Here is a 101,870-nt window from a genome sequence, read left to right on the forward strand (position 1 = left end):
TCTGCCTTAGCCTTCCCTTCCTGCTTACGTAGAATCGAAAGGCCAGCAGGGGCGAAAGCTGGTGAACCCTTCTGGTCTTACCAAGTCTTTTCTGAGCATGCATCCTTCCCTGGCTATGCACTCGACTTCCTAGATTCCTCAGCATATGTGGGAATTTTTCAAAGTCCCTTTTCTCAAAGTTCCTCACTCCCTGGCTCTAGGCATGCCAATTGTCTGTCTCCGCTGTTACTTGTCTGCCCCGTGCTGTAGTGGCCTGTTCATCGGGCGTTCAGGGTTTTCCGGGAGCATCTCCATGTCGTTGTAGCCATTTGTCCACCCTGAGAGAGTTCTGGGTTAGGACAAAGGCAGGCAGGCAGGCCTCTTGCGTCAGCCCTTCGGGCAACCACTAGGCAAGTCACAGCGGACCAGGAGCATCCCTTCAGACTAAGGCCTGCTCTCCTCCGGGACCGCGTGCCCACTAGGAATGCGGGACCGCTGCTGTGCTGGGGCCGGATAGGAGAAGTTTAAATGCCAGGACCTTCTCCCAGCCTGGTTCAGTGACCTTTCTCATGGCTAACTGTTTGCTTAGTTTCTGGAAACCTCAGACTACCTTCCAGAGTTTTGAGACAGTTGATTCTGACAGTTTTCACCAGGATTTTCAGTGTTTCTGTGAAGAGATCATCCCTGGAGGTCCCTACTCTACCATTTCGGTTGGGCTAATATATAAAGGGTGCTTACAGATTACTCGGAAAATAAGAGTAATTTTCCGGGGGGTCACGGGGGTTTTCAGAGAGCTCAAAGAGCGCTCCTCGCTAGTCTCTCGGTTATTCCAATACATCGTTTTCACCACTTTCTTGGGAAAATGGTGACTTTGTATTGTCATTCATAAAGACGTTGAAATGAGAGTGATAATTTCATTTGAGTTGGGAACTACGGCCTTCACATAAACATGAAGGAATGACGCAGAAGTCGGAAGCGAAAAGCCAAGAAAAGAGCAGCAATGTGTAATGGCGCAAGGTTTCAAGTGCGGAATGAGAAACAGTTGTGAAAACATGTTAACTAGAAAGTCAAGATTTAGCTGGCTGACTACTCATACAAGGAAAGATGTAGTATCTTAAATTTAAAATAATTTCAGGAACAAGACCATAAAGTGTTTAAATAATTAAATGTGGTTCTTGTTTTTTGGACCCATGCAAATAAAGAAGAATAAAAATAAGGTGAGAGAGAATCCATATAATCAATAGAAGCCCAGTTAGAGTGTAAAAGGTTGAATGATTTAAAAAGATATGTATGTAAAGTCAACTGATCTTCCTGTATTAACAATAACAACTTAGAAAATGGTATAACCAGGGACTGATAGAGTAAACAAATAGGACACAAAATAGTAAATGATCACCAATAAACTGCAATAACTTGTAGAACTCAAGTGAAGAACGTGATCAAACACAACCAAGGGAGACTTGCCCAAGGAGGAGCTGTAGCTCAACACGGAATAGGCGTCGTCACATGTCCCCAAATTAGATTGCAATCACGATGAAACTGACTCCAAAGGGACTCTTTCTAGGACATAATAAATTGCTTATAGAGGAAATATATACTGCATTTTAATTAAGTTACAGGAGTAATGCAATGAATCCCAAGAGAATTCCTTCTGGAAATTAGCACACGTGTTGTAAATGCTCTCTAGGCAATGAACACATTAAGTTATGAGTGCAGCTATGCACACTGGCCATCTTCCCCACAAACGGTTCGCTCATTCGTGCGTCAGCGTTCCATCGAGGGTCCTCTGAGCACAAGAATGCGTATGATACAGAAAAAAAAATGATGGGCAACAGACATATCAACAGTGCTTGTACTAGTGGGATTTCCACTCTGTTTCTACAGGGAGAGGATATGGAGAGAGGGAAAGGAATTGGCTTCAAAAAATAACACCTACAATAAAGTATGCTAAGTGCTGTGGGGGATGATACTAGTGCTATGAATTGCACGATGGAGAGGCACTAATGTCATGGGGCAAAGGGAAAACTGGGAGGGGACTGTTCTGGTTGAATTGTGTCCACAGACCACCTACAACCAGCTTGAGAGATAACAGTGGAGATAATAGATAATGTGTGGCAGATAATAGATAATTAGTGGGAGATAATAGATAACAGTGGAGATAATAGATAACAACTTCATTTTACTGTTAGGACCCTGAGGCAGGAGGTTAAAAGTACTATGTTACCCATAAATACAAACCCGCCCTGGCCAGAAATCTCAAAGCATTTCCTATTGGTCCCTAATCTCTCTTCTAAAAGCTCTGAGTAAGTGGATTGAGAGACACCATGACACAAACTGAAAAAAAGTGAAGAAGAATGCCCCCACTTTAAGGTGGAAAGCTCTCAAAGAGCCAGCAGAAAAAGCTAGTTGCTGAACAATATGTAAAACAGCATATAGTAAGACAATAAAAACAAACCCCAAATAATATGTGTCTTGCGTGGGGATACTTGTACGTAAATGTATAAAATATATGTATACATATAAGTATATGCGTTGTTTTTGTGTGTATATAGTTGTATGTATGATATATAAGTATATGCAGTACATATCCACATACCTATGTGTATATGAATATATGTATGCATATGTATTATATATGCATATACATTACTTAGGCACATATGCGTCCCCACAGGAAATACATGTGACATGCAGCTTTTGTTTTTATTGTCTTACCGTATGCTATTTTACATATTCACCTGCAACTTGTTTACACATATATTTGTGTGTTAATATAAAAGTCAGGACACTCAACAGATAAACTGCTCATTTCTGGGCAGGGGAGACTGAATGTAATGGTGTAGCACGCCCCCAACTCGGCCACCCCGCCGCCCTAGGACCGCCCAAGGACCGCCCTATCAGAGTGCCCGCGCGTGGGGTACGTCCTCGCCTGACCAGTTCATGCTTCCCTCCCGGAAGGGGCGGGGCCTACCGCAGAGGCCGCCCCCTAGAGCGGTGCGCAGAAGGCAGGGGCGGGATTTCCGCTTTCCGATGAGCTACTTCCGGGTTTAAGGACGGTCACTGCGGGAACTTAGGCAGCTCTGGGCTGTGGATGGGCTGAGCTGTGACCCAAGCGCGGCCAGAGATGCTGGGTGGCAGCTCCGGGGCCCCGGAGCGCAAGGCAGAGAGCGACCAGGCGGGGACTCTGGCGGCACCACCTGCCTTCGACTTCCCTGCCGAGGGCTCGGACCTCACTCAGGCTTGATGGCGAGGAGCCGGGTTGGGTATCAGGGCCGAGGGAACTGCTTGTGCACCCAGAACAGGGCGTTGGAGAATGTGTGTCCAGCTCACCTTAGTTAACCGTTGAAAAGAAAAGTCACGACCGTCAGAAAAATCTTCTCGCCTTAAAGCAGGAGAATAAGGGATGTTAGAGGAAGACATTCCCAGCAGGCTCTGAGTTATTCGGATTTGGAAGATGACGCTTAGCGCACGGCAGCTAGAGTCAAGTCTCCCAGGAGCCAAAACCAAATAAATGATCAGAGCTAACCAAAGACAGTGACGGCGTTGGGTAACAGTTACAAAGAGCGGGCCGTGAATAAGTCAATTCATCTAATCCTCACTGCAGCCTTGTAAGGTTAGGTGGTGGTAGAATCTTCTTTACAAATGAAGAACCGAGGCACTGATGAAATATTTTTTGTTTAAAATCACAGCTAGCAGTGGTAGGATTCAGTGTAAACACTAAGCTTGATACAGGTGTATTTTGTTGAGTTGTTTGTAATAGTGACATATACTGCAGACACCTAATTCCCCTTAGGTTAGGGGAACGGCTAAATTAACTGTGGAATACCCAGTTATGGAGTACTGTTGTTAACACGAAGATCGGGAGTTCCCCAGGATGGATATATTTTGGGGTGGAGAACGAAATGGAAGTTGCAGGACAACATAGTCATTCTTTGAAAACCCACCCCCTCAGAACAATGCTGGTTTTTTTTTTTTTTAAGATTTATTTAGTTTTAGATAGAAGGGAAGGGAGAGAGAAAGAGAGGGAGAGAAGCATCGATCTGCGAGAGATACATCGATCAGCTGCCTCTCGCACACCCTCAACTGGGGACCTGGCTTGCATCCCAGGCGTGTTCCCTGACTGGGAATGGAACTGGCGACCTTTCAGTTCACAGGCCGGCACTCAATCCACTGAGCCACACCAGCCAGGGTGAAACAATGCTGCTTTATTGTACAAATTTGTCTAAATGAATAGAAAAAGAACTGGAATAATATACACTAAACTGACAATGGTGACAATGGTGAGTAGGGGTGGGTTGGGGGACATAGGGAGTTAAGGTGAAACAGAACTTTTATCTGAGGGTTTTTTTTTAGTGTGGTCAGAAATATATATATATTCTTTAATAAAATGTGTGTATTTATATATTCTTGATAGAAGCATTGCTTTTAAAAGTTAACAAAAATTACATTTTTATCCTTTGAGCACTGACTCTGATATAAATGGCATTTGAATGATATGAGAAATAAAATCCAGCATTAAGGGGTAAAGAAGATTTGAGAGTTTTGAGACTATGAACATAAAAGTAAAGCTTTCTCACCCTGGTTGGTGTGGCTCAGTGGACTGAGTGTGGGCTAGCCAACCCAAGGGTTGCTGGTTGGGTTCCCAATCTGGGCACACGGTTGGGTTGCCAGCCAAGCCCCCAGTAGGGGGCGTGTGAGGGGCAACCACACATTGATACTTCTCTCCCCCTCCCTTCCCCTCTGTGTAAAAATAAATAAATTTAAAAAAATTGTTAAACCAAAAAGTTTCTACCGTCTCTTGCATCTCTGGGGTTGAGGCCCCAGAATTGAAAGTGATTTAAGTCCAAGGATTGAAATGGGAGTGGTCCACTCTCACTGGCAGTAGCCCCATGAAATTGCCGTTTAAACTGTGTCGGCTGACCCGAGGAATATCAAGAAACAATGTGAAAAAGAAAACAGCTTGGGATTGAGACTCCTTAGTTTTCACCTTATTCGGGAGAGTAAAGAGGAAAGCAGAAATAGGTATGCTCACCTGAGAAGTTCCTTTAGATCTGGGACTTCCCTCGTATGGTTGGCGAGACCCGCCTCGCGAGGGTTCTAATCCTGATGACAGCACAACTGTTGCTCGGTAGCCGGTCAGGTCAACAGAATTTTCACCAGGCATCCGCTTAGGCCATTACTGACCCTGTAGGATGCTGAAATCTAGTCTAGCATATGCATTTACTTATTGCTGTGTAACAACTTACCCCCAAACAAGCATTGGTTTCCTGACACAGTCCCTGAGAGTCAGGAATCTGAGGGTGGCACAGCTTGGTGGTGTCTGGCTCTGTCTTGAGGTTGCAAGCAGACAGCTGTCCTGGGCTGCACTCATTTAGGGCCCTACTGGGGACGCAGAGTCCGCTCCAGACACTTCCCTGTCGTGGGCAGCACTCAGTTTCTCATCACACGGGCCTTGCAGTGAGGCTGCTCGCAAGAGCAAGATGAAAGCCAGTGTCTTTTACACTAACCTTGGCAGTCTCCTATCATCAGTTCTCCATGTGCTGACGATCATACAAACTAACCTCAGTACAATGAGAGACGAAACTCAAGGGTGCAGAGACCAGGGAGCAGAGACTATTGGGGATCATCTTGGGGGCTAGCAACCATGGTGTGGGACCATTTCCCAAGCTCTGTCTCATTGATAATTACTAAATATCTACAGGGTGGCTGGAGCTCTAGTCCTCTAGTTGAAATAAAGGAGTAAGAGACAAACTGGAGAAGACTGAAAATTCCAGGGCCACAGCTGTAGTTTCCTTCACATCAGATGGATACATACTCAGGGACAGTGATAAAATGTATACAACCACAGTTTTACACAATATACTGAACTATTTTATTAGTTACCTTATATAATCTTAAACTTCTGTTTATTAATCCATTCAACTGAGACAGTATCTTATTTTTAAATATTTAAAAACATTTACTGGGATGACATTGGTTAATAAAATTAAACAGGTGAGACAGTACCTTTTAAGTTCCCATTAAATTGATGATAAATTTCTTCCTGTTCCAATTTTATTTCTTCCAAACATGTATGGATATACCATTAATTTATCTACTAAGATGTATAGCATTTACCTTCTGTTGGGTAACCGTAATTAAATACTCATGTAACATGATGATTAACAGAGGTAGCTGGTGAGGGCATCCTCTGGTGTTACTTATCTCTTCCCCCTAATTGAGAGAACTGACTTTGAAGTCCATGTGGGTATTGACGTGTAGGCTTCACATTAGGGGGCTTGGTGACAGGGGAGGTAGAGGAGGGCCTGGGTAGGCACCTGTGCACACACAGACGTGCGAATACACACAGAGATGTACACAGACACACACACATCTACACTGCGAGAAAGAAATCCTACCCTGGGATCCCAACTCTTCACTTTGAGAGCCCTTGCCCTTTGCCATGGGAAAATTTCCATCTCTCTGCTTCACTGTGAGGGAAAAGCTGTAAATTTGTTAGGAAGATTGAATGAGTTACTGTTCCTGAAAGTACTTAGAACAGAGTGAGGGAGTGGGGCTGACTCAGTGCTTAGTAAACATTAGCTATTATTATTATAAAGCCTTCTGCAACTGTTGGTTTTTTAAAATTACAAGTGATAATTACTTCCCATTTGTATATTTGGCAGTCTAATTTATCTAGCAGTTATACAGTCAGAAATACATATTTTCTCAAGTAATTAAAATTCCACTTATTGCAACTGTTGTTTTCAGGGCCCATGACTAGACGTGTGAATCTGGTTGATTCATTCTAACTGTTCTATAATATTTGTTTGCATATATAATACATTTATTTATTTCCCTATTGATGGATATTAGGCCATTTCTGAATTTGTTATTACAGTGTTCCAAGAAATACCCTTATACACATACATACACGTGGGCACATGTAGGGGTGCCAAAGGGGGCATCGAGAGGGGTTAATCACCGAATGTTGGCTACGGCCCATTCAGCCTTACTCAGCATCACTGAGTAGCTATTTAGAATTTATGATAGTCCCTATTTCTCTGTGTTCCTACCAGAACTTGGAACAGAAATGTTTAATTTTGCAAATATGATAGTTTAAAATATTTCATCGCTTAATTTGCATTTCCCTGTAACTAGTGAAATTTGTGCATCTTTTCTTATGTTTATTGGCTATTGGGCGTTCCTTCTTGGTTAACCGTATATTTAATATATACATGTTTACATGCCGTATTATGCTTTTATATTTTTAATTAATTTGTAGGCTGCTTAGATATATTCTGGATATAAAACAAATGTTGACTCGCATTTTAGGCTTGAACAAGTGGATGGACTGTGTGCTATTTAAATGGAGGAAGAGGCATAGTGGAAAACAAGTTTTAGGAGGACCATCAAGAGTTCACTTTAAGGCAAATTGGAGACGCTTTTGCGTAGCCCCGGAGAACAAGTCTGTGCCGCAGAGATACATCCGGGAGGGGTCAGCTTGTAGGTGGCATGGAAGGTGATAGCGATGCATGTGCTTATCTCCTGAGAGGACTTGGGGTGACATGACGAGAGCCCTACAGAATTACAGGTTTGGAGAAGGAGGACCCGGAAAGGGATGCTGAGATGGAGGACAAGTAAAGTAGAGGAAAACTAGAATTGTGTGATATTGTGGAAGCCAAGAGAGAAACCTGCTCCTTATTTTTCCTTCAGTTTTTGTAATGACTGTGTAAGATTTCATTGTCTGCATGTGCCTAACGATTCTTTTATTTAGAATTTGGCTTATTTTGGTGCTTTCCTATTATACACTTTGATGAACATTCTTATAGATTCATCTTTTTTCCCCCACTGATTATTTCCTTTGTATATACTCCTATATGTAGGTCGAAGAGTATACCTATTTAAAAGGTCTCACTATAAGTTGCATGTGACTTCTGGAAAGATTGCCTTCTTTAAAAAAAGATTTTATTTATTTATTTTTAGAGAGAGAGAGAGAGAAAGGGAGAGAAACATCAATGTGTGGTTGCCTCTTGTGTGCCCCTCACTGGGGACCTGGCCCACAACCCAGGCATGTGCCCTGACTTGGTAATGCAATCAGGGATCCTTTGTTTTGAAAGCTTGCACCCAATCCACTGAGCAACACCAGCCAGGGCAAGATTGCCTTCTCTTATGTTCCAACCAGAATGAGTTTGCTTTTTTCCTCCATTCTCATGGTTGTGGGAAAGTGTGAGAACATTTTTAATGGTTGCCAAGTATGCTATTGTATGGTTGTTCATAATGTATTTTGCTAATTACATTGATTTCTTTTTTCTAGTATTACAACTAGTGTTGTAGTTGATAGCTTTTTTTAGCTTACTCTTAACCTGTTCCCTAGAATAATTCCCACAAAGTGGAAATGATAAATCATAAATCATAAGTGTTTGTATTATTAAAGCTGTGGAAACATATAAATAAATCACCCTCCAGAAAGTCTGTGCTCTTCCTATCAGCAGGGCATGAAAAAGGACATCCCTAATCTTTGGTTATTATCTGATGGACTGCAACTTCCAGAATGACTTTATATGAAAACTATGCACGAATAAAATTCTTTAATAATGTTTGCACGTTGCACGTCAGATTTTGAAGCCCCAAATCTGAAACGCTTGTATTCCATTATCTCATCTGTGATCCAAGAATTATTTCCACCAGCATCTCCGGAGGACAAAGAGGGAGGAGTTTTGAAGCTAAGGGCTTCAAAAATTAATCCAGTGTGGCCGTTAGATCACTTGGGAAAGGCTGTCTGTTTCAAGTTTGAAATCATTTCATCTGAAAGGTCTGTTTCAAAACCAACGGAATTTTTATTTTGGCACCTAGTTGGCATTTCCCGTTTTGTGTGTGTGTGTGTGTGTTTTTTTGGGGGGGGACGAATTTACGTTTCGTGTGGCTTAACGGTTGACCAACATAGGTTCAATTTTTGTGGATCTGGGTCCCGTAGATGCTTTTGATTTTTTTTTCAAACAAATGACAAATAGTCACTGTTTTGTCTGTAAAAAGTAAACATTTGGGTTAGCATCTCTGCAGACACCGATTCCTATAGCGGTTTCCGAGTTTTTGCGTGAGATGCGAGCGCTCTGATTCATCTGCGGGTACTCATGTCTCGAGGACACCGAGGTGGGGCGCCCAGGAGTGCAGGCCGGGGCTCACCCTGGCGCGGCTGGGTACCTAGCCCGGTCGCCCGAGGACAGGACCACTAGGACGCCTGCGCCTGGAGGCACTGCTCGCAGGACTGGTCCCTCCTTCCCCCAGGAAGGGGCGGAGCCCACGCCAGGCCCCTCCCCCAAAGCTGTGCGCTGGCTGCCCTGGCGGGTCTTCCGCTCTGAGAGGGCTACTTCCGGATTCGTTGGCGATCGCTGTGGAAGAGGATTCCGGAGCCGCTGGGCTGGTGGGCGTCCCGGGCTGCGGCCCGCGCTGGGCCCGCGATGCTCGGGGGCCGCTCGGAAGAACGGGATCGCGAGGCTGAGGACGACGGAGCGGGGGCTTTGCCGGCGCCGCCTGCAATCGACTTCCCGACGGAGGGCTCGGAGCCCAAGTATGATGGTGAGGGACCCAGAATGCCACGGCGGCCCTCCCCGTGCCCCGTCCACTCGCTTTCCGGGCTCGCTCCCGGACCTGGGCAGCGGCTGGATCCGGGCTTCGGAGGGGCCCCCGCAGGACAGCGCCGCGGGGTGGGGCGGCGAGCGGGCGGTCGGGTAATGGAAACATTTACTGAAACGAGGGTCTGCGACCCGCTCGTTGGTTCATATTTCTGTGCTTGGTTTCCTCTGCGGACTCGGCGTCCTCGGGCCTCTCTAGCTCCCAGGCCCTGGGCGGTTTTGCCGGGCGGTGAGCAGGGGCTTTGTCAACTCCTGGGACGGGACTTGGCGCGGGACAGTTTGGGCTGAGTTTTGATTTGTTGCTTCTGTTGCCGTGTTTCCCCGATAGGGTAGCTAAAAGACTTCTTATAGCGAGGCCGTATGGAAATCCTTCTCTTCGGTTAAAAAAAAAAAAAGTGTCCGAGTTTTCTCGAGACTTTTTGCTTCCTGGGACATAGCCTGCCAAAGTCTTCAACAACTTAAAACAAAAGGGACTTCAAACATTGACTCTACCCAGTCCAAAGTAGCCAATGAAAGTATTTGAACGAAAGGGCAATAAGCTCTTTAATTGCAACCAGTTGTTTTGGCAGTTTTAAAAATTAAGGTATGCCATCAAGAATGAATACATTGATTTAAAAAAAAAAGCACGAATACCTTGATTTAGGGAGGTTTTCACTCCACGGTCGTTCAACTGTGATGACTGTACAGAATGCACATTCAGCTGAAGCATCAAACAGCTGTGAAGACGTTAAAATCGATTTCAAGTTGCAAACCGAGTTGGAAAGGTTTTACTTTCGTCTTTGATTTTCATCCTCAGTACCACCTGTAATTTTTGATGCCAAAGAGAGACAAAAAACAGACTGTTAACCGGACAGTTGTAAGATAACTACTTTTAAGCAGCCAGACTGATTTCTGTAAGGCGCTTTATTAGAGCAGTTCCATAACACAGGGCCACGTCATAGGAAAAGCCCCAGCTGTAAACATGCAGGTTTGCCTTTTCTGCAGGATTGTGATAAGGTTTTCTGCAAATTGAAGATTATTCCTGAAGGGCGTGATCTTAGATTAGCTTCTCTTAAAAATTTTCTCCTCCTAGGTTACCAATGATACTGTTTTGTTTACATATTGCTTCTCTCCCAGAGAGACCCGGAGTGTTGAATGGGAACAGTCAGATCTGTGAAACACGTAGCTCAGTTTGTAATATAGTAGATATCAGACCAGAGTAGTTAAGTGGTTTCTCAAAGGTCTTTTGTGTGATGTGAGAAAGTCGCACTACCAGTTGTTTTAAATGGTAGAGGCAGAAAATTCAAAGCCTAGGTGTGCTCTAAAACCTGTCCTGCAGTTTGTGGCACGGTGGTTCTCCAGAGCCGGCGTCAGCCTCGGATCAAAGTGACTGTTGTTGCTTTTTTCCCCTTGAAGTAGAATGAGGGCCAACAGGAAGCCCATTGTTGGACTCATTGATTTTTCTTCTTTCACTTAACACAAGTTTCCCAGCATTTTTATTTCAGGTTAATCTTCCAGGTTCCTCTTTCATTGATTACTATTATTGTTTTTTAAAGGATTTTATTCATTTATTTTTAGACAGAGGGGAAGGGTTGGAGAGAGAGAGAGAGGGAGAGAAACATCAATGTGTGGTTGCCTCTTGAGTGCCCCCTACTGGGGACTTGGCCTGCAACCCAGGCATGTGCCCTGACTGGGAATCAAACCAGCGACCCTTTGATTCGCAGGCCTGCACTCAGCCCACTGAGCCACACCAGCCAGGGCTAGATATTATTTCTTGTTCTTTTCTAAGGGGATGTGACCTCACCTTTCCCTTTAGCCACTTTCCTCTGGTCTCTTGACCAGAACTGTTAAGGGGGAAGCTTTCAGCTTCAGCCTTTATTTCCTTTCAGTTTTACTCTTTCTTGCATTAGTAGTTTATTCACTGGTGTTTTTAACATTGTCATTTTCTTGCTATATTAGGTTCATTTGGCTCCACTGACCAGCCATTCTCTTTTGTTATTATTATGATGATTAAAAAGTAGAATTTTCTCATTATAGAACATAGAAAAGTATGAGTATAAATAAGCAGAAAACCCTCCTAACCATAATCTCACCACTGTTAAGAATTCAGTATATTATTTAAAAAAAAATTCACATTACAGAATCTGTTGAAAATACAGAAAAGCCTGAAGAAGAAATTTAAAAAGAAAATTTAAAAACCATGACCTCATCACCCAGAGATTAATGTTCAGATTTTGGCGTAGCCAGAGGTGACTTAGATGAATTTTGTGTTTAACACTATTTGTCAGAGAAAGGTTTCATGCCTGAGTTAAAGATTTCTATCTGATTTTGTCCAAATAAGAGAAATTTAAGAGAAATCGTTCACAAAAATTTAAAGGAGTAAGGAGGAAAAAGGGAAGGAAAAGTCACCTGTTCTGGCATCCCAGGGAAGAGCTCACTGCTAACCATTTTGTGTATTCATTTGCTAGTGATTGACAGCTGCTGGATGCCAGGTGCTCAGGAGCAAGCAGGCTGCCTGTGAAACAGCACGTCCGCTGTAATTCATTCCTTTCATAAATTCTGTTCGCAGATCATCGAAAACATCAGGAATTTTGTCTGTCTAGTTCTTTCCATTCTTTTTATGTGTGTAGATTTATAGAGCTATAAAATGCATGTATTTTAACATTGTGATGTTTTTATTTGTTTATTTATTTATACATATTTTATTTATTTACTTTTAGAGAGGGGAAGGGAGGGAGAAACAGGGAGAGGAACGTCAGTGTGTGGTTGCTCTCGCGTGCCCCCTGCTGGGGACCTGGCCTGGAACCCAGGTTTGTGCCCTGATTGGGAATCAAACCAGTGACCCTTTGGTTCGCAGGCCCGTGCCCAGTCTGCTGAGCCACACCAGCCAGGGTGTGATCTGTTTTTTAAATGAGACATTATATTAACATTCTTTGGTCATAAATTAACCTTTAAAATATTATTTTAACATCATCACATTCTGTGCTATCATTTATTTAGTCTTTGCTCTATTGTTGGAAAATAGGTTTGTCTTTTTTTCTTTTACCATTAGAAATAGTAATGGATTTGACATCTGTATACATACATTTTTGTTAATGTCTGATTTTTTTTCATCAGAATAGATCCACAGAGTAGAATCTGTTGAGTAAAAGAAGTACATTATTTTTAAAAAAATGGTTTTGATTCATTTTGCTAAAATGATGACCATAAAGATCGTGTTGGTTTGTATGAAATTATCTGTTTCTCCTCAAATTCATTAGTATTACTGTTTTATAGCCTATTTCTTTTACCTGATAATGCTTTATTTGTGATATAATCTTTCTAGACACCATTGTTTTTAACAGCTGCATAGTATTCTGTTATATGTATATAACATACCTAACAATTGTAAATATTCTAAAGTGTTATGCCGAACATCGTGTGTGTGTGTGTGTGTGTGTGTGTGTGTGTGTGTGTGTGTGGTCTGTCCAGAAAGAAGTATCCAGCTATGTAATATGAAAAAGAGACATTTATTAAAGGAGATATAGGATATGAGAAACACTGTACACAGAACAGTGACACCTCAGTCCCCTTTAAATTAGGCACCTTGGGACCTTACACAGTTCTCCTAACCACCATCATCTATTCCATCAAATCTCATTGACAGTCTGAAATCTCTTCCCTTTCAAAGGTGATTTTAGTTTTGGGAAAAGCCAGAAGTCACATGGCATCAAATCTTGGCTGTAGTGGGGCCGAATCACCTGGGTGATTTGATGTTTCGCCAAAAAACTCTGCACGAGACATGGTGCATGAGTGGGTGTGTTGTGATGAAGCTGCCGATCCCCAGTTGTCCAGAGCTGCGGCCTTCTGAATCATTCCAGTAGTTTCCGGGGAGGAATGTTCAAGCTTACTGCAAAATTTGATACAGATCCATTGCTCTGCTTGTTCAGTTGTTTTGAATGTGACGGCCACACAGTACACGCGCTTACTCAGCAGTGTCTGCCGCCCCCACTGACGAGTACGGTGAAGTCATTGTTCACGCATGTGCATTCCAGTCCACTCTCCTCAGCTGTCCGGTTCCATCCATGTCACACCACCCGTTCTCGTTATATTAACAATGGCTGGACTTTTTCTGGACAGACCTCATACATATCTGATGTGCTTTGTGGAGTTATTTCCTTGCTGTGTTTTTCCAGACATAGAAGCGCTTGGTCAGGGTTTTGCACATTTACGTTTTGGGATGTTTTGCCAAAGGTTGTAAACACATTTACCCCTTTGGGTTTGAAAATGTCTACTTTTTTTTTGGTCTGCTTTTTTATGCCCAGAACAATACCAGGTACCCCGACTTTTAATAGGTGCCACTCTGATAGCAGAGCCTGTACTGACATTATTTTAATATGTATGTCATTAGTTACTAGTTACGTTGAAGCTCTTTGAGTTTTTAATTTTGCTTCATTTTTAGTAGCTTGTAAGGACTCTGAAATTTTATTAACCTTTTCTTCTTCTTGTCCTGTGGAGTGGGTACATGTACTGTGCCTGAATTTGTGATTTATGTTTTAACTTTAAGATGCCTTCACACAGAGGTTTGTACATGGCCACATTTTTCATTCTTTTTTGTTCTGACACTCGCGTATTTACTGAAGGTGAACAGCACACCTGCGTATGTGCAGGCCTGTTTTTGGCCACCTACATATGGGTAAGAGAAGAAATTTGTGACTGAAATCTGGATTTGAAAACTCGGGCTGTCCCAGGGCCTCTGGTAGTTCACAGGGGAGGGTGGAGTAGCGTATTTGAAACGGGAACAAGTTTAGCAGGCGTGGGGCATGGCCCCTGTTTCTGCAGGGCATTTCCTGCTGAGTGGGGTCAACAGCTCTGGAGAGTTTCAAGTGTCTCATCTTTCCTCTAACAAGCCCTCGTGCCCGTTTCCGCTCTGGACCAACACCTCCCTGCTTCCGCTCCTAGCGTTTCAAATCCTGGCCAGTCCGTTTCTTGCCTCCATGTTTCCGTCACTCGGCCTCCGTCAGCAGCTCCCCCTAACTCCGTGTTGGCTGTTGCACGCCCCCTCCCAGGCCACCTGCTCACAGTTCCCAGACAGCTTCCTTCATTGTGTTTTTGGCCTGTTTGATAATGTATTAAATAAGCAGTAAGTGAGAGTTTACTCGTCGGTCTGGTTGGTCTTGCGTAGTGGAAAGAGGACAGGGGACCTGGGGGTCCGTCCGGTCAGCCTGCTTACAAGTTCCTTGCCCTCTCTGCAAGATCAGTGTCCGCGTCTTTGGCATGGGAATGGCAGCGCTTACCTTTGCCTGCCTGTATCGTGAAGGCTGAGTGAGCTGGTGCGTCTGAAACACCTGTGCATAGCGTAGCGTGTGCTCGGAGTAACGCTGTCGCCCTTCTTCCCTTCCCTTCTCCTCTGCCACACTTCTGTCTGTGTGCTTGGGTCTCGGCACTCTTCTCAACAGAAGGAGGCTGTGCTACCCACGCTTGTTTGCTTGAACACTCATTCACTCATTCATTCATTCATTTCTACCTTTGTGCCCATCGTTACTACCAAACCTTTCTCCCTGCCCCCAATGGCATCTTTCTGCTAGTCTTCCAACTTCCAGAATTCAAGTCAAAACTCAACCCCAGAAAGTCTGTCTTGATTTACCCCACTCAACTTAACTACTGTTTTGTTTTTTCTTGCCTTTAATTTATTTTGTAAAGATTTTATTTATTTATTTTTACAGAGAGGGGAAGGGCAGGAGAAAGAGAGGGAGAGAAACAGCAGTGTGTGGTTGCTTGTCACGTGCCCCGTGCTGGGGACCTGGCCGGCAACCCAGACATGTGCCCTGACTGGGAATCAAACTTGTGACTCTTTGGTTCACAGTCTGGTGCTCAGTCCACTGAGCCACCCCATCCAGTGCTCTTGCCTTTAATCTAAATAATGTGTTTCATTAATTAGAATGTACTGTTTTGTCATTCTGAGATATGTTGATTATTTATGACGATTACTTCCTTTTCTGATTTTTAGAATCTGATGTTCCAGCAGAGCTCCAGGTGTTGAAAGGACCCCAGCAGCAGCAGCCGACCTTCCCTTTTGCAGTTGCCAACCAGCTCCTGCTCGTTTCTCTGCTGGAGCACCTGAGCCACGTGCATGAGCCAAACCCGCATCGTTCAAGACAGGTGTTTCAATGTCAGTAAGAGTGCACGCATCTTTTTGTTTTAAAAAGATTCATTTATTTTTAGAGAAATGGAAGGGAGGAAGAGAAGGAGAGAAACATCAGTCTGTGGTTGCCTCTCTTGCGCCCCTTGCTGGGTACCTGGCTTACAACCCAGGCATGTACTCTGACTGGGAATTGAACCTGTGACCCTTTGGTTTGCAGACCAGTGCTCAATCCACTGAGCTACACCAGCCAGGGCAGAATAAATTCATTTTGCTAACTAAAACTTGTAATAGTACTATGTTGTTTAATGCTGTGGGCCTGAGAAGCATTGGGTATCTAAAAATTTGAAATAAGCATTAATAGATTAATTTTCTAAAGTCATTTATTTTATTTTGCTTTGAGTAATTCCTAATGAATATAATTACTGGGGGCCCTAAAGATTAATAATCATACAATTGTGAATATTTAAATAAATAAAAGATAGTCCTTTTGTATCTATAACCTGATATCTCATATAATTGATGAAGATCTCTTATGGTTTAGTCAATGAGCAGGGAAATGAAAAGCATAGACACTCATTCTGAACCTGTTCTTTTTAAATTTAATTAATTAATTAATTAATTTTAATGACAAGAGAAAGTTACTGAGGTGGCAGAGAGGAGCCAGCCGGGCTGCGCAGGCTCAGGGGACGAGTGGCACAGGCAGGAGAAGGGCCCTTCACCTTCAGCCGGTGGGGAGACGGACAAAGGTGACGTGCCCAGGGCACGGGCCCGGCGCTCCTGAGGGGCGGTGCGCTGACCCGGTTCTTGACCGCAGCGCTGGAACGGCAGTGTTTTGCGTTGTTGAGTAGGAAACTATTTTCCTCTACACACAAATGTGTGTTTTTCTTTTCTCCTGCACCAACCAGTTCTCTGACACCAGCTAGGTGTCCTACAGTTCAATTCAAGTTCAAGGCTGTCCGCGTGGAGTTAGTGTCAGACACCATAGGTTAAGGGCTCAGCCCCACAGCCTGCCCTTGTTTCAGATGCCAGTTGCAAGTAGTGGGTCCTCGGGTCCCTCAGGTTACTCATACTTGTGTCCAACCAGGATGTAAATTGGGGTGCCCACTATCCCCCCTGCCCTCAGCTTGGATAAGTTGCTGTAATGGCGGTAGCACTCAGGGAGACACTTACTTACGCTGACAGGTTTGTTATGCACTGAAGGGGATGCGAACGGATAAGGTGAGCAGCCAGTGGAAGAGGCACATGGCGTGAGGTCCGGGAGGGTCCCGAGTGCAGGAGCTTCTGTCCCCGTGGAGTTGGGTGCACGACTCTCCTGGCATGTGTTCGTGTTTACCAAGAAGCTCTGAACCCTTTGTTTTAGGGATCTTTCTGAGGTTCCGTCATGTTGGCACAATCAGTTATGAATTCCCTCTTCAGGGTGTGGGGGCTGGAACTGAACGTTCTAAGCTTCTGATCATGGCTTGGTCTTTGTGGTGACCAGCCCCCACCTCGAAGCTCTCCGGGGGACCCACTGACCTCCTCAGCGTGCAGAAAGACACTCACCACTCTGGGGAGTGCAGGGGTCTTGGTCTTAGGAGCTGTTGTGTCAGAACCTGGTCCAAGACCAAATATCACAAGAAAAGTTGCTGCTCCCAGCACCCCGAACACTCGGGAATTACAGCAGTGTTAGGAGGTGTGTGCCAGGAAGCAGAGACAAAGACCCAATAGGTTATAATTCTACCGCAGTTGTTGAAAATGTTTATTTTAACCCTGCCCTAATTACTTGTATGGGGAACGCAAGCACAGGAGTGAGCAGATTTGTTCAGTGTGTGGACTGTGGCTCAGCTCACTCACCAAGACCAGTGCGGCCTCTTGAATAGCTCCAGACAGGGATTCTAAGGATCTTTCTTACCAAAAAAGTCTTTTCAAGTCTTGTTTGGTGCTGGGAATTCTCAGACTCATAGATACCTTTGAGTGATCTTAGACTGTCATCTGTTTCTACTCCTGCCTTTATTCATACTCATCTCAGTGTCCGTCTGCAAAATGCAGTATGTTTGCATGTCAGAAGACTACTGTGATCCCATTTTTCTTGCCTTGGTGAACGATGGACCTTAGAACTTTCCTGCCCAGCCAGGAAAGGTAAACAAATGACTGTCCAGCGTCAGAGGAGTAGTCACAGGTGTGCTGCTGACCAGGGGTTGTCCACTCGTTCTTCAGTTGTACGGAAACAGCCCCCAAGTGGTGATGCGTGTACAAGCGTGGCTTGTCCTTACAGACGCCGTTACTCCTCCCTGGGCTCTGCGTACTCTCTAAAATCGCCATTTTATTGGTGCCTGATCGTTTTTCCGTGTTCTTTTCCTAGTGCTTTGTCAGACCTTCATCAAAATGGGGCTGCTGTCTTCTTTCACCTGCAGCGACGAGTTCAGCTCGCTGAGACTCCATCACAACAGGGCCATCACTCATCTGATGAGGTCCGCTAGAGAGAGGGTGCGGCAGGTGAGCGCCGGGACGGGCACGCCGTGTGCGGCACAGACGCGCAGCGCTTCGCCTCGAGGGGACGTGCTTTAAAGCGTTGGGGAACCCTGATTGTGAGACGGGTCTATGGGAATGCTGACTTGAACGTGTTTATTTAACAAGTGTCTGTGAGTGACTGCTGTGTGTCGGGCGCTCTGGTACCCGCAGTGAACAAAACAGAACACCTGCCGGCACGGCGCTTCCGCTGTGAAGAGGGGGCGGTCAACCGTGGGAAAGTACAAATAAATGGGGGGCTAGGTGGTGATAGGGGTGAAGGGGAAACCTAAAGCAGGGAGGGGACTTGGCAAATGTGTGACTGTTCCATAGCGGGCAGGGAGGGCCTCGCGGCGACTCAGAGCCAGGAGCTGAGGTCGGAGCAGGAGCCGTGCGGAGCCCGGGAGGGAAAGGACCTCCCCAGGGAGCAGCGTGCAGGCGTGTGGGGAGCCGACAGGCACCTTGTGGCTGGGGGAACGTCGGGGTTGGGGGGCCAGAGGGCAGCGACAGGGACGATGGAGTCGGCTCCCGAGACCCTTGTAGTTGGTTTGCACTCATAAAAACAGGCAGCATTGCAGGGTTTTGAGCACAGGAGTGACATCACCCAACTTAACGTTTTATGGGGTCAACCAGCTCTGTGCTGAGGATAGACCGAGGGGGCCGAGGGCAGAAGCGGGGGTCAGGTGCGATCACACAGGCTGGAAGAGGTGGCGGCGGCGTGGAACGGGTGGTAGCGGTGGCGGTGTGAGATGCGGTCGGTTTCTGTGTGTGTTTTGGAGGTAAAATCAGCAGTACTTGCCGAGGGAGCTCCTTGGTACGCTCTCCGCTTCGTCAGCAGACAGCAAGGACACAGCATTTTCAGTGGTCATCTTCTAGTTAGGGGAGAATAGTTTCAATTGTAAGCTTTTAGGTAACGTTGAAAAGGCCATTTGAGTCCTTTTAATTTTTTTAGTATTGTGTACGCATTTGGGACTGTCAATATGGCATTGAATTTTGATAGATTCCTTATTTCATGAAATTTTCGAAATGCTTTAAAAAAATTTTTTTTTTTATTTTAGGATCCCTGTGATGATAATTCTCATATCCACAAGATCAGGTATGTACTGAATACGTTTATGATTATTTAAAGATTAAACTATCCAAAAGAAGTCAGGATTAAGATTTAATCCTAAATTAATCAGAAATTAGTCTTGGGTTAAAAAATATTATGGTTGATATAGTTTATGAAAATTAAAAACTTGGTTCTCAGCAATTAATTACTGCTCCCAGATTTGCTCTACTTCTCAATTGTCCTTCTTTTTATTTTTATAATTTTATTTATTTTTAGAGAGATGGGAAGAGAGGGAGAGAAACACCGATGTGTGAGACTGGTTGCCTCTCACACGCCCCCAGATGGGGACCAGGCCTGCGCAACCCGGGTGTGTGGCCTGACTGGGAATTAAGCTGGCGACCCTTTGGTTCTTAGGCCGGCACTCAGTCCATTGAGCCACACCAGCTGGGGTGCATTTCCCTTCTTTTCAAGAAAATAATAATTTTTTTTGTTTTTTGCTTTTAAAAAATTTTCCTCCTTTTTGATCCCCTGTTGCCCTCATTCACTGTGGACCCCATGAGCCCCACCCGTAATTCAGAGCAATGATACCCGGTCTCTGTCGGGAAGATCATGGAATTCTGGCCGTATTTTGGAAATCCTAGTTTAAAGCCTGTAACTTGTCTGGATCATTCAGAAATTGAAGTAACTTTATTACTGAGCGCTGCTAATCAACTTCTGCCTTGTTGTCATCGAATACTAATTACTGGTAAAATACTTAAAATTAGATTAGTGATCCTTTGCTATCTTTTTAAAAATGTTTTACTTATTTTTAGGCAGAGGGAGAGAAGGGAGAGAGAGGGAGAGAAACGTCAATGTGTGGTTGTCTCTCGTGCACCCCCTCCTGGGGACCTGGCCCTCAACCCAGGCATGTGTGCTGACTGGGAATCGAACCTGCAACCCTTTGGTTCACAGGCTGGCACTCAGTCCACTGAGCCACACCAGCCAGGCCCTCCTTATTATTGTTATCACCCTGTAGATTTGCTTAGCAAATGTTTTCTTCATAGACAATGAAAAATTTCATTTTAGCCCATCCTTTCCAAACTACCATAATTTAGTGTTAACCGAGGCGGGCAGGTTCGTTAGTAGTCGTACAGTGAACGTGAACTGCCCTGGAACATCCTGACGCCCTCACGCTTCAGTGTTGACTGCTGGCTTGCATTTAACTTCCAGGTCCAGGGAAGTGGCCTTCGAAGCACAGACTTCACGGTACTTGAATGAGTTTGAAGAGCTCGCCATCTTGGGAAAAGGCGGATATGGAAGAGTGTACAAGGTTGTTCGCCACATATTTTTTTTGACCTACTGCCTTAAATAAATGCATTTTGAGAAGTTGTTTTCATTATTTAAAGCACGCAAGGGAAAATCCCTATGGAAATTCCAAAGGAAAAAGTGTATTTACTTTTCATTAAGATTTGTCATTTATGGGGAAGTGGGCAGGGTTTCATTTTTCCCCAGTCATGTTGGTGGTTTCTGTGGGTTCTGCAAACTTGAAGTTTTTGTTCTGTAGTTAATTTTTATTTAAAATATATTGCCAAAGAGAATTGTGCTGCTGTGTTTTGGGCTTCCCAGAGCCCTTTGGCCCGTATTCTCGTCCTCTGGACTCAGAGCTTCCAGGGGCTGGTCTCGCAGTGCCGTCTGGAAGCTCCTGTCCCAGTCGAGCCCCTGACTTCCCCGAGTGCAGTGGAGACAACATGTGTCTTTAGCTGAATTCTCTGTCTCCGGCTAGTTTGGGTTGTCTAAGTTCAGCCTAAATAAGAACTCACGTTATTCAGTTGAAATGTAATGGTACTATATACTTTTTCTTTTCCTCTACTTTTTAGGTCAGGAATAAATTAGATGGACAGTACTATGCAATTAAAAAAATCCTGATTAAGAGTGCAACTAAGACAGATTGCATGAAGGTAAGATTTTCAAAATTTATTTACTTTGAATAGTCGAGTGTTTAAGTTTTTTTTGAAGGAGCTTTGTGTACGTGAGAGAGAGAGAGAGAGAGTGACTCTGTGTGTGTGTGTGTGTGTGTGTGTGTGTATTTGGCAAATACTAGGTGGGGTGGATTGCCAGCTTACTAAGAATGGGTTGCAATAACATAAACATCTAAGCTAAATTTTTATTTGACTTAACTTTATTTTTTTTTAAGATTTTGTTTATTTATTTTTAGAGAGGGAAGGGAAGGAGAAACAGAGAGAGAGAAACATCAATGTGCAGTTGCTGGGGGTCATGGCCTGCAACCCAGGCATGTGACCTGACTGGGAATCAAACCTGCAACACTTTGGTTCCCAGCCCGCGCTCAATCCACTGAGCTACGCCAGCCAGGGCTTGACTTAACTTTTTATAGGCATTTCAGATGGACCACATTTCGAGGGTTGTTGCTGGGGAAACTAATTTTTAACTAAATTATTCATGTACAGTACAGCTTGTTATGAGAAAACGTGAGCTCAGTTCAGGCCCAGTCTTCTCCCCGACGGGCTGTGTGGTCCTGAGCAAGTGACCTTGTCTTCCAGGCCACTCCTGTCTCCTGCCCTTGAAATAGTGGTGGTGACCGTGTGGTTTCATTTGCCTTGTGGACTGGACTGACTTATAGGGGAATGATTGTGAATGAAGCGTGCAGAGTGCACAGTGCTATACGTACATGTGCCTTTACTGGCTGTCACAGAGTTTAGGCTGCTTACACACAGGGCTTCCGCTGCCTGCTCCGGAACAAGTGGCGTTTGATGCCACGAGCATTTACAGACGGCCAGCGCACGTCCCATCTGAGTGTGATCCTCCCCCAGGTGCTGCGGGAAGTGAAGGTGCTGGCGGGCCTGCAGCACCCGAACATTGTGGGCTACCACACTGCTTGGATAGAACATGTTCACGTGGCCCAGAAGCAAGGTGAGCCCTTTCGGGTTAGACAGGGTCGAAGGTCGGCAAAGCTCAGCCCGTGGGCGAGGTCTGGCCTGCCCCTGTTTTTGTGCATCCCGTAAGCTGAGAATTTTTTTCTTTTTTTATGTTTTGAAAAATAATAAAAGGCACCAAACAGAGAATATTTTGTGAGCATTGTATGAGATTCCGCATTTTATCATCAGTCAGTATAGTTCATTAGAACACAGGCTCATTCTTCGGTACTGTCAGCGTCTGCTTTGGCGTTGCAACAGCAGAGCTGGGTAGCTGTGGCAGAGCCTCTGAGGGCTGGGAAGGCCTGGAGTGTTCGGGATCAGGTCCTGCACAGAGTTTGCGGGCCCCTCCTGTAGTGGGACGGCTTTTTCATGGTTCCTCAAGTGCACCAGTAACTTGAATAAGGTTGAGTTGTACTTTGTAAAAGGTCATGACATTTTTTAAAATATTTTATTTATTAATTTCTAGAGAGTGGGGAAGGGAGGGGAAGAGAGTGAGAGAAACATCAGTGTGTGGTTGCCTCCTGTGTACCCCCAACTGGGGACCTGGCCCACAACCCAGGCATGTGACCCAACTGGGAGTTGAACCAGTGACCTCTTGGTTTACAGGCCAGCACTTAATCTACTGAGCCACACCAGCCAGGGCAGGTCATGACATTTTTAGACAGGTGGTTTCACTTGGTGTTATTTGTATATTTTTCTGCCTTTGACTATAAATTAGACAATCGGGCTGTTTGAAGATTTGCTTTTGTTTTTGTTCAGCAGATAGAATTTCTATCCAGTTGCCATCTCTGAAGGTGATCTCTGCGCAGGAGGATGACAGGTGTGTGGACGGGTGTGGTCTTCATACAGGTTAGGTGTCACCTGTCACCTGCACCGGGTTGCCTTTGTGTTTTGCTGTTAGGAGCTCAGGGGTGTTTTAGACTTGTCTTTTTGCTTATGTTCTTTACAAAATGTTAAATTACTTTCTCCCCTTGGATATTTCCTGTCAGTATTTTAAATAAATGTGGCTGCTAGAGAGATTTGATACCTTTTTCCCCCCAGAGGTTTTATAGTAAGACTCATACAGATGTGAAGGAACAGTTGAGTTACTCTTGATCTTTTTTTTACATTCATTATCATCTTTACTGTATTTTTTTCCTCCAGAGATCAATACGATGTTACAAATGATGAAAGTAACAGCTCATCCATCATCTTCACCGAAGGCGACTCAGGAAAAGAAAAATCCTTAGGAGAATGTGGCTCTGAAAATCAGAATAACAAACTGGTGAACTACACCACCAATGTGGTCACAAGGGACCCCAGTGAGTTCGACTCGTCCATTGAGTTCCGAGAAAATGGCTTGGCTCAGCTGTCTTCTGGATCCATTGCTGAGAACCAGCTGCCACTTATGCTTAGCTCAAACGTAGGAGGGAACTTCACCTCCACTGAGGAGTCTTCCGAAGAAAACCTGAACTTGGTGGAACAGGCAGAGGTAGGTTACTTTCCCTGGACCTGCCGGTTCCATGTTTACCGCAGTAACTGTGCAGAGGACTGGGGTTAGATGCGGCCTCCGCGGCACCCAGCAGACTTCCTGCCTGGCGCTCCGCCCTCCCTCCCTCTGCGCCAGCCCGTCCGCCCCGCGTCCGGCCTCTTCTGTCCCTGTCCCCCTGTGTTTGGTCTTCCCTCCCTCACTTGTTTTCTCCTCCTCTTCCGGGTCATTCCCTTCTCTAGATATTCTCACACACGTGTACTTCCGAGTGGGGAGCATCATGCGCACTCTGTTTCTGTTGTACGTTAGCGTCATGCTGTAAACGTGTATTTATGCGGAAAGGTTTCCTGCGCTTTGGAACATGGCTGTAGGAGACAGTCCGGGTAGGACTGCCAGGTCAGCTTCCAGGAGACCGTTGTTGAGGGTCGCACTGGTGTGCTGGTGAGACTCGCACGTGCTCTCCCCAGTGTTGAGTATCAGTGTCAGGAAAACCTGAAGATTAGCAGGGTCTGCATGTCGATGGTCACACTGGATTACAAAACTGCACACGCAGAATTAACTCCTGTCGTCCAGAACTCGTGGCTGTGTGCACGTGGTCTTTCTGAAATGCGAAACTTGGAACAGGTTCCCCTGAATACAGAGGAGCTGGGTTTGGGGGACTCTGAGTCGGAATAGCTTTATGTCTCGGGGATGAGCTTGGAAACTTCTCCTGACGCCCAAATCGGTGGGCAGCCGAGGGCCTCCTTTCCGCGCACCTTCTCCTCGGACGTCATGCACAGTGTGAAGCCAGCCGAAGTGTGCGTGTGCCTCGGGCATGGACAGAGTGGCGGATTCCCGCGCAGCCGCTCTTCGACTCCTGACCTTAGCCGTCGGGACTGTTCAGGTAGTGAGCAGGTCGGTTCCAGTGCCTCCGAGTCTCATCCGAGGACTCTCTGCCTTTGGGCGTCTGCCTAGCTCCAGCCGGCCTGCCCCTGCCCGCTTGGACTGTGACGCACAGTCCTAGGCATTGGTTTCCTTCTCCATCTCCTTCCCTAGGCCTTGGGCCTCTTGGGCAGGCCTGTGCCTGTCACCTCCGCCCTCACCACTTAGGCCAGTGCTTGGCCTAGAGTAGGTGCGTTTTGACCCAAGGAATCAGGTAGCAGTGCGGAGATGGGAGCCAACCTTGTGTCGCCCCCTAGGTGCAGTACCACCTGATGCTGCACATCCAGATGCAGCTGTGCGAGCTCTCGCTGTGGGACTGGATAGTGCAGAGGAACACGCGGGCCCGGGAGTGTGTGGACGAGGCTGCGTGTGAGTACCAGTGGGTCTGCCAGGGCGGGCCTGCGAGTCCGGGCGGGAGGGCCTGCTGCCTTCCTCCTCCAGGTGCTTTAGATAGGGGGAAGTCACTGTCTTTGAGCCAAAGAAATAATTATGCTTATTTCAACATTTTTCAAGGATGCATAAGTATTTGGAAGTTAATTTTATCTGTGATAGATACATAGTTAGTTGATATTTAAGCAGTAATGCACTAGAATTTGAGTATTTGATTTTGGGTGGAAAAGGTCTTTCAAATACAATCTAAAAAAAATTTTTTTAAGGAAAACATTTAAACACTTGTTTCATTTTTTTAACCTGAAAATGTGGCAGTCTTGCAAAAAGAGAAACCCTTATAGGAAGTCATGTGGTCAAACGTTTGTCTCCTTTGAGGTCCAGATTTCGCCCCCGCCCCTGCAGTTGTACGTCCTCTAGAAATGCTGTCAGGCAATATTTTCAAAACATCACAGCAGCGATTCCCAACTTGGGCGGCACTTTGGAATCCCTTGGGGAGCTTCTAGAAAGATGTTGTCAATAGAAAAGAACTTTGCAGTGGAGAAGGCCGGCGTCGGCAGTGGTGGCTCGTGCCGGTGCTCGCGCCCTCGGTAGGCTGCGACGAGAGGGCGCTGTGTCTCCGGTCTTGCTGTCCGGAGCCCACAGTCCCAGTCTAATCACGAGAAAAGCCTCAGGCACATCCCAGCCGGGCACCTTCTACAGAACGCCTGGCCAGCACTTCTCGAACCGCCCGGGCCATCAAATGCAGGAAAGGCGTGGCACGCCGCCACAGACCAGGGCAGCCTCGGGGGACGTGCCAGCTGGATGTAGTGTTAGCGTGGTGTCCTGGCTAGAACCCCGGCACGGACACGGGACGTGGGGTGGAACCTGGAAGCCCGGGCAAACGGTGGACTCGTGTCCATGTTGGTACATTAGTTGTGGCAGATGAACTGTACGGAAAAGCCCGCCCTGCACTTCCACCCAGGTGGGGGGTTGGTCGCTTCAGTGTGAGGGTGTCATAGCAGGGGTTCTTGCAATGGAACCAGTGCTTTTACACACGTGCGTGCACACACACACACACACAGAGGCCCTGAGTTGTATGCCAGGGGGTGTGAAGGAGAGCGAGTAGGTGTGAACTGTTGATCGCACAGTGGGCTCGTTCAGGGTGGAGAAGGGGCACGCAGGGTTCCTGAGCTTGGGCGTCAGCACAGGCTGATGACTCAGAGTGACTAAATACAGAAGGGCTAGTGAGCTCTTTCTCTGTTCCTAAACTCACTTGGCTGGAAAACGTCCGGATTTTTTCTCCATCGATTTTTATCTGCGTTAGTCCTGCAACCCTCTCCGCGCTCGGGACTCGCATCCTCCGCTGTCGTGTCACCGGATGAAGGCACTCCTCTCCTTCCGTCCCGTACGCCCCATGTGTGGGTCGTTTTTGGAAAATGAGTTCCAAATCTTGTACACGATGAAGCTCATCCCTTGGGCTAACAAAATTTATCTTTCTTCTTACTCCATGATGGGTGATAGGGTCTTCAGTCCATGATGGGCCACGATAACAGATTATTAGCATGAAACCCCAGGGTGGCAACGGTTGAAGGGGACTTGAACATGATTTAATCTAGCCGCCAGGTGTCTGGGAATTGTGTACTAAGTAATTGCTACAGGGGCTCCGAGAGACATGGGAGGTCTTTCTGCTGACAGAGTCCATGAAGGTTGGGAGCTTTACTAGCTGAGGAGCCCTCCCTGGTACTTCGTAGGTTTGAACCGTTTTTGGAGTATGGACTTTGTGGAAACTCTGAATGTTGTGTAGGTGTCAAATGTCAATGGAGTTAACATTTAAATGTTAGTGAGTAAAAAAAAATTAGAAATGAAACTTTTCTTTGTTTTAACTTCAGGTCCTTATGTTATGGCCAGTGTCGCAACCAAGATTTTCCAAGAGCTGGTGGAAGGCGTGTTTTACATACACAACATGGGGATTGTGCACAGAGACCTGAAGGTAGGTGGACCGGAGACGTCCCCGAGAGCTTCTGGTCGGGGGGACGCTGTGTCGGTTCGTTGAACTGAATGGGACCGGGTACCCTAGTTCATCTGTTAGGAGGGTGTCGTTATGTTCATGTAGATCGTGGTTTTACAGGTTCAGACTGTGAGAACTGTAGACTGAATTCAAAATCAGTGAACTTAGGGCACTTGCATATTCTCACTGGTTTTCGGGTGGTGAATGCGCTCTGAGTGCATTTGTGATTGACGGCGCCGGCTGTGCTCAATGCCGACAGGGATATTGATCTGTTGTTTCAGACTTGGAGGTGAAAATCTGTTTCTGTGATTGTCTGTCTCAGAGGAAATTTAAAATGGGAAATTTTGTTCAGCCGTTTTCAAAATCTATGATTTCTGACTTTTATCTGCAAAACACTATTAGGAGAGAAGGTATATTTGCTTCTTTGGCTGACAGTCTTCAATTACCTTGCTTCCTGTGGGGGCAAAAGTTAAATCATGGAAAACGCGTTTAAAAGAATATTTAGGAACAGAAAGTTAACATGCGAGTCTTTTTATTGTTTGAAGGGATGCGAGAGTCCGTAGTTTGTCCGTGTGGGGTGGACAGGGCTGCGGGTCAAGTGTCTGTGGGCCCGGGGCTCGCCAGAGGGCGGGGTTGGAGGGACTGGAGCCCGAGGCGTGGGCGCCGCGAGGTCTTACTTCGAGAGGCAGGCCAGGTCGTAGCCCGCGTACACGGCCCTGCACACCTCCCCCGGGAGAAGGCGCTCCACGTGGTGTTTGTGCCTCTCCCCGTAAAGGTTTCTGACGTTTCTTCTGCAGATGTCCTCGAGGGGCAGGGGTTTCCGAGACAGCTCCACTAGGGATTCCCTCAAGGAGCGGAATTCTGGGAGCATGATTCCCGCAGGTAGAAGTCCCTGGTTATTGGTCAGCCTCAGAGGGTAAGAGCGGTAAAGCAGCTTGGCGAGAAGCGCCTTGTCTCTCACGTTGGAGCGGCGCTGGAGGTACACGTGTATGGGGGACTCCCCGTTTCCCGTCAGGATGTTAACGTCGGCTCCGAATTCCAGCAGGAGGCTGATGACGGCCTCGCTGCCTGCAAAGCATGCCTCGTGGACCGCTGTCTGGCCGCTGCGGTCCTGGGCGTTGACTTCGGCCCCGTGCCTCAGCAGAAGACGGATGCAGCTCAGCCCCGCGGCCAGCACGCGGCCCGCTTTGCTGCACGCAGCGCACACCGCCAGCTTCAGGGCCGTGTTCCCCGTGGAAGGGACAGCGCAGTTGACGTTTGCTCCACAGGCGATGAGCGTTTCCGCCATCTCCTCATTCAGTAAACCTGCGGCCATGTGAAGCGGCGTCCTGCTGTACTCATCCGGGACGTTGACCTGGGCACCGTTTCGGGCTAAGATGGCGAGACCTGGATGGGCCCCATACCTTACGGCCAGGTGGAGGGGTGAATACTTGTGTCTGTCGTCCACCCGAGCGTTCACGCGCGCACCGTGCTCACACAGGATGCGGAGACACGTCACGGCGTCCTTCTGGATGTCCACCAGGAGCCTGTGGATCCCGTTCCCCGGCTCCGTCCGCACGGTGGAGGCGACCGGCCAGTGCAGCAGCATCAGGTGGAGGGTGGTGAGGCCTCGGGCGTCCCTGGAATGGGTAGTGAGTGCTGGTTACACTAGAGTCACGTGGGAATGGCTCTACGTGGAGAATTAGTGCCTAAGAAGGCGGCGTTTACTGGAAGTCATCCCCCTTAATTAGCTCAAGGAGGTGTTTGGATTCTGCAGGGCCGTTGAATTTCTCAGGGTGCCACGCCGCAGCACGTTCTCGGTGGGGGGTGGGCGTCAGGGTGGTGCGCGTCAGCGTGCGAACGGGCCGGCTTCCTCGGGCAGGGCAGCTCGTTTTCACGTCGCTGCTCCTGCGGGGTTGCGGCCTCTTCAGTGCCGTGTCCAAGTCGTTTTTGCCCCCCTCTCCCCCTCACCCGGAGCCGAGCGAGTCAGCAGCCATTCAGTGTGATTACAGGGACTTGCGTGCACTCTGGCGTCACCGTAGAAGTGCGCCGCAGAGGGCCACCGCTGCCCTGGGCTCAGTGGCTCTGCCCCTGCCCTGCACCTGACGCACTCCCCGCACGTGTGGGTGACAGGGTGCATCTGGAGCCCCACATCACTCTGCGGTTGGTGAGGCCCGCCCGTCTTCGCTCCCTGCGTCCACCCGGGAGGAATGCGTGTTTTACGACTCAGCCCTCATCCACTCCTGTCCTGGAATCTCTCAGGATTGCCCCCAAAGTCCCTTTGTTTGGCAGAGGAAAGGGGAAGGACTGTGGTGAACATCTGACTGCTCACTGAAGTGAGAAAGTGGCCTTCAGTTCACGTGTGTCTGCTCAGTGTGAGCCCTGGGCGAGGGCTCCGGGGGAACAGCCGGCAGCAGCCCGGGCAGGCCGCGCGGTCCGGTGCGGAGGAAGACTGGAACCGCGTCTGAACAGCTCGGTACACGTGCAGGCGGGCGGAGGTCTCACAGGCTGACCCAGGGGCGGCCCGGCCCGCAGCTGACGAGCAGGAGGGGGCGTGCGAGGAGCCCCAGAGGAGCAGGGGTTAGTGCGTGGTGGCCGTCTGGCCTGGGGAGACAGGCCTGCCGGGTGGGGGCGGGTGGTGCTCGGGGAGAGAACGTGCGAGGATTTGGGGTTTGCCTTTCAGTGTTGTGGAGGAAGAAGCTGTGCTGTTTTCCACCCTGTAACTCTCCCATTCGTCCAGGCGGTATATATTCGGCACCTAGGAAGTGTCAGGCATTGGCTTTAGGTGGTGAAGTGTGTTTGGTGAACAAGAGAAACTTCTCTTTCATGATGCGTACCTTCCGGAGGAGGCGATGAAGAAAGTTGCTGCCTGTTTACATGTTGTTTTTCACGCCTAACAGGCATTTAAACTCCCTGACGGCCGTGAGCAGGACTTAATGTGTCTTCCACAACACCATGCTGGGCACCTAGTCCTCAGGGCGCTTTAAGTGGCCAACTGATTTGTGCCCTTGTGTTTTTTCCTGCCTTTTCAGAGTATCTCATCTAATCAGTAAAGAATCGGCCCATTCAAAACATGGTAATTTCTAGTTCACAGCCCCTGAAGAGTGGATGAGTCCAGACATGACCGGGAAAACCAACATCTAAACCACGTGTATCCTCATTTAGAAATGGTCACCTGTCGCGTTACCTCACTTCCGGGTCAGCGCCGTGCTCCAACAGACAGTGCAGACTCTGTGCCTTGCGGTGCTCCGCCGCCAGATGGATGGGGACGGTGGGCTGCATCTGCTCCAGGGGGGAAAGCCACAGTGCATTATGGGTAGCCTCCTGTTGTGATGGTTAGCAGTGATCGTGGGATCAGCTTCCCATCCCAAAGGAAATAAGTGCTCTAGGTGTCTTGCTTTGCCATTTTCCTGGTATGCACATTGAAATTTTCCTTTTCTTTTTTTTTGAATATATACATTTTAAAGATTTTATATATTTTATATATTTATTTTTGGATAGAGGGGAAGGGAGGGAGACAGGGAGGGAGAGAAACGTCACTGTGTGGTCGCCTCTCACACACCCCACACCGGGAGACCTGGCTGCAACCCAGGCTTGTGCCCCAGCTGGGAACTGAACCAGTGACCCTTTGGTTCACAGGCTGGCACTCAATCCACTGAGCCACACCAGCCAGGGCAGAACATTTTCCTTTTCTTTGCCTGTTTTAAATGACCCAAAGCCAGTGAATTTCATATTATAAAGTTTGTATGTTAAATAAAGGCACATTTACTAAGACAACACACATAACTTAATTAAAGCTTTGAACGTTGACCCTTGTAAAGAGCTCATAGTGTAAAGTTAATGGCAGTTGCCGTTAAGCCACATAGTCCTTAAATTACCCCACAGGGTGACGGACAAGTGTTGTGTGTTTTAAGGTCGTGCCAAAGTCACGGTATCGGTAATAAAAGCTACACTTTCAGGGTTTCAGAGATAACGCAACAAATGTCCTGTGATTGGCAGAGCTGTTTATGCTGGTTCTGAAAAACCAGATGTAAGTGTGGCTTTCCAGCATGGCCTCGGGATAAGAGGGCGGGGTAAAGGAGAGCGTCACGTTTGGGAAAAAATGTGTAAAGGTACTAGTGATTGTGTAAAAGTTTATAAAGTGAAAAACTACATGTAAAAACAGGAAAAGAGGACTCCATCACACAGACATAATCCCCACTGGTGTGTCTGTGAGGATGACCACGTTCCTCCGGCCACACGACTCTGGTCTTCTCACCCATCACCGTGAGAACTGGAAGGTCCAGCCTCGGGCGTGGGAGGGCAGCCCGGAGGCGGACTCGAGTTCCCAGGAACTCGGCGGTGTTCCTTCCGAAGCATCACGAGCCTTTTTTCTAAAAGCGACAGAGCAGCCAAGAGGGTACCTGGGGCCGAGGTGCTCCGGAGCTGGAGGAGCTGGCCAGAATGGTCAAGGGCCGATCGACGGGGTGGCTGTGTAGGAGTGCCCGGATGGCCGAGCAGTCTTCTGTCAGTATGGCTTCGTAGAGCCGGGTGTGGAGCGCCGCTCCGGGCGACCCCTCGTCCAGCAGCCTGGCCCCGTCGGCGGCCAGCTCCCTGCTGCTTTTCTTACCAGCGTTTCCCATGAGAATCGAGAAGCACTTCGGGGCGAGACTTACGAGGTCAGGGAAGACTTGTTACAGAATTGGTCAGCTTCCGTGTCTTTACGATTCCTTCAGTTCTGTTCTAGAACCGTTCTAGAATTGTTGGGAACCCTATCCGTGAACTCAGCTCATTTTCATATCAGAGCCAAACTCTTTCAGACTTTGTTCCTGTATCACATGGTGCCGAGGAGACGCACAGTGACAGGGTGTCCAGCCATTTGGCGTCTCTGGGCCACACTGGAAGGAGAGTTGTCTTGGGCCACACATTAAATATACAAACACTAATGAAAACTGATGAGCAAAAAAAAAAAAGGTTTTTAGCAAATTTACGACTTTGCGTCAGGCCACATCCATAGCCGTCCTGGGCGGTTCCCCTGGTAGTATTTTCCACTTAATGACAACACATCCAAACTATCACCCTACGTGTAAGATTCTTCCTACTTTCTCTTTCCATTCAGCTATAAAAAACTAGCAAAGCAGAAACAGAAATTTATACATTAAAACAAGTTAAAATTCCTACATTTAAAACAAGAAGACACAGCTTTTCCCCTGACTGTGTAGAAGTCCTGCTGCCCCAGGACAGGCGCCGTGCTTCCCGGATACAGGGTCAGCTTCACGGGGGGGACGTTTGGGGCCTGGGGTGGCTGCTGAACTGGAGGTGCTCAGCGTTCACCTGCGTAGCATGGCCTAGTCACACCCAACCCTCGTTAACAGAATCATCCGGGAGCTTTAACTGTTTTCATTAAGAAAACGGACGTCTTTGACTGCTGGTGAGGACAGCAGTTGTTAGAAGCTTCCTGGTGACGCGGGTGTCCGGTTAGGGTTGGGGCTCACCTGTGTGCAGGCAGGCTCCGCATCAGTGGTCCTCAAACTCGGAAGGACAGCCTGGGTCCGCCCCCGGGATTTCGATCTGTCTGGTTTGGGGAATGGCGTGGGGAAGCTTTAAGGTTTCCTTAAAGCTCCCCGGATGCTCGAGCGTGTGGCCGAGTTTGAGAGCCACTGCTCCGAGTTTTCATTTTCGAGGGGCCGCTTGGTCCTGAGTTGAACACCCTTCCACATCCATGTACGTTTGCTGTTTGATTTTGGTGCACCGAGGAGTTGACTTGTTCTTTTGTTTACAGCCCAGGAACATCTTTCTGCACGGCCCCCATCAGCAGGTGAAAATAGGGGACTTCGGCCTGGCCTGCGCAGACATCATACGGAACACGGACTGGGCCGCCGGGAGTGGGGAGAGTGAGTTTGCAGAGGCTGACCCCCTCCCCCCATTAAAAGAAAAGATGTCAGGGTGATTTTGGGGTGGGGGAGAGGGGGTGGGTGGATGTGAGGAAGGTATGGGGGGGTAGATGGTAATGGAAAAAATACAGTCAAATAAGATGTCAGTATGTAAAGATAATTACGAAGATTTAGTAGCAAAGAGGAGTTCAAAAGGAGTACCCGTCATTCCCTGGGGAGCTGCTGTGCTGTACTCAGCGTCGGTGTTTTTTGATGTGTCGACGCTCGGTGTGTAATGTGCGGCTCTTCTGATTGCAGGGGCGCCGGCACACACTTCCAGAGTGGGGACCTGCCTGTACGCGTCCCCCGAGCAGTTGGAAGGGTCCGAGTACGATGCCCAGGTATGTTTCCCGCCCCTCGCCGCCTCCCCGGGCTTGCCTCTGCCGTCGTTGGGGACGAAGAGGGCAGTGCGTGCGGCGGGGGCCCCTGTCGCGGGTGGCAGTTCTGCGGCCCACCTGTCACATCAGACGGCCAGGACAGGAAGGAGGCCTCGCTTTGCAATTGAACCTGACCGAGTTGCTTTTTAAGCTCTTACTATTTCTAAGCCCGTGGGTGTGACGACAAAATGGTTTCGAAAGGAGTTTTTCCCCTTTAGAATTTCACCGTCACCTCAAGAAGCTAGAACTCGTGAAGCCTCTTTTCAGCCTTTCATTCTTCTGTTTTCAGACCTAAACAAACGGAATAATGCTGCCAGGCAGGCTGTCACTCAAGTCCCTTTGAAGTAGGCACCAAAATGTTTTAGATGGCATGGTCCCTGGAAGGAGTGTTAAGTAAAATCCCTTTCTCAACATAAAAGCCTAGTAATTTTCTTCCTTTTGATGAATCATTCAACGTTTTCAGGACTGGGAGAGTTGCCAGAAAGAAACATAGGTGCTTCTAAAATCCTGTCTAGTCTGGATCTTCCTAAAAAAAGCCCGTTTTCAGGAAAAGCATCACAGATTTTATGCAGTTTGTTAAAGTTGACCGAGACTGCTTCCCTGTGAGTGAAGCAGAGGTGACACTGGAGGTGGCCCTGGGACCCGTGCGTCCCCAAGGCTGGCGTGCAGGCGCGTGAGCTCACACCTGCCTCCACTGCGCCAGGCGGGGTGTAGGGGGTCAGGTGTGTGGTAGAGACTGCTGTGGGGGTGGCATCACCCCTTCCCCTCACCAGGCCGTCCATCCTTTGTGCTGGGAGCCCCTTTTTGGAACGACAGGAGTGGGGTTTGTGACAGTGCCTGCCACCTCGCTCTCAGAGCAGTGCGCGTGGCTGGCAGAGAACGTGGTGAGCGGGGAGCCGGTCCGCTGTGTCCCTTCCTCGCAGTGTCCTTTCCCAGACATGCTCCCGCGCTTGGGGGGGTGCACCCTGCCGTGGAACCGCGTGCCTGCCTTGTGCTCTGTCACTGACCCACTCTCCCCGCTTTTCCAGTCCGACATGTACAGCCTGGGCGTGATCCTCCTGGAGCTCTTCCAGCCGTTCGGGACGGAGATGGAGCGGGCGCGGGTCCTGACCGGTGTGAGGGCTGGGCAGCTACCTGAGTCCCTCAGCAAGAGGTGTCCCGTGCAGGCCAAGTACATCCGGCAGCTGACCAGGAGGAACGCGCCCCAGAGGCCGTCGGCGCTGCAGCTGCTGCAGAGCGAACTTTTCCAGGATTCTGGAAGTGTACGTACAGTCTTTTTTCACTGTGTGAAGCTTAGAGCTCGTTTAAGCTGTGAACCCTGCTTTGTGAGGAGGGCAGAGAACACGTGACGCCGCTCTCAGAGGTCCCAGCGGCACCCTGTTCGCCGTCCACGTGTGCGAGACGGCCGCTGCCTGCTCTAAAGGTGCGGCTGCAGCTTCCTTTCTGGCCTCATCTTGCTAACTGGTGTGCGAGCTTTCATCGATGATCATAACAAGCCTCCCAGTGAAAAGGGACACGGAGCAAAGCGTAGAGGGCCCAGGCGTTCTCAGGGCAGGGGGCGGGCGAGCCGGCCTCAGGCCCTCAGCGGGCGCCTGGGACTCTGGGGGCCCGCCCCGGGTGGGCTGTGGCCCCGGGCAGCCCGTTCCCTCCCTCACGGACTGGCAGTGTGAGCCGTTCTGTTTCTCGAGAAACTGAGTTAAAAGCTCCATTCAAAGGAATGTTCACAGATCCTTGGCCTGCTCAGTGTGGTCCTCAGACCAGCAACAGCAGCATTATCTGGGTGCTCCACCCCAGACCCCTGGGTCGGAGTCTGCATTTACCAAGACCCTGAGTGGCTCACTCCCCTGGTGCTGGAGCTGCATTGCACCAGGGCAGCGGTTCTTAAACTGCCGTCTCTGGACCAGCAGCAGTGTCCTTGGAACCTGACAGGCTTCTACGGCCTTCTCCCCTCCCCTGACAAACCGGGGTGGGGTGGGGGAGGGGCAGTCATCTGTGCTTGAACAGACCCTTGAAGTGATTCTTTAGTGGGTGCCACTGGCAGGGATTCTTTAGTTGGTTTGTCTTCTATCTAAGGCTTACTAATTTGTGAGCGAAAGAGTGAATTCTACTAGCTTGAACAAGTAGGTGGAATAGTCCTGATTCTTTGAAGAAGGTAGATGTGGTTGTTAAATGATCTCCTCAGATGGAAGGGCGTTTCTAACTCCCAATTAGGGTAGCTAGTAGAGACCCGTTGTTTGGTGTTTACGGTGACGAATACTCCTGGCTTGTCGGATTTTCTATAAAACCACCTCTACACACGTACACACCTAAGATCCGTACGTACAGGCAGTCCTGGCTTTGCATGTGGAGGAGGAAGCGCTGTTAAAAGGGCCACCCTCAAACCAGGCAGAGGAGTCTTGGTGCTATCAGTGGGGGCGTTGTTACCCCGTGACCTTAAAAATGTTTATCAGCACGTTGAAACTCTTTTGTCAGGTACAGACGTATGTGGAAGTTAAACGGCGCCAGAACTCATGTCTGGTGCAGCGAGACTGAGAACGAAAGTGTCTCGAGAGCAGTGTTCACACTGCCAGCCGTGGCTCCCCCCAGAACTTAGGGCGGGAGTGAGCGCCTCTTCGGTGTCCTGGGCAGCCACGCTCCTTGCTAAGTTTGGACCCAACTTCCGTCTCCTGCGCCGTCGATGTTGTGAAGTGTCTCCCAGCGTTCTTTCCACGTGAGGTTTCTTGCTGGTGTCGCTCGCTGTCTGGGGCAGCTCCACGTTTTCCTCGCCGTGTTGACGGGCCCCTTTCCTGGGGGTCCCGTGGCTGCCCACTAGTCTGGCGGCTGCAGGGCTGGCGTTCCCACGCCTGCTTTTCCTTCGGTGACACCGTTTCGGGCCAGTTCCGTTCTCACCTCCAGCATCCCTACTTCTCATCAGTTTGTTGCACTTCCGTCTTTATGGGTCAGTTCCCTCTTCCAGTTTCCCGTTCTTGAAACACTGTCACTTGGGCCTGTCCCTGGGAGACGGGGAGCGCAGCTGCACACGGGGCCCGTGACCAACCGGCAGACTCCGAGGGAAGTGATGGGACTGGCCCGGACCAGGACGTGCATTGGTGGTTTAGTGTTTCGTGGACTGACCCGCGTCTTACCCTACCGCCGTGGTAACTGCCGCACGGACCACGTCGCTGGGTGACCGGCCCGATTCCACCGAACGCGTGACTGGGACCCATGTGTGCCGGGACCGTGTGGAGTGAGGCACGCCTGTGTATTTAACAGGATGAAACCATTTCAACGGAGCTTAACATTTTCTGTTTCAGGTTAACCTCACCCTGCAGATGAAGATACTAGAGCAAGAAAAAGAAATTGAAGAACTGAAGAAGCAGCTCAGCCTCCTTTCTCAGGACAGAGGGGTTAAGGACGACACGAAAGAGGGTGACGTTCCCGTCTAGCTCAGTCAGGCTCTAGAGATACGCAGGTGGGCTGCCGCTGGATAAGCTCAAGTCAACTGGAATGTACAGCTGTAGTCTTTGTTAGGGCACACATAGACGGTGTACTACCGTACTTAGTTGCAGTCAGTAAGCTGGTCCTTGACTTTCTAAAGTGAGGTTGCTTCTCCCTGACGTAGCTCTTTCCTGATCTAGCTTTTTGAACTTGACTGCCCCAAACTAACCCTATTGTGCTCTTTCCCCTCTTGTCCCACAACCTCCTGTTCCTGGATCGCCTAGATTGCCCAGTCCCGCAGACTAGATGTTTAGACATCCTCCATCCTTTTGAACTCTACTGACCACCAAACCCTCCTCTAGAAGCTGCTACTGCAGAAACTGGTGTTCTGTGTCCACCCCTCACTGCCCAGGTCCAGCCAGCGCTCGAGAGGGACTGGTGGTTCCGACAGGTGACGTCTGTCCTGACCCTGTCTCACAGGGCCAGTTAACTACCAGAGGGCAGCTCTGCTCATGCCCTGGCGCAAAGGCCTCTGCTGCCTCCAAAACAGAACTTCACCTTCCTAGCCATGTATGTTGTCCAGCCTGTTTCTGTTATCACCTCCCCCTTGGCATCACTGCGCCCTTCCCAAGCTCTGTGCTGCCTGCCCCCGAGTGATCTCAGAGCCGCCCCGGTGCCAGGGTTGCTGCCTCCGTCACCCGTCCTGTCCCCACGGCATTTTCTCAGCAGCGACTCCTGCATTCCTCAGAGGTGATATGTGTTGGTTTTATACCCAAAGGGTGCCTGCCATGTCGCTGGCATGGTGTACTACACACAATATCACTCAATTTTAAAATAAAACGAAAACCACAAATTACGTGGTGGTTTTATTGGTACTTGACAACTGGCCTAAATAAAGAGTCTGATTTTGGTACAAGTCCCTTTACCACCACAGGCACGAAACAGCACTGCTCTCAGACTTGAGTCTGAACCCGCTGAAAGTCAGTGCCCGAGTCACTGAAGGAGCTTGAGGGCCGTGCTGAAAGGCGCCAGGTTCTCGCAGGCCCGCAGCCACCTCTGCACGTGGGCTGGCACGGGCACGCTGCAGCCCCCCGTCTGCCGGAGCGCGGACCACAGCGCGACGTCAGCCACCGTGAGCTCGCCCCCCACGAGCCAGGGGCTGTTCCCCAGAGCCGAGTTCATGGAGGAGAGCACGGCGACCTTTTCTTTACTGCTTCCCTCTTTCAGCTGGAAAGCAGCTGCATCGACCCAGCTATCTATGAGCGTCGAGTGGACTGCGTCATGCTTCTGGCCAAACAGGGAGAACAGAAACCGTGCAATGTTCCCTTCCCCTTCGATGGGACACATCCTCTGGACGCTGAACTTCATCTGAGTCTTCGGCACTGAAAGGAAAGCACCCCACGGATGACAACGGTAGCAGCACCCGCAGAAGTACTTGTACCCGGGGAGGGGACTCACTGACCGTGAACTTGTGGATGGGAAAATGGACCTCCAAGATCCCACGTTCAGGTGTAATTGTCATGGAAGTTTAAACTATGTTTAAAGAATGCAAACTATATGCTAAGAAAGTAACCACGTCTGGTACTCGATTGTGAGTTTTCAAGCCAGGAACCTCAGACCATCCACTCGGCCCTGCGGGTTTGCAGGCGGAGGACCGGAGACCGGGAGTCCCCTCTCCCCGGCCAGAGACCCTTTGTATCTCCCTAGCCCCTCCACTCATGAGGGTGGCTACGGATTCCTGGGTGAACAGTACCCCCTCCCTCTGTGAGAACTAGCCCGGGGGGGGGCACTCTTCAGTGTGATGAGTGGAGGGTACTCTGCCACCCTGTTGGCCGCGTGGAGAGAGCACCCCAGGCACCCCTGCTTTGACCGTGCAGGTGGGACCTCCCCAAACCCGCACTCTCCGCCGCAGACCCTGACCCTCCCAGAGGAAGGAGGACATCTTTGGGTCAGGGTTCACCTGTGTGTGCTCCTGTTGCACACTGCGCCCTGGCAGCGTGTGGCTGACGAGTGTGTACAGCGACGAGTGTCACTGTCCCAGCACTTGCTGCCTCGTCAATAAGATCACGGTGCCCACTTCATGACACAGGGTGTGAGCCGCACCCAGTCCCCTCTACTCACCGTTCTTCCAAATCAGAGTAAAACCCAGCTGGTACTCGTGGCGGGGCTGTTTGCTGGTCTGCTCGCCAAAGCACCTGAGGAGGTTTTCCGGCACATTCTTGACTGCCGAGTGGGTGTGAACAGTGGACAGGACCTTGTAGCGGTCGCAGAGCAGCTGGTGCAGCACGAGCAGGGAGAGGGGGGGCGAGGCGGGGTTCGCATTGATGACGATGTCTTTCAGAGCCCCGTAGTCCTGGGGGGAGGGGACCCGAACACAGCAGAGGATGTTAACAGTGGGTTGTGTGTGGACTTGCCCCAGGTGCTATTTTAGGCCCTAACGCCCATGAAGGTGCTACTGTGATCCCGCCTCAGCTGAGGAGGTGCGGCCCAGGGACACCAGTGACTGGCCCAGGGTCACTCAGCTCGGGGAAGAGTGGGGCCGGGCTCTGAGCTGACGCCGTCCCTTAGTCCTTGCACCGCTGGCCCCTGACAGAAGGCTGACCTGACTGTCAGGTTGGTAAAACTACAGATTAGGAATGGCACTTCTGCTTGTCCCCAAGTTTTAAAAAGTCACAGGCAATCACAGTCAGCTTTCCATACCCGCAGGTCCCACACCTGCAGATTCAGCCACCCGGGGGCTGAAAACGACTTTTGATCTGCAGCTGGGACCCCGCCGGTGCAGAGGGCCGACTGCACGCCTTGTTCCACGCCATGTTATGTAATGGACTCGCGTATCCGTGGGTTTCGGGAGCTGAGGGGAAGGCTGGAACCAGTCCCCTGCGGATATGGGGGGGGGGCATATTCCACGTACCAAATCTCCCTAACATCCGACAGCACGCAGTTCCCCCACCAATTTGTGTCTGCGTTACCTGTCAGTGAAGAGTCTCTTGAACTGGCTCAAAATACCACTGGTGACGAGAGGTGGAGGGGACTCTAATGCGCTGGGCGCTCCCTAAAGCACAAAAACCTCCCACCTTCGTAGGCTCGGACTTTATTTCTGTGCACTCGACTATCATTATGCGTGAACTCACAGCCTGGCTCTCTGGACACAGCCCGTGGCAACCTGACCTCCAGGCTTGCTCTCCCGGCCGACGCCCTGCCCGGGAGCTACACGAGTGCTCTGCAGCTCCCAGCACACACCCGTCACTGTCGCCATGCCTTTGGAGGTATCAGAATTCATCGTCAGCAGCATGTGCCCTGAGTCTGGCACAGCTGGGTGTGGTCACTGGCTCATCAACTAGCCTGGCTCCCTGCGGGCCCGGCCGGGTCGCACTGACACCGCTGTGCATGCAAACACGTGCCGGGTGGTAGGAGGACGCGTGTGCGGAGGGACTGGGGTTACCAGACAGAGCCCCAGGACAGGCACTAGAACACCACCTCCACCGTTCAGGTCCTTTAGTAGTACCACTACTGTTGCCAATTCTGGAGGGGGGAATTAGTAGGCCTTCTTGGGACAAGCCCTTTGGTGCCCTGCCACAAATACTACTTTGTAATAATCTTTACTTGTCACAGTATACCCTAAATTAGGTGAAGACTGCTGACTGTTCATTAAAGGTGGCTGATACAGCTTCATTTTAATAAAGCAAAAGGAATTTAAGCAAAACACTTGAAATATGAGACTGTGACTGGCTTTTAGGGATCTACTTCAGTGGGATTGGTGAGACTTCTTTGCGTGGGCAGGCAGGGCCCCGAAATTCAGGCTCCTCTCAGGGTCAGGGCTGACACCTGTCTCTCCGGGGCTCAGGCTGCTGGAGCGTTGCCTGGAATGGGGGCAGCTGCAACCCGACTCCCTTCTCTGCCCTCTGCACCGGGTCTGCAAAGTCCAGACCTTGCTTTGGCCCCACTCATAGCCCATGAAGCTGCTCTCTGCAACGGCACAGTCTCGTGGGGGAGAAAAAAGAGCACGCCCTTTCACCACCTCCGAAGACTAGCCGCCGTGGCCTCATTCCCAGGAGCCCCGTTTCCCCCGCACTAGCCACCACCTACTGTGCCGACGTTCTCGGGCTCGACGCGAACTCACCTTTCCAAGTACTGAATTTAAGTCCAACGTGCTGGTCGGTAAAGCGGCGGGCTCGTCGGCTTGGATTATGTTGGTTACGTCCAGGTCGGCGTCTGGCGTCTGAATCATCTCGGAGAGACCGTCGACTGCGGCTTTCAACTCGTACAGACGTTTTAGAATATGATCTTGGCGGGACTCGAGAGCATGAAGAGAGGGGTCGGATTCTCCCTAAGCAAACCAACACCGAGGGTTCATTTCCTCTGACACCACAGGAATCTGCTTAATGGGGTCACTTGTCTTCTGCTTACTGTGGTTCCACGAGTTATCAAACCTCCCGCCTTTTAAAAAGACAATTAAAACCAAGTAGCATAATCATCTCATTTTTCCACAGTCCAAGGGGTCCTGCAAGTCAATCTGCAAATGCTTTAAAACAAATAAATGTGACTGAAAGCCACTTTGAAATTGTATGATTCTAGTTTTTGGTAAGAATAGAAAATAAATACAAATTTTTATTTGTTATTCTTATCAAAACTTCTTAAACAGAAAAAGGGCAGTGAAAATGTGACTCAATTTATACTAATAGAAGGGAAAACGGAGCACACACATTTAAAAAATGTTTGACTGGAAGTCTGTCCATGAGGTCAAATGATCCTTCCCCAAATCATTCATTCTCAGGGCCGTCCTAGTATTCTCACCTTACAGTCACCTAGAACTTTTTCACTGTTTATATGTATAACTTCATAAACACAGAACACTTACATTCTTCATTCACTGAATCTCTGCATCTTTCTTGCCTGGTATAGTGACTGGTACACAGTAAGCTACCACTGATGTTTATAATTAGTCTTAAGTCAATATAGACTTACCTTATAAAGTAATCTCAAGACACCTCCCAGTATAGTCACATTGTACAACCTATTACCAGATTCATGAACTCTCACAACAGATAATCCATTCTGCACCGAGAAAATACAACAAGCAAAAGGCTCATAACTAGACAGAACAGTCCAGGATATGGCAATGACCTTGAGGTTATTATAAATGGTATAATGTTAGGAATACAGGCTCACGTTTGTGTGCTGTTAAGTTTAATTCTTGGGATCTTCTGTTCCTCCTCTAGTCCTAATACTGCTGTCTCACGCTGATGTAATCCATCACCAAGTGCTGTCATTTCCTGGAATTCATGTGCTTCCCAGCCTGTCTGCCGCCACTGCCACTGCCACTGCCACTGCCCCTGCCCAAGTCCAAGGTTTTTTTTTTCCACCTGGCCTCCCATGGCTGGGTGCCAGCCACCTTATACCCATTTTGGTCCACCCCTCTAATCCATCCCTAGGGTGGCAGCTACACAGATGAAAACAAAGGCAGATCCCGTCACCTCCTCCCCCGTACTAACCTAGGCTAAAACACAAAGCCCTTAACCTGGCTTGAGAAATACCTTCTATGATTTGCCCTCTGGCTGCCTCTCGTAATTCGCCCCTGCTCTGCCTCTAGTCTCACAGTCCTTTGGATTCCTAGAACACACCATACCCCCCAGGGGCCACGGGACTTGGGACTCATTCTGTTCCCTCCAGCTCCAACACTCCTTTCTCTTCTCTCATCTCAGTCCCTCTTCATCCCAAGCAGGGGTGCCCAACCTGCCGCCCAGGATGGCTATGAATGCGGTCTAACGGTGTCATACATTTCCTTAGAACCTTTCTTTTGTTCATTAGTTGTCGTTAGTGTTGGTGCATATAATGTGGGGCCCAGAGACACCAAAAGGTTGGACACTTGTGAGACTGGATTCGAAAGCTGTCGATGCACTGAAACACTCAACCGAGGAACATGGCCTGTGACTAAAGCTGCCAGCACATCCGGATTGCCCCTCTTGATCTGAGGCATGAGGAAATGTTCAGATCTGCTTTACCTGTCATCCCTTTTAATGTCAGCCTGTTACTGTTCTTCCTCAGGCTAGTCTGTGACTTGGAATATTGCTTACCCATCTGTTTTACGCTACATGTATTCAGAAGCAGTTTATTCTTTGTGGTGCTCTCATCACGCTGGACCTCTAATTACCTCTGTCTATCCAGTGCCATCACCTGCTACAGAAGAGGGGCTGTGTGTCTCAAAAGTCAGAAGCTTTGGGGAGGGTGCCAGCATCACCAATGGGTATACACTGCTGGTGAGAGCACACATCAGCATAACCACTTTGGAAAGCAATTTATCTGGTAATTACAGTTGAAGACAGACCTGCCCGCCCAGTCAGCAGTACCATCCCTAGTAAATACTCCGCCTGCGTGTACCGAAACATTCACTGCAGAACGAAGTAGCTAACAATAGAAACCAGCAGACATCCGTGAGCAGAGGGATGGGCAAGCCGTGGAGTTACAGTTACGCGTTGGGACAGCAGAAAGGACGAATACTTCATCATTTCACGTAACAAAAGCTAGTCCCGAAATCACGCTGTGTAGAAGCAGGAGCTGGACCCGAGACACAAACTGTATGCTTCCACTCACAGCACGACTACGTGGTTTAGGGACGCATCGTTAGGTGGCACAATAAAGAGAGAAAAGCAAGATACGCTCACTGCAGTCGGGCCCGTTGGGGGTAGTTTAAGTGGGGCACTTACAACGTGTGTTACCGTGGGTGGTGGTGACACCAGGGTTCCCATTATTCCTAATATGGGCGGCACTGACGTGCTATTCGCTTTTCTGCGGGTAAAGTTTCCGAATAATAAAGTTTAAGTAGCCACAAGCGAAAAAAGAAAACAGATAACACGACCCGGGCCTGGACAGTCCCCGACCCCAAGTCCCGCGACCCCGAGGCTCTGGCCACAGCGCCTGCGCACTAGGCGAGCGTCTCGGCGACTGCGCACTAACGGATGGGAGGGTGGGGATGGCGCGCTCCTACCTGCACGTGGACCGCATTCTGCGCCGGGCTGCTGCTTTTTCCGTGCACGTTGGGGAGCCGGTACATGCAGGTGGGAAGCTCTACATGGAGAGATGTTCCGCCCCCGTGATAGGGCTTTACCTGGTACATCGGCATCGTGGGGGCAGAGGAAAAAAGGTGGCGGCTGAGGGACACGAAAGCCCAGAAACCGTGAAAGACACCACAGGCGGCGGCCACCTCCTTTCCGATCCGGCTGTTCGCGATCTGAAAGCGCAGTTTGTGTGCTCTAATTGGCCCGGACTCTGACGTCACGACCTTTAATACCACCAATCAGCGAGAAGGAGTTGGGAGCATCAGTTTCCGCCCCTACGCGGAAGGGGTGGGGCATGTTTCAGAAGCAGCCAATGAGCGGCTAGGGGGTGGGGCACCCGTGGGAGCGCCGGGACGAACAGTAGCGCGTTCTGCGGTGGAACCAGCAGTGCATCCATGGAGCAAGGCGAAGGGCCGAGGTGAGCGGTGTTTGCAGACCCCCCTCCCGGACGCCCTCTCGAAGGCGCACAGCGTTCCAGGCCCCTGCAGAGGAGGCGAAAATGACTGTGGCGTTTGGCGAGCCCGCGGCACGCAGGCCACGGAGAGGGCGCCTCGGCGCTCCGCCGCCGCTTCGGGAACCCTTCGAGGTCGCGTCGGCGGGGGCTCGGCGGGCTCCCACGCGGGCTCTACACGGGCCCACACGTCCCGGGACCTGAAGCCGGGCACGAAATCCCAGTAGACTTGAATTCCTTTCCTTTTTACCTGCTTTTCCTCTTGTCGGAACAAAACAAGTGGTTATTTCGGGGAGGCTTCAAGAAGGCATATGCTAATTTGCATTGGCGCGGTTTAAAAAATGCAGAACTTCTCCACCTCCTTGAGAAGGCGAGGACGGGCGGGTGAGCCACAGCGAGGTCGGGGCGGCGAATCTCGGCGGGCTCTGTGCGTCCAGGGTCCGGATTCTGAGCCCCCCCGCTTCGCTGTGTTTCAGTGCTCTGTCCGCACCCCTCAACGTCCATCATCAGAAACGGGCCGGTACAGCCTATGGCTCCTGTGTCCTGTTACACCGAAGTTACCAGGCCGTTCACTAGACCTTTCTAAGTTACTGGCCGTATGGAACGCATTCTCAGGATGAGCGCAGTCTTGGCCACACACACAGCCGCGGGAGGAGGCCGCGGTCCAGACAGAGAGACCTAATAGGTTGCGGGGACTGCGATGCGGGGGACTCGTCGAAGGGAGGATTGGAGGGAATGAGACATTTCTTTTTTACTTTATGCAGACCGGGCCCCATTATGATTAGATTGCAAACTTCATGAAGCAGGCGGTGGGACGCGGCTAAGTTTCTCAGCAGAAAACCGTAGTTGGCCAGATGGGTGCTTTCTAGAGTAGCCGTGGTGTTGGCAGGAGGATGCATTGAAGTGAGGAGGAAGTGGGGACGAATGGGTTGGAAAGCTCTGATAGTGGGGTACAGCGGGAGCTTTGGGGGCCTTTGCCAAGGCAGCCTCTGGCAGCCTGGCTTTGGAGTGGGGAAATCAAAGGCACCTGTGGGACTAGTTTTACGATTGGTGTCCAGTTTCTAAGATTAAAAAAAGATTTTATTTATATTTTTAGAGAGAAGGGGAGGGAGAGTGAAAGAAGGGAGCGAAACATCAGTGTGTGGTTGCCTCTCCTGAACCTCCTACTGGGACCTGGCCCACAACCCAGGCATGTGCCGTGACGGGGACTGGGAATCGAACCCATGACCCTTTGGTTTCCAGACAGGTGCTCAGTCCACTGAGCCACACCAGCCGGGGCTTCCAGGGCGGTTTTGGTTTTGACATGAGCACCAGGTATTTCCCGCTAGACTCTTGGTTCTTCCAATTGTGTGAGAAATGTTGTTTTCACTTTTCAAAAAAGAAGATCCCATTGTTGCCAAAGATGACTGACCCGTAGCATGAGGCATACGTGTGTCTCTTCTATGTAGACCCCAGTATAATTAGATTGTTAAATATCTATTGCAATCAAAGTATCTACACAGAAGGGGTTTTTTTGGACAAATGTTTAAGGATTGTAGAACCACATTTAGTATTTGTGACTATAATAAATGCATATATTTATATAACCAAAGAACAAGTTAGACCCATTAACTATTAACAAAAATTAATCACTTCCTGCAGTTAAAATCAGGATGAAAAATATATAAATGCATACTTGCTTTGCTTCTTGTTACTGTTTTTTTTTTAGCACAGGACTTGCTAAGGCCATCAAACCTATTGATCGGAGGTCGGTCCATCAGATTTGTTCTGGGCAAGTGGTACTAAGTCTGAGCTCTGCTGTGAAGGAGTTGGTAGAAAATAGCGTGGATGCTGGTGCCACTAATATTGGTGAGTTTGGGGGACTTAAGCACAAGAAATAGTTTATGCTATTTTATTCAAATTTGTTACTGTCATAAGACATTCAAGTTTGGTATGGTGAGAAATTACTTTTAACTTAAATATAGTTATTAAAATTAGTTATTAAACTTAGTTAATACCCAATAAATTCAATAGAAAATAAAATTAGCATATTTAGTTAATAAAATAAATTACTAGGTGTCTAGTACTTAGCTAGGTGGTTATAATAGCAGTTGACTTTTATTGTGTTCTTACTATGTGCTAGGCAGACATTGTGCCAAAAACTGTGGATGGGATACCTTATTTAATCTGCAGAAAAACTTTATGAGATAGGAGTTATTACTATTATTATTATCTTTATTTTACAAATGAGGAAGTTAAGGCACAGGGAATTTACTTTTTTGAGGTTATAAAACTAGTAAAATATGATCCCAAGAAGTCTGATTCCAGAGCCTGTTCTCTTCAATATTTTAATAACATTTTATGTTAAAATTATCCTTTTTAAAGAAAGGAAAAGGAATAAAAATAACTTCTATTGGGGCTAGTAAGTAGTCAAGAAAGACTTTAAAAAATAAAATACGGAAAATGGCAATACATTGAGTCATAACTGTACATTTAAATAAGTACAGTTATGACTCAAATTTGCCTTATGTAAGTTATAAATACGGTCAATATAAAGGCTTTTACTTGGATCACTTCTTTGAGAAATACGTATTTTAACCTTTTTAGATCTAAGGCTTAAGGACTATGGGGTGGACCTTATTGAAGTTTCAGACAATGGATGCGGGGTAGAAGAAGAAAACTTCGAAGGCTTAAGTAAGTTGAATTTCTCTAACCCTACTGTTAAATATTTGGGCAGAGTATTTTAAAATGTTGAGTAAATACAAAAACGGCTTTTAAAAGCCACTCATTGTGGAAGGTGTTGTGCGTGCTGATTGCTGTGCCACTGGAGATACCCTAGGCCTGTCTTCACACCTCTCTTTCAGCCCTGAAACACCACACTTCTAAGATTCGAGAGTTTGCTGACCTCACTCAGGTTGAGACTTTTGGCTTTCGGGGGGAAGCTCTGAGCTCACTTTGTGCACTGAGGTGATGCAATATTTTTATTCACTAACTTGACTCCTTGTAAAAAAAATCGCTCTGAAAACTAAAAAGTATGTTTTGAATCATTACTGTTTACACCCTTCCATCTCAATGGTTCAGCTCCTCACCCCTGCATTCTCTGTTATCTTACGACCAGTCTAAGTGGAAATACCTCTGAAACGTAAGCAATAGATGAATGAAATGGGGCAAATAGTACTGTAAAAAAATCATTACCCTGTAACAATTTTAAAGCAATGGCTTCTCAGTTTTAAAGCAACATAGATAGTAAATTATAGGTGCTGTTTGAATTTCATTTAGGAAAAAAATGTAACAAGCATTTATATAATTATACAACATTCTAAATTTTTATAAGTACTTGTACATTTGAATTATATCTTGGATCCCTTTAAAAATTTTTGTCAGAACACTAGTAACAAAACAGAGATTTTCATTCATGAATATATAAGTTTTGATATCTTTTGTTGTTTACAGTTCAACAAAAAAAATCGTATCAAAGTTTTTACCGAAACAAAGCATTTACAGAACCCCCCGTCTCACTGCCCATTAGGTGCCAGACCTTAGCTTTTATGGTGACTCCCTAGCCATTCAAACTTCTGATTATCTCAGCGGACCCTCATCTCCTCCGAGCGTCCGCAGAGGACGACGGGGTGAGAAAGGGAGTGTGTGACCCCCGCACCCGGGAGTCTCTGACTGGCCGCGCCGCGCCCGGTGCTGTCTTCCAGTGATGTCACCATTTCTACCTGCCACTCGTCTGCGAAGGTGGGGACTCGGCTGGTGTTTGACCACAACGGGAAAATTGTCCAGAAAACCCCCTACCCACGGCCCCGAGGGACGACGGTCAGTGTCCAGCAGCTGTTCTACACGCTGCCCGTGCGCCACAAGGAGTTTCAGAGGAATATTAAAAAGGTGCGTTCGGTTCGGGGTCCCAGCACCCCGAAGCACCGACACCGTGGTGCACACACGGCGGCGGGGCTGCTGGAGCGCTTTCCTCTCCACTCGCTCGCTGGCCGGGTCTTACGCCTGTGCTTTCTACGCAGGAGTTTGCCAAAATGGTCCACGTCCTGCACGCCTACTGCATCATTTCCACGGGCATCCGTGTAAGCTGCACCAATCAGGTGGGACCAGGAAGACGACAGCCTGTGGCGGGCACCAGCGGGAGCTCCAGCATAAGGGACAATATTGGATGTGTGTTTGGGCAGAAGCAGGTAATGGCAGCCAGGTGTCTAAGGACATCTTACCGTCCTGGTGACTGGGCAGGTTTCTGCTGTCCTTTCCTACGGAGCGGGGACAGAAGTCCAAGAGTTAATGTTTTTATTTGGTACCTCTCGCAGAAATTAATACCAAGTTCTGAGAGTTTTTATTTTACTCTTGTAGAGAATAAAATAATACTTCCACTCTCTGAAAAAATATGAAATACTGTAGGCAATGTATTGCCTACATGGATAAGGAGGAGCCACGTGTTTCATCTCTCTAGAGGAAAATCAAAGTTATTTTAGTGCTCCAAAGCAGCTGTCGAGGTTCTTGGTGCTCGTGCTGTGGTTAGTGTGCCAGGAAAGAGAACACGGAAACCCTGGTGTGCTCCTTTCGGAAGTTCGGTCCTTTCCGTCTGTGGGAAGTAACGGGGAATCTCGTTTCTTCCAGCTGCAGAGCCTCATTCCTTTCGTTCAGCTGCCCCCTAGTGACGCCGTCTGCGAGGAGTTCGGGCTGAGCGGCTCCGACGCTCTGCGTGGTCTCTTTCAGTGAGTAGACGGCTGCTGGGAAAGTGACAGTTTTCTTGAGTTTTTTGACTTAAATGGTAGTGATGTCAAGGCTTTTAGTTTCTTTTGTCCACTATAAATCTGTAAGCGGTATTATTGCTGAGAAAGAAGGTTTACTTGATTCAAACACTATTCTGGGTCACGGGTATGTTTCAGGGTTTTTTTTTTCCTGTTGAATTAGTGTTTGCAGCAACGGTTGTGTTTAGTGAACAATTAGAATAACTTTAAGAATTATTTTATGTGTAATGTTCCGCTTTATTGGGATTTGGCAGAGAGCAGTGGAGGCTGTGCTTGCTTCAATTCCTGTCGTACCCAAAGTCCATCCCAGCATCGTTACTGTTAGTGCAGGAAAGGTAGACCCTCTCCGTAAGCAGGACTGGGCCTGGGAGGTCCAAATTGCTCACCCTCCCTCCGCATGCCTTTGGCTTGTGCCTGGAATTGAAGGCGGGATCCATTTCTTCATGTTAAGGCATCGTGCTCACAGAAATGCCAGTGTCCCTGAGGTCGATCCCAGGTGGAATAGGCACCTTACCAGCACTTTGGTAGATACCGGTTTACTGGCGGAGCAGATTTTAAAAGGGCGGGGAATGTGGACAGAGATCCTGGTGACGCATGGTTGGGGGTTGCCTGGACAGCTGGGGGGCCGGCATGAAGTTTCTAGAGTATGAGTTTGCCTCCTTGCACGGAGGTCAAGGATTTGATAGGGAAGGTGACAAGAGAGCTAAAGCAAATAGTTTCGAACCCATGGCATTGCCTGTGGTGGATGTGCTGTATGGGAGCTTTAGAACCTTCCAGAAGGTCTGTGTTCTTTTTATGATTCACCAGAATGGAACAGAAATGCACATGAACTGAAATGTTAGTACTTAGCAGCAGGCCACCGGGTGTTCTGTTTTTATTTCTTTCTTACTTTAAGAATGTGCCATATCATACGTGTTTCTAATCCTTTCGCTCTGGACTCCTGCCCTTGGTACCACTGGACAGTGTCTCGGGTTTCATTTCCCACTGCACTCATGGTGTCGGACGGAGCTCAACGGACAGACAATTTTTTTTCATCAATTGGCGGCCTTGTGACCCAACAAAGGTATTTAAAAAAATTTTTGTGTGTTTTTAAAGTTGTATGCATATATTTCTATGTGCATTTAAATGTGTTTTATGAGTGCTAAACTGCACCTGCATTGTTTGGCATTTCTTCAAGAGCATCTTTGGGTTGGAAAAAGATTCACTCTTAGGAATCCATGGTGAAGGGACACAAGGAAGCTTTTTTGGGTGATGGATGTATTTTATTATCTTGATTGTAAACATATCAAATTATACATTTAAATATTTTATGTATTTACTTTTGAAAGAGAGGGAGAGAAGCATCAATTGGTTGCCTCTTGCATGCCCCCAACTGGGGACCTGGCCCACAACCTAGGCATGTGCCCTGACCAGGAACTGAACCGGCGACCTTTCAGTCCACAGCTTGGTGCTCAGTCCATTGAGCCATACCATCCTGGGCTGAAACTGTACACTTTAAATATGTGTAATTGATTGCAGGCCACTCACACCTCATGGAAGCTGTTGAACATGTGTGCCTTCAGCGGCTGGTTAGGGCAGTGTGTTGATAGAGTCCGGGAGGAAGGGAACACTTACTCTCTTCTGACCTTTTCTTTCCCCTGTAGGTTTCCAGACTCGTGAACGAGGTCTATCACATGTATAATCGGCATCAGTACCCATTCGTGGTTCTTAACATTTCTGTCGATTCGGGTAGGTTCCACTGACACTTCAGTGAAATCGGGCACTTACTCCTGAAAGAATACAATGGAATTATAAAGCTCTGGTATGACTGGAAACAGACTCTTGTAGTGACCGTGAATGGCCACGTATTTATTTATATAAGACTTTCAGTTTTATTTCATAGACTTTTATTTTCTTTTGTATACAGATTTTCCTGCTTTCTACTTGACACTATGTTAATTGTATTATTAAAAGAATCTGACTTTTTCATGTCGACCAAAAGAGAATGGGGACTGTGTTCTCCCTGATTTTGAAAATGATTTATTTCATTTTTTTTTCTGATTGTTAAAATTCTGGTTTATTGTCATCCAATAGTTTTTCTAGGTACTGAGAAATACATATATACACACGTTAAAAATATATATAGTGGTCTATATATCTACCCATATCCTTTGGGGTCAGGAAATAATTTTGGGTAATTTTGTGTTGTACTTCTTATCCTTAAAATTGAACATTGTCTTTTCCATGTCATTAAAAGTCATTCAGAATCCTGATTTTAGTAACTGCATTCATTATATTTCAGTGTCTGGATCGATCCTAATTTTAAACTTTTATTTCAGTTTTTGACAATTTAAATATTGTCCTTATAATTAAATCACTATTTATATATTTAATTATTTCTTTAAGGTAAATTTCTAGAATCAGAATCACAGCATTAGTGGATATGATTGTGGTGTGTCAGTTTATACATCTACCAACAATGTACTGGGTACTGTGATTTTTTAACCAAATTCAGTAGGTGATAAAGTAACATCTCACTGTAGTTTGTAATTCTGTTATACATTTTCATGTGTTTATTTACTCTCTTTCTTTTGCAAGTTACCTATTCAAATCCTTGCATGTTTTTATCTTTTTTTTTTTTTAAGATTTTATTTATTTATTTTTTAGAGAGGGAAGGGAGGGAGAAAGAGAGAAAGACAGAGAAACATCAGTGTGCGGTTGCTGGGGGTCATGGTCTGCAACCCAGGCATGTACCCTGATTGGGAATCAAACATGCAACACTTTGGTTTGCAGCCCGAGCTCCATCCACTGAGCTACGCCAGCCAGGGCTGATTTTATCTATTTAGAAAATTGTTCACCTTGTCCTTGTTCACCGGAAAGAATGAATTTTGTAGTTTATGACTAGTGATCCGGGCACCATATGTTTTTACTAGGACTTTCGGTCAGTACAAGTGAATGAAATAGTGGTGGGGACATTTCACTTGTTAAAGGTTACTTCAAACACGGTGACCGTCGTTCCTTTTTTGCCTCAGAATGTGTTGACATCAACGTTACCCCGGATAAAAGGCAGATTTTGCTGCAGGAGGAGAAGCTCCTGCTGGCGGTGCTGAAGACGTCCCTGCTGGGGATGTTTGACAGCGACGCCAGCAGGTTCAGCGTCGGTCAGCAGCCGCTGGTGGACATGGAAGGTAAAGAGCTGCGGGTGCCGAAACGGCTTCTGTGACGTGGCCGTCGTGACACTTCCCTCAGTGCTTGGGCCCGAAGTGAAATCTCCTCTTCTAGAAAGAAAGGACGGGTCGCACTGGGAAGTGCGTGAGCACTAGAAAGAGCATGAGCGACTGTGTCTGCTGCACGGGGACGTGCTCTGGCCGGGACGTGGCCTGTGGCTGCAAGCCCGTTCGGCCCCAGAGCTCCAAGGAAGCCGGTGCTGACCTTGTTGCCTGTTTTCTCGCGCCTCTCGGGAGGGGGGAGTTGGTGGAGGCCCTTGCACTGTCGTGTTCCCTCACATCACAGAGCGGATCTGACACCTGTAACAGTGGGCACGCCACTATTTTACTGCCTGGCCGGAACTTATCAGCTGTTCCTTGAAGTAGTCCATTTCGTTCTTCCTCATGCAAACCTAGTTCCTCTGGGACAGGGGCCGGAGTGGAGCCCCTGCTGCCTCCCTTGGCAGAGGGGAGGGTTGGCCATTATCCGCCCTGCCCAGCAGCTCTACTCCTGGGCGTGGATGCTGTTTTTAAGCCAACCCACCCGCAGTCTCCAAGTCTGTGTGTGGGGGAATAGGGGCAGCGGGTGCCCATCACTGTGTCCTTGGAGCAGGGCGAGACCAGAGAACCAGACGCCAGCGGGGCTGCTAAAGAAGCGGAAACCGGGTTTGGTGGAGAGCTAAGGTGACAGATGTGCATTGCCCCCAGCGAGAGGCAGTTGCTGTGGGGTGGGGCTTTGCACGCTGAGGGTGCCGGAGTCGGAGATGGGGTGAGGGGAGGGCAGGTACAGAGCCGCTCTGTCCCAACACTCCCTAATACCCCAGTGGTGAGGACGGGCCGGTCTGGAGTACATTGGGGCCAGCTCTCCCAGGCTGACTCCATGGGCAGTTTGATGATCAGAGGGCACGCTGGAGGCGCGAAGCTCCCGAGGGATGATGTAGTAGAGAGGGCCCGGAAACACTGGCGCCGGTGCGGCAGACCTGTTGGTCTGCACGGGGTGGCCCCACTGTTGCCCAGCCCTTGTCCGCACGTGGTCGGCGGATGTGTGCGGTGGGAGGTAGCACGCACATCTGTGTGCAGTGGGCTGGCAGCGGCCTCTCTGAGCCCACTCACGCGCACTGCCAGGGAGGCCGCCCAGCACAGAGAAGCCGCTCAGCCTCTCTGTGACCTTGGAGCACCGCTGAGCCCCTGCCCCGTGGATTAGCTGTGTCACCGAGGAACCACATTTTCACAGAAACAGACATCAGAAGGTCATGGCTTACAAGTGTATCAGCCCTGAGGTCAAGAGACAGCACCCACAGAACCGCCCCTGTACCCCTTTTAACACAGTAACCCCAGTGGTCACCATTTCCGTGGCTTCTAACACCATGGGTTTGTTTAATCTGTTTATAATTTGAAACCATCATTATGTATGTTTTTGGGCGTTTCATTTCTTTCAATATTTTGTTGGTGAGAGTCCTCCAAGTCACGTGCGGCAGATCATTCGTTCATTCTCGTTGCTGTATCATATTCCATTGCAATTAAATACCTCGATTTATTTGTGGACGGTGGGGTTGTTTCCGGTTGGGGCTGCAATGGACGAAGCTGTTGAGGACGTCCCTGTCCGTGGCTGCGGCGAGCGTGGGCAGGCATTTCGGACGGGAGAGGTGATGCTGGCTCACGGCGTGCGTGTGCTCAGATTTGGGGGTTACTCCCCGAGCAGTGAACAAACAGTCTATCACTGGGCGTCCTGAAGCATTCACTCGATCCTCATCCTTGTGAACACCTGTTGTCTTTGAAATCCTATCCATTCTGGTGAGCCTTGAGCAGCGTCTTTTGAGGTTTTAGTTTGTATCTGTGACTAACGAACAGCAGGTCCCGTGGGTTTTATCAGAGTGGGTGTCCCCTGTGGCGGCGTGCTGTTCACGTATGTTCACGTACGAGCATCCTCTCCTTCCGTGCCGTGCACCCTGACCCGCCCTCTGTTCTCCGTGCTCAGGTCGCCTCGTAAACACGCAGCCGGCAGAACAGGAAGCGCCCCTGCCGGAAGAGCAGGAGGACCCCGCTTCAGTGAGGACGCCAGGAGAGGAGAAAAGGGCAGTGACCATTTCCAGACTGAGGGAGGCCTTTTCTCTCCGGCACCCAGCAGGGAGCCGGCCCCAGGGCCGGCCGTGTGCGGAGCCCAGGCGGGTTTCCCCGAGACAGAAGAGGAGCGGGTCCTCTTTGGGGCCTTCGGACGCCCTCTGCTCCCCGCTGCCCAGCTCGGGCGCAGGCTGGCCCGGCCCTCCAGGAGGGGGCGTGCGTTCAGACAGGGACAGAGCGGAGGCGGAGAGGGACTCCGGCCACGGCAGCGCCTCGGCGGGCTCGGAGGAGGGGCTCAGCACCCCGGACGTGGGCAGCCTCTCTGGCAGTGACCGCGCAGCCAGCTCCCCTGAAGACAGGCTTTCACAGGAAAACACGGAGTCGTGCGAGAAGTTCCCCAAAACCGAGCGGCACGTTTCAGACACGGAAGGCCGTCGAGACCAAGAGGATGGTGTATACACATTGAGAGTGTCGCCTCAGCCAACTGCTCTGGCAAGCACCAAGCGTTTTAAAAAAGAAGGAATTCCTTTAAACTCTGACACCCGTCAAGAGTCGGTTAACACACAGAACATGTCAGTGTCTCAGGCTGACGTAGCTGTTAAAATTAACAAGAAAATAGTGCCCCTTGCCTTTTCCGTGAATTCTTTGGCTAAACGCATAAAGCAGCTGCATCACCAAGAGCAGCAGAGAGGAGGTGAGCAGAATTACAGGAAGTTTAGGGCGAAGATTTGCCCTGGAGAAAATCAAGCAGCAGAAGAGGAACTAAGGAAAGAGATAAGGTAAAGGTTTTTCTTGAGAGCAGTTTTGCTTATTTTGCTGAGCTGTTGGGAGTGAGCCAGAGGCTGACCAGCCCTTCCAGAGTGCTTTTGCTCCTTTGGGTGTCCTTTGCTTTGTGACGGTGGCATCTCCTGTGGGTCAGGGTGGGCGTGGCCCTGCCTCGCACCAGTGTCTGGTCCTCTGGCGGCTGCTGCCTTGTCCGGGTGGCCTCCCGGGGTCTGCTCGCGCCAGGCTGTGTCCCCGCTCCCACTTTGCCCCTCCCTCTTGAAGACTCTGAATTCAGAGTCAGCGTGATTCCACAGACTGGTCAGCACCTGTCCCCGTGCATCCCTGGCAGGGTTTTCTCCGCTCACCAGCCGCCCTTCGCCCTTTGTCGCCTCACACACCCACCAGGCTAATTTGCTGTAGAGAACTCTTCCTGCTGCCTGAAACTGTGCAAGTGTGCAAGGATCTGTTCCTCAGAGACCCTTTGCACGTCCTTTATTTTTTCCCTCAGCCCAGGTCAGTCGGTGCCTTCTTGACCCCGATTTCATTCTTCCTCAAGGTTTTCAGCCCACAGTGACTTCCCTGCAAGGATTTCATGGTGGACACTGTTATTTGCCATTTTAATGTACATCACAAAAAAGTAGAACACATGTCAAACCTATGATTTCAAGAAGATTACATAGGATAAGGCTTAGTAAAAGGAGTCGGTTTAAAAATATTAATAATACAGATACAGAAAACACCCCTTTTTGTCAGTAACCATGTATAGCATCTTCACTTGTTAAAATGTTGAATTCTGAAATTCTTAACTTTTGTCTCTTTTGTTTTTCTTGCTGTTTACTGAAACATGCTGTCTCGTACACAGCGTCGCTCGGTAATCATAGAAGCTGACGGCACTTTTAGTCTGAACCACACAGGTTTTGCCTAATTTAGATGATAAATTCTTCAACTATGAGTTTTCTGTTATGTAAATTCCTTTGATATTCATAGTGCCTAGCTTGCATTGAGAGAGGTCTTGAGGAAATAGTTCCTTTAAAAAGGGTAATTAGTGGAGGGGAACTTACTTGAACGTGGTCTGGGGGGACCGTGAACTCGGATGCACCAAGAGAGCCAGGTTCCTTCAGATGCACGCACACACACTCACACCCATGGGTGTTCACAGCCCGAGTGTGCTTGACAGCGAGAGACACGTCGGGTGCCCCAGGTGTAGTCTGCCTGGCCCTCACCATTGGATACTTCTAGCCCTCAGAGTGAATCTAACTGTGACTTCAAAACCAGAGAGTCGAATTCATTCAACAAACATTTATTGATCCCCTGTTACTGTGGGTCTTGAATTTTTTCATCTGGAAAATAGTCTTTTTTTTACTTTTTTAAATTGTTGTTCAAGTACAGTGGTCAAAAAATAGTCTTTTAAAATGTCTTAAAATTCACATTTTCTGCTTGCAGTAAAACGATGTTTGCAGAGATGGAAGTCATTGGGCAGTTCAACTTGGGCTTTATCATCACCAAGCTGGGCGCGGACATCTTCATCGTGGACCAGCACGCCACGGACGAGAAGTACAACTTCGAGATGCTGCAGCAGCACACCGTCCTGCAGGGCCAGAGGCTCCTCGCGTAGGTGCCCCGTGGCCCTCGGGGCCGGCTCTCGGGGTCGCCCCTCCTCCGGGGTTAAGGCCTGACGGCTTGTGTGTGTGTCTGCATACTGATGTGTGTATATGTGTGTTTGCCATAAGCACCCCTGCAGCAGATTTTGATAACACTTTTTACATATTAATAGTCATCCTTGCCGTTTACTGAGTGCTTATCATGTGCCAGGCACTGTTGAAGCGGTGCACATGTATGTATTTATCCCCACAGTTTGAGCTGCACTCCTGGGTGCAGGTGGAGAAAGAAACAACGCAGGCAGGGGAAGAGGCAGGGACAAAACAAATGCTACTCACTCTGCTTTCGAGTGCCCGTAATGACCTGACTCAGCCCTTCGAGCTGTCTTTACGCTGAGGCAGGCAGGAAAAAAACACATTCTGAACTTTATATTGCTATTTTTAAGGAGAAGATTCAGAAATAGACGGGGTCACTGGGATGAGGTGGCAGATTGAGGAAAAGCAAAGTATTTATACTTGAACTTCGGAAATGACCTTTTGAAGAAGGAAAATTACAAGGAAATTCCTCAGGAAGTTTCGTGGTGGGAAAGGCATGTAGCTCAGTAAAGTGGTGTTATCAGCGTTGCTTCTTGAACTGAGTCCAGGGACTTGTAGCATTGTTTCATTTTCGTTTCTGCTTCATAGCTGAATGTTTGACTTTAAGACATGGTTCGAATCTCTCCTTTGTCTTTCAGACCCCAGAGTCTCAACCTGACTGCTGTCAATGAAGCCGTCCTATTGGAAAATCTGGAAATATTCAGAAAGAATGGCTTCGATTTTGTCATTGATGAAAGTGGTGAGGCATTACTAAGAATGATAGAATTGTGTCCTCTTAGAGCTGGGGACAGTCTCCGAGGTCATGTGGATCGAGCATTTTATGGGAGGTGACAGTGTTTGTCCCCTCTTCCAAACGTTTGTTACTAGGAGCACTCAGACAAAACCCATTTTCCAAATAATGACTCTCTCTCCACATTTTATTCTTTCAGCACCCGTCACTGAAAGGGCTAAATTGATCTCCTTGCCAACAAGTAAAAACTGGACCTTTGGGCCCCAGGACATCGATGAGCTGATCTTCATGCTGAGCGACAGCCCGGGGGTCATGTGCCGGCCGTCCCGCGTGCGGCAGATGTTCGCCTCCAGAGCCTGCCGGAAGTCCGTAAGTAACGGGGGCTCGTCCTGCGGGACCCAGAGGCTCACACTTGTGGTCCCCTGAGGTCCCCAGGCAGGAGTGACTGCCATGCTCCATCGTATGGATGAAGGCTCATGGCGCTCTGTCAGCGTGACACACCAGTTCCACACGTCTGCATTGCCTTTGACCTCCGGCCCACAGTCACTGCTCTTCTCTGCCTCCGATGAGCGTGCTCTCTCTCGGTGCGCCGGTCCCAGTGCAGTTACCTGTTCGTGCGCACTGTAACACCTCCCGGCTATCAGCATCACTGCGGGGTGGAGCCTGCGGCTGCCCTGGCCAGGGGACCGCGCAGGTCACACCAGCCCCTCCGGTCAGCAGGCATTTCAGAGGTGCCCCGTGGAGCGTGGAGCATTACCGTGTTTGGCCACCTATAATGCGCACCTAAGTTTTAGGCTCGGACTTTGAGGGGAAAAATATCTTACGTTTTAATTTTTTAATTCAGTTATTTATTTGTATTTAGAAACAAAATCGATTATCATATTCAAGAGTATTATTTTGGATATGGGTATCATTACTGCTTTCTACAGTTATACTTCTAATGCATAAGCATACATAAAAGAATTGAAAACATAAATATGGAATTAGTGCGACCCATGTATAATACGCATTATTATTTTTCCCTCAAAAATTTGGGCAAAAAGTAAAGTGCGCATTATACACGGCAAAATATGGGTCGTGCACCGCTCAGGGTGGCCCTGGAAAGTGGGAGCAGTGGCTGACGGCCGGATGCCCAGGTAAAGGAAGTGAATCTCCCTCTCCTGGCCCCTAGGAAAGGCCAGGGGGCCCCATTCCTTCATTTATTCAACAGTTACTCCTCCAGCCCCTGCTGGGTGGCCCTCCCTGTGCCAGGCGATGGGGACACTGGGGGACAAGGGAGATGAGGTCCCTGCCCTTGTGGAGCCTGTAGTTTAGTGGGGAGAAACACAAAACAAAATGACAGTTTCAGACACCAGTAAGTTCAGTAAAGAGACGAAAACAGCACTGGCATAGGGAGCGCGCTCAAAACGCCGAGGTGAACAGCTGAGATGGCTGAGCAGGGGGAGGCCGTCTGAGGAGGTGGCATCTGAGCCGATGCTTGAAAGGGGAGATGCAGCCCCTCGGGTCAGAGCCTTCCGGATAGAAGAAATGGCCAGCGTAACGGCTCAGGGGTTTGAGCAAAGCCAGAGGCTGATCCGACTGGGGAGGGGACCAGGGTGAGAGCGGTACAGTGTCCAGGGCTCCACATGGGGCCTTGCAGAACCTGGGCAGAAACCTGGGAGTCGGTGCTGCTGTGTTGGGGTCGGGGCGGCCCTGGAGGATTCTCGTGGCTGAGAACAGACTGTAGGAGGTGCCTGGCGGAAATAAGGGGGGTGGGGAGAGCAGCAGCTTTTCCACATTTCAGGGGCGGGTGGGGTTAAGAGTTCAGTTTTAGACATGCTTTTTTGGGATTCCATTAGCTGGTATGCGGAGGTGTCTAAAACAGTTGTATTAATGAATATCAAGCTCAAGGGAAATGTCAGTGTTGGAGATAAAATTTTAGGTGTGCTTTACAGCCCTGGGGACTAGATCTCTGCTCTAATTAAGCCCAAGGGAAGAGTTTAATTATAGCAGAGAGTAGGGCCCAGGGTCTGTGAGCCACAGAGACTTTGTTGGCGCAGACTAACATTGACCTAATCGTGGAGTTTGTGAGTAGAGCTGGGACTGGCCTGTGTTGACAGCCAGACATTTTAAGTTGTGTCTTCCCACGACTTGGACGACTTCAGAGCCACAGGCTGCTCCTTTGCGCCGCGCCCTGGCAGGGCCACCCCGCTGCAGCTCCTGTCCTCCGGGCAGCACACCCGAGCCTGCCCACTGCCTGTCGGGGGCTTTCCGCTGCCACCCCGAGCGCTCCAGCTCCAGCTGTCCCGCCCTTCCAGCTCCGTCTGCTGTGCTTGTCTGCAAACCAATCACACTAGTCTTCCCGCCTCATGCCTGTTACGCTTGGCCGTCCCTCTGCCTGGGTTCCCTGCGCATGTCCTTTCATCACATCCCTGGCTCTTGTCTGTCCTGGGCCCTGAGCACCCGGCTGAAGTAGCCTCTTCCGGGCACTTGGGCACAGCACCCCGGGTGATGCTTGTCTTGCTTTTGTTAACTTGTCTGTTGTCTGTCTTCCTCCAGCAGGCCAGAGCCCCGCCCCATTGCCTCTAGCACTGCCAGGTTCAGGTGTGTCACCTCTTGTCACCTCTCCTAGTGTCTCAGGGCCTCAGCTTTTCTGCGCTTGCTCTGGTGTCTGCCCATCTCCCTGTATGTGTCAGACAGGGATACGTGCTGTGGAGAGGAAGCAGGGCGAGGACTGCAGAGGGTTCAGCAGGGGAGCTGTGTCATTGGAAGAGGCAGGAGCATGAGAGCAAAAGCTCGAAGGGAGAGGAGCAGTGAGGCACGCAGACGTTGGAGGAGAGGCTGCGGTGGAGGGCACCGCCAGTACCAAGGTCCTGAGGCAGGTGCTTGCTTTACGTTTTTGTGCCAGAGGAGAGGGGTGCCAGTGTGGCTGGAGAGGGGGCAGGGAGGGTTGCGTGCTTGCAGGTGCAGGCATGGAGGCCAGTGAGGGCCAAACCAGGTGATGCACTTGGCTTTCATTCGGGTGAGGCTTGTGCAGAGCAGCTGTGAGATCTGACATACCTTTAAAAGGAATCACTGGCTGTTAGGTAGAACTGATGGTCGAGGGGAAGAGGGGAAGCGGGGAGGCAGTTAGGAGGCCCCTGCAATTGCCAAGGTGAGAGCACCCACACAGGTCGTGCTGCTGCTGCTGCTGCTGCTGTCGAGATCCAGGTGTGGTCGGCATCTCGAGTGAAGGCGAAGGGGCCCAGGAGGGGCTGGGTTTCATGGAAAAGTGGAGGCTGAGGTGTTAGAAGGTGGGGTTCCTTGAGGGAAGATTTTTCAGGGAATGTCATTTCTGAGTTGTAATCTTGCCTAGCCTTGTTTTAGAGAAAAATGTGGCTGAACAGCTGTTTTAACCAAATCCCAGTACAACTGTACACCGTTGTGTCTCATACTCAGGTGATGATCGGAACTGCTCTTAACACAAGTGAGATGAAGAAACTCATCACCCACATGGGTGAGATGGACCACCCCTGGAACTGCCCCCACGGCAGGCCGACCATGAGACACATCGCTAATCTGGATGTCATCTCTCAAAACTGACGCTTCTCGCTGTGTGGGCCTAGACCGTGCCTTGCAGGAGTCTCTGTGTGTGTTGAAAGGCAGAGTTTTAACCGTTAAGCACCGCAGCCATTTAGAAATGATGTTGAGAACCTTTTGAACCACGGGGAGCATCGCTGCAGTGTGTCGTGTTCTGCATTTGTACGTCTGTCTGTCTGTCTGTCTGTCTGCGGATGTGTGTATATAGGCAAGCGCGTGTTTTTTTTAAGTCAGGAAGAGCACTTTCAAAGTCACCCAGGCCTCTGCACTGCCCCGACGTATTTTAGGCTGCAAATTTGAGCCCTTTGTGATGATTAAATCTGTAATGGTTTAATTTCATAAATTTAAAATTATGGTTCTCTTGGGTTAGTGATTCTCAACCCTGATGCGCATGAACTTTTTTAAAAAAAAGAATAATCTGGAAAACCCAGCAGGGATTCCCTGCCTGGCTGGAAGAGAAGCGACCCAGGTGGGGCTGGGGTCATGATTTTTAAAAGTTCCCTGGTGCTCCCAGGGCAGTTAAGGCACTGTTGTAGGCACGGGGGAATAAAAGGTCTGGATTTCTGTAATTTAACACTGTGATGTGGTTTCCTTGGGGTGTGAATTGCAAGATACTCTAGCTTCTGTCTGTCAGTGGTACTGGAGGTAGAAGAATCCCTGTGGTTCATCAAGTAGTTTCTCAAGGAATCTTGTTCCGTGGCAACTCTGGCAAAGATGCCGTCTGTGGCATCCAAGCCGCGCTTGGTGTGCAGTGGCGAGTGTGGGCGCCCTCCTGCTCTCCCCCTCCCCGACCCGACCGCGGGCCGCCTTCCGCTGCACACTGAGAATTTCTCTTCTGGGACAAGACGGTCACGTGGTAATTACTCACACCTGTTGTGTCGGGTACTGTGCTGGTGTGCCTGGCTGGCTGCGGGGTCTCGTGTAATTTTTTCCAGAACTCTGCAAATTGGGGTTTCTGGCCCCAAAGATGGCTCTGTGGTAAACCCACAACCCTTGACTGGGAGGCTCTCCAGGTGTGGTTAAGGAATGGGCTGAGAAACGGGAGACACCCTGGCCTTGCTGGGTGGGCCCCGTCTGTCCCATGACCCAGACTGGGGACCCTCTTCTGGTGGGGCCCGGGGAGAGGCCACGCGCTGATTTGGAAGAGGCGGAAGGCAGCCTTCCAGAGCCTGGAGCCTTCAGAAGGGACCGGCCCTGCTGGATTCCTAACTTAACTGTAAGGGGATAGATTTGTGTTGCTTTAAGCCACGAAACAAGTTTGGGTAATTTGTTTACAGTGCAAAGGAAAAGTAACACGTGAGTTAATTATTCCTGTGTTATGGTGAAGATGAAGGGCGAGAGGTCACATGTGGCAGGTAGCACCGCTGGGAAAACCCGGGTCAAGTGCATCCAGCTCCAGATTTCCACCTGGCGGCCTAGGGCTGTAGGGCAGAAAACACTAATACTCAGAGGCTTCTGAGGCTGCGTGGCCCCTTTAAGGGTGGGGAGGGGCGGGGCGGGGCTACGGTTGCCTGGAGACCAGTTGGGTTGGACGCGCAGGCTGCGAAACACTTTGGTCGGGCCTGGCAGCAGAAGTCAGTTAAGCATTTAGCGCTGGATCCCAGCCCCCAGGCCCTGTGGTTCTGCGTGCACCGCACCACCAAACACACAGGCCTCCGGAGGGGCAGCAAGTGAGGGAACAGCGCCCCCAAGCCCTGCTCAGAACTCAGGAAAGAAGAAATAGGAGAGCCGGTGTCCAGCCAGGGAGGCCAGGTAAAACAGAAACTAATAGGAAGCAGGACAGTGTAAGAGCAAAGCCTAGAAGTGGGGTGGAGCTGGCTGGGGGCAGGGGGTGTGTGGGACTGGCTGGGGGTGTGGGGGGTGGAGCTGGCTGGGGGCGGGGTGGGGGGGTGGGGTGGAGCTGGCTGGGGGCGAAGGAGGGGGTGGGGCTGGCCCTCCAAAACTAGCCTATTTGCCTGCTCTGTGGCCTGGAGGCTTCCAGAGGGGCCAGTTTTAGAGGGTCATGGACCCTTGGGTTCGGACCTGGACACCCTCCTTCATGGCTGGCATCGGGGCCATGCAGTCCGTGGTAGTGCTGGCTTAGGCGGCCGGTAGCTGATGATTTCAAGTTCCAAAACAGGAAAGTGACATAAAATAATCACTCCTTTGCGTGCCCTTTCCCATACTTTAGACACGTTTTTTTGCATCAACTTATTTAATCCTTATAAGGAAACAAGGTGCTGTTATCCCTACTTGGTATATGAAGCAGAAGGACACGAGGTAGAACTTGCCGGAGAACACACAGTCGGTCAGTGGACTGGCCGGCTTGCGTACTTGCCCCCATGGATGTACGAGGAGACAGGCTTTTAGAGCCTGGACGGACTGCATGCAAGACCTGAAGGGTCAGGTGGCCACTTCCCATAGACCGGGTACCCTTCTTGCTGGGACTCTGTCTGAAACATGGTAGGCAGTGTTTCCAAATTTTAAGATTATAGGAACAATCGATGTACTATTGAAACTATTATTTTTATAAACTGGTGATACCTGTCATTTGTAATTTTCCAGGGTTTAGAAGAACGATAATGACATTGGGTTGTAAGGCTAAAATTTTAATTTCTAGGGGAACCCTGAGGTGTTTAGAGACGTAATTTTTATTTTTCAGGTAAAACTCATCAATGCTTTGAAACAAACAGCTCTCAGCCGAAGGAATCATTTGATACTTACAGAAAGTGAACTTTGGGTCTTCTAGAGGGGATGGTGAAAGACAAGAAAAAAGCAGACAGAAGAGTGGAAAAGTCTGCCCGCTCTTCCTCATCTCTCTCTGATAACCCAGAGATTTCTAAACTAGATGACAATTCTGCTAGACAAGAAAGGTCCCCAAGTCCCGGCCCACAGTCAGAAGTGCAGTTCCACGAACCAGGATCCAAAAGGGAATCCAGGAACCCGCAGCAGGATGACGATACCGGTCTGTACGAGGAGCCCGTGCTCAGCGACCTCGTTGAAAGGTGATCCTACTGGGTGCTTCCTTTTCTGCCACTCTCATGCCCTCTCTTCTCCATCACGGGAGCCTCTGCAGTTTCACCCACCACCCCTCCAGGTGCCCGTGAAAATCTGCTAGCACTGGCCTTTCTCCTAGACTTTTAGGTGCACATGTTTAACTCTCCACTGTGCGTCCTCCACTGGGCGTCCCACTGCCTGTGTCCGAAAGCAAAGGCCACAGGACTTGAAATGAGAGGAGCCGGACCTGAGTCAGCTCCACGCAGGCATCGCCCCCGTCACCGAACCTCTCTGAGCCTCAGGGTCTTCCTTCACTGGGGAAAAGGAGAGAGAATACACACCCTAAGGTTCCTCTGCACGTGGCTGTTTCTCTCCCAGACGCCGGCTTCTCCGGGGGCCCCTGTGTCTGCCAGGGCACCACTGCTTTCTTGCAGATCCAGCCTCGAGGTCAGGACTGGCCTCCTCCTTCCCATGCCTTTCGTTTCCTTTTCCTCTCATCGGCTCTCGTTAGTCCCTCTCTCTGTGCGTAGACTCATCACCTCTTGACTGGGCTGCTGGACGCGCTCCCTGCAGACTCCCCTGTGTCTGGTCTGTCTGCTCAGGCCTCCCTCCTGAACAGAGGTGCCTTCCTGCCGACATCACTCCTTGTGTTAGTTGTCTGTCTTTAGAACAAGTCACCCTAACACGGGGCAGTCAGAAACTGTCGTTTGACACAGTTTATGGGGATCAGGAGTCTGGGAGCAGCTTAGCTGTATGGGGTTGGGTTCGGGTTTCACAAGGTTCCATCAAGGGTTACTGGTTCAATTCCCAGTCTAGGGCACTTGCCTGGGTTGCAAGCCAGGCCTCCAGTAGGGGCCACGCCAGAGGCAACCACACATTGATGTTTCTCTCCCTCTCTTTCTCCTTCCCTTCACCTCTAACAATAAAATAAATAGAATCTTTTTAAAAAAGATTTTAAAAGATACATTGTTTGAATGGTAATAGCAGCCATTTATTAATGAGCTACTTACTGTGTGCCAGCTCTTGAGTTCAACACTATAGAAGGATATTAAAAAGTATGAAGCAGAGTCTGCAGTGCCAGGGGTGTCCAGCCTGTGGCCCAGGATGGCTGTGGTTGCAGCCCAACACAAAATCGTGAATATACTTGAAAGCTTTTTTTTGTGCTCCTCAGTTTTCATTAGTGTGTATGTATTTACTGTGTGGCCCAAGACAACTCCTCTTCTTCCAGTGGGGCCCAGAGACGCCAAAGCTTGGGACAACCCTGGTACACCATGCCCTACCACCCCCACCCAGCCTTTGCCCCCTCTCACCTCCTCCTGACCTCTCTCCCTCGCCCCAGCTGTGCTGCTCTCCTCACTGTTTTTTCTGAACTTGAGATCTCAGGCTCTTCCCTGCCTCAGGCCCTCTGCACTTGCTGTCCCCGCTTCCCGGGTCCCTCTGCCCAGGAGCCTTCTCACAGGTGTGTGTTCCGGGTTCCCGAGCTCTCAGTGCAGCTCTCGTGTCCTTCCGCCCTGCCTGCCCGTCAAGTACAGCCTCCTGCCCTGGGCACTTGTTTCACAAAAAATTGAACGCGGTCTGGAGTTAAGCTTGTTTGTTTGTTTCACCTTTATCGCCTGGCTCTCCTCGCTGAACCAAAAGCTGCCGAGGCAGGAACTCTCCAGTCGTGGGCACAGTTCACAGCTTCTGCCCCAGCGCGGAGAAGGGGGCAGGTGTCCGGTGGCTCTCGGGGAGTGTTTGTTGAGTGAATGCATGTGAGACGTGCTCCTTCACTCGTGTTAAATTGTGCGTCTTCACCCGCTGTCACGTAGGTTTACACCAGCCGTGACCTTGAGTTTCATTTCCCTGTAGCTATGAAGGGGGAAGAGCGCAAGGCCTGCACGACAGAGAAGACTTCGCAGTCTTCCAAGGAGGCGGCGCCTACCGCGTGAGTCACACAGGCGGGCGGTGGGCGGGCGGGAAGGTGCGGGGCGACGGGGATCCGCGTCTTCGGGCGCGTGCATCGACTGCTTCGGAAGAACTCGGGAGCACTTAGTGCTGGCTTTGTTGCGAACCCTGACTACACGTTTTAAGGTAAACCCAGGGCTTAGTGCAACTGAAGTAGTCAGTTTAGATTTTTTTTGTTTTTCCTGATTTTTGTTTGTAGTACAAACAGCCTTCAGGTCACTACAGTAAATAACGGAGAGCGAAACCCCGGTATGGACATCCATTCGCCGTACATGTTATTAATTTGCTGTGTTCCTTGCGTTTCTTGAATGGCTGTATCAGTGTTTTCACCTGGGCATATTCATTTTGTAGATAACACCTTGGATTTTTTTTAAAGATTTTATTTATTTATATGTAGAGAAAGCAGAAGGGAGAGAGGGAGAGAAAGGTCAGTTGCGTGGTTGCCTCTCACATGGCCCCTTGTGGGGACCTGGCCTGCAACCCAGGCCTGTGCCGTGACTGGGCATCAAACCGGCGACCCTTTGGTTTGCACTCGGTCCACTGAGCCACACCAGCCAGGGCCATCTGGGATCTTTTTTGACTTGTGAATCCTTGGTATTGTTACATGGCTTTGTAACTTGTTTTTACTGTGGTAAGTATATATAACATAAAATTCATTATTTCAAACATTTGTAAGTGTCCAAGTTCAGTGTCATTAAGTACACTTAAACCAGGTTGTATCATGACTTGTACCTTCACTTCTAACCTACTCCAGAACTTTGTCATCATATCAGAAAAACTTTGTACCTATTAAACATCAGATCCCCTTTCCCTCCTCCATAGTAATTATTCTTAACACTGCATAGTGTTCTAATTTACTATTCACAACCATGCCATAGTTGTTGGATGCTTCTGGGGTGTTTTCATTTTTTGCATTTATTAATAACACCACAATGAGGGTCTTCATTCAGACTGTCAGAAAAATACATGATTATTATAGGAGCACACGTTTTTGTGGTTGAGGCCCTAGGCACGAGTGTTAGCATGCCAATTTTTCCCCCTTAACATACATGTTAAGTTTTTCATAAAAACTCAGAAATGCAGACCCAGGTTGAATTCAGGCTCCTGTCTAACAGTGGCACAGGACTGCCTGGTGTAAGGTGCAGGCAGCCAGATTTTTTCGGACTCCCCCACGGATTCGTTTTGGAACAGGGTGGGCGCCAGCGTGGTCCCAGCTCAAAGGCAAGCTCTGCCCGTGGACACAGCATGTCGCTGTGGGTGACGGTCCGTGAAGGCCTGATGCCGTCAGTGGCAGCGGTCGTATGAAGTCTGTGATCGGTCCCAAGGGTTTGCCATTGTTCTGTTTGGAAGGGTGTGTTTGCAGAAGGACCCCTGCATGGACCAGGGACTTACGTTTGGGCCGGTGAACTGGATGTGAAATGAAGCACATAACACGTTATAGTTCTAAACCGTAGTTGTGAGATTTAACGGTCAGGTTCCCACAATTAAACATACTGCTTTCATGAAAGTACTTCAGCACATGGGTCAAAGAAATCCACAGAACCAAAGAATACGGGCGAAAAGTAAGTCGTTACGGCCCAGGACGCTCTGGTGGTGTTGGCAGTGCCATTTGCACATTCTAGAGGGTTCTGTGTGTCCTGTGCATGTACTGGGTCTCTCCTTGTCACAGTCCATTACACACTTTCTCCTACCTTCCTTTCGCAGAGATCACACCGCAGCCCCCGTCCCACTCTGGGGGGCTCACTAACCCATCTTGCAGTAGGTACTTCTAAGTCAACTGCTAGAACCGAACTGCCCTCCAAGAGAGGGTACAGATTTCAACCCCCCACTCTCAGCCTCCTTCAGGGCGGGTTCCAGAAATCCAAGGTCCCAAGGCCAGGGTGTCAGCTGCTTGCCGCGGGGCGCTCCGTCTGCACACAGACTTCCAGATGCACTTTCGTGCCGGGACTTCTCCCTCGTTGGGGGGCCAGGCGAGGGAGGACGGGATGCGCAGAGACGGGGAGGGACGGTGGAAGCTGGGGGGATAGTCCAGTGTCTCCCCAGCAGGAGAGGCAGGTGTGGTATCGGTAGTCAAGGACGCATCTCAAAACGTCTCACGGGCTGGGCGATGTCTCCATGCCTTCTTTCTGTCACTCTTTCGGCCACTTTCCCCAGGGGCGCTTTGTGAAGAGCATCTCCGTGAACCTCAGCGTGCACACGTGGCCGGACGGCAGCACCTACAAAGGAGAAGTGGTCAACGGCAAGAGGAACGGGTTTGGTGTGTTCAAGTGCGTCACGCAGCCCATGTCCTACATCGGCCAGTGGTGCCAGGGCAAGAGACACGGGATGGTGAGTGAGGCCGCCACGGGACGGCCCTCTGCACATGGGACGTCCAGACTCGGGGGGCGGGGGGGGCGGGGGCTGTGGAGGTACATCCGCTTCTGTTCACTGAGGGGGACTTCGTGGCACGTGGAGTTAACCATCGCGGAGTAAGCAATTCAGTGGTGGCCTGTGGTGTCAGTACATTCTCCGTGTTGTGCAGACACAACCTGTCTCGTCCCCAAAGGTGTCATCAGTCCAAAATAAACCCCATACCTGTTCGGTAGCTACTCCTCAGCCCCCTCAGCCCGCAATGCCAGCAGTCCGCGGTCTGTGTCCTGGGTTTATGTGCTCCGGACGTTTCCTGTGCAGTGGGACCACACGGCACGTGACCTGTGCTGTGTCGGCTGCCTGCACTGAGCACCGTGTTTTCGAGGTTCATCTGTGTCCTAGGTGCTTCCTCCCTTTTTATGGCCGAGTAGTATTTCGCTGTGTGGATAGACCACATTTTGTTTATCCATTCACCCCATCACTGGCCGTTTGGGCTGTTCCCATCTTGTGGCCACTGTGAACAGTGTCGCTGTGCATGTGGGCAAGCATTCCGTCGAGCACCTGTTTGCTGACCTGAGTACATCCAGGAGCGGAATCATTAGGTCACATGGTAACGCGATGTTTACATTTTGGAGAAACGCCAGCCTGTTTTCCCACGGTGGCCACACCACTGACATTGTCACCAGCAGCATTGGTTCCGGTCCCTCATGAGCAAGGTGGTGGTTTCTGGAGCTGTTGTTTGTTTTGCTGTGGGATGGTAGAATGCCGTGGCAATGTTTTTAGAAAAGAAAAAGCCTACCATTATAATCATCACTTTCCTCGGAGGGATTTAGACTGTTCCGTTGACGTCTTCTGTTTTGTTTAGTTTTAGCTCATTGCAGACCAGTTCAGGCTTGGGGTGGTGAGCGCCCCACATAGGCACCCAGATGGTCATAAGCAGGAGCACGTTAGCTTAATAAGAAAACTCTGTCTCTCTCTCTCTCACACACACACACACACATACACACATACACACCAGTGAATAAACCAGCAACTTGAGTCCATTCAGCATAGACCCGAATCCCTTGTACAGTGGCCATCCCCTTAGAGGAGTCACCACAGCATGGTGACGTTGTGGTCACTTGCGTTTGGAGGCAGTAAAGTAAGTAGGACGTCCAAATGGATAAAAGAAAAATGGTTTTGGTACCTACGAGAGTGATCCGTTCTATGGAAGGTGCTACTCTTCACTTCAGGTGGCAGTGAACCAGGATTGCTTTAGGTACTTGCTTGACTGCTAGTCACAGATGCAGTGGACACACTGAAGGCAGGGAATGTCGTCGGCAGCCCCACGCCCTCACGTGGCACTGTGTTGCTAAGGAATCGTTAATTTGTGACATTAGCTCATTCTCCCTCGGTGGATACTCTACCCTGTTCTTGATTGCAAAACAGAAACGTAACACAGATTACACGTCTTGCCTGAGTGTGATGTTTGACTTCTGCATAATTTAGGCCCTTAAATTCATATAGTTTATTTCTTATCTTTACCTGTAAAACAGGATTTGTTATCTGAGGCTTGATTTTTGTTTACATGCTATTGTTATTTTAGGGCTGCATTTATTACGACCGAGAGGGTGCCTCTTCCTACGAGGGGAGCTGGGACCACAACGTCAGAAAGGGCTGGGGAGTAAGACGGTAGGTGCCGCTGCTCCAGGACTGGGGCGGCCGGAGTGGGAGGGGCCCGGAGTGGGAGGGGCCCGGAGTGGGAGGGGCCCAGAGTGGGAGGGGCCCAGAGTGGGAGGGGCCCAGAGTGGGAGGTGAGCGGTGGTGTGGGGTCAGGCTGTTGAACCATAGGTGGGGAAGGCACAGAGAACATGTTTCCTGTGGAAACAGGTGGAATGTTTACATTCACCCAATATCTCCCTCATGGTAATGCAAATACTAGACAGCGAGTTTAGACAAGCACCAGATTAAATGAAGTCTAGTCACACTGTTCTACTCTACGTAGAAACTGCCTTTCCTCATTCTCCGTATTCATCATTGATCGCCATGATAAGCTTTACATTTTCTGAAGGATGCTGACACATTTGCTTGATTTTCAGATTGAGCTGGTAGACTCAAAATACTTGGGGGGCAAACTATTAACTAATAGTACTACAGGGAATTATTTGTAAAGACTTGAAGTCCTTGCTCTTGTCCACTGAGAGAGTTTAATAAAATGATTTATTACACCTCCTAAGGTGATTGTTTTTACTGACCACATGCCCACCCATTGCCTTTAACTACAGGGAAGAGTATATGGGCAAGAGGGCTGGATCTCTTCATGAGAGTTCAGGGAGAACATTTCAGAGAGAGTCTTAGCGGTACATAGGTGTGTTTGAGATAACGGATTGTTTCGAGAAAAAAATCTTTTTTGGTCCTAGTTACAAATCTGGAAATGTGTACGAAGGTCAGTGGGATGACAACGTGCGGCACGGGGAAGGCAGGATGCGGTGGCTGACGACTAACGAGGAGTACAGCGGTCAATGGGACAGGGGCGCCCAGGTACCCGCAGAGCACCTGCAGAGGCGGACGCCCTGCGGCCCCGCAGTGCACATGGGACTCGGCGTGGCCGCGTCTGGGTGTCCGACTTTCCAGTGCTGCCAAGTCTGGACGCTCAGGCCAGGCCCCTGACGTGCACGGCCCTCGACCCGTGCAGCCAGCCCGCACGGGGGCGGGCGTCGTTCCCATTCTGCAGAGGAGAGACGGGGGCTCCGACGACTTGCCTCGGGTCAGGGCTGGCTGGCACGGAGCGGGGCTGGGGCCGCACCCAGGGCTGCGTGACCCTGAACTCCCTGTTCCCGGCCCCTTCACATGCGTCACGTGGTTCCTCCATATGGGTCAATAGACTCAAGGGAAAAGAGGAAGTATTTTGAACATTTCTCACGGAAACGTCCTTTCTTTTCAGAATGGTTTAGGAACACACACCTGGTTTCTAAAGAGAGTCCCCAACTCCCAGTATCCTTTGAGAAATGAATACAGAGGGAACTTCGTGAACGGGTATCGTCATGGCTATGGGACGTTTTACTACGCCAGTGGAGCCACATACGAGGGAGAATGGGTTTTCAATAAAAAGCACGGCATGGTGAGTACAGACCTGTGGAGATTACATTTTAAAGATGATGTAAAGCACTTGAGATACAGTGAGAGGTACCTCATTCTCTCTGTCTAGTAAAGTGCGTTATCTGTTTGTCATAGGATAACTTACTCTTTTGTTAAGATGATTACATGAATTTTAAAATAATTACCACCAAATCATCAATTTCAGGTACATTTAGAGGTTATTTAATTAGTTTGTGTTGTATGTGCTTGTGTGGGGGGGGTGTGTTAGGATGGTTTTCATTCTAAGTAATAGAAAATCTAGCTTAATCTTCTATAAATGATAAAAAATAACGTGGGCTTCTGTGTTGGCTTGATTCAGCAACTCAGTGAAGCCAGGTTTCTCCTCCGTCTATCCATGGAGTCTCCCACCATGTCAGCCTCACCCTTACACTGCCCTTGCTTCATGATTGCAGGATGGCTGCTGTGGCTCCTGACTTCACATCCATATTCCACACTTAAGTAGAAGAGCAGAAAATGTTTTTTTTTTTCTTAAAGATTTTATTTATTTATTTTTAGAGCGAGGGGAAGAGAGGGAGAGAAACATCAGTGTGTGGTTGCCTCTTGTGTACCCACTTCTGGGGACCTGGCCTGCAACCCAGGCATGTGCCCTGACCAGGAGTTGAACCAGCGACCCCCCTGGTTTGCAGGCCAGCACTCAATCCACTGAACCACACCAGCCAGGGCAGAAACTTTTTCAAAAAGCTTCCTACAAATGTCTTGAGTTTCACTGAGTTGAATTGGGTCATTTACCCACCTCTGGGTCAGACTGACCGTTAGCCTGGGCTCAACAAGTGTCAAGAGATTTTGACAAATATCAAGACTTTTCTGTGACGGGCACTCTGGTGGTCATTAGCGTAGTTTAATAAGACATTCTGTGGCTGAGGGGTGCTTACAGGTGGGCAGAGGTCGTGAGGCAGATACAGCAAGAAGAGAGGAGTGGGGAAGGAAGGAGAATCAGGAGGAGGCAGAGGGTTTACGCAGCAACGTAAGGGTCAAGGAACTGGATGATGTGTGGAGTAAGTGCATGTCTTAAACAAAAATACTACAAACTCTTGAGAAAGATTTTTATGTACATTTACCAGTGGTTTTCTAAGAAAATTTTTTCTACACTTACAAGTTACATTTTTATCTGCAGGGCCGCTTAACTTTCAAGAACGGGTGTGTGTATACTGGCCTGTTTTACAACGACCACATAGCGAAGTTTGCAGACACCGAGGATGAATTGACGGATGACCCAGACCTGTGTGCCGACTCTGCCCTCGGGAGCCAGTTCCGAGGACCTTCCAGTGCCGGTAGGGAGTGTGCACCTGCCGCTTGAAAGTTAGTGAATCTCTGTTTTCCGTGGTACCCGCTCATCAAAATACATCTAATGTGTCAGAAAACAGAAGTTTCCCATGAGCAGCTGCTTCCTTAGTCGGTTGTTTGGAATACTACTCTTGTATCACACTTGTGCGGAAGATTGTTTTGGTATGACACTGAAAAAATTTCAACATTGCTCTTCACAATGACGCCCTGTCTTTGCCTTCATTTGCTAGAAATCATCAGAAAGCTTGATGGCAGTGGAAGTAATCCAGTGCTGGGCTCGAGCATTGAGCTGGACCTGCGTTTGTTGCTACGGATGTACCCTGAGAAAGACCAAGCAGAGGAACGGAAGCAGGTAAAAGCCTTTTGTGCTGTTATAAATTTGTATTTTAGGCTTGAATACTTTTGACACATAATATATTTTTCAATGACAGTTGACATACAATATTATATTAGTTTCAGGTGTACAATCCAGTGATTAGATGTTTGTATAACTTAGGACGTGGTCACCTGATGAATCACCTAATGCAGTGGCACCATAGTTATAACACTATTAGCGACTGTATCCCCTATGCTGTACTTACGTCCCCATGACTGTTCTGTGACTACCGGTTTGTACTTCTTAATCCCTTCACCTCTTCGCCTCCTCCCTTGATGCACCCTGCAACGTGGCAAGCATTAAAATGTTTTCTGTGTCTGGGAGTCTGTTTCTGTTCTGTTTATTTTTTTAGATTCCACATATTAAGTGAAATCATAGGGTACTTGTCTTTCTCTGTCTAATTTCACTCAGCACGGTACCCTCTAGGTCCACCCAAGTTGTTGCCGATGGCGAGGTCTCATTCTTTTTTATGGCTGAGTCCTATTCCACTGTATGTGCGCACCACTTGCTCTTTATCTGTTTAATTCAGAAAACAGGTGTTCCTTTTGCTTTTGTTCTTACTGGGTAAGGTAAGATACGCACGGCTTTCTCTTCTCAGGTCGAGTATGCTGTCTTAAGAAATATTACAGAATTAAGAAGAATCTATAGCTTCTATAGCAGCCTAGGATGTGACCGCTCCCTGGATAACACCTTCCTGATGACAAAGCTTCATTTCTGGAGGTTTCTGAAGGATTGTAAATTTCACCACCATAAAATCACTCTTGCTGACATGGACAGGGTGTTAAGTGGTGAGTATTCCAGGGCCTTCACACCTGTTGGCTCAAAGAGAAATGCACCGCGATGTCGCCACGAAAGCAGTCGGGAAATGCTGAGGGAGTGAAGGCAGAGGCCAGGAGAGGTGTTGCGGGAATCAGCACAGGGGCTTCTCGTGAGGGGCTGCAGACGCACGTGAGGAGGCAGTCTCGTGACTAATAGCAACACCGAGACCATCTACAGCTGGGGTCAGCAAAGCAGGGCCCCGGGCCTGTTCTTGTAAATAAAGTTTTATTGGGACACAGCCATGTCCATTTGTGCACGCCTTTCTCTGGCTGATTCTGCCCGCAGACCCCAGAGCTGAGTGGCTGTGACGGAAGCCAGTCCACAAAGCTCGGAGTCTCGTATTTACTCTCCGGCCCTGACCTGTCGTGGAATCATGCCGAACTGTCATGTCAGAAGCGGAGAGGGCTGGGGAGGGCTTGGAACAGCCTAGAAAAGCTTTAGATAGCCTTGGGCTTGGGCTTGATCTCTGATTAGAAAGTTCATGCAATAAATCTAACAACCTTGAAGGCTTTACCCCTTTGAGCTGAATTCTGGGAAGCAGGACTGAGAGCCTCAGGTCACCTCCTTGAAAAATAAGGTGCTAGAATAAACACCTCTTTACTTCAAATGTAAGTGTTTGACGTAGACTTAGCATTTATTTAGAATTATCAGCACTAACCAAACTGTAGGTCAGAAGACTTGGAAAAGTGTCGAGACACGGGACCTGTCAAGTTCTCATAGCGTGACCGGATGAAGGTCTTCCGAGTGGGACTTGACTTTTAAGTGGATGCGGATGTACGGTCGAGAGTGTTCTCTAGGAAGAAGAGCACTCAGCTCTCGGAAATACGCACCAGTATCCAGATCTTCGGATGGTTAACATCCAAAGGATGCACCCCTCCAGGAGCAAGTCAAATAGAAGGGGCTAGAAAATACTAGGCATCCTTTCCAATTTTCTCATTTTAGCCAACAATGACATACCAGTTGAGGAAATTCATTCTCCGTTTACAAAAATCCTTCTGAGGACATTTCTGAGTTACCTCGTGCAGCTGGCTCACCACATTCATCACAGAGAATACCAGTAAGTACCACTCCCGGGCCCCGTCGGTGGGTGCGGGCAGCACCAGCTGTCACTGCGGTCACATCTGTCCTCTGTTCTTGGGCATTCACGGTGATTTTTACACACTCGAGAACTGAAGGACCAGGGACAAAAGTATTCGCCACAAAACCGCGAAGATTGCAGCTTAAACATGGGAACCTGCAGGGTTCCAGCCCCACAGGGAGCTCCCGGGGCTTCATTCAGAAACAGTCACAACCAGCTTGTCCTCAGGCCAGAGCTTCCTGCCTCTCTCAGAGCAAAGCAGATGCACGCACCTTTCACCGCTTCCCCGAGGAACGCCCTGCAGAACCAAGGCACACTTACCGAAGTGAAGGGACCACTGTAGCTGCCGTACCTTTAAGTAAATTGCAGGCTTTGTTACGATGTCCCCAGTCTTCCCACCAATGTCCCTTTCCTGTCCCAGTATCTAAACCAGGATCCCACGTGGCGTGAAGCTGTCCTGTCATAGTCCCCTGCCACCCGTGATCGTTTCTCAGATTTTGTCCTTTACAGCCTTGACACTTTGGAAGAACATCGGTCAGTTGTTCCGTAAAATGTCCCTCGATTTTGGTCTGCCAGTGCTTTCCCGTCATGACCCTGAGCGTATGGGTTAGGGCAAGGATACCAGGGAGGTGAGCTGCCCTTCCCCCCACTCCCGTCAGCCTGTGCGACGTCGGTCCGTCTCATTACCGGTGACGTTAACCTTGACGACCCGGTTACAGTGGTGTCAGCGGGGCTGTGTCCTCTCCACTCTCTGCAGTGTTTTTCCCTTTCTACGCTCTGCTTGTTAGAGGCCAGTTACCGAGCCCCCCCCCCCCACCGCCCACTCTAGGAGGGGAATTACAGCCCCTGCTGGAGGGAGGGCTGATGGCAGCATCTTTTTAATTGCAGAAATCGGAGCCCCTCGCTGTTTCTGTGCTTCACGAAACTGATGACCGAGAACATCCACCCCAATGCCTGCCATGTAAACGGTAGGTACACCACCACTGGATTCCCTGGAGCGCCGCTTTTTCAAAGTACAACACGCGGTCGTGTTCTGAACGGGCGCTGTCTGCGGCATTTGCAGGCCTGCTGTTCAGCGAGCAGCAGCAGACGCTGTACGCGATGAATTACGTCGACCTGACCTGGGAGGTGTACAAGGCGTACTGCCGGCCGCACCCCGCGCCGCCCCACGAGCTCACCATGAAGGCGAGACACTTCCTCTGGATGCTGCGGGTGAGCGCTCTGGCCGACACTGGCTCGCCATCGCTCACGGGCATTTTGGTTGTAATGCAGGGTGAGATGGGCGAGTGATGACACGCAGAAGGAGGGGAGGGTGTGGGGTGAGCTCTCAGGGCTGCCGAGTGTCTGCCGGGTCTCTGTGGGCGGAAGGGAGCGCCTCCGCCGGTGGCGGCAGGGACGGGAGGATGGGGACCGGAGTGCCCACCACTGCCTGCCCACGGGGGTGGGGGGGGTGGGGAGGTGGAACGGTGGTGGGGGGGGTCCGTGGGGCAGGGCCGCTGTCTGCACTGAGCAGACCTTGCCTTCGAAGGGAGGGGTGGAGGGTGAATGCCGTGTTAAGAAAGCATCCTTCCTCAGAAAAAGGGTTTTGAAAAGTTCCAGTTTGGAAAATGGTGAAAACACCTCATGCATACACTGTTCTCACACTGAGGACTGGTGGGTTTTGTTTCATGCTGCTTTTGGTTTGTGCTTGCGGGAAGGCAGGTGCTCAGACCAAAAGAGTGGAATGCCAGCGGGGTGGAGGGCTTTAAGAAATTCAAGTGTTGTGTACGCGAGAAGCTTCTGTGTCTTCCCTGCTGGTTTTGTTCTCTGGCTGTTGTAAGGCTTGGCCTGTAGCGTGTGCTGAACTCTGGCTGTGCACTCATACTCGGGAGTGTGGCGTACTGGGAGCCCTTCGTGGCTGAGTGGCACTTGTCAAAGACTAGATTACATCCGTGGGTGACCAGGCCAGGAAGCTGTCCCGCTGCTCCCCTTCTCTGAGCCAACTCCCTCAGCATTGATGTCTTTTCTCGAATGTTCCATGTTGCAAGAGAGGGTTTCTCCTAACCTCTGGGAGACCTGAGCCTGGTTTTCAGTTCTGAGAAGGTGCGGGGGGAGGCCAGTGTGGAGGGAGGAGTTTCCAGGAGGCTCTGTCGCCCGACCCTTGTTTCAGCAGCACTGGGGCCGTAGGGGGACCGAGTGTCTTCCAGGCCAGGTGCCCTGTGGTTCAGTGTCTCAGAGCACGCCTTCGGTCTCTGGCTAGGCTTTCAGGGAGCCTTCTGCATTCAGCCCCACCCGCAGCACGACTTTCAGAGGTGCCTCGCCCTCCTGCCTTCCCTGCGGCGGCCCGGCTCGCCTCCCGCCTGCCTGGGGTCTGCCCAGTCCCCGGTCCAGCCCTTGCCCGCTCAGAGCCGGGCTGGCCTCTCACGTCCGGATCGTCTGCTTTCCCGTTGCCTCTGTCCTGGGATCAGACCTCTCAGAAAACCTTTCCTGGTGCTTCTGAAGGGTTAGGTTAGGAGAAGAGAGGTAACTTGCAATGTCAATCCAGAATGCTTTACAAAATCATCCCTTTTTAAGATAGTCGTTTCTGGTACATTTTCTTAAAGTGTTGTATTGATATAAGTGGACATTAAAAATACATAGCTGTTTGAAATGAGAGGCCATTACGGTTTGACTGGATGTTTCTTTTACAGAACTTTAGAATGTTAAGTAAAGAATTAACAGCAACCAGATTTGTGGAGGTCATCGCAGAGGACAATCCTTTCATGTGTGACGGAATTGACAGCAACTTGGAACTTGAGGTCTGTGAAGAGCTGACGCAAATGGTATAGATCCAGTCCAGACTGTTTGTTTTTCTTTGGGTACCAAGACCGAGATTTGATTGAAAAGAATTCTAATCCCAACACAAAAAACTATATATGTGCACGAGTGTGTGTATGCACGCACATCCCCTAGATTGTGTCAGGAGATTAGAGATTAGTATTAAAAAGAACACCTCAGATGTCAGGAAATGATGAACAAAGTCAAGAGAACATAAACCTGCCGTGCAAGTTCATGGATACTTAGCAATGCAATACATACGTGTCTGCGTTCTGTGGCGTACATGTCACATACCCAGAGATACTAACTGCCCTCCTCCTCCAAGAACTAGGTGTAAGGGCCTTTCACTGTTAGCATTTCCTGCAGCGGGCAAGGGTCCCATCTTCCAGCCAGCCAGGCCCACCTCTGGGCGGGGCTCAGCACACCGTCAGACTGGGGACCCTGGTGCTGCGAGCAGCTCAGGTCTTCCCCAGCAGCAGGCAGAGGCCAGCCTGGAGCCTCCGGTCCGCCTGGGGGGCCCGTTCCAGCTCAGGACCCGTAGACGTGACAGGTAGACGATCCAAGTCCGAGCCAGCCAGCCCGCCCGCCCCACCCACACGCCTGCTCCGCGGGCCTGCAAGTGGGGACCACGGGGGGGCGCAGGGGACAGCCGCCCTGTGGGTGAGCACTTGCACTGGCCGCTTGGTGTCCAGGTGCCACTTCTCTAGTTGTTCCAGAGAGAAGGAAGCACTTTCGAAAATGATTGTTGTCCATTAACTAATATAAAATACGTCTGTCAAAAATAGAAGCAAGGACTCACAAGTGTGATGACAGAACGTATGTCATAATAGGTCTTTTAAACGCAGACGGGTGTGTGTGCGCCGTCCTCACGCAGTGAGTGGGGTCTTCTCCAGAGGACAGACAGGAACACCGCACGTGGCTCTGGTAGACCTCGGGGTGCGCGAGGGTGAGGGAGACCCTGTCGCTCCCTCTGTTGCAGCTGGTTTTCCTGGAATTCTTTGAAGCTCTCTTAAGCTTCGCCTTCATCTATGTTACCGACCAGATGACTAGATCCTGTTTGAGTTCTCCAAACGACAATTTCCCCGAAAGCAAATACGGAAGCACTTGTATGGCAACAAATAAGGTAACGAGTAGTATGTTAGAATTTAGAGCAGGGAGTGGTTTTACTCTGGAATGGTTAAACAGTCCTCAGAATTACCCTGAGCTTTCGTAACCCTTCAGGAAATAATTCAAGTCTTCTTTTTCATATTTTGTTTTTCCTAAGTTAGAGAAAATGTGCTTCCTGGTCACAACCCAGGAAGCAGACCCTTGGCCACAATGGGAGAACGAAGGTCAGAGTGCCACAAACACGGTGGGGCGGGGGCCCGAGGCCCGGAACACCCGCGCTGTTTTGTTATGAAGTGTTTCATCGCGTGATCTAGTGCTTGCAAGGGTGGAAAACGTGACCCAGAGCGAAGATGCTGAGGGGCAGCTCCTGAGTGTGCAGGAGGTGCTGGATGGGCCCCTGAGAAGGGGGCCTGCTCGCCAGACTGGACACTAGGGCTCGCAGTGAGACCTGGGTGGGCAGGGGGGCAAGGGAGCTCGGGGGCAGGGGCAGGAATCCACTGCAGGCTTCAGTGCTGGAACCAACTGAGACACACCTGTCCAGAGTGGGGGTGTCAGGCTAGTGGGCTTGGAGCATTTCCGATTTTTGAGCCACTGGAGCTACAGGGGGATGGTGGGGGACAGCGGAACCCCGGAGCTGCGAGACACTTCCGAGCTGCTCACACAGGAGCCTTGTACTCCAGTCTAAGCAGAGACTCGTGCCGTGAATCCCTGGGCTGTGCCTTGGGGTCCGCGTGGCCTGGCAGCTTCCTGTTCAACTTCAGCTCCTCGTGGCTCACCCGTGCGACAGGCATGTCTCCTCCAGGTCACCTGGGAGCCTGGTCCCGGGCTGCAGCCTGGGTTGGGACGCCGCTCTGAGGGAGGTGATTCTATGGACGGCGTCGCCACAGGCTCCAGTGACCGAGCGTGAACATTCCGGTCTGGGTTGGTCCCCAGTCACCATCTGATCAGCGTCACTTCTGGGTGTCAGCGTGGCATTTCAGATGTCCGTCGAGATAAACAGACCGCACTGTAGTCATACAATGGTGCATGAGCCGGCAGTGAAATAATTCACGACACATGCAACACGCATACACCAAAATAATCATGCTGGGGGGAGCAGCCCAGCAAGAAAGGGTGCATGCTGTTGTGATTATATACAATTACATCACATCCCTAGAAAGTGCAGAGTAACCTGCAGTGATGGCAGGTGAGCAGTGGCTGCTGGAGGAGGGGAGGAGGGGTCCCTGCGGGGCACAGGCGGCTTTCAGGATGACGGGCACGTCACTGTCGGACCACGGTGATGGTTTCACAGGTGTAGACATGTTGACATTCATCAAATGGTACATTTTATGTTAATTGTGGAGGATACTTCATTAAGATTGTGTGAGTGTGTGTGTCTCCATGGAAACAGTCTCCCGTCTCACGGCCTGTCCTTGCTCTGAACCCCAGAACAGGAGGAGTCTGAGTCTAGAAACGAGCCAGGAGTCCGACGTGCACTTTGGCAGCATCAAGTCGTCCTCGGGGAGGTTAGGGTTCTCGCTTGACCTCGGCGAAATCGAGGCGACAGAGGTTCGTATCCACCACGCGCCACCTCGACACTACGTGGTTGTACTTCCGACCACTGTTGTGCGCCTACTGTGTGATGAGTGCTCTTCCCTGTGCTGGGGACCTAGCAGCAAACGCACAGCCTGTCCTCCTGTGGACTGTTCCTTTGGGTGAAGAGAGGAGGTGGTCACAGGTGGACACAGAACCGCGAACTCCCATGTGGGGTTTACCCGGTGTCATGCAGTCGTAGGTCCTGTCTCTGTCTCTGGTGGGAACTGCGGCTGGGAAAGGTTAAGACCCTTGCCCACCGTTGCAGAACTAGCAGGTAGTAGAGCTGGGGGGGTCCCGTGCTGGCAGTTTGGCTCCAGATTTGCCCTGTGGGTTTGGTTGACAGGGTGGGGCGGTCCGAGTGTGCCTGCGGGAATGGGTGCAGCCGGTCATTAGCCGGGAGAGGACTGCTCTGTGCAAAGGTTGGAGGCAGTGGGCGCACTCTGGTGGTGGCCGGGGCGGAGCAGCGGCAGAGCAGGGGCGGAGCAGGAGCGGAGCAGCAGCGAGCAGAGGGTCACCGCTGACAAACCAGTCAGCATTCTGGCTTTTGGAGTTGTCTGGAGGTGGTGCCAAGGCCGCACAGAGAGGGGCACAGCGACAGCAAAGACGGGGGCCGGGTCCCCAGCCTGGTCGGTCGGAAGGATTGGGAAGGACGGAATCGCCATTCACCGTGGAGGGGGAGGCTGGGGTGGGGGAGCGGAGGTGGGGGCAGAATTAAGGGGTTGGTTTTGGACATACTAGGACATGTCATCCAAGGGCGACAGCAAGTGGCACAGCTGGATACACAAGTGCGGAGTTCAAGGGCAAGATCTAGCTGGGCACAGGAATGTGGGTGCAAACAGCGTGTATGTGGTGATTAAATCCATCCATATATGGATGGAAGTTAACTGTGTAAAAAGTACTTTTTCAAGTCTTCGGTTTCTTGAGGGGAGGTTCGCAGTAGATACAGTGCTGCCGCGTTACTCGTTTTGTTAGTAGTATGAATGTCAACACTTTATGCAGGTTAAAAATAGTCAAGAGAATGGTCTCATTAACAATCTTCGAATTATTAAAATGTAGAAACTTTGTTTTAGTCCGTAATGATGCAGAAATAATATTTTGCTTTATGTTTTTTTTTTCCATGTAAAAGGGCAATTTCAAGAAGTCTCTAAGTGATGATAGAATTACCAAAATTAATTTTCTATCTGCAGGGAAAGCACTAACCTTTTATTTACCTCAAAATGGTGAGTCCTATAATTACAGAACTTTAAGTTTGGCAAACTGTTTCTTATAAATTATGTAAAGTGTATGGGAAATACATAGCTGTCACACGTGTGTATGTTTAGGCTGATACTGCTGCTTCCAGTTCTGCCTCCTGCTCGACAGAGTTCACTTTCAAGGCCCGGTCTGTCTGAGTCTTGTTTGTTTGTTTTTGCATTTTTCCCAGTTTTATTCAGATATAGTTGACTTACACTATGCTGCACAAGTTTAAGGTGGACATTATGATTTGGCTTAAGATTTGAAGTGATTACCACAATCACCCCAGAAAACAAAAGAAAAACGTTTTCCTTGTGATGAGAACTCGGAAGATTTACACTCCCAGCGACTTTCACGTAGACAGGCCGCGCGGCCGGGTCCCGGCCGTCATCATGCCGCCTACCGCTTGCTTGTCCAATAAAACGCAGTTTGTGCCGTGTGGCCGTCCCCATCCACTTGGCCCTCCCCCACCCCCTGCCTTCGGGAACCGCAAATCTGACCTGTTTTTCTGACACTGCCAAGATTCTACATACAGGCGAGATGATACGGTGTCTGTCTGTCTTTGTCCGGCTCATTTCACAAGTCAGTAATTATTTTCTTGCTCAATTCAGAGTTAAAACCCTCTTATTTTTAAAGGTGACAGTGCCACCTTTAAAGACAGTGCAGGCAGGCCTGGCTGGTGTGGCTCGGTGCAGTGAGCGCCAGCCTGAGAACCAAAAGGCCGCCGGTTCTATTCCCAGTCTGGGTTGCGGGCCGGGTCCCCACTCCGGGGCGTGCGAGAGGCAACCAATGGATGCATCTCTCACACGCTGATGCTCCTCTCCCTCTCTTTCTCCCTCCTTGCCCCCTCTCTAAAAATAAATAAATAAAAATTAAAAAGACAATTTGTGCAAATGCCAAGAGGTCTTTTTTTCCCCTGAGACATGGGAAGTGTTGTAAATTTTCTAAAATTTTATTTTTTTAAGATTTTATTTATTTATTTTTAGAGAGAGAAGGGAGGGAGAGAGAGAGAGAGAGAAACATCAATGTGCGGTTGCTGGGGGCCGTGGCCTGCAACCCAGGCATGTGCCCTGGCTGGGAATCGAACCTGCGATGCTTTGGTTCGCAGCCCGTGCTCAATTCACTGAGCTACGCCAGCCAGGGCTTAAAATTTTAATTTAAAAAACCAAAAAATGGAAGCTATTTAGAAAAAAGCACAGGTACCAGGAGACTCGAAGGAAAAGCTAACAGGTGTGGCTGAGGCCCGGTGGCGTCCGCCCTGCTCCAGGCAGGCTGTGAGCACTGTGCAGTCCCCCGGCTCCCGGGTGCCTGGGAGCGCAGCACCCCCACGCCACAGGGGCCGGGGGCCCACCGCAGGCAGGGGCAGGGCGGGCGCCCAGGCTCCAGGGCTGCTGCAGAGCCGTGAGGGCATGCGCTGAAACGAAACTTCCTTCCAGAGAAGCAAGCAAGCCCCGAGGACGAGCAGGCCGCAAAGCTCCATGCGTGGGCCAGCTGTGTGTGCTGCTTTTTCGTCAACGCACTCTTCCCGGCTCACAGGCGCGAAGAGACCCTCCAGGGGAAAGTGAGAGAGAACAAGGCCCAGCTCATGGCCTTGGACAGGAACGGAGAAACGGTGGACAGCGTGGAGAGAAGGTAACGCATGCTCCCCGCCTTGCGCGCACACGGGCTCGCGGGGCCCTTCCCTCCTGTCTCCTGGAGCTGCCCGCAGCCTCAGGACCAAGTGCTTTCACTGAGAGCACACAGCTGCCTAAGGGCGGCCCGTCCTCACGGGGGGCCAGAACCCACGGCTACCGGGAGGAGTCCTGCCTGGGGGGCACCCGTTCTCTCCTGTCGTCCACGATGGTAGTGACGCCTGCATCACAAGGTTCCCATGAAAAGGCAATGTGACGGAGTGTCTGGGAGTCAGACTACAGATCTACATGGCCTGGGTTCAAATCCCAGCCCCTCCGTTTAACGCTTGGGTGTCCTTGGGCAAGGGGTGCCACTGTGTGCCTCGGTTTCCTCATCTGTAAGCTGGAGGTAGCACCCCATAGGCCGGCGGTGAGGATGAAGGGAGCTACTGCTTGTAAAGCATCTAAAAGAACGACTGGTGCTCCGTGAGCACCTAGTAAGGGCTGCACACTTACCTTTCCAGAACCGCTGTCTGGGCTCAAAGCCATGCAGACCTGTTGGTCCCGCGTGCAAACGCCTGCTTTCTGTGAAGTGTTCCTCGAGCCTGCCGCTCTGTTGAAGAAAGTACTAAACTGGACTTAAGGAAAAAGACTCAGAAGGATTTTCAAAGGCTACTTACTAGCTGCCAGCTGCCAAGAGAAAAGTGGTTCACGAGTCACTGTAGATAAGGTCGAGACGTGGTATCACTGCATTCCGGGCAACGTGACAGTAACCTAATTTTTGTGAACAAAAGCAGATCAGTTCTGTACACAAAACTGTAAACTGCCATCTAGGTTTAGACTACTTTACACCACAGGGCATAAATAGTGGCTTTGAAATTGCAAAGAAAAAAAATACCTCCTTCTGTTTGCTTCTCGTGTTAGGCTGAATAGCTTGAGAAAGGAAGAGCCCAAAAGACAAGACTATGAGGTCCACATCACCGTGATCAAGGAGCCGGTGGAAGCCACGTCCTTGCATCTGACACCGAGTCCCCCTAAAGAGGACACGGTGATGGTCCAATCCAAGACCATCACCAGTAAGAAAAAGAAAAAATAGAGGTCACTGGGTTTCTAGATGTAAAAGGAGTTTAGGACCAAAGCATTGTGATGAGTTTCCTGACCAATAAAACTGGCTGTGTTTTACTTTCCGTCTCAGCGTGTTTGAGACGCCAGCACTCTGGGCCCCCGCACTTCGGGCGCGTTCTGGGTCGGACCAGGGACTGGTGGCTGCCTGTGCAGACGGAGCCGAATGAAAATGCGTGCCGACGGGGAGTCAGCAGTTTTTAGTCAATATCTTGGTGACTGAGTTTAGAATCTGATAAAACCAATCGGATGTCAGCGGGGAGTAGATGGAGTTATTGAAACATTTCTTCAGCTCCTTGGCCCCTTGTCACCGCCCCGTGTCCGCCTGCCTGTCCTTCTGATGCTGCCTCTGATGCAGCCCCTTCCCGTGGACCACAGACCGCAGACCGCAGCGGAACAACGGGGCTGAGGGCAGGTGAGCAGTCGGCAGATACGGGAACTCTCTGCCTCTGTTAGAAAATGGCCGAGCTAATGAGCTGTTTTAAAATTTAAGAACTCCCAAAAGCATAAAAATACATAACTCCCAGACTAGGAGAAGGAAGGAAACTCGTCCAACATAAATCTGGAAAAAGGGAAAACAACAAAGAGAAAAAGATGGAAACAGAAAACACATGAGGAGGAGACGTAGAGAGTTCCTGGGAATCACCAATGTTACAGGCTAAACCCACCCCTTCCCCGCCAACCCCAGAGATACTTAGATTGGACTGAAAAATAAAGTCACTTCAATGTTACTCTTTACAAGGGAAACATCTTCAACAAAACCATATAGAAAGAATGAAAATAAAAATATGGAAAAAAATGTACCATGAAAGTTTAATCAAGGTGGTTAGATTGCTTGCAAAATGTGGCAGTTACAGGAAAGAAAACTGTGATCATGATGGAAGAAACGGATCAGGAAGACAACGATTAGTAAGGATACAACTGAAGCACTAAACTACCACCTTTGAAGTAACAAGTGTTAGAAACCAGAATGCAACAGAGTAAACACTGGCTATGTTTTGGATGAAAAGTGCAACAGTTTCAAACGGTACGTCAGAGACCAGATCTGATTGCACTGTAATTAATAAGTCGGCAATGTGCGCACACAGCGAAGCAAGCCTCCCCCGACCGTTGGCAACGAAACCATACAAACTGAAAAGGGACTCCTGGGTTCAGGGAACATCGTAATGGAAACTGCCGCCTGTGTGAGACAACACAAGTCCAAGGTGATGAGAAACCTCCCCTCTCCTTCCTGACTCGGCAGGTTCGTGCGGGTCCGGTGACGGGGAACCCTGGGGCCCGTGCTCGGCCGGGGCAGGACCCGGGTTTCCAGACCACGTCCAGCTAGTTTTCACCCGGACTCGAGGATGTCCGGGTCACTAGCGGTCAGGCCGGATTAGGGAAAATCCAGCCAGCCCCATCTCAGCTGGGAAGGTGCATGCGGAGTGTGGCTGCCTGGGAGTTCCCCACGGCCCGCGAGGGTGCCTGGTGCTGACGCCACACTGCGGCCCTTTCGCTGAGATCTCCATGGTGTGCGGGGTCTGAAAACCACCGTGCTCGAGACAAAACCCGGTCTGGCGGCTACTCTGCGCAAGTGCCGTAGTTCACCACTTGAGGTCGAGTGGCCAGGGGAGGAACCCCAACTCCACGAAGCTGTAGCTGCTACAGTCTACCCCCAGGACGAGCCAGGGACCCGCTGGCCCGTGTGGTCTGCAGGCAGGCAACGGGAGACAGACTCAACGCAAAACCAAAATTTTAAAAACTTTAACAATTTATTAGTCTTATTTCTCAGTAAAATATTCACATAATGTCAAAAGAAGGGAATGATCGAGATGTAGCCAACTACCTTTAATTGCACATAAATATTTAAAATCTAAAAACTCCAGGGGATCGTCACACTGAGTAGAAATTGATTCTTCAAAGCAAGTATTGCTTTACTGTCGTCCCGGTCGGTCCCGAACACGACCAGCAGCCCGCAGCGGGGACGAGGCGCTCGCCGCGCGGTTTCTGGAAGACGCCCGGGAGCCCCGCCGTCAGTCCAGGAAGAAGATGTTGTTGAACTGCGTGGCGCACAGCCGCTTCACCTCTTCTGCGGGGAGAGCAGACACAGCGCCTGAGGGGGCTGCGCTTCCTTAAGGGTAGGGGGCATCTGTCAGCGCTTTAGACTCTTCCGGAGTACAGCTGGGGGTAGGTAAATGTCTTCCTCAACTGAGACCTTACTTCTCAGAAGCCTGGGTAGGAAACGCTAACAGACAGAGGAAGACAGAGCCCAACACGCCCACAAGACTCGGTGCCGTTTGAGAGACACAGAGAGGACGCACACCAGCACCAAATGAGCGGGAGACGCCCACGCGCCAGGGGCTGGGAGCGGAACTTCCGGAGTCTGGAGAGCTCCGGCTGCCACGCTGCACGTGGGCCAGGGGCTCGCGAGACATCCCGGCCTGACGCGGCTCCACCGCACTGAGCCGTGTCTTCACGGAGGTTTCCGGTGCACGCCACCGTTCGTGTGTGTTAATGAGAGAGAGATGTCACGGGCCCTGGAGGGCACACGCGGAAAAAAACCTCCCACCTCACTCTTCTTACAGGTGGCACTGGGGCGCATCACCGCCCCCCAACTGTCCGCTCTGTGCTCTGGTCTCTCTAGGAGCTGCTAAGGCGTCGGGGCCCAGGGACAGTGGCGCCCCCTTCCCCCCAGAGCAGCAGAGCTGCCCGGACACCCTGCTCCGCACACAGAGGTGGCTGTAAAACCACCTGTGTCGTCTCATCACAGAAATGAGGGCGACCTCTCATACACGGTGTGGGAGGCCACGGGGTGTTCTTCCCTTTTGCATCAGGAAAAGTAATTTTCTTTTGGCCATTGTCACGTTTCCTGTGACACAGGAAAGTTTTTCACACACTTTTTCTAGGAACTAAAGCTACAGAAGAGCACAGAATGGACCAAATGGATTCCTTTTAAGCAACAGAGAGGCATCTGCTTAAAATCTCAACGGCCACGATGGCCTCCTCACATGTTTCTCAGTGCAGGGAAAAGACTAGTTTTTAAACAGTGGAAGCATTGAAATGCGGCTCAGGTACCAAATCCTAGTTACCATTTACTTCAATCAGGTTGGCATTTTTCTGGTTCAAAATCACGTAGAGCTCCCGCTGGTCAGACTTCTTCCCGACCACCCAGTAGTCGCTCATGGCTTTCACAATGATTTCCTCGTCTTCGTCCACCCTGCAAGACAGGAGTTTCACAGTGCGATGCTTAGTGCACGTAGAGTCAGGCTATGGGAAACGAACAATGCAAAACAAGAAACAGGAAACTGGAGTCACTGGAGAAGTTCGGGGAGTCATGGGCACGTGACCGGGCACGTCGGGGCGTAACAGCCGGCCTGGAAGCGGCCCCAGAAGCCCGGGGCCCTGGGTTTGGAAGCTGACTCCTCCAGCACCGCCGCCGCTCTCGCCGGGGAGGGGACCAAGCCGGAGGGGCGGCGCGCGTTACCGCGTGAAGTCACTGTTGATGTCGCCCAGGATCTTCATCAGGTCCGGGGGCACGGACGTCAGGGACACGCTGGGGGTCTTCCTCATGTGGATCGTGCTCTTCTCCGCCAAGTTCATGTGGTTGAAGTAGATGAACTTGAACTGGGGCTCCTTTTCAGACCTGCGGAAACAAATCGGTGGGATGCTGACATGCTGAAGGGGGGACCCCGGCTCCGTGACGAGACCCTGTGACGACATCGACATCGTTACAGCTTCACCCCGGGAGGCGGAGCCCTGCGCCTCCGGGGTTGGGCCTTCAAGGCGAGGGTCTCGGTTAAGGCGGGACAGGCTCTTGCTTCGCTAGCGACCCACTTGGTAAAAGTCTGAGGTGTCCAGTGGGACGGGGCTTTCTGAGTGCTGCAGTGTATTTTTTTTTTTAACAAAAATGTCTAAACCGTTTTATGATTTTTCTCAGTAGCAGTATGTTTCATAAATGGCAATCACTCGGTTATTCCCTGAATTTTTTTGTAAAAAATGCAAACGACATCGGGACAGGCCATTTATCCTCCAGTGGAGGGTCAGCAAACCGCAGCCCTGGGGCTGAACGTGGCCGCTCTTCTACGTGAAGTTTCACCGGACCACGGCTGCACTCGCTCGCGGGTGTGCTTCTTGAGGGCGGCTTTCACGCCAGCAACAGCTGACCAGCGGCAACACAAACGGCCCTCCAGGGCTGACGTGCTCACTAACCGGAGCCCCGCACCGGCAGAACCACCGATGCGGGGACAGCGGCTTCCGCGAGAGCCCCCCCGCCACGGCCTTGCTGACGGCAGGGGAGCCGGCGGTCTAAACAGAAGGCGGACCAGGCAAGTGCCGGAGGTGGAAGTGGGGTCCTTTGTAAAGCTGGGGGAGAAAGCCCCAAGTAGGACGCCAAAGACAGAAATTAAAGGCAGTGACTGACCCAACCGTCTACCCACATACACGACCCCCGCTCATAATCATAAAGGAGAGTGAAGTCCAAGCTCAGGAAAGAGCCCTGCCGAGCCGGGGGCGAGTGGCACCGAGTCCCGAGGAAGAAAGACGAAGCTCTTCAGTGCAAAAGGCCGAAGCGCGCACGTGGCAACAATCCTCGGCAGGGACAGCGTGCCAGTGCACAGGCGGAGGGGTGCCCAACGCAGTGTCACCTCTCGGGCTGCCACGGTGCAGGGTGCGCGGGAAGGTGGGCTGGTGGCGCAGATGGCTGCCCCCTTGTGCACTGTGCACACGTACCCCTCTGCCCATTTCCAGCCGTTTCTCCTAAGGGGCTAAGCAGATGCACGTCCCCGCTTGTTCATTACAGAGCGGGTCATAACACCAACCACCGTATCCCGGGCACCCACTCAACGGGAGAATGATTCAACAAACAGGACGCCTCTGTCCAGTGAATACCATGAAGCCGTTTCAGAGAGTGAGGTAGACACGTATTCACTGGTGTCAAAGGGCATTTATGCCATATATTTTTTAAAGCTACAGATTTGTGGCGTGATATATTTTTAAAAACCCACTAAGTAAAAAAACTCCGTGTGTCTGCCACTGTGTTTAGATATGTGTACAAGTCTAGAAAGACAGAAGCCAAGTGAGATTTCCAATACTTATATTTCTGAACTGAAAGATGAACAACAGAAATTGCTCACATAAAAAGGGAAAACTTAAAAGTAATTGAACTTCAAGTCCTTGAGCAGAAAAAAACAAGGCATCACACGGATCAACAGAAGCCGAAGACCAGACCAACCTCCTTGGTGCCCGTCCTTCCAGGGGTGGCCTGGCTCCCTAAGGAGCGTGACAAGGGCTGCAGTGCGTGGACGTGAGCAACATCACGCCCTGAGCAAGGCCCTGGGGCACTTCCTGAGCAGGGGCTGCGGAGAAAACGGGCCGCACCCCCTCCAGCCTCCACCCCCAGCCCCGGACTGAGCCCTGGAGACGGTGCTGCTGCTGGGGTCCTCCTCCCCTCCTTCAGGGCTGCCCCTCGCTCCCCGGGACAGGAGTTCTGGGGGTCTTCTTTGTGAGGGAGAAGGTGCCTGACGGCAAGCTGACCTCTCACGCATGCTGACAAGTGGCCGGACATTCGTCCCGCCCACTGGGAGCACACACACGGCGGCCTACGCGGCCGGCGACCTCCCAGGGGTGGGGATGGCGGCAGCTACACACGATCACTCTCGACTTAGAATGCGTGTGACCCAGAACAGATTTCACTCACTTAGGCTTCCTTCAACATAAAAAATCTGGCAGTTTCACAGTAAAAAAAAAAAACAACAAGTGAACAATGAAGCAGCGCTTTGAAAATACAGTTTGGTCGCTCTCCTTCCTCGACGGTCTCTTTTCCAAAACGGAGTGAGCCGCCGACAGCAGCGCTCCCCAGCGCCCCAGGGCCTGCCGGCCTCCCCAGCAGCCTGGCGCCTGTGCAGGACCATGCACCGTACACGTACCACGATCACTGCACACACAAGGGATTTTAGTGACTGCTCAAGCACGTGAAAGTCCACATAAAGGGGGCTCTTATTTCTCAGAGAACTGCCCATCTGCTCACTTGACTGGCAGTGACTGAACTTCGCATGGAAACGAGAGTCGAAGGTGTCAGTGACTTCCCCCGTGCTCTCAACCCTGATGAGCTTCTCCTCGAGTCTCCTGGTGCCGGAGCCCTTCGGGCCACCAGGCAGCACCGCCCACCGCCCCAAGGGCTTCCCGCCGGCCAGCCTCGCCCTACACGTTTCCCTGCAACAAGGCAAAGGGCTTGCAGCCTGTACAAAGCAAAACCCTACCGGTGACCACTGCCGGTGTGAACCTCACAACCTGGGCTGGTCACGTGGGACGTCAGATGGCATGCACAAGGCCAAGACCGCAGGCACAGGGAGCCCACCTCAGCCCACACGCTGATGCCACAATCGGGGGACAGCCAGCCCCGAGCACCCACATGGGGCGAGCATGCAGGAGCAGGTCCCCAGAAAGCTTTCCAGGAGGGACTGAACAGCACACTCCTGTTCTCCGGGTGCAGAGAAAATGTGACTGTTAACACCGTCCACATCCTCAAGGAAAAACCGCCCTATCCTTCTAAACCCAGTTTGAAGATGCTTGAAAGTAGACACAAAACGAAGTACAAACCCAGACACTCTTTTGTTGATGTTAAATTGCTCACAAATGTCAGAAGCCAGCACCGTGAGCTGGGGCCCCACAATGCTGTCCAATCTTCGGCAGAAGTCCAACGTCGGCTGTACCGAGGCTAGCAAGTAATGTAAGAAATACCAGTAAGTGTTATAATATTTTAATGTTTTGTGTTAAAAAGGTCAATATTCATTGCATTGTCTTAAGAACAATTTTGCCATCCTTACTGAACTAACAATTCAAATTAAACTTTTACCAGATCTGGAAGATAAATGTTCTGATCTCCCTGCCCATCCCCTCCTCCAAACAGAAGAGAAACAGAAGAACCCAAATTAGTTTTACTTAAGATTTTAAAGAACACCAAAGACCTCTCTCACTGTGAATACTGATTTAAGCATGTGCTGTGGGACAGTGCATTTGCTGTCCACCCCCGGTGGACACGAGAAGGTCAAGTACGTAACAGTGCACAGCACCCAGGGGCCGCGTTTGGTGCCTCTGAAGTACGACCTCGTTCAACTCTCAAAGCCGCCCGTGAGACGGGCGCTGCTGTTAGTCGGGAGGCCCGGAGAGGGGCCAGGCCCTGCTGCCGCCAAGCAGGAACGCCGGGACGCGCAGCGGTCCCCGACGGGGCACAGTGCCGAGGGTGGCCTCTGCGCCCCTTACGACAGCACATGGATCACGCTGGAGCAGAACGCAGCAAGCTCGGGGGAAAGGCCTGCCGCCCGAGGCCGGGTCAGACGCAGGTGCGTACCTACCATCGATCATGAAGCACACGGCTGCACTCATGGCCTGGGAGGAGAGAACAAACCAGAGGTCACACACTGTGCCGGGCAGAAGGCGTGCGAACCCGGCAGTGAGCCTGTCTGACTCCTGCCTGGGGCACATCGACTTTATGGAGACGTTTTAGTCAGCTGGAGAAATCTGGACGTGAGCTGGCTATCGGGTGATATTAAGGAAGAACTGTTTCATCACGTGTGAAAACAGCACGGTGGGCACACAGATGTCCCTATTAGGCAGAGATGCAAACCGAAGTGTTTGTGAGTAAAATGACATAATGATTTACAGCGCTCTGGCAAAACCCGATATGTGTATAGCATGTACATGCACATGCACGCGTACACATGTACATGCACATGTGATACAACTTACACTGCTCTAGCAAAATTTGCGCGCAGTGTGTGCACATGCATGCACGTGTGCGTGCACATGTGGCAGGGTTTACAGAGCTCTAACAAAATTTACGTGTGCACCATGCATATACACATGTACACATGTGCGCGCGCACACGGCATGATTTAGCGCTCTAGCAAATGCACATGTATAGCATATATGCACATGCACACAGGACACGATTCACAGCACTCTAGCAAAATTTGCCTAGACACATATACATATATGTGACATGGTTTATAGTGCTCTAGCAAAAATGTATATGTGTGTAAAAAAATTTCCCTTTTATCTTTCTTGAAGCAAGTCAGAATAAATTAGTCACTGCATAATTAGAGTAAAATAAAATGCTCTGACAAAAAAATGCAGGTAAGACAGATGAAAGATTAGCATCTGGTTAATTACGCTGTGTGATGGGCACCTGGGGATTCATTATTCTAGCCCATTTTTGTGTACATCTGACAACTTCCACTAACCCAGTGAACCCCCCCCCAATTAATGTCACCTAGTGTCATATTATAGCGAATACTGAGGTCATGACATCAGCAAGTAACCTACAGCAACCAAGACTATAAATAAAATAACCAAAAAAGTTTAATTTATCCAAGCAAAGTATAGTGTGAGAAAAAAAGAAGTCAAACAGAGACAGCTTCATAATAAAAAAGGCAACGGAGGCCTTTTGCGTCCGGCCCCCACCGGCCACCGCCTCAACGTTCTCGAGAGCACGGCTGTACCTTTAGACCCGTCCTGACTTCCTCCTCTGCCTCCTCCCGCTGCCTGAAGCGTGTGGCCACGCGGGCCCTCTGCTGGTCACCCCGCAGCCCCAAGGGGCTCACTTCTCGTGCCACCAGTCACAGGCACGAGCTCCCGAGCGGCTAACTTTCTAAGTGAGGACACACAGGTCCCCGCCTGTTTGTCCCCCTCTACCCCCCCAGCTTCTGTCAGCTGTAACCGTGTGGACGCGGTGCCCGTGACCACCTACACTATTTGGTGACTGGCCATAACCATCACTTGCCCACAAACAGGCCGCACCGCTGGTTGCTCACAGGCAGTTCTGCCTGGTACGTGCCGCTCTGTGTGTAAAGTAATTTTGAACTGGACGCCAACTAGTTTTCTACCAAGTTCCAGTCTCCAGCCTTTCTGGAAATACCAGGACACGTGAGACGTCAGTGCTGCCTTCTGAGGGACGACCCCGTGGGTCTGAGCAGCTGCCTCCCGGGCCATGGGCCACTCTGGGGTCGCACTCAGCGGTCCCCAGGGAAGCCCCACCCCGCTCGTTCCGTTTGTCTACCGTTGGCAGGGTTCATGCAGGCACGCGTGTCGATTTTTTTAAATGTACCTTTTCGGTCTCCATTTAGAAACTTGAATGTCAAGTATACGTATTTTACAAGAATACAGAACAGGACAAGGAACCCCCTGCACCATCGCCTTCCCAACATTGGTCAAGGACAGTGGTGCCCTGTCCACCTCCCCACGCACGCCGTCTCTGACACCCTCTCGTGTGACCACCCACGTTTCAGCAGCTGTCTATCAAAGACGCGGACTCTCAGAGGCACCCCAGAGTGGCAGCCTGAGGTGCTCCAGACTCCGCTGAAACACCACAATGGCAGAAAATTATAAAAAGCAATTATTTAAATTTCCAGAGGGAAACTGTCAGAGGGCAGACAGCAAATGGAGGCATGTTTATTCATGAGAGCTTACTAAAGCTTAGTATTTATTGCTTTATAGCTGTAAACACAGATACTAAAAAGATTAATACCCTAAAGTTCCATCTTAAAACCTATGCTCTTATAGCGTTTCTTTTCCTTTTTAAAGATTTCCTTTATTTACTTTTAGAGAGAGGGGAAGGGAGGGATAAAGGGGGGGAGAGAAACATCGATCGGTTGCTTCCCATACGCGCTCCGGCTGAGGACCGAACCCACGACCCAGGCTTTGTGCCTGACTGGGATCGACCCGGTGACCTTTTGCTTTGCACAACGACACCCAACCCACTGAGCCACTCCGGTCAGGGCTTACGGCATCATTTCTAAGCCTTTACAAATGAAAACATAATCGTACCCTCCGGCGGGAAAGAAGACAAATGCTCAGCCTTTTTTCTTGAACCAAACACTGCCTTTAACATGAACATTGCTAACCCCCACATAAACGTGTATCCTTACAGGACAATATCCTGACAGACACTGAGACCGTCCTCATGGGATGAGCAAGCCCTCGGCTTTCAGACTCCAGCAAAGGCAAGTTCACTGCCGTGTGGGCAGGCCCGCGGCACAGGGCGTCTACCCGAACACGCGGGACACCGCGGCCTCACGCGGTTCCTCTTCACGAGTAGCGAACTCCTGCGCAGGAGCTGAAAAAACACTCGTGGGTCCAGAAGAGCACCCGTGTGGGGTTTTACAATAATCAGCCCTTCCAGCTTCCGAGAGACATGTAAGAGGCCTGCATACCTACTGTGCACACACACAAGGAAGGTTTACTTTAGGATTAATTTAGAACCCTGGAAGGGAAAGCTGTTGTTACCTTATAAACGATTAAATGGAGAGCTTCATAAGTGTCGTCTGTATTTACAAAGATTTTGGGGAATCTGCATTTTGCTTCCGGGTCGTTAAGGTTCAGGGGTCCAGTCAGAAACCTGAGAAGGAAGCAGAGAGACGACGCGGTTCAACCGGGAGAACTGGGAACAGGAGCGCGCTCGGTGGGGCACAGCGGGTTTGCGGTCGTGAGTCTGTGGGGCACGGTTCCTTCTCGCTATTACTGTACTGCTTTCCGCGGGAGCAGCTGTGAACCCGCTTTGTTTACCCTGTAGAAACGCAGTACATTCCGGCTTCATATACAGCCATTGTTTTTGGAAGCTAGACATTACTTGGAGAACACCAAATCTGCCCTGGCTGGTGTGGCTCAGTGGACTGGGTGCCCGCCTGCAAAGCAAGGGTTCGATTCCCAGGCAGGGCACAGGCCTGGGTTGCAAGCCAGGTCCCCAGCAGGGGGCTCGCGAGAGGCAACCACACACTGATGTTTCTCTCCCTCTCTTTCTCCCTCTCTTCCCCTCTAAAAATAAAATCAAATCTTTAAAAACCCTCCATCAAATCATATTTTAAAAAGTAATAGTTTTAATTTATTGGAAACTAGAGAATCCCTCCACTGATCATTGTCAATAAAATAGCGCAAAGGTAATTCAGTGTTTATGATTTTATCTTTACCAAAAATACAGTAAAACCCAACACTGCGTATCAGAGAACACAAGTCCTACCTTCCGTAGTGTTGAAGATTTCCCGGCATTTCTGCCCTTATGGGAGAATCCCTTCCTGCCAGCTGGAAACAGATTTAACGTTGAAAAATGACTTATTAGAATGTCTGCTTTCAAAGCTTTAAAAAAAAACAGCATTCCCATCTACTGGTTGGCTCCACGCCACTTTTCCGTATCAATTTCCCATATCTGTCCCCACCAAAAAGAAGGGAGGGGACTACAGAACGAATTTTAACCAGAGCGGTCACGGCGTGAGTCCGCTGTGCCATGTGCGGTCCAGATCTTTCACGGCAGTGGCCAAGACCTCCCACGTGGCTGACACACGCTGGGCAGTGACGTGCATCACTCGGCTGCGTCTCATCTCGCCCGTGGGCAACACTCCCTTCCCGTTCTCCTGGCGCGGGAACTGGAGTCTGTAGGTGTTCCCCCACCCACATGATGCGTGCGTAGGCGGGCCGGGCGTCACGCGCAGGCCTGGGACAGCCAAGCCCCTGCTCCTGCCGGGACACCGTGCCTCCTCCTCAGCGTCCCTCTGGTAGCACGCTCCCAGTTTCCTGTGCTGCAGTGGTACTGCCTCAATGTGCACAGGAAAATCCCACTCCGACAGTCACGTCAGCTAACACCGTGACACTCGTTCACACACGCGTGTGTATCTGTCGAGAGAGACACGGGGCCCGGCCGTACCTCGGGTTCGATGTGCCTGGGAAACAGCGACGTGGTGAGGTATTTGTACAGGATGCGCATGTCATCCTGTTCCAGGCCACTCCTGAAACGTCGGAAGGGCACTGCGTCAGGGGTTTCTCAGCCTCGAGGGGGGCCCTCTTGCTCTGGGGGCACATCCCCCCTCCTCCTCCGAGCTCACAGGCGCGCCAGGAGGTCGGACTCTCGGCGCCCTCCCTCCCTGTGTGTGACAGGGCCCCAAGGCCTGGACGTGGGCCCATCTCCCCTACCCCCCTCCCCACGGCTGGGTGCAGCCTTTCCAGGGCCTCCCCTGATTTCTGTTTTTTAAAATCCTCGCCTGAGGACATGTTCATTGATTTTAGAGGGAGCGGGACAGAAAAAGAAGAATAAAAGCAAAAAAACCAATCAGTTGCCTCCCGTCCATGCCCCTTCTGGGGACTGAGCCTGCAGCCTTCGGCGTACAGGACCACTCTGCAACCGACGGAGCCGCCGGGCCAGGGGGCCTCCCGTGCAGCCTGTCCGGGGGGCGCCGCTCCGCGCCAACCCTCCACTGTGCTGTCCTCGTGTGGCAGAAGACAGCCAGGGCGGAGGCAGCTAACACGATGGGGAACTGCCTGATACACAATTTGTTAGGTAAAAAAGGTGTGTTTTCATCTGGAATTTGTTTTCAAAATGAATTCTCCTGAAAACCCATCAACGTGTTTATCGAGCGGGTTCGAGTGCCTTTAGAGCAGCCCGTTTTCCTTCCTAAAACAGAGCCACAGGCTTTCGGCAGGGGCGGGGCGGGTTTCCGCGGACCGCCCTCGCCTCTCCTACCAGCTGAACTCGGGTTTCAGTGTGAAAATACTGCTGCTACGCCCCTAAGGGAAGAATGCGGGACCCCGTCCACGCAGACGCAGGCGGGACCCCGAGCACCGCAGCAGCTGCCGGAGGCTCCCAGCCGGCTCCCTCCGAGCCCTGTGTCTAACCTGACAGCATTTTCTCCACCTTTCAGGGACCCAGTTTCAAACTCCTCTGCTTGTTACTGTTAACCAAAACCACCCCAGTTTTGGTTTAAATAATCACCACTGTATTTGACGGCATCTGTAAGGTGCTCCCTGCATTGACGCCAGGGGGCACCCTGGCCGTTGGTTTCGGCTGGACAGCCCGCCACCACCCTGGCCTGCCGCGTCCTCCCCCGGAGAGCCCGCCCACCCGTCCACGCCACCCACCAGCCAGCAGCACACCGACAGGCCGTGCCCACCGGTGCGGGCACCCACCAGATGAGCTGGTCGTTGTAGAGGAAGGCGGTGTACTTGACTATGCTCAGGCTCTCCTCCATTCTGTTGATGAAGGACTGGATCTTCAGGTAGGTCATCTTATCCAGCGGGAAGAAGCTGATCCCCCCGAAGATGTCCAGCAGGTCGCACGACTGCAGGTGCAGTGTTTGCAGATACTGCAGGGAGACACAGGGCACGGCGTTTCCCGGTGAGTGCCCGCAGCGCAGCGCCCTCTGGCACCGGAAAGCCGGCGGCACAGCGCGGTCACACACCAGCCAGCAGCTCACCGACAGGCCGGTGGGGCTCCCAAAAGGAGTTCGACCACACTGGTGGGCATTTACTCAGTACTGTGTTCTAGCTCTCGGAAGTCGTCGATTCCTACATACTGCCCCTGAAGTGCGGCCAGCCTCACCAGGAACCCAGACAGCAGTGTCACGGCTGTCCTTCAGTGCCACCTTACACTACAGTCACGCTCACAGGACACGTGGTCGCCTGTGCCCACTGGTGGGGAGAAAGGCAGCACACGCAACAACAGGAGTCAGGAGGCGGTACGAGAGTGTGCCATATGGGTCCCTGACGTGGACAGACGAACAAGGAAAGCAGTTCACAAAAATGCAGTGATTCCACAGCTGGGACCGAAGGCAGTGCAGGGAGAGAGTGAATGAGGAGGAGTCCTCTGAGACGAACGGGATTCGAACGGAGGCCGGGGGAGTTTCGTCTGCAGTGAGGGAGAATCAGGCTCGTTCTCTTCAGGGCCGCTCGCTCACCACGTGGGAGAGTCACACCGGTACCCACTGGCGCGATCAGATCTGCGTCACTTGTGCTCGAGTCCACACAGATTGCGCCTGTCTAGTGAGCAGGGTCAGTCCACAGGAACGTGCGACTCCGTGAAGAGTGTACGTTTCGCGAATTACCCAACCCACCGCCACACAGTAACTTCGCTTTGGAGTGAGCTCACTCGGATGGATGCAGTGGGAGCAGGGATGACGCCGAAGCATGTCTCAAGATGCTTTAAGGCAGCGGTCCCCAACCCCTTGGGTACCGGGGACCAGTTTCAGGGAAGACAATTTTTCCATGGACCAGGTGAGGGGGCTGGGGGAGGATGGTTTGGGGATGGTCCAAGCACATTGCATTCAAGCTCTCCTCCTGCCGTGCGGCCCAGTTCCGGGCCAGCACCAGCCTGCAGCACAGGGTTGGGGACCCCGCTTTAACGAGCCGTGCACCAACGGTAAGACGCCCTGCTCCTACCACAGGGTCAGGAAATGAGTCCCGACTGCAAGTCTAACGAGTTTCCTCCCTGCGCAGGTTTCGCCACAGTGCGTCTCAGGCTGCCCCTTTCAAGTTCTGGGGGTTTTTTGGTACGTGAGAAAGAAACTTGTCTGTGTATTTCTCCAAAGGCCTGTCCGAACACTGCCAAGATTATAAATAAAATTCAAGATACTTACCCGATGGAAGAATTTCTCTAATCTTTCTTTTAGGAGCTTGACACCCCCGTCTTCCATGGCTCTCAGGAAGGTACCATTGAACAGCTGGTGGTGTGAAAGATTTCAAAACGTCAGTTTGCTGTGCCCTGCAAGAACCCGGTAGGACAAGTTCTTCTTGCACTTTTGGAGTCATTAATTCAACTTATTTAAACCCCCAGTTCCTTTTTAATATAGAATTTATTCACACAAGAAAGCAGGAGTTATAAAATAGGTCACCGAAAGTTAACGCTGTTAAGTGATGTAATTTTTTACGAAATCACTTAATTATTTTGGGCATGTCTTTAACCTCAGTGCATACTTAGGTTTGACTTTACATAAATATCACCAGACTTCTTAAACCACACAGTGTGTGTTTTCCTCAAGAACACGGGATGCCTTATTCACAACGGGGGTGCATTCCTAGGACAAGGCCCGGGGGTAGAGAACGGCTCAGGGCTCAGGGCGTGAGTGCATGCGCACACTCAACACTCAGTGTGTGAGTGCACGCGCACACTCAACACTGCTCCGAAGGCCCCATAACCTCCTCCCCTAGAACAGATACACGGCCACCCGGCAGTCATCTCAGGAACTATTTGCAGCCCCCCGGGGAACACGGGTCCCTGGCTGGCCTCACCGAAGCCCGCACGCCGCGCTCACCTTGTACATGCTGTAGCACTGCTGCAGCACCGAGCTGTAGACCTTGTCCTGCGGACACAGGGACAGAGCACACGTCTCAGGACGGAAGGCGGAAGTTCTGCTACACGGCAGAGCGACAGTGCCTCTGGGCAAAGCAGTGCACCGCTCATGACCGTGACCCCACAGTGGTGTGTGAAGACAATGGAAGCGTTTAAATTCACTTAGAGAAACCAGTGAGCCTAACTTTGGGCGGGATTTAAACACAGACGATTAGTGGGAAGAATCAGGGAGATGGCGGCGTACATACACAGTTTTATGAGACTGCACCGATGTGAACAGCAGACGTGCAGCCTCACTATGTGCGGCCTCACTATGTGCGCCCTGAGAAATGTCTGCAACGGAGCTTAAAACGGACCACGCAAGCCACTCGACAGATTTACTAATACATTTTTTTCTAAAAATACAAAATAAAAAATGACATTACCAACAACTCCTCCTCTTGGTATTCAACAACTGGCTTTCCATCTTTACTCTGCTTTTCAATGATAGGGTTCCGAACAACCTACGAAATTTGATAAGCTGAAATTACACAAAGAATCAATTACATGCTTTCAATTTTCCCCTAAATTTAAATATTTGAACATGTCACAACACCAAAAACATACTTCTTGAAACAGGTACAAGAACAAATACACTGAATAGGAGTTTGATTTTTAACTTGAAACCAATTTTATTGTAAATTTTACTTTGATGCAATAGCCAAAGGACTTTCCTAGATTCTTAGCAGTAATGGCCACCCGTAACTTCACTCTACAAATTCAAAGAGATATGTTGTGTGAGTAAATACCATGACCATCCAGAAATTTTCTTCCGGTTCGTTGAAGAACTGTCTATTCTTCTGTGTATGTAAAGATTTTGCAGGTTTCGATGGACTAAAGGTCCTAAAAGGTTAAAAGTACAGATTGGGAACAATTCTCCAGTTTAAGCTGTAAAAATTCACTGAGCTTTGCAGAAGCACATTTCAGGGCGTTACCTTGTAAACTGTACAATGGCCTCACATAATCCGACATTCCTAATTTTTTCATTCTTCTCTACTTCATTTGGATAATAAAACAAAATTTTATTTTCTTCCTAGAGTAGGCACAAACAGAATCACAACATTAATATAACCATTTTTTATCTTAGCTGTTGAAAATGCTATTTATTGTCACCTCTCATGCCATATATGCTTCCATCAAAAACCAAAGCAAAACAAAACTCCCAAACCAAAAAACCCTTGGTAGAAAAAGAATGATCTTCTCACTGCATAAAATGCTCACCAGACTGAAAGACAATTGTGATACTTGTTAAGCCACATGTCATCTGAAGTAGCACTAGACTATTATTCTGAAGCTCCATCTTTGGAGATCTTTTCTCATGATAATTTGTAATAAACACACCTACGCTTGTAAAAAAAAATTAGAGTACGCGTGCGCACGTGCATAGACTTACAACTCCCTGCAAATTAAACGCAGCAGGTTCACGGACATTTAGACAGAAAGCCTTTAAAAGGACTGTCATTTGCTGCCAACAAAACCTAGCTCCAGACATCTTCAGAAGTCACCGTCCCCACCTAAAACAAACACAAAACTCCTGGAACTTATTTAGTAATTGGGCAACCTTTCCGAGGCTCCTCCAAGTCTGCATTATCTCAGGGCTACAGTCCCCAGTTCCTGTTCCACGCTTCGAGTCGGGCACGTCCAGTAATAAAGACACAAGCTCAATTTCACTCACCCCAGGGCTGATGCAAAGAGAAAAGGCTCAACCCGTGTGAACCTCCATTCAACACACCGGCACTGATCCGGGACCTGAAGCAGACCCTGCCTGCGCGGTCTGGCCCCGCCGTATCCCCGGACCTGAGCGCACATCTAGCACTTAGCAGACGCGTTCACGCTGCTGGAGGAGGACCGAGTGGCGAGTGCTTCTCGGCGCTGCGCGCGGGCCAGGGCCGCCTCCCAGGCGCACCCCGCGATTCCCCGGTCCCCGGCGCCGGGAGGCACCTCCCAACCCCGGTCCCTCCTCGACCGCTGGCCGACGACAGCTCGCAGCCCCGCTCCGCCTACCTCTCCCTCGCGCGGCCCGAAAGTCGGATTGTAGATGAAAAAGCTCAGCAGAGCCGGCGGGAACTGCTTCTCTTGGGTTGCCCCGGTCCCGGCCGCCGCCGCCGCCGCCATCCTGGCCCGGCCCCCGCCCCGGGAACCTCTTCCTGCCGGTCCCGAGACAGCCGCCTCCAGGAAACCGCACTTCCGCCTCCCTAGCCGTCGCCCCGGAAGTGGTTGTCACCAGCCCGGAAGAATAAGATGCGGCCCAGCGTCCCCTTCTGGCGCGCTAAGTACAGCTTTGTTCCCGGGCAGATGGTTCTCATATGACAGGTAAAGTGGAGGTGGAATTGTTGTTGTTGTTGTTGTTGTTTGCGCCCAGATCTCTGTCCCGGATAAAAGGAATGTCTGTTTGTCCGAAGAAAAATGAACGGAGCGTGGTTTTTTGTAGAAGGAAGTGTGAAGGCGCCAAAGAAGCCGCTGGGTGGAAAGAAACGTGCGTGCGCTCAACGGCGACGTGCCCATCT

General features: G+C 50.2%; 6 protein-coding genes across 18 annotated transcripts; 3 read left to right on the forward strand and 3 right to left on the reverse strand.

The window, feature by feature from the left end:
- The first annotated feature begins 9,305 nt into the window (after nucleotides 1-9,305).
- Nucleotides 9,306-37,477, forward strand: EIF2AK1 (eukaryotic translation initiation factor 2 alpha kinase 1). Of its 4 annotated transcripts, none has more exons than XM_045828471.1 (15): nucleotides 9,306-9,537; nucleotides 15,562-15,723; nucleotides 18,038-18,171; nucleotides 19,242-19,279; nucleotides 20,444-20,543; nucleotides 21,091-21,171; nucleotides 21,946-22,141; nucleotides 22,906-22,966; nucleotides 23,290-23,617; nucleotides 24,793-24,904; nucleotides 26,794-26,894; nucleotides 32,653-32,764; nucleotides 33,062-33,144; nucleotides 34,209-34,442; nucleotides 36,474-37,477. In XM_045828471.1, the coding sequence occupies exons 1-15, from the start codon at nucleotides 9,420-9,422 to the stop codon at nucleotides 36,603-36,605; spliced, it is 1,992 nt and encodes a 663-aa protein (XP_045684427.1). In that variant the 5' UTR covers nucleotides 9,306-9,419; the 3' UTR covers nucleotides 36,606-37,477. The 4 variants fall into 4 exon arrangements, with proteins under 4 accessions (XP_045684427.1, XP_045684434.1, XP_045684440.1 ...); XM_045828478.1 differs by having other exon boundaries at nucleotides 22,909-22,966; XM_045828484.1 differs by having other exon boundaries at nucleotides 9,307-9,537; nucleotides 22,042-22,141.
- On the reverse strand, nucleotides 27,468-31,513 carry ANKRD61 (ankyrin repeat domain 61). The gene is made up of 3 exons (XM_045819234.1): nucleotides 31,295-31,513; nucleotides 30,079-30,215; nucleotides 27,468-28,531 (listed from the first exon to the last, which is right to left on the reverse strand). Exons 1-3 carry the CDS (start codon nucleotides 31,511-31,513, stop codon nucleotides 27,586-27,588), a joined length of 1,302 nt encoding a protein of 433 aa, XP_045675190.1. The 3' UTR covers nucleotides 27,468-27,585.
- Nucleotides 37,425-43,844, reverse strand: AIMP2 (aminoacyl tRNA synthetase complex interacting multifunctional protein 2). 2 transcript variants are annotated; one of them, XM_045828498.1, is made up of 4 exons: nucleotides 43,583-43,844; nucleotides 40,718-40,924; nucleotides 38,719-38,950; nucleotides 37,425-37,979 (listed from the first exon to the last, which is right to left on the reverse strand). In XM_045828498.1, exons 1-4 carry the CDS (start codon nucleotides 43,715-43,717, stop codon nucleotides 37,591-37,593), a joined length of 963 nt encoding a protein of 320 aa, XP_045684454.1. In that variant the 5' UTR covers nucleotides 43,718-43,844; the 3' UTR covers nucleotides 37,425-37,590. The 2 variants fall into 2 exon arrangements, with proteins under 2 accessions (XP_045684454.1, XP_045684462.1); XM_045828506.1 differs by lacking the exon at nucleotides 43,583-43,844 and adding an exon at nucleotides 43,302-43,471.
- A 144-nt stretch (nucleotides 43,845-43,988) lies between these two features.
- PMS2 (PMS1 homolog 2, mismatch repair system component) lies at nucleotides 43,989-61,387 on the forward strand. 2 transcript variants are annotated; one of them, XM_045828456.1, is made up of 15 exons: nucleotides 43,989-44,070; nucleotides 45,812-45,951; nucleotides 46,690-46,776; nucleotides 46,947-47,049; nucleotides 47,787-47,970; nucleotides 48,102-48,269; nucleotides 48,706-48,803; nucleotides 49,803-49,902; nucleotides 50,483-50,567; nucleotides 51,851-52,006; nucleotides 54,003-54,864; nucleotides 56,294-56,461; nucleotides 57,183-57,283; nucleotides 57,474-57,643; nucleotides 60,692-61,387. In XM_045828456.1, exons 1-15 carry the CDS (start codon nucleotides 44,048-44,050, stop codon nucleotides 60,833-60,835), a joined length of 2,589 nt encoding a protein of 862 aa, XP_045684412.1. In that variant the 5' UTR covers nucleotides 43,989-44,047; the 3' UTR covers nucleotides 60,836-61,387. The 2 variants fall into 2 exon arrangements, with proteins under 2 accessions (XP_045684412.1, XP_045684419.1); XM_045828463.1 differs by lacking the exons at nucleotides 43,989-44,070; nucleotides 46,947-47,049 and having other exon boundaries at nucleotides 45,819-45,951.
- A 994-nt stretch (nucleotides 61,388-62,381) lies between these two features.
- Nucleotides 62,382-94,486, forward strand: LOC123806777 (radial spoke head 10 homolog B-like). Of its 7 annotated transcripts, none has more exons than XM_045820105.1 (19): nucleotides 62,382-62,584; nucleotides 63,474-63,816; nucleotides 65,657-65,732; nucleotides 67,907-68,080; nucleotides 69,687-69,772; nucleotides 70,501-70,621; nucleotides 71,025-71,201; nucleotides 72,354-72,510; nucleotides 72,754-72,875; nucleotides 73,498-73,687; nucleotides 74,661-74,775; nucleotides 75,685-75,764; nucleotides 75,860-76,008; nucleotides 77,466-77,597; nucleotides 78,572-78,715; nucleotides 80,128-80,247; nucleotides 81,401-81,494; nucleotides 82,944-83,139; nucleotides 94,144-94,486. In XM_045820105.1, the coding sequence occupies exons 2-19, from the start codon at nucleotides 63,566-63,568 to the stop codon at nucleotides 94,154-94,156; spliced, it is 2,397 nt and encodes a 798-aa protein (XP_045676061.1). In that variant the 5' UTR covers nucleotides 62,382-62,584; nucleotides 63,474-63,565; the 3' UTR covers nucleotides 94,157-94,486. The 7 variants fall into 7 exon arrangements, with proteins under 7 accessions (XP_045676061.1, XP_045676035.1, XP_045676043.1 ...); XM_045820079.1 differs by lacking the exon at nucleotides 94,144-94,486 and adding an exon at nucleotides 84,042-84,348; XM_045820087.1 differs by lacking the exon at nucleotides 94,144-94,486 and adding an exon at nucleotides 84,042-84,348 and having other exon boundaries at nucleotides 77,466-77,573.
- CCZ1 (CCZ1 homolog, vacuolar protein trafficking and biogenesis associated) lies at nucleotides 85,972-101,563 on the reverse strand. Of its 2 annotated transcripts, none has more exons than XM_045820155.1 (15): nucleotides 101,368-101,563; nucleotides 100,299-100,396; nucleotides 100,113-100,206; nucleotides 99,750-99,827; nucleotides 99,287-99,334; nucleotides 98,612-98,695; nucleotides 97,167-97,342; nucleotides 95,911-95,992; nucleotides 95,230-95,291; nucleotides 94,500-94,611; nucleotides 91,571-91,604; nucleotides 90,816-90,933; nucleotides 87,703-87,861; nucleotides 87,315-87,435; nucleotides 85,972-86,307 (listed from the first exon to the last, which is right to left on the reverse strand). In XM_045820155.1, exons 1-15 carry the CDS (start codon nucleotides 101,476-101,478, stop codon nucleotides 86,299-86,301), a joined length of 1,386 nt encoding a protein of 461 aa, XP_045676111.1. In that variant the 5' UTR covers nucleotides 101,479-101,563; the 3' UTR covers nucleotides 85,972-86,298. The 2 variants fall into 2 exon arrangements, with proteins under 2 accessions (XP_045676111.1, XP_045676101.1); XM_045820145.1 differs by having other exon boundaries at nucleotides 87,308-87,435.
- Between the last annotated feature and the right edge of the window lie 307 nt (nucleotides 101,564-101,870).

Source organism: Phyllostomus hastatus, unplaced genomic scaffold (genome assembly GCF_019186645.2).
Source record: "Phyllostomus hastatus isolate PE091 unplaced genomic scaffold, TTU_PhHast_1.1 phas_contig_150, whole genome shotgun sequence".
Lineage (NCBI taxonomy): Eukaryota > Metazoa > Chordata > Mammalia > Chiroptera > Phyllostomidae > Phyllostomus > Phyllostomus hastatus.

Coding starts and splice junctions, on each gene's coding strand:
- LOC123806777 (XM_045820079.1), top strand. CDS start 63,566: ATGGTGAAAGACAAGAAAAAAGCAGACAGAAGAGTGGAAAAGTCTGCC. Junction 75,765..75,859: donor CAATGCCTGCCATGTAAACG/GTAGGTACACCA, acceptor CGGCATTTGCAG/GCCTGCTGTTCAGCGAGCAG. Junction 80,248..81,400: donor GCGAAATCGAGGCGACAGAG/GTTCGTATCCAC, acceptor TCCATGTAAAAG/GGCAATTTCAAGAAGTCTCT.
- CCZ1 (XM_045820145.1), bottom strand. CDS start 101,478: ATGGCGGCGGCGGCGGCGGCCGGGACCGGGGCAACCCAAGAGAAGCAG. Junction 90,934..91,570: donor CGTGTGCTTCATGATCGATG/GTAGGTACGCAC, acceptor ATTACTTGCTAG/CCTCGGTACAGCCGACGTTG. Junction 87,436..87,702: donor ATCAACAGTGACTTCACGCG/GTAACGCGCGCC, acceptor CCTGTCTTGCAG/GGTGGACGAAGACGAGGAAA.
- ANKRD61 (XM_045819234.1), bottom strand. CDS start 31,513: ATGGGAAACGCTGGTAAGAAAAGCAGCAGGGAGCTGGCCGCCGACGGG. Junction 30,216..31,294: donor CCGGAGCACCTCGGCCCCAG/GTACCCTCTTGG, acceptor CCATCACAACAG/GAGGCTACCCATAATGCACT. Junction 28,532..30,078: donor GGCGCTGACCCGGAAGTGAG/GTAACGCGACAG, acceptor TACCCATTCCAG/GGACGCCCGAGGCCTCACCA.
- AIMP2 (XM_045828498.1), bottom strand. CDS start 43,717: ATGCCGATGTACCAGGTAAAGCCCTATCACGGGGGCGGAACATCTCTC. Junction 38,951..40,717: donor TAAATTCAGTACTTGGAAAG/GTGAGTTCGCGT, acceptor CCCTCCCCCCAG/GACTACGGGGCTCTGAAAGA. Junction 37,980..38,718: donor TACTCTGATTTGGAAGAACG/GTGAGTAGAGGG, acceptor CTTTCCTTTCAG/TGCCGAAGACTCAGATGAAG.
- EIF2AK1 (XM_045828471.1), top strand. CDS start 9,420: ATGCTCGGGGGCCGCTCGGAAGAACGGGATCGCGAGGCTGAGGACGAC. Junction 24,905..26,793: donor GTGTGTGGACGAGGCTGCGT/GTGAGTACCAGT, acceptor TTTTAACTTCAG/GTCCTTATGTTATGGCCAGT. Junction 32,765..33,061: donor GGCCGCCGGGAGTGGGGAGA/GTGAGTTTGCAG, acceptor TTCTGATTGCAG/GGGCGCCGGCACACACTTCC.
- PMS2 (XM_045828456.1), top strand. CDS start 44,048: ATGGAGCAAGGCGAAGGGCCGAG. Junction 46,777..46,946: donor AGAAAACTTCGAAGGCTTAA/GTAAGTTGAATT, acceptor CCTCTCTTTCAG/CCCTGAAACACCACACTTCT. Junction 57,284..57,473: donor TTTTGTCATTGATGAAAGTG/GTGAGGCATTAC, acceptor TTATTCTTTCAG/CACCCGTCACTGAAAGGGCT.